This window comes from Heteronotia binoei, chromosome 20 (assembly GCF_032191835.1).
Source record: "Heteronotia binoei isolate CCM8104 ecotype False Entrance Well chromosome 20, APGP_CSIRO_Hbin_v1, whole genome shotgun sequence".
NCBI lineage: Eukaryota > Metazoa > Chordata > Lepidosauria > Squamata > Gekkonidae > Heteronotia > Heteronotia binoei.
In genome coordinates, this window is record NC_083242.1 from 27,728,376 (window position 1) to 27,872,554 (window position 144,179).

General features: G+C 47.1%; 1 non-coding gene across 1 annotated transcript; it reads left to right on the forward strand.

Annotated features, from left to right (window-relative positions):
* Window positions 1-112,391: 112,391 nt before the first annotated feature.
* Window positions 112,392-112,463, forward strand: TRNAV-GAC (transfer RNA valine (anticodon GAC)). Its single transcript has one exon. It is a non-coding gene; the product is annotated as a tRNA-Val (tRNA).
* Window positions 112,464-144,179: the final 31,716 nt, after the last annotated feature.

Here is a 144,179-nt window from a genome sequence, read left to right on the forward strand (position 1 = left end):
GCAAGACTGAGGGCATTTTGCAGAAAGAGTGCAATTTGGGGAGGATATGACATCATTTCCGGGTGACATTCTAGGACTCGCCCCTAATCTCTATGGTGAAGATCACAGCAACACAGGGAAATTCCAAGAGTGCCATTAGGAAGGACATTTTCTAGCCATTTGTTTCTCCCACATCCAGGGCCGGCTTCAGGGTTCCTGGTGCCCGAGGCAAGGCCCTGCTGCACTGCCCCGCCACCCCCTGCCCTGCTGCCCACACCCTTCCTCCCTTGCCCCGATGAGGGCAAGCACCACGCCCCCACCTCAGAGCGTGCTTGCCACCCGGACACCGTCGCTCAGCCCAGCTGCCGTTACTTCTGGAAGTGATGGCAGCCAGGCTGAGCGATGGTGGCTGGGCAGTGCACATGCTCTCAGGCACAGGCGCCCTGCTGCTGTGCTCACCCCTTTTCCTCACCAACAAGATGGCGGGAGAGGACCCAACTCAGTGCCCCCCCCCAGCACCGCACCCTAAGCAGCTGCGCAGGGCTGTCTGATGGACAGGCTGCCCCTGCCCGCATCTCAATTTCTCAAGGGCAGGGATTTAGGGTTGAAACATCATTGAAATATCTGAGAAGACGGAAGGCCACCCGGAAAGGTCAGTGGTGGATGAGTTTATACTGCGGGTAGGGAGGAGAGAATCTTCCGTGTCACAAAACGGGACAGGGCCACACCTTTCCAGGACTTGGGATGCCGGTCCCCTATTGCTCAGACGGAGAACATCGACCGTGGTGTTGGTGGACAAGACGCTAGTACAAGGAAGTGAGGCCAAAGGTCCTTTAAAAGACTGGGATATCCTCAAAAGAAGGGAGTTGGCAGTTGGCGGAGGATCAGGCCTCCCCAACCCCAAAAGCGAATGTGAAGACAGCCGGTGATGAGACAAACATTCAAACAGCCATGAAAGAAGCCAGGGAAAGTGGGAACTTTGCAAAGAAAACTTTCTGGCTTGGCAAGAAACCCCAAAGAACTGGCAATTAAGATATTCATACATATTACCGTATTTTTCGGACCATAGAACGCACCTTCCTCCTGGGGGGCGATCCGCTGCCTCCAATCCCAGCGCTTCACCCGCGCCTGCCTGCCTGGCTCCAGCTTCTTCCAGCAAGCGCTGGGATCGCTCCACGCTGCCCCCACCGCAAACCCAGCACTTCGCGAGCGCCAGCTGAGGAGAGGGCAGCGTGCTTCCTCCGTGCCTGTCTGCCTGGCTCCAGCTCTGACGCTTACAGCAAGCGCCAGGATCACTCCCTCCGCCCTCCGATCCCAGCACTTGCTTTAAGCATCAGAGCTGGAGCCAGGCAGACAGGCATGGAGGAAGCACGCTGCCCTCTCCGCAGCCGGCGCTCGCGAAGCGCTGGGTTTGCAAAGGGGGTGGGTGCTTCCTCCGTGCCTGTCTGCCTGGCTCCAGCTCTGATGCTTAAAGCAAGCGCTGGGATCGGAGGGCAGAGGGAGAGATCCCGGCGCTTGCTGTAAGCGTCAGAGCTGGAGCCAGGCATACAGGCACGGAGGAAGCACGCTGTCCTCTCCACAGCCGGCGCTCGTGAAGCGCTGGGTTTGCGGTGGGGCAGCGTGGAGCGATCCCAGCGCTTGCTGGAAGAAGCTGGAGCCAGGCAGGCAGGCGCGGGGGAAGCGCCGGGATCAGAGGTGGAGGCAACGGATCCCCCCCCCCCCAGGAAGGTACCTTTGCTCCATAAGACGCACACACTTTGCCCCCCACTTTTTTTTGGGGGGGGAGTGCATCTTATGATCCGAAAAATACGGTAGTATGTCTGATCACGCATAGCCAGCTGTGGGTTGAAACATTCCTAGAGATTTGGGGGTGGAGCCTAGAGAAGGCGGGGTTTGGGGAGGGACCTTAGTGGGCCATAATGCCAAAGAGTCCACTTTCCAAAACAGCCATTTTCTCCAGGGGAACCAATCTCTGTAATCGGGAGATCAGGGCGCTTGGTCACCTTGCTGCTGGATGGTGCAGAATTCCTTCATGCGATCCCCTCGCCTGTTTTCTAAACTGGTGCGCTCACAGGAAGAGTGGGTCTCCGGGATTCTCCTGAATTGTGAACCCCCTTTCAAGCTATCGGGGTCGCAATTTTGTTGGCTCAGCGTTGTCGTTCCCACTGCCGCAATTTCGTTTGTTGACCGCTGTCCTTTCCACCTCCACAATCCCACTTAAGCTTCCGGATTCGATCCCTGTTCCGTTCTGCACTCTGCCGAGTTTCATGAAGTCGTATTTATTTTCCACCTGTGGTAGCGCTGCAGGACTCCTCGGCGTTATTGATCGATGCAAGCAGAATGCGGGAGTCATTTGCTGGAACAGCCCCCGTTATGTTCTCTCCTCTTACTTTTTCCAAATATAGGAGCGACATGACACTTATAGTGCAGGCTGGATTTCCTGTTTTCTAAATTACACAGAAGCCCTGACTGGCCTTGCATTGAAAACCTGGTCCTCCCTGTGAAGCTTCTGGAAATTTTAGTATGTGGGAAATCAAGAGGCAAGTGTATGCGCAAGCGTGCACGTGAACGTGTTGGTAAGAACGGAACCAGAGCGCTGATGCTACTTCAGCTCAATTTAATCCGCAAAGATTGCCCTGTGCATTGCTGGTCATCCTCTTAACCGAGAAATCTGCATATATACGACTGAGCCAATTTCAATCCAGAACTAGTATGCATGGAAATGATGTAAAAGCATATTTTTAAGAAGAAGAAGATGATATTGGATTTATATCCCGCCCTTCACTCCGAAGAGTCTCAGACCAGCTCACAATCTCCTTTATCTTCCTCCCCCACAACAGACACCCTGTGAGGTGGGTGGGGTGAGGGAGCTCTCCTAGAAGCTGCCCTTTCAAGGACTGAGTCTCAGAGCGGCTCACAATCTCCTTTACCTTCCTCCCCCCACAACAGACACCCTGTGAGGTGGGTGGGGCTGAGAGGGCTCTCACAGCAGCTGCCCTTTCAAGGACAGAGGCTCAGAGCAGCTTACAATCGCCTTTCCCTTCCTCCCCCACAACAGACACCCTGTGAGGTGGGTGGGGCTGGAGAGGGCTCTCACAGCAGCTGCCCTTTCAAGGACAGAGTCTCAGAGTGGCCTACAATCTCCTTTACCTTCCTCCCCCACAACAGACACCCTGTGAGGTGGGTGGGGCTGGAGAGGGCTCTCACAGCAGCTGCCCTTTCAAGGACAACCTCTGCCAGAGCTATGGCTGACCCAAGGCCATTCCAGCAGGTGCAAGTGGAGGAGTGGAGAATCAAACCTGGTTCTCCCAGATAAGAGTCCACACACTTAACCACTACACCAAACTGGCTCTCCAGTTTTGAGGAACTGGTTTTAAAAATACTAGACTATGTGGGTGTAAATGAATTGTATTTAGTATCATGACTAGGTTCTAAGAGACCCAGGTCTGAATTCCGACTTGTGCCATGGAAGCTCGCTGGATGACCTTGGGCCAGTCACATACTCTCAGTCAAGCCTACCCCACAGGGTTGTTGTGAGGATAAAATGGAGAAGGGGGAATTTTGCAAGCTGACGTGGGTCCTTGTTTGGGAGACAAATGGGGTACAAAGAAAGTAAATAAAAATAACCAGGCAGCTGTGCTGATTCTTCACAGCCTCCATCTGTGAGGCTGACAAGCAAAAGTGATGTCATTAAACACATCCAATCATATCGGGCTGCTCAATGACATCATGGGGGTGGGCAAATGAAGGTAATTCAGAGTGAGGACAGTGCCTGTTCCAATAACACTGCCCTGGTTCTGAGTTGTCTTCATCAACCTTCAGGAACAACAGCACATAGCCAAAAAGCCTGCCGTGGTGCAGTGGTTAAAGTGTCAGATTAGGATCTGGGAGACCCAAGTTCGAATCCCCAGTCTGCCATGGAGTGACGGTGTGTTGGGCTGTCTGCAAGTTCTTTCCCTGATGTTGTGCAACAGCTAACCTGTTTGCTACCTGTTAGTCGTGCCCTTATTTCCTGCACTTGAGAAGGAAGTCTTAGTCATATGAAGTGACCTTTAGCCTGGTCACTGGCTGATTCACTGCCACAGGAGGTGGTGGCGGCTACAAGTATAGAGAGCTTCAAGAGGGGGTTAGATAACAATATGGAGCTGAGGTCCATCAGTGGCTATTAGCCACAGTGTGTGTATATATATATGTGTGTGTGTATATATATATATAATTTTTTTGGCCACTGTGTGACACAGAGTGTTGGACTGGATGGGCCATTGGCCTGATCCAACATGGCTTCTCTTATGTTCTTATGTGACACAGAGTGTTGGACTGGATGGGCCATTGGCCAGATCCAACATGGCTTCTCTTCTGTTCTTATGTGACACAGAGTGTTGGACTGGATGGGCCATTGGCCTGATCCAACATGGCTTCTCTTATGTTCTTATGTGACACAGAGTGTTGGACTGGATGGGCCATTGGCCAGATCCAACATGGCTTCTCTTCTGTTCTTATGTGACACAGAGTGTTGGACTGGATGGGCCATTGGCCTGATCCAACATGGCTTCTCTTATGTTCTTCTGTGACACAGAGTGGTGGACTGGATGGGCCATTGGCCAGATCCAACATGGCTTCTCTTCTGTTCTTATGTGACACAGAGTGTTGGACTGGATGGGCCATTGGCCTGATCCAACATGGCTTCTCTTCTGTTCTTATGTGACACAGAGTGTTGGACTGGATGGGCCATTGGTCTGATCCAACACGGCTCCTCTTATGTTCTTATGTGACACAGAGTGTTGGACTGGATGGGCCATTGGCCTAATCCAACATGGCTTCTCTTATGTTCTTATGTGACTCAGAGTGTTGGACTGGAGGGGCCACTGGCCTGATCCAACATGGCTTCTCTTATGTTCTTATGATCAATACTTGGGTGATGCTACCTGAGATTTTGCACATACTCATTTGGGTGTTTCTTCGTCTTCCCTGTGTTTTAAGATCAGAACACAAAATCCATCATGCAGTAACCAGTAACTAGAAAGATGTTGCTTGTTAGGTAGACTGTATACATGGAAGCACTGACAGGCTTCACATTTCTGGGATCCAAGATCACTGCAGATGGTGACTGTAGCCACGAAATTAAAGGACGTTTGCTCCTTGGGAGGACAGCTTTGGCTAACCTAGGCAGTATAATAAAAAGTAGAGGCATCACCCTGCCAACAAACGTCCGTATAGTCACAGCGATGGTATTCCCGGTAGTAATGTATGGCTGTGAGAGCTGGACCATAAGGAAGGCCGAGCGCAGAAGAATAGATGCTTTTGAGCTGTGGTGCTGGAGAAGACTCTTGAGAGTCCCTTGGACTGCAAGGCAATCAAATCAGCCAGTCCTAAGGGAAATCAACCCAGACTGTTCCCTGGAAGGTCAGATGCTGAAGCTGAAGCTCAGATCCTTTGGACCCAAATGAGAAGGGAGCACTCCCTGGAGAAGACCCTGATGCTGGGAAAGACAGAAGGCAAAAGAAGAAGGGGACGGCAAAAGATGAGATGGCTGGACAGCATTACCGATGTAACCAACACGAATTTGAGCAGACTTCGGAGGATGATGGAAGACAGGAGGGCCTGGTGTGACTTGGTCCATTGGGGTCACAAAGAGTCGGACTTGACTGTGTGACTGAACAACAACAAAATACTAGCTATTTTCTTCTCATGTAACTTTTCCTAATTTTCTTAGTAAACATTCTTTTAGCTAATTCACCATTGAGTGCTGCGTGGTTCCCTTTTACTCTGCTAAATTATACAAAAGTGGGCCAGTCACACACTTTCAGCCTTACCTACTCCTCAGGGTTGTTGGGAGGACAGAACAGAAGAGAGGAGAACGATATAAGCTGCTGGAGATAAAGGTAGGATATAAATTAATTCTGCCTGACCGTGTGTCGATATCACTGGGTGAAAAACGGTTGTTGTTTTTTCTTTTTCTAGCGAAGATTGGTAGGCGCCTTTTTATGCTGATCACTGCTTGGGAAAAAAAAATAGCAGTGTTACTTTAAAAAGGTAAGCTTTCAGAGATGTTTTGGCAAACATTTCCAAAAAGTGTCCTCCATAAAACCTTTGGCTCAGCCCTAACCAGAGGAGAACGTAACAAAAAATAACAATACAGCAAACCATCAGGAAGCATTTCATGAGCTTGGAGTAGATGGTATTGTAATTAAACTTGCCCATTTCAACAAAAGCATGATCCCGAAATGTGGGATCTGGGAGAATTTTCTGTCTCACACACACACACCCTCGCTCACAAATAAGACATACAGAAACAGAGTTAATAATCTCGTTGCAAGAGGAGTCTGAGGACACTTAATTAAACATATAAATTTGAGCGATGAGACGGTGGTGGGCAAGCCGGTGAATTCTGTCATGCAGAGAGACGCACGGCGCACCAATTAAAACCATAGCGTTAACAGCAGCAATTACAGTCGGTTCCAGCAAGTCTAGTCATAAGGATTCACATCGCTGTGACAGTCAGCAGAGTGGTTGCTCAGTCAGTCTCTGAGTCACAGCGTTAAGAGATAACTTCAAGGGAAGGCCTCAGCCGTCTCTTCCCTGGTAACTGGTTGGCCACTGTGGGAGACAGGATGCTGGACTAGATGGACCCTCATTGGTCTGATTCAGCAAGGCTCTTCTGATGTTCTTATGAAGGCCTTGGTCTCTGTGTCCTGATGTTGGTCCTCCAGAGGAACTGATCGGCCACTGCGTGAGACAGAATGCTAGACTAGATGGATCACCAGTCTAATTAACGTTGTCAGACCTCCAGCTGTAGCGTGAGACCTCCTGTCAGCATGATGTGCGCCATGATGTCGCTTCTGAGGAACACCCGGAAGTGACATCCAGCAGCTCTAGGAATCGCCAGTAACTCTATGGTTTTACACAGAGTTTCTGGTGATTCCAAGAGCTGCCTCATGTCACTTTGGGGACCAAGATGCCACACTCCAATTAGGTGAAAAGGCAGGATGTGTAGACAATGTTGATTTTTATTTCTGAAGAACGCCCCGACTATTCACTAAAACACCTTCAGAAAGCAAAGTCACTTTAGCAGAGAAACGCCATCTCCATTTGTTCCAGAATGCCACATGGTTCGGTCGGTAGCATATCAACAATCAAACATAAATCTCACATCCCTGTCACACGTGTGCCATATACTCCCCCCATGAGCCTGTACTCCCTAGGGTTGCCAAGTCCAATTCAAGAAATATCTGGGGACTTTGGAGGTGGAGCCAGGAGACATTGGGGGTGGAGCCAGGAGACATTGGGGGTGGAACCAGGAGACATTGGGGGCGGAGCCAGAAGCAAGGTTTTGACAAGCATAAGTGAAACCCAAAGGGAGTTCTGGCCATCACATTTAAAGGGAATGTACACTTTTTAAATGCCTTCTCTCCATAGGAAATAATGGATAGGGGCACCTTCTTTTGGGGGCTCAAAGAATTTAACCCTTTGGTCCAATCTTTTTGAAACTGGAGGGTCTTTTGAAGAGACCGGATGCTATGCTGAAAATCTGGTGCCTTTACTTCAAAAAATAGCCCCTCTGGAGCCCCAGATACCCACAGATCAATTCTCCATTATACCCTATAGGAATCGGTCTCCATGGGGAATCATGGAGTGCCCAGCAGACATTTCCCTCCCCTCCCCCCGCTTTCTGATGACCCTGAAGTGGGGGGAGGACCTCCAAATTGGGGATCCCCTGCCGCCACCTGGGGAATTGTGGCAACCGAGTGAAATGCACAGGGAGGGGAAAAAACAAAAAAAAAGGCGAGCCGCTGTGCAGAAACGTCTCACAAGCTAAACACACGCTGAAGACTAGAATAGCTTATCTGATATAGTAAACCACTACAAAAATATTTTCCTTTTACACAACAAAACGTCTTGTGGAAACAGAACAGGCAAACACAGGCAGGATGAACTCTCCGATACAAATCAACGCTCTCTTAAAGGACCAGTCCTTTTCTTGGAATTCTTATCTCAGTGTCTGTTTCTGCTTAGTGGTAAACAAGATGAAGACAGGCCTCCTCCAATAGCTTCAAACACGTTGGAGCTAGTCCAAAGATTCTTTGATGTGCAAAAATCTGGTAAGGTATACTTTACAAGAACATGTATAACGTGTGCCCAACTGGGCTGCCACTTATACCTTATTTATGATTTTTTCCATATCGGTCTGGTTTTAACAGTATTTTTTATATTGTTGATTTTTTTTTAATATGTTGTTATCTGCCCTGAGCCCGTTTTGGGGAAAGGGTGGACTATAAATCACCTTAAGAGAGCCAGTTTGGTGTAGTGGTTAAGTGTGTGGACTCTTATCTGGGAGAACCGGGTTTGATTCCCCACTCCTCCACTTACACCTGCTGGAATGGCCTTGGGTCAGCCATAGCTCTGGCAGGAGTTGTCCTTGAAAGGGCAGCTGCTGTGAGAGCCCTCTCCAGCCCCACCCACCTCACAGGGTGTCTGTTGTGGGGGAGGAAGGGAAAGGAGATTGTAGGCCGCTCTGAGACTCTTCGGAGTGGAGGGCGGGATATAAATCCAATATCTTCATCTTCTTCTTCATCTTCTTAATAAATAAATAAATAAAACAGCAGTAGTGGGCTTGATCTGAATTCTAATTAGTCTAGATATTCTTTTTATGCAATTGAGTTTATCCTAATTCGGAGGGGAAGTGGATTGGAATTGGGGATGGGGGGAATGGAGGAGGATTGGATTGGGGAGGAATATAGCTGTTGTATACCTCAGGCTACAGTCAAGGCAATGGTTTCCTTTCACAGCACAAAGGGGAGGGGTGGTAGCTCAGTGGCAGAGCATCTGCTTAGTAAGCAGAAGGTCCCAGGTTCAATCTCTGGCATCTCCCCCAAAAAAGGGTCCAGTCAAATAGGTGTGAAAAACCTCAGCTTGAGACCCTGGAGAGCCGCTGCCAGTCTGAGTAGACAATACTGACGTTGATGGACCAAGGGTCTGATTCAGTATAAGGCAGCTTCATATGTTCAATTAGTTCTTATCAAATTTCAAAAGTGCAAACGGGCATCTCCAGAGCCTTGTTTTCAGCCTTTGTAGGCTTTTTCAAAGCTTTGCCATATACTTTAAATTTCTCTTCTAGTCTGTAACTGATCTCTTCTCATTGTTCCCCAGAGGGCTACCAGTCACAGCCCAGCCACCTAAAGCCTGATCCAGTAGGGATCTCCTTGTGATCTCATGTAGGGTTGCCAGGTCTCTCCTGGCCACTGATGGCGGATCACGTTGCCAGATCCAGTTTGGGAAACTTCTCCATGTTTGGGGATGAAACCTGGGGAGGACAGAGACCTCAGTGGGATACAGTGCCACAGAGTCCATCTCCGAAGCCTCCATTTTCTCCAGGGGAGCTGATCTCTGTGGTCTGGAGAGGAGGTGTAGTACTGCAAGATTCTCAGGTCCCATCTGGAGGCTGGCAGAAGACCACAGACTGCAGATTTCTACCCTGCTCTTCTCTCTGAATCAGAGTCTCAGAGCGGCTTAGAATCTCCTTTATCTCCTTCCCCCACAACAGACACCCTGTGAGGTGGGAGAGGCTGATAGAGCTCTCACAGAAGCTACCCTTTCAAGGACAGCTCCTACAGAGCTATGGCCAAAGCCATTCCAGCAGGTGCAAGTGGAGGAGTGAGGAATCGAACCTGCTTCTCCTAGATAAGAGTCTGCACACTTCTCCACTACACCAAACTGGCGTTGCTGATTTCATAGTTCTTGATTTTGTGGAGATCCTCCAAGATGCCCAGTGCTGGTAAGAGAGCCAGATGACACCAACAACACCTGAATGTCAAGTTCTGGCTCTCGCCATGTTAACATGTATCTGCATTCTGAAGTATTTTATATTCTCACGCTTGTGCTTTGATTCTGTATGCAGGCTCACAGTTTGGTAACTTTGGTATAAGCAATCTCTCCGCCCTAGCCAGCAGCCCATATTCCTTTCACTGACGGTGAAGGTCACCTGTGATCTGTATGGCTGGAGTTTGTTGCTAACTTTCGCTTTCAAAGAAAGGGGGGGGGAGGGAGAGTGTCTATCTTTGAATTATTGTGATTGGCTGCCAGAATTTGTATGCCTAAATGTGCACATAACTAATGGTCACCCTAAGGCAGGGATGGCCAAACTTGCTTAACGTAAGAGCCACACAGAATAAATATCAGATGTTTGAGAGCCACAAGACATGAACATCAGATGTTTGAAAGCCTCAAGACATTAAGTCAGATGTTTGAGAGCTGCAAGGCAAGAACGTCAGATGTTTGAGATGTTCCTGAGCATACTCAGAAGTATCCAGGTCTTAAGGGTACCTGGCAACCAGCAAGAAGGGATGTGGGTGGGGCCATGGGGAAGGGAAGGAAGGAAGGAAAGAAGGAAAATAGTTGGAGGAAAGAGAGGTGGGAAGAAAGCAACTTTAACTTGCAATTCAAAGCAATATGGAGACAAATGCCTTCTCCAAGTCAGCTGATGGGGTGCTGGGGACTTTGAGAGCCACACAATATGTGTGAAAGAACCACATGTGGCTCCTGAGCCAGTTTGGCCACCTGCCCTAAGGTATAAATGTATAGCCTGACCGGTGGAGGTCAGTTTTAGCAAGACCAGTCTTTGCTGTGAACATGCTAATCATTTAAAAAAAAAACCCTAATTTGATTTACATCAAAGAGGTGTAATTAATGAATGCTACACAGAACTTGACACTGGACCCACAACACAATCACATGAGCTGTTTGACAGCTCCAAAAAATAAGATGAAGGCTTTGGAACTCCATCTTTATTACAGGCTGCTGCTTGACCTTTAGGTCCCTTGAATTTTGTGAGGGGATGGTTGTCAGTTTGCTCCCAAGAGAACAAGTATCTTTCCCTCTCACGCTTGTTAGCAGCTCTTACCTAGCAGCTCTTATGCCAGGTGTGAGATGGCCTGACTCATTTTAACATTTGGGATAACTTGAGTAATGATTTTTTTGACTTGTAGCCAGCAATTAGGGCATACGCACCTTGTTTCGAGATCTGGCTAAGTTCCACTGTGTGTGCGTGCCTTCCAGACCTAGCGGAAGGAAGCTTAGCTTGTGAATTCTGTAAGCTCGATCATTGCTTTATCAAAATCTCCTTGTAAGCAAACCCGGAACTTGAATATCATTTCCTTGGGATTTCTGCGAATCTGCAGCTCCCAGCCAGAGCCCCAAACATCAACCCATGACACCAGCCCTGATGATGGTGGTGTCGGCTGTAACATTTTATAGAATCAGAGAATTGGAAGGGACCTGCAGGGTCATTTAGTCCAACCCCCTGCACAATGCAGGAAACCCACAAATACCTACTCCAAATTCACAGGATCGTCATTGCTGTCAGATGGCCATCTAGGCTCTGTTTAAAAACCTCCAAGGAAGGAGAGCTCACCACCTCCCGAGGAAGCCTGTTCCACTGAGGAACTGCTCTAACGGTCAGGAAGTTCTTCCTAAGGTTGAGGCGAAAACTCTTTTGATTTAATTTCAACCCACTGGTTCTGGTCCTACCTTCCGGGGCCACAGAAAACAAACAATTCCATACCCTCCTCTATATGACAGCCCTTCAAGTACTTGAAGATGGTGATCATCTTCTCTATATGACAGCCCTTCAAGTACTTGAAGATGGTGATCATCTTCTCTATATGACAGCCCTTCAAGTACTTGAAGATGGTGATCATCAGCCGCCCTGAGCCTGCTTCGGCGGGGAGGGCGGGATACAAATAAAATTTTGTTGTTGTTGTTGTTGATCCTATCACCTCTCAGCCATCTCCTCTCCAAGCTAAATTTCCTTTGGCATCGGTGAAGGTAAACAGCAGTGAAGGTACAAATTGGTGAAGCAGTGATGATGCTAGACTCCTCCTCATCTAAGCTACCTGCCCTTCTTTCTGGAGCAAAACCAACACATTGGGAGGGGGAGGTTCTTCTGTTGTTGAACATATGAAGCTGCCTTCTACTGAATCAGACCCTGGGTCCATCAAAGTCAGTATTGTCTACTCAGACTGGCAGCGGCTCTCCAGGGTCTCAAGTTGAGTTTTTTTCACACCTATTTGCCTGGACCCTTTTAAGTTGGGAGATGTCGGGGATTGAACCTGAGACCTTCTGCTTACCAAGCAGATGCTCTACCACTGAGCCACCCCATTTTAGAATTTTATGCCAAGTACTTCCCCAGTATGAAATGTCATACATCTCTGCTCTTTACATTCACACGCATCATTTCTTTCCACCGTGTTACCGACATACAGAAGCGGGGCTTTTTTTGTAGCAGGAACTCCTTTGCATTGTGGCCACACACCCCTGATGTAGCCAGTCCTCCAAAAGCCTATAGGGCTCTTCTTACAGGGCCTACTGTAAACTCCAGAAGGATTGGCTACATCAGAGGTTTGTGTAGGGTTGCCGAGTCCAATTCAAGAAATATCTGGGTACTTTGGGGGTGGAGCCAGGAGAAAGGTTGTGACAAGCATAAGTGAACTCCAAAGGGAGTTCTGGCCATCACATTTAAAGGGACTGCGCACTTTTCAAATGCCTTCCCTCCATTGGAAATAATGAAGGATAGGGGCACCATCTTTGGGGGCTCATAGAATTGGACCCCTTCGTTCAATTGTTTTGAAATGTGGAAGGTCTTTTGAGAAGAGACATTGGATGCTATGCTGAAAATATGGTGCCTCTACCTCAAGCCCCACCCCCCAGATACCCGTGAATCAATTCTCCATTATTCCCTATGGGAATTGGTCTCCATAGGGAATAATGAGTGCCCAGCAGACATTTCCTTCCCTCGCCCCGCTTTCTGATGACCCTGAAGTGGGGGGAGGGCTTCCAAACCGGGGGATCTCCGGCCCCCACATGGGGATTGGCAACCCTAGGTGTGTGGCCTAATATGCAAAGAAGAAGAAGAAGATATTGGATTTATATCCCACCCTATACTCTGAATCTCAAAGTCTCAGAGCTGTCACAATCTCCTTTACCTTCCTTCTCCCACAACAGACACCCCCTGTGAGGTGGGTGGGGCTGAGAGAGCTCTCCCAGAAGCCGCCCTTTCAAGGACAACTCCTGTGAAAGCTATGGCTGACCCAAGGCCATTCCAGCAGGTGCAAGTGGAGGAGTGGGGAATCGAACCCGGTTCTTCCAGATAAGAGTCCACGCACTTAACCACTACACCAAACTTGCTTTCCAAACAAAGGAGTTCCTGCTACAAAAAAAAAAGCCCTGTACAGAAGTGATTTTAATGTGACGATCCATGTGGTTGTGTTATGATTCTTGTTGCGTGATTTTTTTTACCGATATTCAGGCATTGATGTGCATATTGATAAAACAATGTGCAAAAAGAACCTTCAAAAGATCACACATGAACTCACACTAAGATAATTCCCCCTTTTTCAGTGTTTCATGTCCATTGTTAAAGTTGAGGAAGAGAACCTAGTGCACAAACTGACTGAAAGCTACAATGAGCTACCCACGGCTCAAGCAATTGGGTCATGTTTCTGCTTAGAACCAAAAAATAAAGAGAAGTGGAGGTCAGTAGAAATGAAAATCTTTGGACACACACACACACACACACAAAATGGAGAACACACGCAAGCTGCTCGTCTTTAAGACTAGCAGCATCTGCGTCCTTTACCCATGACTCATTTTGGAGAGGTTAACATTCCAACTTCTCATTATTTCACAGGAAGCACACGAGAAATGCATTAGCCACGGGTGCCTGTCAGAGAGTATTCTACAAATATCATTGCCGCTTCATTAGAATAAAATGTCAATACCTCGGAGAGTCGCTAATGTAAAGAAAGCCAAAAACCTTTAGCAAGAAAGATTGGGGAAGGGGACGAAAGGTCTGCTTCTTTTAAACCCCTGCCCCCTTTGATTTCATCAGGGTCCAAGTGCCCTTTGTGAAATGAATGCTAATTGTTTGGCCATAGCGTTCTAGTTGAAATGGAAGCCTGGTCTATCATTTTTTAAAGGTAAAAGTAGTCTCCTGTGCAAGCACCAGTCGTTTCCGACCCTGGGGTGATGTCGCGTCATGACATTTTCATTGCGGATTTTTTTAAGGGGTGGTTTGCCATTGCCTTCCCCAGTCACCTACGTGTTTTCCTCAGCAAACTGGGTACTCATTTTACCAACCTTGGAAGGATGGAAGGCTGAGTCAATCTTGAGCTGTGGCTTCCTGAACCCAGTTTCTACCGGGATTGCCGACATATCACAGTGGTTGTTTAACTTTCATTGCTTGTCTCATGAACTGTGATTCCTGTATTGGGGATTTGGCACAGAGTAGAAGTATAATATTAGAATTAATTTAAAAAATATATGTATATAATGTATTTATAACACAAGTATATATTTTTAAAAACATACAACGTGCTTAAAACGTTAGCGCTCATTGGGTTTGAAGATGTTTTCTTTGTATTTCTCCCATGAGAACCTGGAAACTGGACAAAGGAAGCTCTGGCTCTTTCCTTCCTTCCCCAGAGGACTGGGGGTGCGGAGCCTCAGCTGATAGAAGGAAGAGAGGCTTGGCTCAGTAGCTCTGCCATGCAATTGAGAGAGCCTGGAAAAACAAGCTATTCCCCCCCCCCCAGGCCTCAGATTCAGTGGGAGCCCACAGGAGCACAGCTCCTGCACCTTTCTGAGAGTTCCTCCTCCTCCTTCTGAGAGTTCCTGCTCCTCCTTCTGAGAGTTCCACCTCCTTGTCCATTGAATAGTAGGTGCAGCTGCATAACAATCCCTGGATGAGCTTCACCACCTGTTTTTCTACAAAACGACCCCTTTTCCTCCCCCCTTCCTTCCAAGAGAGGAGCCTCAGCCAATGGAGAAAATAAAGATTTTGCTCTGTAGTTCCTGCACAATTGAGCAAGCCTCGCAAAGCAAGCTGTTACACAGAAGGAAGCAAGATACAGGGGGAAGGAAGCAGATGGCAGCCAGTTGCTCGGGGGACTGATAGGAGCCCTCCAGAGGCCTGAATCGGCCCCTGAACTGCATGTTTGACACCCCTGCACTAGATGGCTTGGATGGCCCCTTCCAATTCCATCTTTCTGTGATTTTGGAAAACACATTCTGGGTTCAGTGTGAGCACCATGTTCAAAACCAGAATATGTTGTCCCTACCTTCAAGAAGGGGAAAAAAGTCGATCCGGGTAACTACCGACCTGTCAGCTTGACGTCTATACCAGGAAAAGTTTTAGATTAAATCATCAAACAGTCGGTCCTGGAACATTTAGAAAGAATGGATGTGATTACTAAGAGCCAGCAAGAACAAGTTTCTCAAGAACAAGCCATATCAGACTAACCTGATCTCTTTTTTTTGAGAAAGTGACTACCTTGCTGGATCAGGGGGAATGCTCTAGACATCGTTTATCTTGATTTCAGTAAGGGTTTTGATAAGGTTCCACATACTATCCTTCTTGACAAGTTGGTAAAATGTGGTTTGGATCCTGTTACCATTAGGTGGATCTGTAGCTGGTTGACAGATCGCACCCAAAGAGTGTTTGTGAATGGTTCCTCATCCTCTTGGAGAAGAGTGACAAGTGGAGTGCCTCAAGGATCTGTCCTGTGACCTGTTTTGTTCAACATCCTTATAAATGATTTGGATGAAGGAATAGAGGGAATGCTTATTAAATTTGCAGATGATATTAAATTGGGAGGGGTTGCAAACACAGAAGACGACAGAAACAGGATACAGGATGACCTTAACAGGCTGGAAAACTGGGCTAAAATCAATAAAATGAATTTTAACATGGATAAATGTAAAGTTCTGCATTTAGGTAGGAAAAATCCCATGCATGGTTATAGGATGGGGGAGGCTTGTCTTAGTAGCAGTATGTGCAAAAAGGATCTAGGGGTCTTAGTGGATCATACGCTAAACATGAGTCAACAGTGTGATGCGGTGGCTAAAAAGGCAAATGCAGTCTTGGGCTGTATCAACAGAAGTATAGTGTCCAGATCACATGATGTGATGGTAGCGCTTTACTCTGCTCTGATAAGACCTCACCTGCAGTATTGTGTTCAGTTTGGGGCACCACATTTTAAGAAGGATATAGACAAGCCGGAACGGGTCCAGAAGAAGGTGATGAAGATGGTGATGGGTCTGGAGACCAAGTCCTATGAGGAAAGGTTGAAAGAGCTGGGGATGTTTAGCTTGGAGAGGAGGCGGATGAGAGGTGATATGGTCACCATCTTCAAGTACTTGAAGGGCTGTCATATAGAAGATGGTGTGGAATTGTTTTCTGTGGTTTCAGAAGGTAGGACCAGAACCAATTGGCTGAAATTAAATCAAAAGAACATCCAGCTCAACATTAGGAAGAACTTCCTGACAGTTAGAGTGATTCTTCAGTGGAACAGGCTTCCTCGGGAGGTGGTGGGCTCTCCTTCCTTGGAGGGTTTTAAACAGAGGCTAGATGGCCATCTGACAGCAATGAAGATCCTGTGAATTTTGGGGGAGGTGTTTGTGAGTTTTCCGCATTGTGCAAGGGATTGGACTAGATGACCCTAGAGGACCCTTCCAACTCTATGATTCTATGATTCTACGAGTAGCTGACCTGGATACTGCTTTTTTTGGGGGGAGGGGTTGTTCTAGTTTTGGCAGTCATTCTGCTTCTAATCCTATTTTTAACATTGGTTTATCTTCAACAGAGGCCTGGATTTGGTACAAATTTCAGGTGCATTGCAATCCCCGTATGGAGAGCTCCCTGCGATTTGCATTAGACAAAAAAGGTGAGGAGGCGGGGAAGTTCAAGTTAAAGAAAGGGGTAGTAGGAGAGAGGCAGAAAGGCAAACAAAAAAAATGAATTCTAACTGTCAATAGCGTATTGCAGCTGTATGTAACTTTTCTGAGCAGGTAAATGGCATCGGGAGCGTAATAAATCAAATTCAGGGGGGGGGGGAATTCATCTTCAGGGTGGAGGACTGAAGAGACAGACATTTTCTCCTGCAGAGCAGCCGTTATTTATGTATTTGCTTATTTACTTATTTATCGGCGACCTCTCCATAAAAAAATGCCCGAGGCAAATCACTGCATCAACAAAACCATGAAAACCGCACGAGAATTAAAAACGGCCATTAAAAAGGGTAAAAATCCCTAAAGTGCCAGGGTTTTTTTTTTTTTAAAAAAAGGTTTGAGAAAGTTAAGAAAACAAACTGTGGCACACAATTGTTAAAGAAATACCTATGCAAATGAACAGGCAACTTTTATTACCTTTTATTGCTATTACCTTTTATTGCTATTATTGCTATTTATTAAGAACATAAGAACATAAGAGAAGCCATGTTAGATCAGGCCAATGGCCCATCCAGTCCAACATTCTGTGTCACACAGCGGCCAAATATATATATATATATATATATATATATATATATATATATATATATATATATATATATATATATATACACACACACACATTATTACCAAATGGTCTTCTAATTTATTACATTATTTCACCATTTGATCCTAACTTGGTGTCAGTTTACACTCTGAAACCATCAACTAGATGTATTTCAGCCCATTGCACCTTATCCCCTCGTCCGAAGAAGTATGCCTGCATACGAAAACTTACACTCTGAATAAAACTTTGTTGGTCTTAAAGGTGCAACTTGACTCCTGCATTGTTCTACCGCTTCAGACCAACACGGCTGCCCACTTGGATCTATATGCAAATAAATGCACATTTTCAACGAGGATCCAAGCTTATAGAATCCAAACAAACCATTCTGGGTACAGCCGATGGTGTATGAGAATAGGCCCTGATTCCCAGACACTTTGGTGTAGTCGTTCGAATATGGGACATCTTGATCTAGGCTATGAGAGATAGTGATTGGCCTAAGGTCACCCAGTGAGCTTTGTGGTAGAATGGAGATATGAACTTGACTCAGCCTTCCATCCTTCCGAGGTCAGTAAAATGACTACCCAGCTTGTTGGGGGGAAAGTGTAGGTGACTGGGGAAGGAAATGGCAAACTACCCCGTAAAAAAGTCTGCCGTGAAAACGTTATGAAAGCAATGTCACCCCAGAGCCGGAAATGACCTGATGTTTGCTCACCAGTCATTTCCAACTCTGGGGTAACGTGGCCTCACAATGTTTTCACGGCAGACTTTTTTTTATGAGGTGGTTTTGTCAAGTCTGTATATAACTCTGGTCAAGTCTGTACCTAACATTGGCTCAGGAGAGAAGCATCCTGGGTAAAAGCCAAACTGTATTCCATTGCTGCTAGCTCAAACTCTCCTTACCCCCCTCCTTTTCATTGTTATGTAGTATCGCTTTGAAATGGGAATATGTGAACTTTTTATCTGAGCCTTCTGAGGCCTGGCACCGGAGGAGGTTGGAGCCAGAGATGCTCAAGGCCAAAGCGGGCCTGAGAACGAAGTGGTAACGTCAATGTGTGAATGTGCCCTGCATAGTGCCCCTCCCTAAAGAATCCCTTTGAAGTGTACCTTATATGATTGCATTCTACTGTACGATCTTTAGTCTTTCAATACCAACGTAGTCGAGAACCACAGTATCAATAAACTAGTTATTTTGTTTCAACAACGACTCGTTATTGAATCTGCTGACTTGACAGGTTTGCCATTGCCTTCCCCAGTCATCTACACTTTCCCCTCAGCGAGCTGGGTCCTCGTTTCACCGACCTCGAAGGATGGAAGGCTGAGTCAATCTTGAGCCGGCTACCTGAACCCAGCTTTCACCAGGATCAAACTCAGGTTGTGAGCAGAGCTGACACCACCAGCTCCTGCTCAAAAAAATCAGCCAGTAACATAATGCCCCTGTATAAATCGATGGTGAGGTCTCATTTGGAGTACTGTGTGCAATTCTGGTCACCGCACTTCAAAAAGGATATTATAGAATTGGGAGAAGTACAGAAAATGAATGATTAAAGGTTTGGAACACTTTCCCTATGAAGAAAAGTTAAAACGCTTGGGGCTCTTTAGCTTGGAGAAACGTCGCCTGCAGGGTGACATGATAGAGGTTTACAAGATTATGCATGGGGTGGAGAAAGTAGAGAACGAAGTCCTTTTCTCCCTTTCTCACAATACAAGAACTCATGGGCATTCAATTAAATTGCTGAGCAGTCAGGTTAAAATGGATAAAAGGAAGTACTTCTTCACCCAAAGAGTGATTAACATGTGGAATTCACTGCCACAGGAGGTGGTGGCAGCTACAAGCATAGACAGCTTCAAGAGGGGACTGGATAAAAATATGGAGCAGAGGTCCATCAGTGGCTATTATCCACTCTGTGTGTGTGTGTGTATTGGCCACTGTGTGACACAGAGTGTTGGACAGGATGGGCCATTGGCCTGATCCAACATGGCTTCTCTTCTGTTCTTATGTGACACAGAGTGTTGGATTGGATGGGCCGTTGGCCTGATCCAACATGGCTTCTCTTCTGTTCTTATGTGACACAGAGTGTTGGATTGGATGGGCCATTGGTCTGATCCAACACGGCTTCTCTTATGTTCTTATGTGACACAGAGTGTTGGACTGGATGGGCCACTGGCCTGATCCAACATGGCTTCTCTTATGTTCTTATGTGACACAGAGTGTTGGACTGGATGGGCCACTGGCCTGATCCAACATGGCTTCTCTTATGTTCTTATGTTCTTGGACTGCAGTACTACAGCTTTACCATTCTGCGCTGCGAGGCTGCTGCACAGGGGACTACCTTTACCTTTTTATGAACTGATGACCTACAAAATGTCCTATCATTAACAACCTTGCTCAGGTCTTGCAAACTGAGGACCGTGGCATTCTTGATTGACTCAGTCCATCTCCGGTTGGGTCTTCCTCTTTTCCTGCTACCTTAAGCTTTCCCTAGCATTACTGTCTTTTCCATTGACTTTTGTCTTCTCATAATGTGATCAAAGTATGATAGTTTGGTTATTTTAGCTTCTCGGGAGAGTTCAGGCTTGATTTCCTCTAGAACTCACATCTTTGTCTTTTTGGAGGCCCACGGTAAAACTCTGCTCCAGCACCACATTTCAATCAACTTTCCACCTCTCCGTTTTCTTCATTGTCCAACTTTCACATCCACCTATAGTAATAAAAAATACTGTGGTATGAATTACCTTGGCTGAGAGCCTATAAAGCTACCACAGTCTGTGTTCACCTGTCTTCTACACAACCTCAAAGTACTAGCAGAAAATTCATTGTTTGGATTCTGGGAACCAGTAGCTCAACTCTAATTGGTTGGGTAGCTCTAAAGAAGCACAGTCCTAACGCAACCTTCATGGTTGTTGTTCATTCGCACAGCTGAGTCCGACTCTTTGCGACCCCATGGGCCAAGTCGCGCCAGGCCCTCCTGCCTTCCACCATCCTCCGAAGTCTGCTCAAATTCGTGTTTGTCACATCAGTAATGCTGTCCAGCCATCTCATCTTTTGCCGTCCCCTTCTTCTTTTACCTTCTGCCTTTCCCAGCATCAGGGTCTTCTCCAGGGAGTGCTCCCTTCTCATTGGGTGGCCAAAGGATTTGAGCTTCAGCTTCAGCATCTGACCTTCCACGGAACAGTCTGGGTTGATTTCCCTTAGGAGTGACTGATTGGATCTTCTTGCAGTCCAAGGGACTCCCAAGAGTCTTCTCCAGCACCACGGCTCAAAAGCATATATTCTTCTGCGCTCGGCCTTCCTTATGGTCCAACTCTCACAGCCATACATTACTACTGGGAATATCAGTGCTTTGACATCCTCCAAAGTCTACTCAAATTCATGTTGGTTACATCAGTAACGCTGTCCAGCCGTCTCATCTTTTGCCGTCCCCTTCTTCTTTCGCCTTCTGTCTTTCCCAGCATCAGGGTCTTCTCCAGGGAGTGCTCCCTTCTCATTGGGTGGTCAAAGTATTGGAGCTTCAGTTTCATCATCTGACCTTCCAGGGAACAGTCTGGGTTGTTACTTCTGGTACAAAATTGAACTGGCTTTCACTCTGTTTTCCAGCGCAAAGGAAAATATTGCAATGGTTCGAGATCCGTTTTGGTGTAGTGGTTAAGAGGGGAGGATTCTAATCTGGAAAAACCAGGTCTGATGTTCCCCATTCCTCCTCCACATGCAGGCATGAAGAAAGGTGCCAGAGGGGAACCATGGCTTCCAGAGGCATCATGCTAGGGACCGCTGCTCAAAAGGTATTTCTGGACTTTTGTTATGCAGAACGTGGGGGAATGTGCCTTGTGAGTGACCTGCGAGTTCTCCTGGGCGCACGCAACTTCTGCCAGCAATCTGCAGCTAGTATCCAGAAGGGAAATGTATTGGCCCTTCGAAGCTCCTGAACAATAGGTAACGGCAGGGCTTTTTTTAATAGAAAAAGCCAGGGCTTTTTTTTGTAGAAAACGCCCAGCAGGAACTCATTTGCATATTAGGCCACACCCCCTGGTGTCATCATTGATTCACACAGGACTTTTTGTAAGGAAAGCCCAAAATGAGCTCATTTCCATATTAGGAGAGCCAGTTTGGTGTAGTGGTTGTGCAGACTCTTATCTGGGAGAACCGGGTTTGATTCCCCACTCCTCCACTTGCACCTGCTAGCATGGCCTTGGGTCAGCCATAGCTCTGGCAGAAGTTGTCCTGGAAAGGGCAGCTGCTGGGAGAGCCCTCTCAGCCCCACCCACCTCACAGGGTGTCTGTTGTGGGGAGGAAGGGAAAGGAGATTGTAGGCCGCTCTGACACTCTCTCCTTGAAAGGGCAGCTGCTGTGAGAGCCCTCTCCAGCCCCACCCACCTCACAGGGTGTCTGTTGTGGGGGAGGAAGGGAAAGGAGATTGTAGGACGCTCTGAGACTCTCTCCTTGAAAGGGCAGCTGCTGTGAGAGCCCTCTCAGCCCCACCCACCTCACAGGGTGTCTGTTGTGGGGAGGAAGGTAAAGGAGATTGTAGGCCGCTCTGAGACTCTCTCCTTGAAAGGGCAGCTGCTGTGAGAGCCCTCTCCAGCCCCACCCACCTCACAGGGTGTCTGTTGTGGGGGAGGAAGGTAAAGGAGATTGTGGGCCACTCTGAGCCTCTGTCCTTGAAAGGGCAGCTGCTGTGAGAGCCCTCTCCAGCCCCACCCACCTCACAGGGTGTCTGTTGTGGGGGAGGAAGGGAAAGGAGATTGTAGGCCGCTCTGAGACTCTGTCCTTGAAAGGGCAGCTGCTGTGAGAGCCCTCTCCAGCCCCACCCACCTCACAGGGTGTCTGTTGTGGGGAGGAAGGTAAAGGAGATTGTAGGCCGCTCTGAGACTCTCTCCTTGAAAGGGTAGCTTCTGGGATAGCCCTGTCCAGCCCCACCCACCTCACAGGGTGTCTGTTGTGGGGGAGGAAGGGAAAGGAGATTGTGAGCCGCTCTGAGACTCTTCGGAGTGGAGGGCGGGATATAAATCCAATTTCTTCTTCAACTTCTGCACCTGGCACCAAGCCAGTCAGAACTGCATTCCTGTGCGTTCCTGCTCAAAAAAAAAAAAAAGCCCTCTGTAATGGACTATGAATGGTGTTTTTTTAAAAAAAAAAATCAAAGATCACAGAACATAACAAAACCATGGAGGACTAGAAGCTTGAAACCAGCAACCGGATTTGGTGAAAACAGGAGACAGACGTCTTCCTTACCCTCCGCACAAGGCTTGAGCAGAAAGACTGCAAGCTCGGACGCTGACCCCACCCGCAGCCCTTCACAATTGATCCCTTCTTCTCATGTGACATTTCAGAAGTTCAGTGAGTTTATCCTGCCGAGAAAATATAGGTCAGGTGCCAAGAAGTTTATAGCGGCCCGTAACTCAACAGACACACATTTCTACGGCTCATCATCATCGCATTATTTCTAGATCGTGTCGACACACTGCCCATATAAATAACGGCTAAGTGACATGAAGAAGTTCGAAGGACTGGAGATCTAATATTTGCACATACTTTGTTCTCTGGCAGCCGTTTGCTCTCTTCCTCACCTCCCCCCCTCAAATGAGGCTCAGGTGGAATTCTTCCAACAGTTACCCTGTCCCACCTAGGTTGGATCCTAGGCTAATAACCACTTAACCACTACACCAAACTGGCTCTCCGTTTGTACAACACAGACCATAGAAAACTCCCCAAATACTGCTGAGCTGGGGCTTTGTAAATAAAAGTTCCTGTACCGCCAGGTTGATAGTGATAGTAATAAAACAGAATTCTTATTGACAATGCTGAGATGGTTACTCTGGTTCCAGATGGCTGTGCGTCTTTATGGGTTGCTGTAGGGGAGAGTCTTTGATTGTATATAGATAGATAATCTATCCTCATTATTCAGCTAATGCACATTTGCTTCTGCTTCCCCGAAACAATCCCCTTTGAGAATCTGGCTGCGACACACAGTTCGGACGAGGGGGAAATTCAAGGTTAAGATAACGGGTATTTTGCTGATGCCTCCGCTTTCATTGTTGCTCTGTTCCCCATAGGCTGGAACTTGTCAACTCTCCAAAAGTTGTATGTGTGTGGTTTTTTTTTTTTTTTTTTGATTTTGTGTTTTTCCAGTGGCAGGATTCTCATCCCACAAATTGACTTTGGTTCTGCAGGGAAAGGAGAAGGAGATGGAAAGGCTGAAATAAATCCCGCAGGCTTTAGCAATAAAGCCATGAGCCCGGTCGCAAAAAAAGTATGCAAGTGTGAGAGGAACGGAGCAAATAATAATGCAGGACAGAGGCATGGCAATTGAGCACTTTCGTTTCCAAAAGAAGAGTCCAAGTTAGGAACCGCAGAGCATCACACCAGAAGATCTCAATGCAATCATATGTGCTGTGGCATAGAAGAAGAAGAAGAAATTGGATTTATATCCTGCCCTATACTGTGAATCTTAGAGTCAAGAGCGGTCACAATCTCCTTTACCTTTCCTCCTCCCCCCCACAACAGACACCTTGTGAGGTAGGTGGGGCTGAGAGAGCTCTTACAGCAGCTGCCTTTTCAAGGACAACTCCTACAAAAGCTATGGCTGACCCAAGGCCATTCCAGCAACTGCAAGTGGAGGAGTGGGGAATCCAATCCGCTTCTCTCAGATAAGAGTCTGCACACTCAACCACTACACCAAACTGGCTCTCAAACTTGCAGCTTTTCCATTGCTCTTCTTTGGTAACGCAGAAGGAGGAAGGGAGGAGATACAAATGAATGGGAGGGGGTTGCGGCTCAGTGGCACAGCACGTATTTTGAATGCAGAAGGTCCCCGGTTCAATCCCTGGCATCTCCAGTTAAAAAGGATCAGAGAGTAGATGGTTGGAAAGGCTATTAGTTGACAGCTTGGAGAGCCTCGGCCAATCAGAGTTGACAAGACCAGCTGTAGAATCTTAGGACAGTCAGGTCTTGTGAATTCCTGTCTGTTGGGGCAGCCAGAACAACCCTTCCAGGAAGGAATGCATGCACACATGAATCCCCATGAATCTGCCTTCGACTGACTCAGACCTTTGGTCCATCAAGGTCAGTCTTGTCTGAGACAGGTGAAGAAAAGTGGTTGTCATATAATCAATTATTAAAAATACGAAGTGGCAAAACAGAACTGAAAACTGCTGAAGAGCTGAATCATAGATATGATTGGTTCCAAATGCAACAAATAAAGAGCTTGGTGGAGAATGATATTAAAACTGAAGGAATAAGGAAAAAGCAAACAGAAATGGGAAAAGTTCTGCAAACAGAAATGGGAAAAGTTCTGCTTGGAGACAATGAGAAATTAATTTCAAAAGTATATAAATTACTTCTACAGTGGTCTACAGAAGATGAAGCAGTGAAATCTCAAATGATCAAATGGGCAATTAATGTAAATAAAGAAATACAGATGGAAACTTGGGGATATTTGTGGAAGAACTCTATGAAACTTTCAACATGTCAAAGTATTAAAGAAAATTGTTTTAAGATGATGTATAGATGGTATGTGACTCCTAAAAAATTAGCAAAGATGAATAACAAGATGCCAGACAGATGTTGGAAATGTAAAAAGCATGAAGGTTCTTTCTATCAAATGTGGTGGACTTGTGAAAGAGCAAAACAGTATTGGCAAATGATTCAACAAGAAATTTCTAGGATATTGGGATATGAAGTAATGAAAGTTGCAGAGACTTTCTTATTGGGATTACAAATGGAAAAATTTCCAAAAGAAGATAGAACTTTAATCTGGTACTTGCTTTCAGCTGCTAGGACATTGTATGCGCAGTTGTGGAAGCAAGAAAAAAATACCAGAGAAATGGGATTGGATTATAAAAGTTATGACATGGAGTGAAATGGACAAATTAACAAGAATATTAAGAGACTATGACTTAGAAGTTTTTAAGACGGAGTGGAAAAAGTTTAGAAGATATATAGAAAAAGAGTGGAAAATAAAAGGACATTGAACAATTTTTGATAATTAAGTTTTAAAAAGAAGAAGAATATAAATTCTTGTTTTAATAGTTAAGGGTACCTTTAATATATATATTTTTAAGTAAATAACACTGGCGGGAGTCAAGTAATGGGGGGAGGGGTGGGTGGAAAGTAATATATGGGGTAGATAAAAGAAATTTTTAAAGATGTAAGATATAGATTTATTACCGTATGTTACTAATAAAATTGTTTTACCATCAAAAAAAAAAAAGGTCAGTCTTGTCTACTCAGGCTGGCATCGGCTGTCCAGCGTTGTAGACTGAGGTCTTTCCCATCACTGTACATTTAGTCTTTTAAAAGACCATAGTACCAATTCTGAACACATGAAGCTGCCTTATACTGAATTAGTCTCTCTTTGTTGTCTCTGTTAGTTTTAAGATAATACCGAAAAATATCACAAAGCTCAGTTTGACTGAGCTGGTTAGTGAATTTGGTCCTGTGAATTTGGGGTAGGTATTTGTGGGTTTCCTGCATTGTGCAGGGGGTTGGGCTGGATGACCCTGGAGGTCCCTTCCAACTCTATGATCTTATGATCTATGATTCTATGACTAACAGAGATGTAATCAAGTGATCTTATTTGACATCAAAAGGAAAAGTATAGCAGATTGGCTCTATGTGGAAGCATTTCTATGTAAAACATGATCCAAAAGTCGACTGGCACATAAAGGAGAATTACCCTTGGAGCATGGACTTTTAAGAAAATTGGATACTACAGAGAATTGAACAAGAGGTGAAAGATCTATGCGATCTGAAGAGAAACCAGAGTATCCCCGTTGTTGGCTGGGAAATCTAAAGAAGAAGCAAGAAAATATTGGTTGAAAATATATATTTGGCTAGATAAGACTCTTAAGATTCTTTGGTGTGAACTTATATTTCCTTTCTCCTGTATTTTTTTTATTATAAGACTGCCTTTGCTGGAAATGTTAACTTGAATAGGTACTTTAACAAGAAGACTTACATCATGAATGTTATAAATGTTGATTATCTGAAGTTAAGAGATAATAGGTGACCATCTATGTATTCCATGAAAGTATATTAGATGCAGACCTGTATTCTGAGAAAGTATATTACATGCAGACGAAGATATCTGCAACTATAACTTTCTGCTCCCTCTTACCCTTTATCACCAATCTTTAGAAAACCAATACAACTTTTAAAATTCGAGAACTGGATTGAAAGACTAAGCAGCTTCTGGATATTTTAATTTTGAGCCTTGTGGGTCCTTTTCCTTTGTGATATTTTTGTATTCTGTGCATTTGATATTATCTTAAAACTAACAGAGACAACAAAGAGAGACTTTATATTATTTATATTTCTTTATTGTGCAGTTTGTGCACAGTTGCTGGTTGTTTTTCTACTGTTATATACCGGGTTGCCACTTGGTTTGGTGTTGTACTGAATTAGACCATCAGTCCATCAAAAAAATATATTTAAAAAAAAACCAAAACACCAACCTGAGTATTGTCTGTATTCAAACCGACAGCAGCTTTCCAGGGTCTCAAACAGAAGCTTTTCATCTACAGATGGATCTTTTAAACTGGAGGTCCTAGGAACTGAACCTGGGACTCTCTGCCAAGGCTGGCCCTTCCGCTAGGCAAATTAGGCTGGGGGCGCACCAAATTAGGCACCTCTGCTCACAACCTGAGTTCGATCCCAGAGGAAGCTGGTTCAGGTAGCCAGCTCCAGGTTGGCTCAGCCTTCCATCCTTCCGAGGTCAGTAAAATGAGTCCCCAGCTTGCTGGGGGGGAAGTGTAGATGACTGGGAAAGGCAATGGCAAACCACGCCGTAAAAAGTCTGCCATGAAAACGTTGTGATGTGACGTCACCCCAGAGTCGGAAACAACTGATGCTTGCACAGGGGACTATATCTTTTTTTTTTAAGTTACTTTCTATTTTATTTATTTATTAGCTGCTTCCAGCCAGGCCGCCCGGCTGCCTCTCCCACTCTGTCAGGCAAAACCCCGCTTCACTTCTGTTGCCTCTGCCTCTTCCTGGTGTTGGTGTGAGAGCCAGTATGGTGTAGTGGTTAAGCATGTGGACTCTTCTGGGAGAACCGGGTTTGATTCCCCACTCCTCCACTTGCAGCTGCTGGAATGGCCTTGGGTCAGCTACAGCTCTCGTAGGAGTTGTCCTTGAAAGGGCAGCTGCTGTGAGAGCCCTCTCCAGCCCCACCCACCTCAGAGGGCGTTTGTTGTGGGGGAGACGATATAGGAGACTGTAAGCCGCTCTGAGTCTCTGATTCAGAGAGAAGGGCGGGGTATAAATCTACAGTCTTCTTCCTCCTGCTTGGCCCTCCCACAGCCAGTGAGCAAGCCCCTCCCCACAAACGCTCTCTCCCCATCCGCCACAAGGGCAGGCAGGTGGGCACACTTCCTCTCTCCGGCTGGGAACTCCACCAAGGGAGTGGAGAGATGCAGGAAGAAAGGAGGCACCCCAGCCCTGAACACTGGCCCGGGAAGGGGGGGAGACCAAGACAGGTGAAGACACATCCCCCCTGAGTAGTGGGGGGAGGAGGCTGCAGGTGAGTCCAAAGGCCTGGTTCCAAGACCAAAGGTGCTGTCCTGGGAGGCAGGGAGGGGGGGGGGTGCTTGTGTGTGAAGAGCCGCTGGCAGTAGCACAGCCCGGTGCTCTTTGCCAGGCTGGCACCGTCCCAGGAGGCAGGGATGTGGGTGTGTCTATGAGGGGGACAGCTGCTTGTTGCTGGGGGGCAATGCCAGCCCCATCCCCACCTTTGCCTGACTCAGAGTGGCAGCCACAGGTCACAAGCACCTCCTTTGTTTTGGACTCAGGGGCTGCTGCTGCAGACAGGAAAAGGGTAACCTGTTTAAGGTAAGTTGCCAGCCACATCCTCTCCTGGTCCCCTGACGACCCCCCCCCCGTTTATGCTTCGTTAATTAAATTAGCACACACACACACAAAAAAAATGGGCAATTCGTTAATCCATGAGGCTGTAAATTTTGGTTCAGGACTCCTGAGTTAGAAAGCCACATCACCGGACTGTGAGCTTCAACATCTTCAGTTACCCGAAAGCCCTACAGAGGAAAGGACTTTTGAAATACTCACAGCTAATTCTTTTTTCCAGCTGATCTCACTTCTTGCTGGCAGAAGAGTCACTTGCAGGAGGGGAAATCGCAGCATGTCTGGACGCCGCTCAACAGGAGGCTTTGTCTTCCTAGAATTGAAAGGGACAAAATGAACACTCTGAGCCCTTTTTCATCATATTTTGCATCTGCCTTGTGGAAAACTACAAGGATTCGAACCAGACAAAGGCGGGCTGCTTGCTGCCTATAGCTGCAAAGCACACCCATGTCTTTAACGACTACAAGGGACATCGAAGAAGAAGAAGAAGAGGAGGAGGAGGAAGAAGAAGATATTGGATTTATATCCCACCCTCCACTCCGAAGAGTCTCAGAGCGGCCTACAATCTCCTTTATCTCCCTCCCCAACAGGCACCCTGTGAGGTGGGTGGGGCTGGAGAGGGCTCTCAAGGACAGAGTCTCAGAGAGGCCTACAATCTCCTTTCCCTTCCTCCCCCACAACAGACACCCTGCGAGGTGAGTGGGGCTGGAGAGGGTTCTCACAGCAGCTGCCCTTTCAAGGACAGAGTCTCAGAGTGGCCTACAATCTCCTTTACCTTCCTTCCTCACAACAGACACCCTGTGAGGTGGGTGGGGCTGAGAGGGCTCTCACAGCAGCTGCCCTTTCAAGGACAGAGTCTCAGAGCGGCTCACAATCTCCTTTACCTTCCTTCCTCACAACAGACACCCTGTGAGGTGGGTGGGGCTGAGAGGGCTCTCACAGCAGCTGCCCTTTCAAGGACAGAGTCTCAGAGCGGCCTACAATCTCCTTTACCTTCCTCCCCCACAACAGACACCCTGTGAGGTGGGTGGGGCTGGAGAGGGCTCTCACAGCAGCTGCCCTTTTAAGGACAACCTCTGCCAGAGCTATGGCTGACCCAAGGCCATGCTAGCATTTGCAAGTGGAGGAGTGGGGAATCAAACCCGGTTCTCCCAGATAAAAGTCCGCACACTTAACCACTACACCAAACTAGCGATTTTGAGGTTTGGCTTTCTTTGCACATGGAGGGGGGGGCTCTTCTTTTGCTTCCCTGCACCCCTCCCAAGCCACCGTATCTCCTAGCCTGGATGCCCCACTCTGCCAGAGGAAATAAACATTTGGAAGTTCAGTCTGTCTGCGGGCGCGGTACCCCAAACGATCATGGCGTGGGTCACAAACACGCACAAACAAACAGCAATTGCACAGGACAGCAGAGCAGCCAGCATGAAGCTCCCATCTCCATGGAAACTTCTTGTACTGCCCGGAGGGTTGTGATTTCTTTAAGACGGTCGCTCGGGAACAAGCTACGCTTTGAAAGCGAGACTGTTCCTCTGGCTTTCAGAAATCTAACTAAGGTGTGCCTGCTTTCATGGCTTTTCCCCAAATAATATAGAGATTGAGGCAGCCAAAGCGATGCTGGCGATTTCACACGGTGCTCCCCAAATGTGTTATTTATCTGCAGGGAAAGTCCAACCAGAATTGGGGCTGCTATACTGGGGAAAAGAGGGGAGGTGACTTGTGCCATTACCTCAAATAGAGGGAGGGAAAAGGAGGAAAGACTGGATGGGAGCTGTGCAATATCTGTATTTCCCCCCCCTGACGTAATAGGCATCTCTTTTTCTCTGTATGATATGGGTACCCAGGGCCGTAGCCAGGATTTCAAATTTGGTAGGGCCACAGGCAGGATTTTTTTGTTTAGGGGGGGCAGTGTCAGTTTTCAAAATACCCTGTGAATGTCCCTGAAAAAAACAAGCCGTGTTATCCCTTTTATTATCACAAAATTATGCACAAGCTTTCATCTTCCTGTGCACTTTTTATCAGGCTGTATGTTGGATTTGTATTTCTGTTATTTGTTTTCCCGATGTTCTCTACGTTCCTTGCATTCCCTTCTGTTGGTTTGGATTTAATATACTAATAATAATTACACACATACATATATATAAAAGAGGAGGGGGGGGAGAAAGAAAGTGGTCAGCGGAGGGACGGTGGCTCAGTGGTAGAGCATCTGCTTGGTAAGCAGAAGGTCCCGGGTTCAATCCCTGGCATCTCCAAAAAAGGGACCAGGCAATTAGGTGTGAAAAACCTCAGCTTGAGACCCTGGAGAGCCGCTGCCAGTCTGAGTAGGCAAGACTGACTTTGATGGACCCAGGGTCTGATTCAGTATAAGGCAGCTTCATATATTCATGAGGAGGAATGGTAGCTCAGTGGTAGAGCATCTGCTTGGTAAGCAGAAGCTCCCAGGTTCAATCCCCAGCATCTCCAACTAAAATGGGTCCAGGCAAAGAGGCATGAAAAACCTCAGTTTGAGACCTGGGAGAGCCGTTGCCAGTCTGAGTAGACAAGACTGACTTTGATGGACCCAGGGTCTGATTCAGTAGAAGGCAGCTTCATGTGTTCATATGTCAAGGCCTCCTGAACAGAGCGGTGGTGTGCAGCAGGGGACTGATTGGTGGAGCCAGAAAGGTTACACAGGGGTTTGATTGGTGGGTCTTGATCCCACCCCCACAGGACCCCACTGTAGCTCTGGGTCTGTGGGTACTTGTCTTCCCCTGCACAATATGGATACCAAGGGTTGCCAAGTCCAATTCAATAAATATCTGGGGGGCTTTGGGGGTGGAGCCAGGAGCAAGGTTGTGAGAAGCACATTTGAACTCCAAAGGGAAGGGAACCTCAGTAGGGTTGCCAGGTCCAATTCAGTTCAATTCAAAGACCTTTATTGGCAGATCTGCAGTCAAAAGCAAATAAAGGGGAGGGACGATGGCTCAGTGGTAGAGCATCTGCTTGGTAAGCAGAAGGTCCCAGGTTCAATCCCCGGCATCTCCAACTAAAAAGGGTCCAGGCAAGTAGGCATGAAAAACCTCAGCTTGAGAACCTGGAGAGCCGCTGCCAGTCTGAGTGGACAAGACTGACTTTGATGGACCGAGAGTCTGATTCAGTATAAGGCAGCTTCATATGTTCAACTATTTTAACATAGCAATGGGTTGCCAAGTCCAATTCAAGAAATATCTGGGGACTTTGGGGGTGGAGCCAGGAGACTTTGGGGGTGGGGCCATGAGATTTTGGGAGTGGAGCCAGAAGCAAGGCTGTGACAAGCATAATTGAACTCCAAAGAGAGTTCTGGCCATCACATTTAAAGGGACCGCACACCTTTTGCCTTCCCTCCATTGGAAATAAAGGACAGGGGCACCTACTTTGGGGGTTCATAGAATTGGACCTCCAGTCCAATCTTTTTGAAACTTGGAAGGTCTTTTGGGGAGAGGCTTTGGATGCTATTCTGTAAATTTGGTGCCTCTGCTCCAAACAACAGCCCCTCCAGAGCCCCAGATACCCGTGGTTCAATTCTCCATTATACCCTATGGGAATTTCCCTCTCCCCCCTCCCACTTTCTGATGACACTGAAGTGGGAGGAGGGCCTCAAAACCAGGGGATCCCCTGCCTCCACCTGGGGATTGGCAACCCTAGGGGTACCTGCCTTTTTCCTCTGCAGAATACGGGCACCTGTCTTTTTTCTCCTAGAGTGCAAAGGAATGGGACCCACACCAAGACATTTCTAGCAGAGAGGTGGGGTGTAAATAATCTAAACAGATAAATTAATTTCTCATCAGCCAAAGAGCAAAGGATATCTTGGAAGGATAAGAACATTTTCGTTCCTCAGCAATTTTTCATGGGGCATGCCCACTCATTGCCATGTCTAACAGTAAACTCGATGGTCAAGTGCTGCTTCTTTTTAAAAAATTGTATAACCGAGCCACTCACAGCGAACATAAGAACATAAGAGAAGCCATGTTGGATCAGGCCAATGGCCCATCCAGTCCAACACTCTGTGTCACATAAGAACATAAGAGAGGCCATGTTGGATCAGGCCAATGGCCCACCCAGTCCAACACTCTGTGTCACATAAGAACAAAAGAGAAGCCATGTTGGATCAGGCCAATGGCCCATCCAGTCCAGCAGTCTGTGTCACATAAGAACATAAGAGAAGCCATGTTGGATCAGGCCAATGGCCCATCCAGTCCAACACTCTGTGTCACATAAGAACATAAGAGAAGCCATGTTGGATCAGGCCAATGACCCATCCAGTCCAACGCTCTGTGTCACACAGTGGCCAAAAAAATTGTGTGTATATATATATATATATATATATATATATATATATATATATATATATATATATAATACACACACACACACATATTACACACTTTGGCTAATAGCCGGGGGGGTGGTGGGGGGTGGGCTCCCTCTGGGAATCCTACCCCCCCCAGGGAAAGTGCATGCGCAATACATAGCCTCTCCTCTCCCGGTGTAGTGAACGCCGCGTGGTCACTGTCTGGCTATGCCTGGCAGATGGTCACTGCAATGGCCTCTCCTGCATTACTGCATCCGTAGCAACACCTTCTCGCTGGTCCCCCCCGTTTTCACAGAGTTTGCTACGTCATGGTGCGACCGAATTGTCCGGCGGTATAACCGGATGGGCAGGCTGGGCCCACCAACCTCGTCAGCCTAAGAGAAGGAAAACTCTAACATCAAACCCGGGCAGATAGAGCTCGTTAATGTAACACCTACCACCTGGAGGACTCACTGCCGGCGTCCCGGCTTACTGGGCCATGGCAGATGACCCCCAGGTGAAAGGGTGGAGCCAGTACCGCGCACACTGCGCTTCACCTAAAAAATTCCTCTGCGCAGGCCTGAAGGGCATATCCACACACACAACTCATTCTGGAAGCATGGGGGCACAGTACTACATAGCTCACTTCACAAAGTACTTGTCACCTGCTGGGAACAAGGCAAATTACCACAGGACTTTCGCGATGCAATCATCATCACCCTATACAAGAACAAAGGGGAAAAGTCAGACTGCTCCAACTACCGGGGGATAACCCTGCTCTCCATCGCAGGCAAAATCCTTGCCAGAATACTCCTGAACAGACTGGTGCCCACCATTGCAGAAGAACTCCTCCCAGAGAGCCAGTGCGGCTTCAGAGCTAACAGGAGCACCACCGACATGGTATTTGTTCTCAGGCAGCTCCAAGAGAAATGCAGGGAACAGAACAAGGGTCTGTATGTGACTTTTGTCGACCTTACCAAAGCTTTCGATACCGTTAGCAGGAAAGGCCTGTGGCAAATCTTGGAACGTTTAGGATGTCCCCCAAGGTTCCTCAGCATGATCATCCAGCTACACGAAGACCAGCGAGGCCAAGTCAGACACTGCAACGACCTCTCGGAGCCCTTCCCAATAGGCACAGGTGTAAAGCAAGGCTGCGTTCTCGCGCCAACTCTCTTTACGATCTTCTTTAGCATGATGCTTCAAAGAGCCGCAGTAGATCTAGATGAGGACGATGGTGTCTACATCCGCTATCGCACCGATGGCAGCCTGTTCAACCTGAGGCGACTAAAGGCACACTCCAAGACAATGGAAAAACTCATCCGAGAGCTACTGTTTGCTGATGATGCTGCACTCGTCTCCCACTCGGTATCAGCTCTGCAGCATATGACGTCCTGCTTTGCAGAGGCTGCCAAGCTATTCGGCCTAGAAGTTAGTCTGAAGAAGACAGAAGTTCTCCACCAGCCTGCACCCCAGGAAGATTATCACCCTCCCTGCATCACTGTGGGTGAATCAGTTCTGAAGACAGTCCAGCAGTTCAGCTACCTGGGGTGCATCATCTCCTCAGATGCCAAGATCGACAAGGAGATTGACAACAGGCTGGCAAAGGCAAACCGTGCATTTGGCCGACTGCACAAAAGAGTGTGGAGCAACAAGCATCTGAAAAAAGGCACAAAGATCAATGTTTACAAAGCGGTTGTGATGACAACCCTCATCTATGGCTCCGAATCGTGGGTTTTATACCGTCATCACCTGCGACTCCTTGAGCGCTTTCATCAGCGCTGCCTTCGCACCATCCTCAACATCCACTGGAGTGACTTTGTGACCAACACTGAAGTCCTCAAGCGGGCAGAGGTTACCAGCATCGAGGCACTGCTGTTGAAGACGCAGCTGCGCTGGGCAGGGCATATTTCTAGGATGGAAAACCACCGCCTTCCCAAGATTGCCCTGTATGGCGAACTCTCCACCGGCCATCGAAATAGAGGGGCACCAAAGAAGAGGTACAAGGACTCCTTGAAGAAATCCCTTAGCACCTGTCACATCAACCATCACCAGTGGTCTGACCTAGCCTCAGATCGCAAAGCATGGAGGCACACCATCCACCAGGCTGTCTCTTCCTTTGAGAACACACGCATAGCTGGTCTTGAGGACAAAAGGAGATTGAGGAAGAATCGCACTGCTACAGGACCAACCCTAAATCAGACTTTTCCCTGCAGCCGCTGTGGCCGGACCTGCCTGTCCCACATTGGTCTTGTCAGCCACCAGCGAGCCTGCAGCAAACGTGGACTATTGCACCCTTCTTAAATCTTCGTTCGCGAAGCCAAGCCGAGAGGGCTAATAGCCACTGATGGACATCTGCTCCATATTTTCATCTAACCCCCTCTTGAAGGTGGCTATGCTTGTGGCCGCCACCACCTCCTGCGACAGTGAATTCCACATGTTAATCACCCTTTGGGTGAAGAAGGACTTCCTTTTATCCATTTTAATCTGTCTGCTCAGCAATTTCATCGAATGCCCACAAGTTATTGTATTGTGAGAAAGGGAGAAAAGTACCTCTTTCTCTACTTTCTCCATCCCATGCATTATCTTGTAAACCTCTATCATGTCACCCCTTAGTCGACGTTTCTCCAAGCTAAAGAGCCCCAAGCGTTTCAACCTTTCTTCATAGGGAAAGTGTTCCAGCCCTTTAATCATTCTAGTTGCCCTTTTCTGGACTTTCTCCAATGCTATAATATCCTTTTTGAGGTGCAGCGACCAGAACTGCACACAGTACTCCAAATGAGACGTCACCATCGATTTATACAGGGGCATTATGATACTGGCTGATTTGTTTTCAATTCCCTTCCTAATAATTCCCAGCATGGGGTTGGCCTTTTTTATTGCAAACGCACACTGTCTTGACATTTTCAGGGAGTTATCTACCATGACCCCAAGATCTTTCTCTTCGTCAGTCTCTGCCAGTTCACACCCCATCGACTTGTATTTGTAGCTGGGATTCTTGGCCCCAATGTGCATTACTTTGCACTTGGCCATATTGAACCGCATCTGCCACGTTGACGCCCACTCATCCAGCCTCAACAGATCCCTTTGGAGTTCCTCACAATCCTCTCTGGTTATCACCACCACTCTGAACACCACCCTGAACAATTTAGTGTCATCCGCAAACTAATACACAAGGGACTTCCTAGGTGTGCAGAAAAATAATACTATATAAACATATTGGAAGGGGAGGTGGAATGACATGAATGTGTATCAGGAGCATGGAATGCAGAGTGCAGCTGAGTCGAGGTGGAAAGCAAGGAAGATTTTAAACGACAGGGAAAGGAACGTGGTCTATTCAGTCTATTGGTCTGATGTAGCCAATCCTCCACGGACTTACAGGGCTCTTAGTACAGGGCCTACTGTAACCTCCAGGAGGATCGGCTATATCTAGGGTTGACAAGTCCCCAGTGTTCTCTGGTGAGGGACTTCCGTGCATGCGCGAATGACATCTCCCGGAAGTGATGTCATCGCAGTGGATGCTCTCGGCATTTCTGGGAAAACTCTAGCCATTTGGGAGGGAAAAACTCTATGGTATCTATGGTTTTTCCCGGATATGCCTTTAGTGGCTGCCGTGCGACATTGCCGGAGCGATGATGTCACTTCCGGGTGATGTCATCGTGCTAATGACGTTGGGGGACATTCCCCCCACCGGCCCAATGTGGGCCAGCGGGTTAGGAACCTCCCAGGTGGGGGAACTCCCGCCTGGAGCGGGGGCTTGGCAGCCCTAGCTACATCAGGGGGTGTGGCCTAATATGCAAAAGAGTTCCTACTACAAAAAAAGCCAAGTCATCTTCCAGCATTCTCCTCTCTCCTGACTTCTCCTGTCCCCCCAGCTTGCGTTAGTGCTTGTATGCCGTTACTCTGAACAGCCCCTACATACCCTTTATGTTGATGGAAACAGGGACTCCCTTGAAAAAGTGAGCCAATGGAGAAGGTTATGAGCTGAAGTTGATGCAGTGGTTCCATTTCACTGCTTTTAATGAATGCTGGGAAGGATTTCCACCACCACCCCTCCAGTAGAATGTTGCTAAACAACATGGTCATATAACACCACTGCACATGATTGGGGAGCGGTTCACATAGTTGATTTGTGTTCTGATGTTCTTTATTCCTCTTCCATAGAAAGAGCAAGCATTTGTTAAAATGAGAGGTAGCTTATCATCCCAGACCAGAAACCTGAGCAGAACTATCATAATCCTCGAGAACTTTTTCCCTGCCTCACGGTTGAGTTGACAACATATGGCCTCTTTATAGTTGACAACCAGCATCTGGATTGTGCGAGTCTGACACCTCGCAAGTGTTATGTTTTGGTATAACATGAAAATATTGCATGTGACATTTGATCTCTTTGGGCCAAATGGGGTGTGAGGGAGGGCAGCCATCTTTGCTGTTCACAGGCTTGCCTGATCTGTGTAGAGTGCTGGTAAAGGGAACTAGAACGCTCCCTCAGCTCGTCTCTCATCATAGCCGGTGACTGTGAAATGAAGAGAAAAGTGCCTGAAAGCAACAGAAGGCAGTTAAGCATCCCAGATGGACAGATGTGTTACTCAAACTGCTTGTCTCTGCTTTGACGGAGGAATTAGTGGGGAGACAAAAATGCCAAGTGTCACGACTCAGGGGGTCTTACCAATTGCTGCCACCACTCTGAGTTAAGGATTCCCCTTGAGAAGGCCCAGAGTACCCTCCCATACCCTTCCAGGCTTCCCTTAACTTAGGCCAAATAATAGGCATGAGGACCAGGCAGAGTGAACAACAAAAAGGTTTATTTCAGTGCAATAAAAATTAACAAGGCACATTAAGCAGTAAAAGGGTGAAGGGGAAATAAACAAACGCCCTAACACCTTTATCTATACAGTCCCTACCTAATACCCACACTTACCCCCTTGGGTAAGGGTCTCTCCCCTGCTTCAACCTCTCCAGGCTACAGCCAGTTTCCAGCTCAGCCTTCCGGGGAAAGAACACCCACTTCCTGGTTTTGAAGGGAAACTGGGCAAGAGAGGGGTGGGGCCTGGAAAGAGAATATATAAAGGCCTTTATATATTCTCTTCCCAGGCCTTACCCCTCTCTGGGCCAGTTTCCCTCCAAAACTCTCACTACCCAATCAGAAGAACAGAGGGGATCTTGGGAGATGTAGACTTTTCCCAGCAACTCCTAAGCAGGCTTCCCTGGGTAGGCTTCCCAACCCTCCCGCCCTGGCGGGGGACCCCAGGGTTTCCAGCCTCTTCCCCCGCTCCCCCAAAAAATTGAAGCGGGGGGAGGGGGGAAACAGCGCCAAGGAGCATGGCGAGCCGCCCCATCCCGGAGCAGGCGACGACGACGCGCCGCTGCCGCCCCCTCCCCACCCACCGCAGCTGCTTCTCCGAGATGGGCCCAGGCTGAGCCCATCTCGGAGGAGCAGCCACGGCGAGCGGAGAAGAGGCGGCAGCTGCGCAGAGGCATCGCCCGCCCCGCCTCCGAGGCAAAACCAGAGAAGGGGAGGGCGGAGGCAGGCCAGGAGCATGGCGAGCAGCGAATCCGGGCCCTTCTAGGACCCGGACTCGCGGCTCGCCACGCCCCCAGCCCGCCTCTACCCCCCCCTCCGATTCCACCGCAGCTGCTCCTCCAAGATGGGCCCAGCCTGAGCCCATCTCGGAGGAGCAGCCACGGCGAGCGGAGAAGAGGCGACAGCTGCGCAGCGGCGTCGCCCACTCCGAGACGGGGCGGCTCACCATGCTCCCCGGCGCCGTTTCCCCCCCTCCCCCCTAGCTCTACCTCAGTGTCTCCTGGCTCCACCCCCAAAGTCCCCAGATATTTCTGGAGTTGGACTTGGCAACCCTATCCCTGGGGCCTGCAGGCCTTGCTAGGCCCAGGATATGATAGTAAGAGGCAGGCTTTTTGGGGGGAGTAGGAACTCCTTTGCATATTAGGCCATACCACCCTGATGTAGCCAATCCTCCTGGACTAAGAGCCCTGTAAGTCCTTGGAGGATTGGCTACATCAGGGGGTGTGGGCTAACATGCAAAGGAGTTCCTGCTACAAAAATAGCCCTGGATGGTACCCCCATGATTATATCCTAAAACATGCATGCTAGGCTGATGACTGATGTCAAAAGTTAATGTTTTCTTGGTCACCATGAGAACAGTCTAGGAGGATGGCTGTAAGTGACAGACATATCTGTCTTTCAGAGAGAAATGTCTCACATTTTACATTTTATTTATTTATTTGGTAGGCTTATATCCCGCCCTTTCCCATAAACAGGCTAGGGTGGATCACAACATAGACTAATAACAATAAAAACCTACAATTCAGAATTAAAACAATACATTAAAATTGAACAAGGCAAGAACAATAAAACAATAATTAAATGCATTGCAGATGGGAAGGGCACATTGTACAGGATAAACAATTATTGGCCCAAAATAAAATGATGGTAATAATAAATAAAATAGCAGTTGGCCTAATATTCAAAGGAGTTCCTGCTACCAAAAAAAAAAACCCTGTGTGTCTTGTAGCTATTGGAGCCCAATTAGACCTGTGATTTATATGTGAATCGGACAGATGTCTGAGTAGATGTATACTAGTGAGAGCAAAACCTCAAGCAATGTGTCAGTTGTGTGAGGCTTGGGCAGTGACGAGGGCTTTTTTTGTAGAAAAAGCCCAGCAGGAACTCATTTGCATATTAGACCACACACCCCTGGTGCCAAACCAGCCAGAACTGCGTTCCTGTGCATTCCTGGGATCCTGGGAGATGTAGGATCAAAAAGCCCTGGCAATATCCATTGGCATGAAAATGAAAGTGTCCAAATTATGGCTTTTTTCTCCACCTGGTAAGCCTTGGAGATGTTTCCAATTTTAAAAAAATGGCCTCCTGGCCACACTGCTTCCAGGCTGCCTTTGCAGGCACGGATTGTTGTCTGTCATTTCAGAAGCTGAAGTACTATTCTTATAACATAAAAACTGATCAGATCCCAGCTGATAGTATGAATGTAAATATCCAGTCACAGGCAAAATACAGAAGTCTTATACAAGGCCATTGTTGTGTACTGGTTGCTTTGTTAATGTCTGTGAGTTGACCTTGAAGCATACGCCATTGTCCTCCAGAACCTTGATGCCCACATTCTGATTGGCTGTTCTTTTAGAACCAGCCCATCGGGAAACGAGGGATTTCTCTCAGGAAATGCAAATGAAGGTTCCTGGAGAGACCAATAGGGCGGATTGTTGCCCACACAAGGGGGCGTGTTTAACTCAGGCCAAATCGATATAAGGAGTGGTGTGGCCTGTTTGTGTTCAGTTCTGCTCTTGTTCAATAAGCGTTCTCGCTTACCTCACACTGGCTGAACTCACTATATAATAGCCCTGGATGCGTGCTAGCTCGAATCAGCTTTCTGCAACATCCTAAATATCTCTCTGTAACTGGAGCGTTCAGCAGAGGTGGCTCACATCTCTCCAGGAGAGGGTGGGATTATATTTCTTACATCTGAAAGGTGATTTCATGCTTCAAGAAGTAAAGTAAGTTTGGGCTTTGACAATATAAATGCAGATGGCTCCGCTTAATGATTGACAACCGGGGTTGTGGGGGAAGGAGGTTTCGTTCTGGCGCTGAGTTGATCAGGCAGCCGTAGGAATTAACGAGCTCCTCGGGAATTAGGAAGTCAACATTTTGACAAGTCTTGTCTTCCTTCCTGTCTTGTCTTGCTTCAGAGGCTGACTTTGGGATTGTGGGGGGGGACCAACGCAGGGTTAAATCGCTTCCTCCCAATTAGCTCTTCTAAGAGAGAACATGAAAGCGGAACAAGAACGCCGAGCATGCCCTCTCATCAGGCAGAGATAGCTGTTAACTTTCCATGAGAGAGAGAGAGAGAAAAATGACTAAATATGTACAGCAGGAAGAAGCAACCGACATGACGGTTGTCAGTGAGGCTCATGTAAACCAAGTATCTCAGTCCTGATTACAAGTACCCATCCTAAAATAACAGAGACCTTTAAATCAGATTATCAACTGGGCCACTAAAGGTGAGCAATATCTAGGGCCACGACTCAGAATCCCAACCCATCTTCCTTTCCCCACAATCAATCTGCAGCTAACAGGGAATATAGTTCCTTCAGTCAGGATTGGGATCATAGTGCAAAAGGGAAGAGGGAATTCTGCCTTTTCCCCAAGCTGAAATGGCCTTTTGTTGTTGTTCAGTTGCACGGTCAAGTCCGACTCTTTGCGACCCCACGGACAAAGTCACACCAGGCCCTCCTGTCTTCCACCATCCTCCGCTCTTGTTCAATAAGCGTTCTTGCTTACCTCACTCTGGCTGAACTCACTATATAATAGCCCTGGATGCATGTTTGCTCGAATCAGCTTTCTGCAACATCCTAAATATCCTAAACATCCTAAAGTCTGCTCAAATTCGTGTTTGTTACATCAGTAACGCTGTCCAGCCATCTCATCTTTTGCCGTCCCCTTCTTCTTTTGCCTTCTGTCTTTCCCAGCATCAGGATCTTCTTCAGTGAGTGCTCCCTTCTCATTTGGTGGCCAAAGTATTTGAGCTTCAGCATCTGACCTTCCAGGGAACAGTCTGGGTTGATTTCTCTTAGAACTGACTGATTTGATCTTGCAGTCCAAGGGACTTCTCCAGCACCACAGCTCAAAAGCATCTATTCTTCTGTGCTCAGCCTTCGCTTATGGTCCAGCTCTCACAGCCATACATTACTACTGGGAATACCATCGCTTTGACTATAAGGACTTTTGAAATGCCCTGCATCAGTGCAAATAATGTCCTGGGGCTGTTTCAGCTTGGGAAAGCACAAGGGAAGGCACAAGCTCTTCCTTCCTGCTCTTCCAGCAGCTGCAATCCAAATTGGGCCCTGTAGCATTTGGGGAAGTTGTCCACAGCTGCTGTCTGGATGCAGAGATAGGCGTTTGGGTTTGGGAAACCCCAACATTATTTGTGTCCAAACATTTTGTATAGTTCAGTCCTCAGTCTTCTGATAGCAATGTGCTCCTAGAAGAAATTAGTCGGGTCAACGTATTGTCATATAATACAAAGAGTTAACATTTCATCCCACAAAGGACAAGTTTAGATGTAAGAGAAGCCATGCTGGATCAAGCCAATGGCCTATCCAGACCAACACTGTATAACACAATGGCCAAAACTCAGGTGCCATCAGGAGGAGAAGAAGAAGAAGATATTGGATTTATATCCCGCCCTCCACTCCGAAGAGTCTCAGAGCGGCTCACAATCTCCTTTACCTTCCTCCCCCACAACAGACACCCTGTGAGGTGGGTGGGGCTGGAGAGGGCTCTCACAGCAGCTGCCCTTTCAAGGACAACCTCTGCCAGAGCTATGGCTGACCCAAGGCCATTCCAGCAGGTGCAAGTGGAGGAGTGGGGAATCAAACCCGGTTCTCCCAGATAAGAGTCCGCACACTTAACCACTACTACCAAACTGGCTCTCCACCAGAGGGGCTAGAACTACAGAAGCTCTCCTATTGTTAACGCCCCCCTCCCCCCCTCCCCCCCGCTCCATGAATACAGAGCATCACTGCCCCGGACAGAATGTTCCATCTATCCCTTGTGGCGAATAGCCACTGAAGGACCCCTGCTCCATATGTTTATCCAATTCCCTCTTGAAGTTGTCTATACTTGTAGTTGCCACCACTTCCTGCAGCAGTGAATTCCACATGTTACTGACTCTTTAGGCAAAGAAGGAATTCCTTTGATCTGTTCTACTGCTCATTAATTCCACTGAGTGCCCACGAGTGTCTTGTATTGCAAGCAAATGAGAAAAGGACTTCTTTTTCTACCTTCTCCGTCCCACGCATAACGTTGTACACCTCTATCACGTCACCCCTCGATGCAAGCCCCATTCACGTGTTGTATTGACCGCATACACATCTGATTGTAAGGAAATGCCCTTATGCATTCACTTTACAATGGAGACTGGGGACCAGCTCCTGGATAAATGTATGGTTTGAGTCACCTCTCCATGCACTAAATGTGACATGAGAAGAGCCCCGGTGCTAGAGGTTCTGCACCCCCCCCCCCTTCCCGCAAGCTTCCTTTATGGAGCTCATGCGGCATGATGACATCACCAGAAGTGGCATCATCTAGCAGGGCAGCGAGTTGGGGGATGAGAGAGCGATGGGCGGCGCACAAGAGAGCTGCTGTACCGCCGCTTTCCCTCTGCACTATGGTCTTCGGAGGCTTCCAAGGAAGAGCATATTGTTTTAGCAGTGCTTAGCTGGTTTGGGGTTGAAAGCAGCCCAGCGGCGCCTTCATGGCAAGGCACTGCTCAGCCACTTTCGACCTGGAAGCGGCTGGGTGTTGCTAAAACAGTGCGCTCTTCGAAGGCTTCCTTGGAAGCCTCCAAAGAGCTATTGTAATGTACTGGGGTGGGTGCAGTAAGAGACCAGAGTCGGAGAGTGATTTCAGCAAGCTTTACTTCAGGAACACACACACAACACACACTGAGCTCTGTTCAAACTTCCCGCTCCTTTATACAATTCTTGCCCCCTTCTGATTGGTCCTTAACTATCTACATGGATTGGCTATTTACAGGGCCCTAAGGGCCTATCAGGGTACAGTATGAGCCTGGATGTTGATTGGCTACTTATGTTTCAATCCTTCCCCTGATTGGGCACGCTTAGGCCTTCTCTGGAACCCTGGTGTGGAGTTCAAGCTCTGGCTTGTTCGGCTTCCCTCCAAAAGTAACAGTTCTCCCATATGAGCCTAGGACACAACAAGCATAGTGCACTGTGCAGCGCTCCTCCGCTCCTGCCTTCAGGCAGTGTAGGGCCCCAGGCAGCCACCTACTCCAATGTGCCGGCCCTGCATGAGAATTACTCAAAATCCTTATAAAGAAAAACCAAGTGTATTCTTACACGGATCGTGTACGGCAGGGGTGGCCAAGGGTAGCTCTCCAGATGTTTTTTGCCTACAACTCCCATCAGCCCCAGCCAGCATGGCTGGGGCTGATGGGAGTTGTAGGCAAAAAACATCTGGAGAGCTACCCTTGGCCACCCCTGGTGTATGTGTTCACTGTAACGTGAACAGGCAATAGTCATCAAGGGATGATTTCTGTTTTCATGTGACAAATTTATTTAAGAGTAACCAGGCCTCAGATTCAACTGGAGCTCAGAGGAGCGCAGCTCCTGAACCTTCCTGAGGGTTCCCCCTCCTCCTCCCCACCTTCCTTGTCCATTGAATAGGAGGTGCAGCTGCATAACAATCCCTGGATTAGGAGAGCGGGCGGGCAGCCAGCCAGCCACCGGGGGCTTTGCCATGCCCCCACAGGCTCTCAGTAACCCATGGAGAAGCCCACACCACCCTTTCTCCACTTCCTATGTGATTTTGGGCAGCGGGTGGACTTGCTGACCTTTTGGCTGGGGGGGGGGCAGCCCAGGCGAGCGAGGCCTGCTTGGGTTGGTTGGAGCTCTAGACAGCCTGAGCAGCCCTCACTTGCTCGGGGCTCTCCTTTCTTGCATCAGGTTGTTTTTGGCTGGGGGGGGCAGCATATGCTAATGAGTTATGCTAATGAGCTCCACTACCTATTTTTCTGCAAAATGACCCCTGAGAGTAACCATGGGCATGTAGTGTCCTGTATTAGTAGATTGCCATCTTAGGCATTTACCATTACAAAAAACGCCATGATGATTTCACAGGATGTTTTTGGCCTGTGGCATTCCGGATGCCTGCGTTATATTCTTGGGGAATGAATCTTTCAGTTGCTGTTCTGAAAGAATGGAGACTATCTAGCCATCTGTGCATCTATGGTTCTCCATCAAGACTGGCTTCTACAGCTTCTTTTGGGGGGAAACATATCACAATGGATCACTGTCTCGGATGTCCTCAGGATCTGATATGCCAAGATATAGCGACTTGGCTCATGGATGTGCCATTGAAACATCATGGCTCTAGCAATCAATATACTTTTCTTCCCTGAATTGCCTAATCTTTCTTCTAAAGACCCTTTAAGCTCAGAGTTATCGTAACATGTCAATCAATCTCAGGTCTTGGAGAGGCTTAAGTTAATTGCCAATCAAGCTCAGAGGACTTGCAACTGGCCAGCCTTCAAAACCAAAGAAGGAGATTGAGCGTTTTTTTGTTTTTGTTTTTTAAAAGTGGGGGGGGGGGGAGAAATATGTATTTAAAAATCAAATTGCTTCCTGTCACAGTTCGAACGGTTGCAGTTCAGTGGTGCATCTTTGAGGCCATTCCCCGCTCTGCATAAAAACGTCTTAGCACATCTCCATACCCTTTGGGCATTCGATTTTGCAGATGATAATTTGGGCTGCCAAATTCTGCTTGGGGCAGGTTTTCCCCGAGTTTGGGGGCCCCCAACCCACCGGCACAGAGCAGCCACCGGGGGGGGGGGATCCCCACCCCCAAAGAGCTCTGTTGTTGTGTGATGCGTCCGGTGTAATGACACCACACAGAAGTGGCAGAATCACACCAGGGACACTCTAGCATTTGGGTGAAAACTCTATGGTGCCATAGAGGGGTTTTTTTTTTACCCAAATCCTAGAGCGTCCCCAGTGCAACACGCCCAGCACAATGGCATCACTTCCAGGTAATGTCATTGCACCGTGGACGCTTTGCATGTGTGAGAATCATACCCCACCAGAGCCTTGGTAGGACTTCACAACCCTATGATAATTTGAATAGCGTCTCCTATGTTACTATTTGTGGTGTTTTGTTCTCCACCCCTCCTCATTACATACTGCTGAAGACTCTACCCTGTTCTGTATGCATTTATTTCACCTATTCAAGATGTCGTCTTTGTCCTTTAAAGTCCTACATAGTTCGGGACCAGGGTATCTGAAGGACCACTTTCTCCCATGATGGTTAAGATCACAGAGAGGGGCTCTACTGACTGTCTCATTGACCAAGCAAACTCATTTTGGAAGGTACAGAAAAGAGGGCCTTTTTGGTGGCAGCACCACAACTTTAGAACAACCTCTTCATGGAGGTGTGCCTTGTCCTCTCCCTCTTGATCTTTACAGGAAGCTGCAGACAGTTTTAATTAGGACTACATTTGACTTATTTGGGATCTTTTAAAATTTATTGGCCGGTCCTAACTGTGACTTTACATTGTGGTCTTTAACAGGGCTTTTTTTTTGGCAGCAGGGACTCCTTTGCATTTTAGGCTACACCCCCCTGCTGTAGCCAATCCTCCAAGAGCTTACAGTAGACCTTGTACAGTAGCCCTGTAAGCTCTTGGAGGATTGGCCACATAAGGGGGGGGGGGCAGGGTTTATAGCCTAATATGCAAATGAGCTCCTGCTACAAAAAAAAAAAAGCCCTGGTCTTTAATATATATGTTTAAAAATAATTGTTTTATCTGAATTGTAATCTACCTTGAGTTATGGCCGAGGACCTACCTACCTGAGGGACCGTCTCTCCCCATATGAGCCCCAGAGAGCGCTGAGGTCAGCTGGAAAAAACCAGCTGAATGTCCCTGGGCCAAGGGAGGCCAGATTGAAGGCCACCCGAGATCGGGCCTTCTCTGTTGCAGCTCCACTGCTGTGGAATCAACTCCCTGAGGAGGTGCGGGCCCTACGATGCTTAGATCAATTCCGTAGGGCCTGTAAGACCCACCTTTTCAAGATAGCCTTCAACTAATGACAAGCTAGGAAATGCTGCTGGAAATGCTTTTAGTTACTGAATTCCACTGAAGATCTAATGTTTATAACGCCATATTGTTAATGTTAATTTTAATAATCTGTAATTTGTTTTAACCATGATTTTATAAGTATAATTTGATGTACAGTGTATTTTGTGTTGTGAGCCGCCCTGAGCCTGCCTTGGCGAGGAGGGTGGGATAGAAATTTTTTTTTTTTTTTTTAAAGGTAGAAAGGCGGCTGATACATGTTTTAAATAAGTTAATAATTTTCTGCAAATTGTTTAAAAATTAAGGTGATATGTCCAATGCACCCCTACCATTTGCAGGTGTGCTTCCAGGATCACAGAGAACTACAAAATCTGTGCCAACAGGGTGGCAGGATATTGTAAGTATCAGGAGGATTACAGCACATGGGACATGAAATATACAAGAGTTGCTGTAATAGCACTACAAAAAAAAAAACAGTTCTCGAAATAATATTTGGTATGGTGCCTTGCTTAAAAATAAAATAATATATTAAAAATAATAGGAAAAATTGAGATGAACTTAACGTTTGTGGGCATTCCATTGAAGATGCCTATATCCCTGAGGGTCCGCTGAGGAAGAAGTTATCAGAACAGGTTAATAGCTAGAAATCCCGTGGGGGCTTTGGATTTTGTACTTAATTTTATTGTGGACTTTGGACTCTGTATTTGACTTTAAGGTGAATACTATTGTGATATGTAAAACTGTGATGTTTGTACGCCTTGAAAAATGGTACGATTGTATTGATAAGACACAATTGTGAAACAGAAAATTATACTCACATCAAAAGGTAAAGGTAGTCCCCTGTGCAAGCACCAGTCCTTTCCGACTCTGGGGTGACGTTGCTTTCACAATGTTTTCATGGCAGACTTTTTATGGGGTGGTTTGCCATTGCCTTCCCTCCCCCCAGCAAGCTGGGTCCTCGTTTGACCGACCTCAGAAGGATGGAAGGCTAAGCACCAGTCGTTTCCGACTCAGGGGTGACGTCTCATCACGACATTTTCAAGGCAGACTTTTTTACGGGGTGGTTTGCCATTGCCTTCCCCAGTCACCTACACTTTCCCCCCAGCAAGCTGGGTCCTCATTTGACCGACCTCGGTAGGATGGAGGGCGGAGTCAACCTGAGCCAGCTACCTGAACCCAGCTTCCACCGGGATCGAACTTAGGTCGTGAGGAGAGAGTTCAGACTGAAATACTGCAGTTTTACCACTCTGCGCCACGGGGCTCACATACACATACATAATTGTGGGAACTTTTTTTTTAATGTAGTGCTATTACAGCAAATCTCGTTTATTTCATGTACAGGGTGGCAGGACCTACCGCTTCCCAAAAGCAGAGCTAGTTCCCCCTAGTTCCCGCAAATATTTATAATTTGGTGATTACGTTGATAGCTCCCAAGGCAGAGGGTAAAACAGGTTGGAGACCAAGCAATGAGATGGCCATCTGACAGCAATGCGAATCCTGTGAATTTAGGAGGAGGTATTTGTGAATTTCCTGCATTGCGCGGGGGGTTGGACTAGATGACCCTGGAGGTCCCTTCCAACTCTATGATTCTATGATCTAATCACTGACTGCCGATAAATGGAATTTCAAGTCACAAATCTGTGAACGGCAAGCATCTTCTGTATTCTTTTGAATTCTAGCAAATCAGATATTGGGGGGGGGGGCATTGTACTTTATCCACATCTGACAACGTGTCACCATAATGAGCCCCCAAAGAAGGTGCCCCTATCCTTCATTATTTCCAATGGAGGGAAGGCATTTAAAAGGTGTACAGTCCCTTTAAATGTGATGGCCAGAACTTCCTTTGGAGTTCAATGATGCTTGTCACGCTCTTGCTCCTGGCTCCACCCCCAGTGTCTCCTGGCTCCACCCCCAAAGTCTCTGGATATTTCTTGAATTGGACTTGGCAACCCTAGGTACTGCTACAGAGACCGAAGAAGAATGATAAACATTGCAACCTGTGCCAACAGCATTTGGGGAGAACGGCACCCCAAAAGGCAAAAAAGGGGGGCAATGATTCATCCCTGGTAAATAGGGGCATTTTCAGAGTACACATCTCTGCCAAGTGATTCTTTCATCACATACACCCCCTTCATGGTGCAGCACCTACGGTCCTGAGGTGTAATTTGGTTAGAGACATAATAGATAAATGGTGGTGTTAGCAAACATTTTCTTAAAAAAATAAAAGCCGCTGGAGGAATCATCTGGCAGAAATTCAGCAAAGGACTCTGTGCTGCTCTATAAACAAACAGAGGGAAGGGATCCTCAGGGGATCGCTGCAAAAATCTGATGTTTGCACTTAGCCTGTCTCAGTTTTGCAAGACGGTTTCTTCTGGGCTAAAACACAGAGTAGGCAAAGAGAGATGCTGCGTCGGCCACGTCTCTGGCAAAGGAACTTCGTCCCCAGTAACTGAAATCCAAGATGGCAAGTGTGGAAAATTCGGGAGTTGTCTGAATTCAGCAGAAGTAATACAGGGTTCAGGCACAACGCAAGATATATTTCTATAATGCAACAACTGATGCAAAAGAAATCACTGTGAAATGTGTACAGGACACTATTTAGGGAGAACAGGTACGTTTGGGCCCAGTAGCACCTTAGAGAGCAACAAGATTTCCAGAGTCTAAGCCAGGGGTCCTCAAACTACGGCCTGCGGGCCAGATGCGGCCCGCTGAGGACGTTTATGCAGCCCACCAGTTTATGGCAAAATCAGACCGGAAGTGACATTCGACCTAAACTCGCGTTAGCAACGCACACTTCCGGCACTGGGCTGAGGCGGCAGAGACAGAGTGTGAGGTGATACCGAGGTGAGGTGAGTTCCCAGGCCGGGGTGTGTGGTGTGGGGAAGGGAGAGAGATGCAGAAGACGGAGAACTGACGGCCCGCGGCCTTGTACAGTAACGGCAGTCCGGCCCTCCAGCAATCTGAGGGACAGGGAACTGGCCCCCTATTTAAAAAGTTTGAGGATCCCTGCTCTAAGCTTTCCAAGGTCAAAGTGCCATTTGTCATCTACCAAAGGAGCTTTAACTCGAAAGCTTATACTCCAAAAATCATGCTGGTCTCTGAAGTGACAGAACTATAAAATCATAGAGTTAGAAGGGACCTTCCGTGTCATCTACTCCATCCCCCTGCAGGAACTTTACAAATACCTCCCCCACACACTTACACCCCAGTGACCCCTGCTCCATGCCCAGAAGATGGCAAAAATCTCCAGGATTCTCCTGCCTCCAGTCTGGACCCCCCCAGTCTGGAGGCCCCAACCCACCAGTAGGGAGCAGGCTGCCAGAGAACCCCACCCCCGAAGAGCCCTGTCACCATACACCATCCCCAGCATGATATCATCCAGAAGAGACACCATCACAACGGGGATGTTGTGCAGGGGACGCTCTAGGACTCATGGTAAAAACTCTATAAAATTTTACCATGACTCCTAGAGTGTTTCTAGCGCAATGACATCACTTCCAGGTGATGTCACTGCACTGCACAAGAGAAACAACAGAGGGATTTGGCAACCCTGCAGCCTCCTGTTCTCCGGGCTGAACATTCCCAGGTCCCTCAACCTCTGCCTCATAGGGCTTGTTGGTACTTAAGGGGCTACTGGACTCAAATCTACCTCTTCTACTGCAGCCCTATATGACTACCCACTTGAAGCTATACATAAGAGAGGCAGGGAAAACATCACCTCAGCCATCTTCCCTTAAAGCTTTCTAAGGGCCAAAATACACCTCATGGGTGACTCAAGTTGGGTCACACTTGTGACTCACAGTCACACGTTCACAGGGGAACAACCAGGGACTTCAGGCTTTCTTCCCACAGCTATTAGAGTTGCCAGCTTCCATGCGGCACCTGGAGATCTTCCAAAGTTATCACCAAACAGCAGAAATCAGTTCTTCTGGAAATAATGCTTTGGAAGATGGGATCGATAGCATTATACCCTGCTGAGGTATCTCGCCTCCTCAGACCTTGCTCTTTCTGGGATTCACCCCCAAAATCTTCTGGAATTTTCCAATTAGAGATGCTAACTCTGGCACCTGCGCATGTTTGGCCCTAAGTCAAGCTGGTCTTGGTCAAGTCTTTGAAGGTTGACCTTTCAGTCCTCCCTGTCAGAATGTCCCTGCTCTTTCTAACCTTCAGCATTAGAATGACTGAATAATTCAAGGATTCTAAACTCACAGCAGATCATCTCTGAAGATTACAGCTCACGAGAACATCATAACATCAAGTCACATGTCCCCATAAGTATCTCCCTTGGACAGAGTAACCCTCTATTTTCTTATCTAAACCTGCAATTTCTTAGTCCCACATTATACCTGGTTTTAATTTTTGAAAAAAAGATCTAATTGGGAGCTATCTAAGGAGCATTAAAGCTGACCAAGAATGTAAAAATAGCTTGAAATGGCAACTTCTGTTGAACTTCATAAGCGGTTGAGATTCACCTTCATCCCAAAAACAAAGCCTCACCTCCTTTCTTGTCACACAAGTGTCAATTAAAAAGTTTTGCTTCCCCCTGATAGCTATTGGCTTGGAATTATCGTAAAGAGAGCAGAGAGTAATGTGCAATTTTGCCAGGGCTGCTCTGTAATCTTCCTTGATTGAAAGGCCGGATGAATGCAGGGTTAGAAGAGGGCTTCCCCGAAAGGAGAGCTTGGAGGATTACATGTGTATATAGTATTAACTCTAATAAACATTGACATACAATATGAATTAAGGTTGCACCCTGGCCCACCCATTCCCTTGCCAAACTCCAAAGGGGTGGAACAAAAATATACAGCAGGAGTTGACCATAAGAACATAAGAGAAGCCATGTTGGATCAGGCCAATGCCCCATCCAGTCCAACACTCTGTGTCACATAAGAGAAGCCATGTTGGATCAGGCCAATGGCCCATCCGGTCCAACACTCTGTGTCACATAAGAACAGAAGAGAAGCCATGTTGGATCAGGCCACTGGCCCATCCGGTCCAACACTCTGTGTCACATAAGAACATAAGAGAAGCCATGTTGGATCAGGCCAATGGCCCATCCAGTCCAACACTCTGTGTCACAAAAGAACAGAAGAGAAGCCATGTTGGATCAGGCCAATGGCCCATCCAGTCCAACACTCTGAGTCACATAAGAACATAAAAGAAGCCATGTTGGATCAGGCCAATGACTCATCCAGTCCAACACTCTGTGTCACATAAGAACATAAGAGAAGTCATGTTGGATCAGGCCAATGGTCCATCCAGTCCAACACTCTGTGTCACATAAGAGAAGCCATGTTGGATCAGGCCAATGGCCCATCCGGTCCAACACTCTGTGTCACATAAGAGAAGCCATGTTGGATCAGGCCAATGGCCCATCCAGTCCAACACTCTGTGTCACATAAGAACATAAGAGAAGCCATGTTGGATCAGGCCAATGGCCCATCTAGTCCAACACTCTGTGTCACATAAGAACATAAGAGAAGCCATGTTGGATCAGGCCAATGGCCCATCCAGTCAAACACTCTGAGTCACATAGGAACATAAAAGAAGCCATGTTGGATCAGGCCAGTGACTCATCCAGTCCAACACTCTGTATCACATAAGAACATAAGAGAAGCCTTGTTGGATCAGGCCAATGGCCCATCCAGTCCAACACTCTGTGTCACATAAGAACATAAAAGAAGCCATGTTGGATCAGGCCAATGACTCATCCAGTCCAAAACTCTGTGTCACATAGGAACATAAGAGAAGCCATGATGGATCAGGCCAATGGCCCATCCAGTCCAACACTCTGTGTCACACAGTGGCCAAAATACACACACACACATTGTGGCTAATAGCCACTGATGGACCTCTGCTCCATATTTTTATCCAATCCCCTCTTGAAGCTGTCTATGCTTGTAGCCGCCACCACCTCCTTCAGAGCCTTCATCGCCCTAGCAGGCACAGATGGTATTTGATTTTATATTATTTAAGCTGGGTTCAGGTAGCCGGCTCGAGGTTGACTCAGCCTTCCATCCTTCCGAGGTCGGTCAAATGTGTCCCCAGCTTGCTGGGGGGAAAGCGTTGATGACTGGGGAAGACAGCATGTGCAGGCTGGGAGGGCTGCAAGCAGGGGCGAAACTGGGGCAGAAAAGCCAGCCAGAAGCCCCTAAAGGCATGGGGCCCCATAGGCCAGTGCCTGCTAAGCCTAATTGTTAATTCTGCCCTGGGCAAGTAGGGGTTTTTGTGACTCTCTGAGGAAGTGAACAGTGACTCATGAAAGCTCCTGCCCTGCCGCAAATTTTGTCAGTTTTTAAGGTGCTCCTCTACTCCTGCACTTTTCTAAAACCCCACAAACACACACATATTATTTAAACCATTAAAATCAGCTAAAATACATACATTGTTACCCTATATATTGTCACCCTGCTTATTTAATTTCTATGCAGAGCACATCATGAAGAATGCTGGCCTGGATGAAGCACAAGCCGGAATTAAGATTGCCGTGAAAAACATCAACAACCTTAGATATGCAGATGACACCACTCTAATGGCAGAAAGTGAAGAGGACCTTAAGAACCTCTTGTTGGGGGTGAAAGAGGAGAGCACAAAAGCAGGCTTGAAACTCAACATCAAAAAAACTAAGATCATGGCATCCGGCCCCATCACACCTTGGCAAATAGAAGGGGAAGATATGGAAGTAGTGACAGTCTTCACACTTTTGGGATCCAAGATCACTGCAGATGGTGACTGTAGCCATGAAATTAAAAGGCATTTGCTCCTTGGGAGGACAGCTATAGTGAACCTGGGCAGTATAATAAAAAGTAGAGGCATCACCCTGCCAACAAAAGTCCGTATAGTCAAAGCGATGGTATTCCCGGTAGTAATGTATGACTGTGAGAGCTGGACCATAAGGAAGGCCGAGCGCAGAAGAATAGATGCTTTTGAGATGTGGTGCTGGAGAAGACTCTTGAGAGTCCCTTGAAGATCAAATCAGTAAGTCCTAAGGGAAATCAACCCTGACTGTTCCATGGAAGGTCAGATACTGAAGCTGAAGCTCAAATAGCTCAAACAGAAGAGAATGTTAATGATGTAACAAACATGAATTTTAGCAGACTTCGGAGGATGGTGGAAGACAGGAGGGCCTAACGTGACTTGGTCCATGGGGTCGCAAAGAGTCGGACTCGACTGTGCGACTGAACAACAACAACAAAATGCATACAGAGTCACAACAACAGCAATTAAAACTTTGATTGGGAAGAGTAGGGGGCCTCCATGTGGGATCTCAAAGTCTCCTGGAATTCCAACTGTTCTCCAGAAAGCATAGATCAGTCCCCCGTCTGTTTCGGAAGCTGGACTCTATTGCTTTATGCAGGATTTTGTGTGTGTGTGGAAAAAGCCCACCAGGAACTCATTTGCATATTAGGCCACACCCCTGACACCAGGTCAGCTGGAACTCCGCTCCTGTGCGTTCCTGTTCAGAAAAAGCCCTGGCTTTTTATCTCACTGAGTTCACCCTCCTCCCCAAACCCGCCCTCAGAATCTCCAGGAATTTTCCAACCCAGAGCTGGCAACCCTAGGAAGCAGGGATCACCGAGGGCATGCCAAACAAAACAAAACCAAAAAATTGCACCCACTGGCAGAAGGCAGCAGCAGAAGAGAGACAAAGCTCCCTGGGGAGAGAGTTCCAGAGTTTTGGTGCCACAATGAGGAGGCCCTCTCCAAACAATTCAATCCGTTGAAGTATCTGTGGTTTTAGAAGATGAGGTGAAAGGCACAAATCTCAAGGAGGCAGAACTAGAGTTGTGATGCGAGAGGGTCGCCAGTCATTATTAGCCTCATCTATAGTCCATTTTTCTCACTGGGACTCCAGGCAAATTACAAAGACGACAAGAGCTCTTGTGCTGAAGCCGCCTCTCTCTCCGCCCAGCCTCGTTTACTTCAGGTAGGATAATGATGTGCGTGTTCAACGCCACCGTCGAGTCACTTCCGACTTATCAAACCTGTGAATTAATGACCTCCAAAATGAATTAACATCCTCCAAGATGTCCTATCGTTCTTTGCTTTAATTTGTCATTCTCATTTTAGAGGCTTCGAGGCAAGAGATGATTGGAAGCGGTTTTACCATGGCCGCCTTCTGCGCAGTGATAACCAGGGTTGGCTGAAAGTGGCCCTTGTCTTGGAGAGATCCTTGAACAGCGTCACATCCACTGCTTCAGCTAGGGTTGCCAAATCTCTCAGAAAATACTTGAGGACTTTGGGGGTGGGGCCGGGAGACTTTGGGGGTGGAGCCAGGAGACCTTCCCATCCCCTAAAATAAATAAATAAAAATACAGCCGTGTTGTTCCCCTGAATAGTCTTCGTTTCCCCATCCCCCAGCCGCTCTGAGCCCGCTTCGGTGGAGTAGGGCGGGATATAAATCAAATAAAATGAAATGAATGAAATGAAAACTTCCGTTTTCACTTCCACTCTCTCTCTCACACACATACACAGACTCACACAGCCAAAATAAACCCAGTTTGGAAGCACACACTTGGTGGTCTCACTGGGACAACTTACTCACCATGGGAATTGTTGACTGCTCTATACTCAACCCAGTTCGTCAGACTAACACAGGGAAACCAGAGGTTACTATTTTAGTGTGCGAATGGCTTGTTAAGGGACTATAAATCAAACTGAGGTTCTGCGCTCCTTCCCTTCCCTTTCGACAGGCATGTTGTTCTGCAGGCTCACCCCCACCCCCATTCAGCCTGGCTCTAAGATTTAAAGGCACACACACCTTCCTAGAAGCAAGCTGTTCCCAGTGTCATCGTAATCCTTCCAAGGTTTGAAGGCACATGGAGGCTGTTGGGACAGGGCCACCTGCTGGCCAGTGGACTGGGGAAGGAAAGAGTCTGCCAAACCAGGAGATCCCCCACTGGGACCTGGGGATTGGCAAGCCTAGCTTCAGCTACCCAGCAGCTACCCTTTAAGGATCCCTGTGCCCCATCACCGTCTGAACTGTCCCTTCTCTTGCATTGATGCAGCCACTGATCCCTGAAGGGGCATGGAGTTGCCACGTCTGACTCAGGAAATATCTGGGGGTGCAGCCAGAAGACTTTGGAGATGGAGCCAGGAGCAAGGTTGTGAGAAGCATGACTGAACTCCAAAGGGAGTCTTGGACATCACATTTAAAGGGACCGCACACCTTTTAAATGTCTTCCCTCCGTTTGGAGATAATGAAGGATAGGGGCACTTTCTTTTGGACCCCCTGGTCCAATCCTTTCAAAACTTGGAGGGTGTTTTGAGGAGAGGCACTTAATGCTATGCTGAAAATGTGGCGCCTCTAACTCGGAACCCAGCCCCCCAGAACTCCAGATACCCACGGATAGATTCTCTATTATACTCTATGGGACTGGTCTACATAGGTTATAACGGAGTGTCCAGCAGACATTTCCCCCCCACCCCCACTTTCTGCTAATCCTGAAGCAGGGGGAGGGCCTCCAAACCAGGGGATCCCCTACCCCTAACTAGGGATTGACAACCCAAAAGGGGTGGCTGCAGCTTACTCTGGTGTCGCAGCTGTGACCATTCCGCCTTGAGCAACTCGACTAGAAGTCATCTTGAAAGAGAGCCAGCATGGTGCAGTGGGTAACAGCAGTGGGCTCTATTCTGGAGAACCGGGTTGGATTCCTCACTCCTCTACATGACGCCTGCCAGGTGACTCTGGGCTAGGGCGGGGGTTCTCCTGCCCTGAAAGTTCCCAACCCACTGGCCCACATTGGGCTGGCAGGGGGAACCTCGCCTGACATCACTGGCATGATGACATCACCCAGAAGTGACATCATCGTGCTAGCAATGCCGCACGTCGGCCACTCTAGGCGCTTCTGGGAAAACTCTATGGTTTTCCCAAACACTCTAGAGATTTGGAAGGGGAAAACTCTATGGTACAATGGGTACCAGAGAGTTTTCCCCTCCCAAATTGCTAGAGAGTCCAGGGAAACCATAGAGTTTTCTCGGCGTTTCCTAGAGGGGGTGGCGTGTGGCATCACCGGCACAATGATGTCATTTCTGGGCGACATCATTGCGATACATGTGCATTGCACACACCAAAAAAGTCCCTCGCCGGAGGCCGATGGGGACTTGGCAACCCTGCCCTGGGCCAGTCATGGCTCTCTTGGAACTCTCTCAGTCCCACCTACCTCACAAGATGCCTGTTGTGGGGAGAAGAATAGGAAACTGCAGGCTGTTTGGAGGCTCCTTAAGGTAGAGAAAAATGGAGTATATAAAAACTAGCTCTTCTACTTCTCAACTCCTAATGCTATTGCTCTCAGCTTCACCGACACACAAAGACTTGCTCAGCATTTTAAGTTGCTCATCCAAGACGGGGAGAATACCAATAGCGTTTGTCCATTGAAGGCAGAGTCATGGCCCAATCCAAGCAGGTGAGAGCATAACAGAACTTGCAATATGGAAGTCAGGTAGAAACCCCATTGCCCCCTCATGTCACATGACAACTCCTGCGGCAGAAACCTTCAGGAGACCGGAACAGCTCCCACTTTTGACAGCTGCTATGGGGAGCCACAGAGCCTTTTTGCAGTCCTGCTGTTCGCTCGCTTGGCTCCAGACCCCTTCTTCTTATAAGTCTGGCTCGCAGCACTAGAGACTTGAAGTAATTTTTTTCATCAGAGTCTTCCTCACTTTCAAAGCACTATGGTGTGTGGTTCCCGGGATCTTCCTGCAGGCTAAGCAGGTGGGTGACTGCAGAACTGAAAGACCAGCTGGAAGAATCTCTCCACAGGTCTCTGTAGCAACTACTTCAGGTGACTACAGATTGGCCAGAAAAATCTATAGTCCCCTGAAGGAGGTTTCTAGAAGTGGAGGCCAGTCTGAGGCCTCTTCTACAAACCGGCCCAGTGTCTTCACTCCCGTCTCCACCTTTGTTGATGAAATTAAATCCAGTTTTCCTAAAACGGGCTGAGTTGTTTTGTGTGTCCGTCTTGCAAGGCAATGAAGCAATCATTCTTTAGGGGAAAAAAAGAAAAAAACCTGCAGCAAGGCAAGTCAATCAGATTTCACAGTGTGTGAACAACAAAGCCAGAAGCGATAAACTGGGTCAGAAAGCATCCTTTATAATTTAGTGTTCCGTGCTTAGAAAATTTACTTCTGGTTGAGAAAACAAATTAACATGGCTCGCGAGGTCTTCGGATTTCCACACTGGTACGCTCTTGCCCTAAAAGCAGACCTCAAGAGGATCAGAATCCAAATTAGTCACTGGACCTCTGGTGCTGCTTGCATTCTCTCGGCCGTCATTGAGGTTAAGGGTCCCCAACTTTTTCTGAGCACCTCTGGAATTTTGACACAGGGTGGGATGAGCAACTACAAAATGGCTGCCAGATGAGGTGGAGGAAAACACAAACTGCCAGAAAACACAATTGGCTGCCAGATAGGGTTGCCAAGTCCAATTTAAGAAATATCTGGGGACTTTGGGGGTGGAGCCAGGAGACGTTGGGGGTGGAGCCAAGTTTAAGGTTGTGACAAGCATAATTGAACTCCAAAGGGAGTTCTGGCCATCACATTTACAGGGACGGCACACCTTTTCAATGCCTTCCTTCCATAGGAAATCATGAAGGATAGGGGCACCTTCTTTGGGTGCTCATAGAATTGGGGCCCCTGGTCCAATTGTTTTGAAACTTGGGAGATATTTTGGGCAGAGGCACAGAGGCACTGAAAATTTGGTGCCTCTACCTCAGAAAACAGTGCCCCCAGAGCCCCAGATACCTGCGGATCAATTTTCCATTATTTTCTACGGGAATAAATCTCCATAGGGAATAACAGAGTTCCCAGCAGACATTTCCCTCCCCTCCCCCTGTTTTCTGATGACCCTGAAGCGGGGGGAGGGTCTCCAAACCGGGAGATCCCCTGCCCCCACCTGGGGATTGGCAGCCCTACTGCCAGAACTGAAGGAGCCAACCACAAAATGGCTGCCAGAACTGGAGGAGCCAACCACAAAATGGCTGCCATTAGGAGATGGAGTTGACCACAAAATATCAGGGAGTGAGTAGAAAAGGGCACAGCCAATCAGATCTCTAATGTCCAACCACTGCTATTTTCTGTAGTGGTGGACTAGGCCTGGGAAGCCCCACAGGTTTGTGATGAGGAAAGAAGAACCACATATAAGTTCCTTGGAGATAAGGTGGGATAAAACAATGCAGTGTATGAACATGGCCTCTGTTCCTAAATTGGGGTTCCCAGTGGGGTGCTGATGGATGATATAATGCCTGCCAAAATTTTTCTTGGTGCCAGTGAGGTGTTTTTTTAAAATAAAGTTAGTGGGGTCAAATGGGGCTTTTCCCTCAGAGTGTTTCTGCTTGTCCATCAGAGATTTGATTGGCTGTGCAGATTCCCCCCACCCCACCCCAAAAAAGTTGTTTCACACATGAACCCATGAAGCTGCTGTATACTGAATCAGACCTTTGGTCCATCAAAATCAATATGGTCTACTCAGACTTGCAGCAGTATTAGGTGGAGAGGCCTGTCCCATCAAGGACTCCGACCTCAGCATCTACAGTTGGCCAGACAGTAGATGATAGGACAGACCTCTATACCTCTGAGACACATTAGGCTGAGAAACAGTAAAACCAGAGTTGAAAGGGGGCATAAGGGCCATCTAGTCCACACACACACACACACACACACACACCCCGCTCAATGCAAGAACAGTCTAGAGCAGGTGTGGCCAAACTGTGGCTCAAGAGCCACATGTGTCTCTTTCACACATATTGTATGGCTTTTGAAGCCCCCACTGCCCCATCAGCTGGCTTGGAGAAGGCATTTAAAGTTGCTTTCTTTCCATGTCTCTCTTTCCCCCCTCCCCCATCTATTTTCCTTCCTTCTGGCTATCAAACATCTAACGGTCATGTCTTGTGGGTTTCTAACATCTGACAGTTATAGGTGACTTTTACGTTAAGCAAGTTTGGCCACCCCTGGCCTAGAGTATCCCTGACAAGTGTTTGTCTTGCTACTGCTTAAAGGCTGGCAGTGAAGGAGCTCACCACCTTCCTCGGGAGCTGATTCCACAGCTGAACAACTCTTTCTGTAATTTTTTACCCTTCCCACCCTTCATTTAAACCCATTCTTGTGAGCTCCCTGCCCTCCTCTAAGTGACAGCCCTTCAAAGACTTTAGGAGAGCAATTGTGTCCCCCTCAGCCTCCTCTTCTCCAGACTGAACACTCCCAAGTCCCTCAGCCTTTCCTCAGAGGGCTTCTTGGACTCCAGGCCCCTGGTCATCCTCATCACTCTCCGCTGCACCCGCTCCATGTTTAACTTAGGAGAATTGTAACCTGATGGGCAGGCCTTGGATTCAGTGGGAGCTCACAGGAGCACAGCTCCTGAACCTTTCTGAGAGTTCATAAGAACATAAGAGAAGCCATGTTGGATCAGGCCAATGCCCCATCCAGTCCAACACTCTGTGTCACATAAGAACATAAGAGAAGCCATGTTGGATCAGGCCAATGGCCCATCCAGCCCAACACTCTGTGTCACATAAGAACATAAGAGAAGCCATGTTGGATCAGGCCAATGGCCCATCCAGCCCAACACTCTGTGTCACATAAGAACATAAGAGAAGCCATGTTGGATCAGGCCAATGACCCATCCAGTTCAACACTCTGTGTCACATAAGAGAAGCCATGTTGGATCAGGCCAATGGCCCATCCAGTCCAACACTCTGTGTCACATAAGAACATAAGAGAAGCCATGTTGGATCAGGCCAATGGCCCATCCAGTCCAACACTCTGTGTCACATAAGAACATAAGAGAAGCCATGTTGGATCAGGCCAATGACTCATCCAGTTCAACACTCTGTGTCACATAAGAACATAAGAGAAGCCATGTTGGATCAGGCCAGTGGCCCATCCATTCCAACACTCTGAGTCACATAAGAACATAAGAGAAGCCATGTTGGATCAGACCAATGGCCCCTCCAGTCCAACACTCTGTGTCACACAGTGGCCAAAAAAAACCCCCAAGTGCCATCAGAAGGTTCACAAGTGGGTCTAGAAACCCTTCCACTTTACCCCCCCCCACACCCAAGCACCAAGAATACAGAGCATCACTGCCCCAGACAGTTCCAATAATATACTGTGACTAATAACCACTGATGGACCTCTGCTCCATATTTTTATCCAATCCCCTCTTGAAGCTGGCTATGCTTGTACCCGCCACCACCTCCTGTGGCAGTGAATTCCACATGTTAATCACCCTTTGGGTGTAGAAGGACTTCCTTTTATCCGTTCTAACCCAACTGCTCAGCAATTTCATTGAATGCCCATGAGTTCTTGTATTGTGAGAAAGGGAGAAAAAGTACTTCTTTCTCTGCTTTCTTCATCCCATGCATAATCTTGTAAACCTCTATCATGTCACCCCGCAGTCGACGTTTCTCCAAGCTAAAGAGCCCCAAGCGTTTTAACCTTTCTTCATAGGGAAAGTGTTCCAAACCTTTAATCATTCTAGTTGCCCTTTTCTGGACTTTTCCCAGTGCTATAATATCCTTTTTGAGGTGTGGTGACCAAAATTGTACACAGTACTCCAAATGAGACCGCACCATCGATTTATACAGGGGCATTACGATACTGGCTGATTTGTTTTCTATTCCCTTCCTAATAATTCCCAGCATGGCGTTAGCCTTTTTTATTGCAACCGCACACTGTCTTGACATTTTCAGTGAGGTATCTACCACGACCCCAAGATCTCTCTCTTGGTCAGTCTCTGCCAGTTCCACCTCCTCCTTCTGAGAGTTCCACCTCCTTGTCCATCGAATAGTAGGTGCAGCTGCATAACAATCCCTGGATGAGCTCCACCACCTATTTTTCTACAAAATGACCCCTGCTGATGGGGTTTCAAAAGTGGGACTCCTTTAGGATAGAGAAAAGTAGAGTATAAAACCCAGCTCTTCTTCTACTGACCCTGCTTAGCTTCCAACAACTGCGGCGAGGGGCTTCCAAAGCAAATGAGAAGGGAAGATGGTTAGCCATTGCCTTCCTCTGCAGAATCTCTCATGGGGGTCTCCCTTCCAAGTACTGACCCTGTTTAGCGTCCAAGTTATGGTGACCCCAGCAAGGGGCTTTCAAAGTAAGTGAGAAGCAGAGGTGTTTTGCCCTTGTCTTCCTCTGCAGAGCCTTCCTTGGTGGTTCTTTTCCAAGATTTATGGTGGCGCAGCAAGGGCTTTCAAAGTAAGTGAGAAGCAGAGGTGTTTTGCCCTTGTCTTCCTCTGCAGAGCCTTCCTTGGTGGTTCTTTTCCAAGATTTATGGTGGCGCAGCAAGGGCTTTCAAAGTAAGTGAGAAGCAGAGGTGTTTTGCCCTTGTCTTCCTCTGCAGAGCCTTCCTTGGTGGTTCTTTCCCAAGATTTATGGTGGCCCAGGAAGGGGCTTTCAAAGTAGGTGAGAAGCAGAGATGTTTTGCCCTTGTCTTCCTCTGCAGAGCCTTCCTTGGTGGTTCTTTCCCAAGATTTATGGTGGCCCAGGAAGGGGCTTTCAAAGTAGGTGAGAAGCAGAGATGTTTTGCCCTTGTCTTCCTCTGCAGAGCCTTCCTTCGTGGTTCTTTTCCAAGATTTATGGTGGCCCAGCAAGGGGCTTTCAACGTAAGTGAGAAGCAGAGGTGTTTTGCCCTTGCCTTCCTCTGCAGAGCCTTCCTTGGTGGTTCTTTTCCAAGATTTATGGTGGCCCAGGAAGGGGCTTTCAACGTAAGTGAGAAGCAGAGGTGTTTTGCCCTTGTCTTCCTCTGCAGAGCCTTCCTTGGTGGTTCTTTTCCAAGATTTATGGTGGCCCAGCAAGGGGCTTTCAACGTAAGTGAGAAGCAGAGGTGTTTTGCCCTTGTCTTCCTCTGCAGAGCCTTCCTTGGTGGTTCTTTTCCAAGATTTATGGTGGCCCAGGAAGGGGCTTTCAAAGTAGGTGAGAAGCAGAGATGTTTTGCCCTTGTCTTCCTCTGCAGAGCCTTCCTTGGTGGTTCTTTCCCAAGATTTATGGTGGCCCAGGAAGGGGCTTTCAAAGTAGGTGAGAAGCAGAGATGTTTTGCCCTTGTCTTCCTCTGCAGAGCCTTCCTTGGTGGTCTCCCATCCAAGTACCAACCCTGCTTAGCTTTGGAGATAAGGTCAGGTTATACCATCCCATTCCACATCTCAGCAAACAATAGCATCATTCAAATTTCCCATAAGCACATACCATGCATGCACAATTAAAAAAAAAAGCACAAGGAGAAAACCAAGAGCCAGACTCAAACCTTTGTCAAGCCAAATATTTAAAAAACCACAAATATAACAGGAAAAACTCACTCATGCTTAACATGGACTAGTACTCTTTGCAAGTTTGACTGTTCGGCTGGTACCAAGGGGCATGGGAGGGGGGGGGGCAGGAGGGGAGAAAAAAGTTTTGTCAGTCACATCCCAGAAGCAACAACTTTATTCTAAATGGGAAAGCTGATGCTTCTGCAATTAAAACGTAGCTGAAGGAAACAGAAGCCTAATTTCCTAGAAGGCATTTCCAAATGTTACGCCCTTGAAAATGAGAATCTTTAAACGCACAAGGCAGATCAGACCTCGGGCTGGGGGGATGACTCCTCATTGTCTCTCAGACTTTAGAGTTTTTGCATTGAAGAACCCCTCCGTTCATTTTGAACTGATCAATGGAAAAAGACAGCCTCACTCTGTGTCCTAAAGCGGATTTCGTGCCGTCCCCAGACACGACAGCACTCAAATTCCGCAGCCTCCTGCCTTGATATATGCAGAAAAACGCCAAGTCAAGTGATATACAGAAGACCAGCCTTGCGGCTCAAGGGTTGAATTTCTAACTTCTGGATCTTGGAAACTCTCAGATAATATTGATTTTTTCCCAGGGTTTGTATTTACCTTCCCCCCCCCCCCCAAAAAAAAGCAACAGAAAAAAAGCAGGTAAATTGTAAGGTTTTTTTTTCTTAAGAAGAAAACAAATATTTTTAGAAAGAGAGAAGCAATGATACCCAAGATGTTGCAGGGGTTAGAGCCTCCAACTGGTATGTAGGGTTGCCACCCTCTAGGTGGTAAAGCAGATAAAATACCACTGAAGAACAATGAATATACCTCAATCCTGATATATAATTTATCCTATATACAACTTTAAACCAGTGTATACAAATCTCAACATCGATTTCCAATTCCTTCCCTCCAGAAAATTTACGAATTATTACAAACAACAATTAGTCCCAATACTTTCCAATAGAGGGATTGATAATCTTCAGAGATCCTTCCTCCAATAAACAAAGTTCATAACGCCATCCACAACTTCTTGTCAAATTCTTTCCGACGGAAGGTCCAGAAAATCTTTGCAGCCTTCATAAGACGTCTCCTCTAGATTTCAAGACGTTTCAATACTGGTCTCCTTCAGTTAATCAGGCTGTTGAAACGAAACCCGGTGTCCATGATTCTGTTTTAGCTTTTTTTTGTAGAAAAAAGCAGAGAGTGTGGCCTGATATGCAAATGAGTTCTTACTGGCCTATTCCTACAAAAATAGCCCTGGGGGGGAACAGTAGGAACTAATTTGCATATTAGGCCACACACCCCAACATCACCATTGATGGGCTTTTCTGTAGAAAAAGCTCAGCAAGGCCTATTTGCATGCTAGGCCACACGCCCTGGTGCCAAGCCAGCCAGAACTGTGTTCCTGTGCAAATCCTGGTCAAAATAAGGCCTGAAAAGAGGAGAAAATGGCACACAAAAAATCAGTTAGGTTGGGACATAGAAATATTAAAACAGGAATTTGAGGGGATAGGGAGATAGAATAATAGAATCATAGAGTTGGAAGGGACCTCTAGGGTAATCTAGTCCAACCTCCTGCACAATGCAGGAAACTCACAAATCCCTCCCCCCCAAATTCACAGGATCTTCATTGCTGTCAGTTGGCCATCTAGCCTCTGTTTAAAAACCTCCAAGGAAGGAGAACCCACCACCTCCTGAGGGAGTCTGTTCCACTGAGGAACCGCTCTAACAGTCAGGACGTTCTTCCTAATGTTGAGCCGGAAAATCTTTTGATTTAATTTCAACCCATTGGTTCTGGTCCTACCTTCGGGGGCCACAGAAAACAATTCCACACCATCCTCTATATGACAGCCCTTCAAGTCCTTGAAGATGGTGATCATATCATCTCTCAGCCGCCTCCTCTCCAGGCTAAAGATGCCCAGCTCCTTCAACCTTTCTTCATGGAACTTGGTCTCCAGACCCCTCATCATCTTCATCACCCTCCTCTGGACCCATTCCCGCTTGTCTATATCCTTTAAAATGTGCTGCCCAAACTGAACACAATACTCCAGGTGAGGTCTTACCAGAGCAGAGTAAAGCGATACCATCACATCACATGATCTGGACACTATACTTTTGTTGATACAGCCCAAAATGGCATTTGCCTTTCTAGCCACCGCATCACACTGTTGACTCATGTTCATCGTATGATCCACTAAGACCCCTAGATCCTTTTCGCAGGTACTACTGCTAAGACAAGATGGAAGAGAAGGGATGAGAAATACAAAACCATCCAAATCTCAGCTGCAATCCAATCCGGAACGGTTAGTCCCTCCTAAGTGCGACGCCTTCATGGAGTTTAAAGGAGTTTTACTCCAAGTCTCCCAAATGCAGGGTATGAACATGCGAAGGAAGAATTCAAACCACAGGAAGAATCTGAAAGTACGTGGACTTGGCGGGCACCATCTTTGCCTGTGAACTCAGTGGCGGCGGCAGCAGCATTCTCCTTGCCCTCTCCCTCCCTCTCCCCATCCCCAAGTGATCTTGAGACGAAATGAGATTGATGCCACATACATTATGCAGGGATGAATTTGTAGGTCACACTCTTCCAAAGCCCCTCTTACGTGGCTTCCTGTAAATAATTAAGCAGAGCATGGTTCTGTCTCAGCAAAGCTAATGAGCAGAATCCCACCCCATCTGACATATTTCCTGCCGGCCCTAATTGCATAAGATGGAGCCAAACAATTGCTTTCTCTTGAGAGCGAAATATTTCTCCTTCACATTCTCTCCAGTGAATTTCATGCTAGTTGTTGTTGGTTTTTTTAAAAAAAAAATGTGAACTCAGGAAGATAAGAGCTTGCAACAGCCAATTTCCACAGCAGCACAGCTAGAAAAACACAGAGGAAGACTGTATATCTCCGTTTTTTGTCCTGGGCTTCCTCTTAGAAATTTGGACCACCACAGCTCGTTCTTCTGCTAGGGTTGCCAGCCTCCAGGTGGTAGCTGGAGACCACCTCCTATTACCACCGACCTCTAAGCGAAAGAGATCAGTTCATCTGGAGAAAATGTATGGCTCCCAAGTTCCCGCCAGGGGCAGGGGATATCCCCCAGTTTGGCAGGTCCCAACTCACTGGCAGGGAGGAGGCCGCCTGGGGGATCCCTGCACCCCAAGGAGCCCATTGCCATGCGGTGTGATGACATCACCCAGAAGTGAAGTATCGCGCCAGGCACGTTGCGCAGGCTGCTCTAGGATTTTGCTCGGAACTCTATGGTTTTACTAGAGACGCTCTAGCAATTTGAGGGGGAAACTCTATGGTACCACAGGCTTAGTCCTTGTTTTGTACCTGAAGAGGTTGGATACCTATGAGAAGACCTCATCGCCCCTTCCTCCTCCGCCCCCCTGGACTTCTCTAGAAGTCCTTATAGCCATCCATCCCCCTCCCTCCTCTCCACCACCTTATCCTCCTTCTCATCTCTTCCCCTGAGCAGTCTCTTTTTTCCCCTCCATCTCTTTGATACACCCTTCCTTCCTCTACTTCATTCTTCTTTTTTTGCCTTACTTGCAGCGGCGTCACTAGGGCAGGGCCAAGGGGGCCATCGGCCCTCCCCCAGAGCATTCTCATTGGCCCCAGGCACTGACCCATGACCCCCCCCAACAGGAAGGGGCTGGCCCTGGGACTAGAACGCTGCTGCTGTGTGTGGGCTGGCCGGGATTCTGAAACCGGGGCTGCGCTGCCGCCGGCTCAGCTAAAAGCGTGTGGGTGAGTGGGGGAAACTTAAATGCTGCAAAACTGGTATCTTGGATTATGGGGGCTGGTCATGTGACCAGAGGGTGGATGAGGGAGGGGCCATGTGAAGTGGGCGGGGTTGTGTGCGGAGGGGGTGACACAGCCCTCCAAAAGGGGTGATGCCCAATGGGGGGGGTGACTTGAATCAGTTACACCCCAGGGTGCAACCCACCCTAGTGACGCCTCTGCTTACTTGTTCCTCCCTCTACAGTTTCACTCTTCCAATCCCATCTCAACTTATACTTTTCAGTTTATTTCCCCCATCCAGGGCCAGCGCATCCATTAGGCAGCCTGAGGCGGCTGCCTGGAGCATGGCCCGGAGGGAGCACGCCGGTTTCAGCTCCCCCCCACACCATTTACGAGCTTGGCAGTGGCGTCGCAGTTCGCACAGTGCACCCCACTGCCAGTTTCAGTTCTCCCCTCCTCACCCTCACCCGTCGAGGGAAATTTCCCAGCTTGGCAGTGGCGGCACAGTTTACACGGCACACTCCACTACTGACTGCCATAGCTCCACCTCCCGCACTGTGTCTGTGTTCCCAGAAGCACAGAGGCAGTGAAGGAAGTGGTTCTATGGCAGTCAGCAGCATGGCGCACTGTGCAAACTGCGCCACTGCCAGCCGAGCTTGCCTTTTCTGGGAGCAAGAATGGGGACAAAGAGGATGAAGAAGACGATATTAGATTTAAATCCTGCTCTATACTCTGAATCTCAGAGCCGTCACAATCTCCTCTACCTTCCCCACCCCACCTCCACAACAGACACCCTGTGTGGGTGGAGAGAGCTCTTACAGCAGCTGCCCTTTCAAGGACAACTCTATGGCTGACCCAAGGCCATTCCAGTAGCTGGAAGTGGAGGAGTGGGGAATCAAACCTGGTTCTCTCAGATAAGAGTCCGCACACTTAACCACTACACCAAACTGAACCCGGCAGGGGAGGAGGGGCACTGGGGCGCTGGCAGGTACCAACTGAGAATTTTCAGCATAGTTGGAAAGTAAGATCTGTGCTGTTTAAAATTTGAACAAACACGTCTTTACTTGTTTACGTGCTTCAACAAAATATTATTATCTCCTTGTCTATTTTCACTGACGGGCAATAATCAAACTGAGTAGGATGGGTTTATCAGCTTAGGGAAGAAACAAAGTATAGATGGGATCAGGGCTTTTTTTGTAGCAGGAACTTCTTTGCATATTAGGCCACAACCTCCTGATGTAGCCAATCCTCCTGGAGCTTACAGTAGGCCCTGTACGAAGAGCCCTGTAAGGAATTCTAGCAGGACCTCCTTTGCCTATTAGGCCACACCCCCCTGATGTAGCCAATCCTCCAAGAGCTTACAGTAGGCCCTGTACGAAGAGCCCTGTAAGGAATTCTAGCAGAACCTCCTTTGCCTATTAGGCCACACCTCCCTGATGTAGCCAATCCTCCTGGAGCTTCCAGAAGGCCCTGTACGAAGAGCCCTGTAAGGAATTCTAGCAGGACCTCCTTTGCCTATTAGGCCACACCTCCCTGATGTAGCCAATCCTCCAAGAGCTTACAGTAGGCCCTGTACGAAGAGCCCTGTAAGGAATTCTAGCAGAACCTCCTTTGCCTATTAGGCCACACCTCCCTGATGTAGCCAATCCTCCTGGAGCTTACAGTAGGCCCTGTACTTAGAGCGCTGTAAACTCTTGGAGGATTGGCTACATCAGAGAGAAGGGTGTGGCGTAATACACAAAGGCATTCCTGCTACAAAAAAAAAAAGCCCTGGATGGGATCTTTTTTTAGTCTGTTCTTGATTTTATACTAAATTTAGATATTTACAGTTTTAAATGGCATTTTCTTTTACGATATGATTGCACTGCCTCCTCCTTTCTGTTACTTGTGAACAAATGCCTAATAAAGGTATCAGTATCACTTCAGTCTTCGGGGGCATCACGGAAAGCTGTACCGTTTTACTAAAGAGACCTTGGAGTGAGGTTCATGAAGCTGTCCTGGGTATGATAAGAGGATGATCAGAAGCACATCTTTGCTTTCATCTGCGAAACGTCAGAAGGTATAAAGCTCGGGATTTGCTACTGGAGGCAACATCAAAGGCATCTCAGCTTGAGTTTGTTTTGTTTTTGCTTTAAAATCGCATTTTATAGCCCTTATGGTAGAAAGGGCTACGCAAAGCTCGGTGTAATCTCCAAGGTGAATGGGAAACGGAAAGTTCTGAGCTCCATATGGCTCCGTCACAAGAGCAAAACGAACCCTTTTGTGAGAGTTATCTGTCAGGATAGCAAAAGGAACCTTACCTGCAAGGCTATTAATTTGCATGATGCATACAGATTACAAAATCTGGATTCTTTTTTCTTAAGGGAAACGAATTCGGACAGGCCACACACACACACACACACACACCACAACTGCAAATGGCCTATCTACATAAATTGCCCTTCAACCAGAGAATATCTTTAGCCCCATCCATTTGGGGGGCTGGTTTTTTTTCTCCCTCTCCAAGAGCGAGAGTTCGACAACTTGGTAATAATAGCTTCCCTCATTAAAGAGAACAACTGTTCTCTCCTCTCCCTGAGCATAAACTAAGTCTAAACAAAGACAGATGGCTCGACTTGCAAGAAGTTAGGGCTGGGGATCGGCAGCTTCCAACATCTTGATCTCTCAAGAACCTCAGACGAAAGGCTGCAGAGAAAAATGAACTGCGATGATGATAGATAGATAGATAGATAGATAGATAGATAGATAGATAGATAGATAGATAGATAGATAGATAGATAGATAGATAGATAGATAGATAGATAAGAGGGACGGACGGACAGACAGACAGATGGATAGATAATAGATTAGATGGATGGATAGATAGATATAGATAGATAGATGATGGACAGACGGACAGACAGACAGGCAGACAAGAACATAAGAGAAGCCATGTTGGATCAGGCCAATGGCCCATCCAGTCCAACACTCTGTGTCACACAGTGACCAATATACGTGTGTGTGTGTATATACACACACATACACACACACACACACACACACATTAGGCTTGACGTAGAATCCGGATATAACGAAGAAAAACGGTTATTGCATCATTAGAAACCACCGCAAGGTGATGATAGGTGCAGTGAACTGATAGTGAGTCCTATGCACCGAAAAATAATCCACAGTCTCTTTCCCTTTATAAAGTGCCTTCCAGAACTTTCCTGTTGCAGTAGAGCCCTAGGCTTGAAACTCAACGTTAACAAAAACTAAGATCGTGGCATCTGGCCCCATCACACCTTAGCAAATAGAAGGGAAAGACATGGAAGTCGCGACAGACTTCACATTTCTGGGGTCCAAGATCACTTCAGATGGCGACTGTAGCCATGCAATTAAAAGACATTTGTTCCTCGGGAGGACAGCTATGGCGAACCTGGGCAGTATAATAAAAAGTAGAGACATCACCCTGCTAACAAAAGTCCATATGGTCAAGTAGTAATGTATGGCTGTGAGAGTTGGACCATAAGGAAGGCCAGGCGCAGAATAATAGATGACTTTGAGCCGTGGTGCTGGAAAAGACTCTTGGGAGTCCCTTGGACTGCAAGAAGATCAAATCAGTCAGTCCTAAGGGAAATCAACCCAGACTGTTCCCTGGAAGGTCATCTGCTGAAGCGGGAGCTCAAATTCTTTGGCCACCAAATGAGAAAGGAGCACTCCCTGGAGAAGATCCTGATGCTGGGGAAGACAGAAAGCAAAAGAAGAACGGGACAGCAAAACATGAGATTGCTGGACAGCATTACTGATGTAACTAACACGAACTTGAGTGGACTTCGGAGGATGGTGGAAGACAGGAGGGCCTGGCATGACTTGGTCCATGGGGTCGCAAAGAGTCAGACTCGACTGTGCGACTGAACAATAAGATAGCCCTATTGCCTTCCTAGAGAAGCCCTCCTGAATGGCTGTGTTTTACATCGTTTGCAGAATGACAGAAGTGTGGGAGACTTTGTGTTCTGAACAGATGTGCCAAGGTGTCGTGGCAGAACATAAGAGGAGAAGCACTCCTGTAGCTGCAAGGATCCAAGGCCAGATAGAGCAGGGGTGTCAAACTCATTTGTTTTGAGGGCCGGATCTGACATAAATTAGACCTTGTCAGGCCAGGCCAGGCCAGGTTGGGCTGAGCAATGTTGGGCTGGGCCATGTGCATACCTATTTAAGATCAGGTGGCAGAGATATAAATTTTATAAAGAACACAGACAAACACGAATATATATTTTTAAAAACTTAAAACATGCTTAAAACATTAGCACTCAGACTCATTGGTCTTAAAGATGCTTTTTTTTGTATTTTTCCCATGGGATCCAGGGAACTGGGCAATGGAAGTTCAGGCTCCTTCCTTCCCCAGGGGGATGAGGAAGGGAGGAGCCTCAGCCAATAGAAGGAAGAGAGGCCTGGCTCAGTAGCTCCGCTCTGCGACTGAGAGAGACTGGTAAAGCAAACTATATCCCCCCCCTTCCACCACAAGGGAGGAGCCTCAGCCAAATGAGAGAAGAGAGGCTTTGCTCTGTCGCTCCTGTGTGATTGAGCAAGCCTTGCAAAGCAAGCTGTTATGTAGAAGACAGCAAGATATAGGGAGAAGGAAGCAGATGACAGCCAGTTGCTCGGGGGCCTCATTCGGCCCCCAAACTGCATGTTTGACACCCCTGATATAGAGCTTTGTACATGATTTGAATTACACCAAATAGCTCATGGGCAGCCAATACAATGGGTGTAACACAAAGGTTCTCCCCATAGGGTTGCCAGGTCTCCTCAGGCTGCTGGTGGAGGGTGGGGGGCAAGGTTGCCAGCCTCAGGTTGGGGAGCTCCTGGAGGTTTGGGGATGGAAACTGCGGAGGACACGAGGCTCAGTCCACCCTTCCAAGCAGCCATTTTCTCCAGGGGAGCTGATCTCTGCCAGCTGGAGATCAGTTGTAAAAGCAGGAGACTTCCAGGCCCCACCTGGAGGCTGGCAACCCTAAGCCCCACCCTGGCCCTAAAATTTGCCCCCCCCAGCCAAAAGTTCACAACAATACTAATATTATTTGAAAAGCACGGAGCAAAACTTGAAAGAGATGAGACCTTTGCGCTCGGCCCACCTTGATAACGATGTTTTGGTATCATCGGCAACGTTTCCTTAAAAGCAGCTGTGACCCTTTTCTCTCTCCCTTCTTTTCTCTTTCTCGAGCAGAGATTACATTAATCATGAAGATATTTTCTCCTCCGCTAACCTCGCGGGGCTCAGGTGCTTCTCCGGGAAGCAGCAGCCTTCAGAATTGCTTTTGCTGCTGCGGACCAGCGATCCATCTAGCCCAGCATCCCGTTGCCTACCTCGCTGGCCAAGGCCTATTTCTCCCACACTTCCCCTGTGGCCTTCAGAGCGATGCAGGCGGTTCCTCTCTGCCTCGTTTTATCCTCCCAAAAACCCTGCGATAGGCGTTGCCTCGCTGAGACTGACCAGCCCCAAGGAGGGCCAGAGAGCTTCAGGTCAGGAGGAGGAGACTGGATATATACCCCGCCCCGTCGACTGCGGGGTGACATGATAGAGGTTCACAAGATGATGCATGGGATGGAGAAAGTAGAGGAAGAAGTCCTTTTCTCCCTTTCTCACAACAGAAGAACTCGTGGGCATTCAATGAAATTGCTGAGCAGTCAGGTTAAAACGGATAAAAGGAAGTCCTTCTTCACCCAAAGGGTGATTAACATGTGGAATTCACTGCCACAGGAGGTGGCGGCGGCTACAAGCATAGCCAGCTTCAAGAGGGGATTGGATAAAAATATGAAGTAGAGGTCCATCAGTGGCTATTAGCCACAGTATATATATATGTGTGTGTGTGTGAGCATGTGTGTATATATGTGTGTATATGTATATGTGTGTGTGTGTTATCAAAGATTTCAGGTTTTCACGGCTGGTAACGTCATTAGGGTTTGTACAGCAGCCAAGAAGGTCTGAGCGCCTGCTCTGGCTGCAACGCCACTGAGGATGTTCTCCACAGCTGAGAACGAAACGTCTGGAAGGAAAACTTTCTCCAGTAGAACACAGCACTTGATCCCGAAAGATTCTACAAACCCTAATGTGTGAGTGTGTGTTTATATATATATATATATATATATATATATATATTGGCCACTGTGTGATACAGAGTGTTGGACTGGATGGGCCATTGGCCTGATCCAACATGGCTTCTCTTATGTTCACCAACTAAAGGAGTCTCAGAGCGGCTTACAAATCTCCTTTCCCTTCCCCTCCTCCACATGCACCTACTGATGTGGCTTTGGGTCATCCAAAAGTTCTCTCAAGGTTGTTCTGCTGAAGAGCAGTTCTGAGAGAGCTCTCTCAGCTCCACGTATCTCACAGGGTGTGTGTGTCTGTGGCACTGGCTGCCAATAATATACTGAGTTGGGTACAAGGTGCTGGTTATGACCTTTAAAGCCCTATATGGCCTAGGACCTGCCTACCTTAGGGACCGTCTCTCCCCATATGTTACCCAGAGAGTGCTGAGATCAAGTTCTCAAAACCTGCTTGCAATCCCCAGGCCAAAGGAGGCCCCACTTAAGTCGACCAGAGACAGGGCCTTTTCAATCACAGCCCCTTGCTGGTGGAACCAGCTACCGGAAGAGGTGAGGGCCCTGCGGGACCTTGGGCAGTTCTGTAGGGCCTGTAAGACAGTCCTCTTCCGGTTGGCATACAACTGATCGGTACTTGAAAATTTCGAATAGAAGGATGTAGTATGGTACTTTGGTAAATGGCTTTGTTTTACTGTTTTTACTGGTTTATTATTTAAATGTTGTAAATTGATGTATTTTAAAACTTAATCCTATGTTAGAACTTTTGTGTTGTAGGCCGCCCTGAGTCGCTTTGGTGGGAAGGGCGGGATATAAACTAAATAAAATGAAAAATGAAAATGAAAATGTCTATCTGTCTGTCTGTCTATCTATCTAGGGCTTTTTTGAGCAGGAACACACAGGAACGTAGTTCCGGCTGGCTTGGTGTCAGGGGGTGTGGCCTAATATGCAAATAAGTAACTGCTGGATTTTTTCCTACCAAAAAAGCCCTGTGTGAAATATTGGTGATGCCAGAGGGTGTGGCCTAATATGTAAATGAGTTCCTGCTGGGCTTTTTCTACCGTCCATCCATTCATCCATCTATCTATCTATCTATCTATCTATCTATCTATCTATCTATCTATCTATCTATCTATCTATCTATCTATCTATCTATCTATCTATCTATCTATCTATCTAATTTAACCCAATTTCCCCCCCTCAAGACTTGTACGACAGGCAGCTCAAGACATGGGACAAACTGCAGGGAGGGTTGGGTTGCTGGAACATACCCAGCTAGCTGTGCTGGGTCAAAAGCAGCCAATGTCCATTTATGTGGTCAGAATCCAGCTCTGGGCAGCAAGCTATGGCGGCAAAGACCTTTTGCAGTGAAAAAAGGGGGAAGGAAAATAGATTATCTTGTGCGGCTACCTGCTGCGGCTGGCGGAAGGCAAGTGGTAGGCATTCTAGGAAGAGCTACGGTGCCATCCTAAGCAGGCATGTGTCGTTATCAGTCCACTGAAGTCAGTAGGCTTGGAAAGGAGCTGAACTCTGCTTAGGATAGCACAGCTAGACAGCTATGTCATCTGAGTTTATGGAGAATTTTTTCTAAAGCCCAAGTGGCACGGAATTTGTCTTACTTCCCCCCTCCCTGTTCTCAAAACGGTAGGACTTAACGGGGATAGTTTAAGACAACTGATCCTTTCTCACACAAAGGCAGCTGTGAAAAGCAGTCTACATCCCTATGACAACATGCTTCAGGGTTTTTTTTTAAGAACAAGAAATCCCACTGCAAAATGATCTTGCATAAGCCCCACTAAAAAGAACTCTCTCGGACTGACCATTAACCCTTTCACTTCCCTGGGGTTTGTGTGCCCCAAACGTTTAGTTATTAGTTGTATAAAATCAAAGTCCCTTATCTTAAAAGCAGAGGGAGATGAAAACGAATTTTGAAAAATGAAAGTAGCCGCTTAAAATCCAGTTAATTATTTTACTTACTGCATCACTCGTCATTTTCATGGAGTCTCGAGGCACACTGTGTGTGTGTGTGTGTAAAGCAGGGTTTGTTTTGTAGAAAAATAGGTGGTGGAGCTCTTTAGCATAACTCATTAGCATATGCTGCCCCACCCCCAGGCGAAAGCAACCCGGTGCAAGAAACGAGAGCCCCAGGCTTCGCTCACCTGGGGCTCTCCTAGGCTACCCCCACCCCAGTCAAAAAGCCAGCAAGCCACCTGCCACCGAAAATCACATAAGAAGTGGAGAGAGGGTGGTGTGGGCTTCTCCAGGGGTTAATGAGGGCTGCTGGGGGTGTGGCAAAGCTCCTGGGGGCTGGCTGACTGCCCACTCTCCTAATCCAGGGATTGTTATGCAGGTGCACCTACTATTCAATGGACAAGGTAGGTGGGGAGGATCCAGTTGCCAAGGCCAAATCAAGAAATATCTGTGGACTTTGGGGGTGGAGCCAGGAGACATTAGGGGCAGAGCCAGGAGCATAGGTGTGACAAGCATAATTGAACTTCAAGGGAGTTCTGGCCATCACATTTAAAGGGACCGCACATCTTTTAAATCCCTTCCTTCCATAGGAAATAATGAAGGATAGGGGCACCTTCTTTTGGGGCTCATAGAATTGGACCTGTGCAAACCTTTAGAGTGGATTATAAACTCCTTATGGTGGATATTATGGATATAACCCTTTAATTTTGGTCTTATTTTTCATATGGTTTGAATATTTCCGGCTTTTTATTTTTATATATTCATTTTTCCCATTTTTTCCTTTTTTCCATATTACATTTGGAGGTTTCTTTACTTTTGTTATTTTTATTTTGAGAATATCTGGATTAATTTGTTCTGGTTTATTCTACTTTCCCCCCTCTTTTTTCTTGCATTGTTTGTTTAAATTTAAATTTTTGATTTCACCTGTGGATTACAAATGGGGCATCCAGCCCTGGATTACAATTCATAACCTGGAGCAGTTGGATGACTTTGTTAAGGCTTGGATCTTACTGAACTATCACCATTAAAAGAGATGTCATGCTGAACTGTTTCTGTTTCAGTGAGTTGAACTGTTTTGGGTAGGTGGCACTAAGGACGTTGTACTAAAAAGATTTTGTTTACTATAAGTTTTATCATTTGGACTCAATTCTCCTGTTAAAAGGAGGAAGACCTTTAGATACCTGACAAAATTGGAAATTGACATAATTTGTTTACATGAAACCAATATTTTAGCTACAGATCAACAGCTTTTGAAAAATAAGAAACTTGGCAGTTGGTTTACAGCAACAGACATGAACAAAAAGAAAAGGGGAGTGGCAATTTATGTCAAAGATAAATTTAACCCACAATTACAGTACGCTTCTGAAGATGGAAGAATTCTTCTAGTGGAAGTCACGGTGGACAATAAAAAAATCCTACTGGCAAATATTTATGCCCCAAATGATCACCAAGAGAAATTTTTCCAAAATTTACATTTGAAGTTGTCAAATCTGGAATATGCAGAATACTGCATAGTAGGAGATTTTAATGCAGTCTCTGACCAACAATTGGACAAAAAAATACATAAACATACTAAAATCAAAAGTCTTCAACTACCAACAAGTTTTTGGAAGCTAGTAAAAGAACTGGACCTGGTTGATGTATGGAGAACAAGATATCCAAATTCGGACTTCCGGGGTTGGAAAATGCCGAGCTGAACTGCTTCTCAGAAGGGGAGCAGGCTGGAACTTCTGTTCGGGGTAGTGGACGGCAATCTAATGCTTACTCCCTACTTTTCTCAGTCAGAGATTAGTCCAAGATATGCACAGGAAACTTTGAGAAGATTTATCTTGACTAAAAGGGAGTCCCGGGGGGGGGGCCTCCTTTGAGGGATCTCCGGAGACGAGTTGCATTTTCATCATCTGCAGAAGTTTCCAGAATCATTTATTTGACATAAGCTCGACAGGATCCTAATCTCCTTTGATACTTCTAAACATCTAAAGCTATACAAGACCGGTGTTGATCTGGATAACTACAGAAAAGGTACAGATAGCTATTTTTCATTCCAGGACTAATTAAAGTTAAACAAAATAAAATCAGAAGGTGGGAAATTGAAATCTAGAAAGCTTGGAAGAAGAAGGGAAGAAGGGGCAAAATTTGGACTTTGTAAATTTAAAGGACAGTGCTAAAAAGTGGAAAGGAATTTATTGTTTTGTCTACTTGCGGTTTTGGAGAAAAAGCCCCATCATCATAGACTTGCAGCTCCCACAGCCAACACAGGAAATACGTCAAACATCGTGAGATCTCTCTACCAGCGAAAACGGGATTTGGTGGCAAGCAAAGCAGGAAGTATCAGATGGAAAAGGGAAATCATTGAAGCAGCCAGCCTACTCTAGGACTATAATATCATAGAAAAACATCAGCGGTCATTGCTAGGAGGCTAAAAATTAAATAAAATTTTTAAAGTGTTTGGGACATTAAAAATTGGTGGAGCCGACAGAGGTGATGATTATAAGGTAAATACTATTGGACATTACTGTTAATAACTATTTTAGAAGTGTCTAGAGGAAAAAGGGAAAAAAATTAAAGTGAGGCAGAAAGTCGCGACTGCCATTTTGGAAAAAATAAAAACTTTAAAAATTAATATCTGAGCCCAGGAGGCTCTGATGACAGCGAAATTAGGCTTATTGAAAAGAGCAAGCCTCACTCTTTTAAATCAGATCGTTGAAATTTAATTTGGTGAGGTCAAAATTTTCGGTGTTTTTACATGTCAGACCATAAGCAAACCCGTGCAAGGACTGCTTCACTGGAGAAAATGCAGGACCAATTAGATGCAATGGAAGCCAGGATAATGAAAGGGAAGAGGGAGATGATAACTGCTTCCAAAGAAAGAAAATTTAAAAAATTAGAAAGAATTTTAGAAAAGATATTGAAGAGCTAAAAAAAGATACAGAGGATCTCAGAAATGAGACTGCGGTGACATCAAAAAAAGTGCAAGAGGTGGAAGGGAGAGTGAAAGTACATGATTCCACCTTGTTAAAAATACAAGAAAAAGTGGCAATTAATGACTGCAAATTGATGGAGATCCAGATACATCTGAGAGGGGTACCTGAGGATGAAGAAACTGATTTGAAAGAATATATAATAAAAATAATTGCAGAATTTTTGGAGGAAGATCCTGAAGGGACTAGAAACATGTATGACTATATGTATAGAGTGAACTCACTATATGCAAAAAAAAAAAATAATCTACCAAGAGATGTGGTTATAAGATATATGACAAAAGAAATGGTGGGAAAAATCATGAATAAAAACTTTGAAAAGACATTGATAGTGGGAGGCAGCAGAGTAAGAATTATGAAGGAGTTGCCAAGACAAGTGATAAATGACAGAAGAGCATATAAGAAATTGACAGAAAAATTATGGGACAATGAAATGAGGTATAGATGGATAATACCTGAAGGTTTGAGCTTTGAGCTACAAGGAAAAAGGATTACAATTACAAGCATGCAGGAACTGCGTGGATTTTATTAAGAACATAAAGAATTTGCACCATGATGGATTACAAATTATTATCTTGGAATGTAAATGGACTAAATTCACCACAAAAAAGAAAGGCAACATTTCATTGGATTAAAAAGCAAAATTGTAATATAGTTTGTTTACAAGAAGTACATATCAAACAAAAGGATTACAAATTTTTATGGAATAAACAATTGGGACTAGAATTTCATTCATTGGCTGAACAGAAGAAAAGGGGAGTGATATTTTATATTAAACAAGAATTGGACCCAAAACTAGTGTTTAAAGATAAAGATGGAAGATTTGAAGCAGTAGAAATAATATTAAATGCAAAAAACCCGTTGTTATTGGGACTGTATGCACCAAATAGGGCAAAGGATGCTTTTTAAAAAGACATTATACAACAATTTGATGAAGTGACATATGATCAAGTTTTGATAATGGGGGACTTTAATGGAACAATTAAGAACACACTGGATAGGTCTGGGAGGGAAAAAAATAATAAGGAAGGAAAATTGCCAAAGTCTTTTTTTGAATTGGTCAAACAAGAAAACTTGGAGGATATATGGAGGAAATTTAATCCTGAAGTGCGGGACTATACCTTTTTTTCAGCAAGACATAAAACTTTTTCCAGAATTGATATGTTGTGGGGTACTAAAGATTTAGGCCTTATAACAAAGAAAATAGAGATTTTACCTAAAACAGAGGATGATCATAACCCAATAATGTGGATTACAAAATTGTCTAAAAAGTCGAGAAGATGGAGATTGAATGAAGATTTACTACAGAATAAAGAAATAGTGACATCTCTAGAAAATGAAACTAAAGCTTTCTTTCAAATAAACGATAAAGAAGATATAGAATTTCAGACGGTGTGGGATGCTTATAAAGCAGTAATGAGAGGAATATTGATTACATTGAATAATAAAGACAAGAGGGCAAAAGAAAAGCAGATGCTGGACATTCAAAATGAAATAAAGAAAAAAGAAGGGGAATTGAGAAAAAAAGGCCAGGGAAAAAGAAAATTATGAGGGAGATTACAATATTACAAACACAAATGAGACATTTGTTAAATAAAGAACTGGAATGGAACCTGAAAAGGTTGCAGCAGAAATCTTTCGAGGGAGCAAATAAACCTGGAAAATATTTGGCCTGGCAATTGAAGAAAAAGAGAGAAAGTAAAATTATTAATAGAATTATTAATAAATTGTGGTGGATGGAAGAGAGTTGGTAGATCAAGAAGGAATAAAAAGAGAATTCTTTAAGCATTATGTCAAATTATTTAAAGGTGTTAAAATAAAGGAAAAAAAGATGGAAGAGTATTTACAAAAGATTAAAATAGCACCCTTAACAGAAAATATGGGAAAAGTCTTGAATGATCCAATTGAAAAAATAGAAATTGAAGCAGCAATTAATGCAATGGAAAATAGAAAAGCACCTGGGCCAGATGGATATACAGCTAATTTTTTTAAAACCTTCAAAGAGGAGTTAATTCCGAAACTTCAGAAATTGATGAACATGATAAAAATAAAAGGGAAAATACCAAATACATGGAAGGAAGCTATTTCGTTGATCCCAAAGGAAGATAGAGATGTCATGAATGTAAAAAATTATAGACCAATCTCACTATTAAATAATGATTATAAAATATATACAAGAATCTTGGGAGAACGGCTTAAACAATATTTGATAAATTTTATAAAGGAAGATCAAGCGGGGTTTCTCCCCAAAAGGCAAACAAGAGACAATATTAGAACTGTTGTAAATATTGTAGAATATTATGAAAGACATCCAGAAAAGGAAGTAGCATTATTCTTTGCGGATGCAGAGAAAGCATTTGATAGTTTAAATTGGGACTTTATGTTTGTAGTAATGGAGAAAATGGAGTTGGGAGAAAACTTTATAAGGATGATAAAAGCAATATATACTGAACAACATGCAAGGTTATGTATAAATGCAGATCTTACAGCAGACATGATAATTAGCAAAGGTACAAGCCAAGGCTGTCCGCTTTCCCCACTGTTGTTTATAATGACTCTTGAAATCTTACTGATGCAAATCCAAGAAGATAAAGAAATAGAAGGATTAAAAGTAAAAGAATTTACTTACAGAGCATTTGCAGATGATATAATGTTTATAAATGAAAATCCCATACAAGTCACACCTTTGTTGTTAGCTAAAATACAAGAATATGGGGAATTGGCGGGACTGTGTATTAATAAAGAAAAATCAAAACTTCTATGTAAAAATATGCAAGTAAGCAAACAAAAGGAACTTCAGAAGATAACGGGATGTGAAGTTACCTGTAAGGTAAAATATTTGGGTGCAGAGATAACAATGAAGAATATTGACTTGTTTAAAAACAAATATGAGAAGCTATGGCGTAAAATGGACGAAGATATGATAAAATGGAATAAACTTAATTTGTCATTGCTTGGCAGAATAGCTAAAATTAAGATGAATATTCTGCCAAGAATAATGTATTTGTTTCAAACTATTCCGATTGTGAAAGACAGTAAACAATTTAATAAATGGCAAAAGAAAATTTCAGAGTTTGTGTGGGCTGGGAAGAAACCAAGGATCAAAATGAAAATTTTAACAGATGCAAAAGAGAGAGGATTCCAATTACCAGATTTAAAACTATATCATGAAGCAGTTTGTCTAGTGTGGATAAAAGAATGGGTGCTGCTGTTAAACAAGTTCTGAGGCCTTGCCCCTGTGTCTGGTGTAGTGGTTACATGTGCAGGCTCTTATCTGGGAGAACTGGGTTTGATTCCCCACTCCTCCACTTGCAGCTGCTGGAATGGCCTTGGGTCAGCCATAGCTCTGGCAGAGGTTGTCCTTGAAAGGGCAGCTGCTGTGAGAGCCCTCTCAGCCCCACCCACCTCACAGGGAGTCTGTTGTGGGGGAGGAAAGTAAAGGAGATTGTGAGCTGCTCTGAGACTCTGTCCTTGAAAGGGCAGCTGCTGTGGGAGCCCTCTCAGCCCCACCCACCTCACAGGGTGTCTGTTGTGGGGGAGGAAGGGAAAGGAGATTGTGAGCCGCTCTGAGACTCTATCCTTGAAAGGGCAGCTGCTGGGAGAGCCCTCTCCAGCCCCACCCACCTCACAGGGTGTCTGTTGTGGGGGAGGAAGGTAAAGGAGATTGTAGGCCACTCTGAGGCTCTTTGGAGTAGAGGGTGGGATATAAATCCAATATCTTCTTCTTCTTGAAAGCCCCCTGCTGGGGTCACCAGAAGTCTATTGCAACTTAATGACATGCTCCTTAGGTATGTATGTATGTAGGAAGCAGCGGGGTCAAAGGTGAGTAATGCCCCCAAAAATCCCGAACTTCCACCACCTTTTATCAAATGACAAATTCATGTAGGGGGTATAGTCTGATCCAGTAATTTTTAATTATCTATTCTGTAGTCTCTATATGATGACAATGGACAATGCCTGGTTCCATATTTAATGGCAGTCACACCTTTAAGGTCTGTCCTTCTAAACATCAATTATATATATATATAAAAAGGCAAATATTGCAGCACAGGAAATGTCTACTGTTAACAGTAATAATGATAGAAAACAAAAGACATTGCGGCCGAAAGAGTTCACAGAATGGAGGGTCAGCCCTTTCCCAAATAAATACAGAGAAACCCCTTCTCAATAGCCTTCATAGTGTAACAGCGTAATCTGATGCCTCCTGTTTTTTTGTGCTTTTTTTTTTAAAGGCAATTTGGCTCATTGGATTCAGTGTGACAATCCCAATTTATCATCCTGCTAATAAGAGCCTTCAGCAACGTGCTGCTCGTGAATTACTACAGCGAGGTACAGCTTGATTTAGGGCCCGGCGAAATCCTGAGGACGGAACAAAGGAAACTGCCTTACACCACATCAGACCAGTTCACGATTGTCTACTCGGACTGGAAGCCATTCTTCAGGGGTCTTGGGCACACGAGAATCTTTCCTAGGTCCCATAGCTGCATCCTTTGTGCACAGATTCCAAAGATTAACCCTGGGATCCTCCTCAAGCAAAGCATTGGGTCCAGCTAGGGCTGAGAAGCCTCTGGAGAGGTCATGGCATCACTCATGCTAAGCATGTTTCCCAAGCAGCAGGGAGGGGACTTCCCCAGGCTGTTGGCCCTGGGAAGGGGTCATTTTGTAGAAGAAGAGGAGCCGGAGCTCATTAGCACAACTCATTTGCATACGCCACACGCCTCTGACATCACCAGACGGAGCACTGAATTATATCCGCTCAGCATCTTCCTTCAAATGCTTCTTGAATTAATTTAATTTAATTTTTATTTATTTATTTATACCCCAGCCTATCCCACAAGCAGGCTCGGGGTGGCTTACAACAATTAAAAATTTTACCGCAACATTAAATAAACCACCTCCAAACAAAACAATATCACAATTACAGGATTATTCGATTAGATCGAAACCAGGTTCCATGTTGTTGGCTACCAGTCATAAAACTACATATAGGCTGGTAGTTTTCAGCATAATTTACGCACCTAGAGAGAAAGGTGCTGGGGGAAGCGATGACTTCAGGGGACTCCCGCTGGATCAATTAAAGGCCTGGAGGAATTATAATTATAATAAGAAAACCTGACTCCCATCAACAACAACAACAACACATTTTATTTATATCCCGCCCTCCCCGCCGGAGCAGGCTCAGGGCGGCTCACAACAAAATTCATTTAGTTATACATTGAGTTAAAATACATTAAGTTATAACTAACGATATAAACCGAGAGGTAATTAAAAACTATTAAAATTCTAAAAACAATAAGTTAATGTTAGTATGTTGATATGTTGGTGCTATTCGGATGGTGAAATTACTTAGCAATTTACTCAGTGAAAGCCGTTCGAAAGAGAACGGTCTTGCAGGCCCTGCGGAACTGTTCAAAGTCCCGCAGGGCCCGCATTTCTTCTGGAAGCTGATTCCACAGCTGTGGAGCCATAACAGAGAAAGTCCGAGTACGGGTACTCTGGAGTTTTACATCTTTTGGCCCGGGAATAGTCAGCAGGTTTTTCCCTGCTGACCTCAGTGCTCTCTGGGGTTCATACATCATAATTTTTAAATCACTTTCTCCTATGTGGCCACAGTGACGCAATGAAGATTTCCATCTGTCTGCTTTCTATGTTTTGGTTATTTTCCCTTTTTTTTTTGCGTGGGGAAAAAATATTAGAAAGTTTGTCAAATCTTGGAGTTCAGCAAAATTCTCACAGGAGGTTTGAACAATGGAGCCCAGAAGCAAGTATGGGGGGGTGGAGGGAGGGAAAGAAAGAAAGAAAGAAAGAAAGAAAGAAAGAAAGAAAGAAAGAAAGAAAGAAAGAAAGAAAGAAAGAAAGAAAGAAAGAAAGAGCAGAATAAAATTTAGAGTTTCTGGAGCTCTGCTCCTGTGAAATGTGCCCAAAATGAGGCCTTGTCCTGGGGGATTTTAATGTCCATGTTGATGATGCAACATCTTCTCAGGTTCAGGACCTAGTGTTGTCCATGAGGGCACTGGGACTTTCCCAGTTTATATTGTCCCCGACCGATCAGGTGGGCCATATGCTGGATCTGATCTTTGGGATGGGGATACATGTGGATCTAGTGGCTGCAAATGCAGTCCCAGGGTCAGACCTCTTCACCCTGATGGTCCGAGTGGACATGCAAAACCCTCCCTGTTTAGGCGGTGAGTGTATTGATGCTCATTCATGGAGCCAAATGGACCCTGGGTGGCTTCAGGTAGAAGAAGATTTAGAAGATATTGGATTTATATCCCGCCCTCCACTCCGAAGAGTCTCAGAGCGGCTCACAATCTCCTTAACTTCCTCCCCCACAACACACACGCTGTGAGGTGGGTGGGGCTGGAGAGGGCTCTCACAGCAGCTGCCCTTTCAAGGACAACCTCTGCCAGAGCTCTGGCTGACCCAAGGCCATTCCAGTAGCTGCCAGTGGAGGAGTGGGGAATCAAACCCGGTTCTCCCAGATAAGAGTCCGCACACTTAACCACTACACCAAACTGGCTCTCCTGCAGGATCCGATGCCCCCGGCAGGTCGTCGGATGTGTTGGTGGAGGATTGGCATTTATGACTCTCCACAGCCATCGCTGACATCGCCCGTCCCCAGCATCCTGTTCACTGTCACACTGAAGATACAACCCGCCTGTGAAACCCCCGGTATCTGTGGATTGAGGCACTAACTTGGGAAAGGGGTGTGGATGAGTGGTAGAGCAACTGCTTGGCACGCAGAAGGTCCCAGGTTCAATCCCTGACATTTCCAGTTAGTGCATGGCAGCGAGACTGTAACTTACAAATTACAGAGGAGCAGTGGGAGCTAATATGGAACACTCCAGCTTTAAAAAGTAGGGCAATAAACTTACGAACTCAACAATTCAAAATTGTAACACGATGGTATTTGACTCCGGTAAAGTTGTTCAAAAGTAAGCTAAAGAACAATGATATGTGTTGGAAAGGTTGTGGGATGGAGGGTAATTTTTTGCATTGCCGGTGGACATTGTGCCTAAAATTTCAGAAATGATAGGTACATTGGTGCCTCTAAAACCGGAAGTAATTTTACTAAATTTGTGGCCAGAAAATTGGTCGACTCCTTTATGCTTGGAACTTATCTCGATGTTACTGTTAGCTGGCAAAAGTTTGGTAGCTCAAGTTTGGAAGAGTACTAAAGTCCCTTCGGTAGAGGAATGTTATATGAAGGTAAGGGACATAATTGTACAAGATAAGATCTCAACACAACTACTACTAATGGAAACTCCAACATACAAAAATACCATAATAGAAAAATGGCTCCCTTATCTAGATTACATGAATTCTACTGCTGTACGGAAAGTGAAAAGTTGCCTCCTGAAATGTTGGATTTCATTATTATTTAAATAAATTATCCCGTATGTATGTAATGTTTGAATCAAATCTGTAGTGTAAGGATTTGTTATGTATTTTTTATAACTATGATTTGTACTAAATTGCTTATTTTGGGTTATAATAAAATTTAAAACTAATTTTAAAAAAGGACCAGGTGAAAGGCCCCCTCTTGAGACCCTAGAGAACCACGGGAAGTCAGAGTAGACTGTACCAACTTATACATGTCAGACAATGTAATTTTTCCTGAAATAAAATGCTTAGCTAAACCGTAGCCATCTTGAACCAATGTTACCAACCATGAGAAAAGCCTTGCATATCAAAGTAGGGAGTTGCAGATTGTTGCTAGTGCTTGATGTGAACATTCCTTTCCCCCCTTTATACTAACAAAGGCATGAATTTCCCTTTGAATATAAAGCGCCTCCAGAGACAGCCACTTGGCCATCTCAGGAAGACAAACTCTAATAATAAAAGATAAGGGAGAGGGACCGTGTGAATCTTCGCACCTTGGGTTAGCAATGTTTAGAATTGTGGCTTTGTGTAGTACCCTTTGATGTAACTCCTTAAAGTATGCTTTGCACTGCTACAGAGTATCAGTCTCAATTTCTTCGTTCTGATGCCTATGGATTATCAAATAAAGCCTAACTTTGCATCAATTCAAGGCGTGGTGTTTCAAGAGCCAGTTTGGTGTAGTGGTTAAGTACGTGGACTCTTATCTGGGAGAACGGGGTTTGATTCCCCACTCCTCCACTTGCACCTGCTGGAATGGCCTTGAGTTAGCCATAGCTCTGGCAGAGGTTGTCCTTGAAAGGGCAGCTGCTGTGAGAGCCCTCTTAGCTCCACCCACCTCACAGGGTGTCTGTTGTGGGGGGAGAAGATATAGGAGATTGTAAGCCGCTCTGAGTCTCTGATTCAGAGAGAAGGGCGGGGTATAAATCTGCAGTCTTCTTCTTCTTCTTCTGGTTGATTTGAGATCCCATTGTCTGACAATACAGTGTAAAGAAGAAGACTGCAGATTTATACCCCGCCCTTCTCTCTGAATGAGAGTCTCATAGCGGCTTGCAATCTCCTATATCTTCTCCCCCCACAACAGACACCCTGTGAGGTGGGTGGGGCTGAGAGGGCTCTCACAGCAGCTGCACTTTCAAGGACAACTCCTATGAGAGATATGGCTGACCCAAGGCTATTCCAGCAGGTGCAAGTGGAGGAGTGGGGAACCAATCCCGGTTTTCCCAGATAAGAGTTCACACACTTAACCACTACACCAAAGTGGCTCTCAGGCAAAGCAGAATAAGGCAGTCCATGTATTCCCTCCTTCTTGGATTCATGACTATGGAATCTGTCTGGAAGAGCAGGAGACAGGACAAAAGGTGGGGGAGGGGTGATAACAGGCAAAAAGAAGACGCGTAGCATTTTTCAGTGTCTTAAATGTTAATCACCAGGAAACAAATAATAAATGAGCTATGGGGATTGTATAATTGCAAAAAAAATCTGAGAAATGAGTTGTGTCCTGAGAAATCCAATTAAGCTCCATAATCTTGTGCAGCGAAGAGATTCCACACTTTGTTGGAAACGCAAGTTTTGAAGTGTGATAGGGGTGGGAATAGAAACCTTTAAATTAATCAGGCACGTTAATGATACTTTCAACTACTTTTTTTTTTTTAACAGATTGCCGTAATTATCTGGAACAGAAGTGGAGGTTTACTCTTGGCATAAAGCTATTTGATGGGAAAGTTTTCACATTTCCCTCAAACTCTTGCTTTTCCTACCCTCTTTGGCCAGGGAAGCCACCAAATCAAGGAAATATCTTTTTTTACTTAGCTGTCCCACTTCAGGGAGGGGAACTGGCCACACCTCTGACATCACCATTGTTTCACAAAGGGCTTTTTAAAAGCCCAGCAGGAATTCATTTGAATATTAGGCCACACCCCCTGGTACCAAGCCAGCCAGAACTGTGTTCCTGTGTGTTCCTCCTCAGAAAAGGCCCTGAGTGCCACACTCAAATCCAAATACATCCTTTACGACAGCAATCTGTACCGTCGTCACGTAAAACTTGTAAGATGAGTAACATCTTGGTGCTTGTGGGGGGGGGGGCAAAGTGGAAGGGCTTCTAGACCCACTTCTAGACTTATGAACCTCCTGATGGCACTTGGGTTTTGCTTTTTTTTGGCCAGTGTGTGACACAGAGTGTTGGACTGGATGGGCCATTGGCCTGATCCAACATGGCTTCTCTTATGTTCTTATGTGACACAGAGTGTTGGACTGGATGGGCCATTGGCCTGATCCAACAAAGCTTCTCTTATGTTCTTATGTGACACAGAGTGTTGGACTGGATGGGCCATTGGCCTAATCCAACATGGCTTCTCTTACGTTCTTATGTGACACAGAGTGTTGGACTGGATGGGCCATTGGCCTGATCCAACATAGCTTCTCTTATGTTCTTATGTGACACAGAGTGTTGGACTGGATGGGCCATTGGCCTGATCCAACATAGCTTCTCTTATGTTCTTAGTGCCAAACTAATTTGTTGGTTTTTAAATCTGATGGTTTTAATTAGATGGTTTTAATGTAATAATACATATAATTGAATTGTAATATATAATTGTTATGTAACCAGTGTATTTTTATTATTGTTTTATAATATTATTGTAATGTTTGCATTTTATATTATGCTATGTAAGCCGCCCTGAGCCTGCTTCGGCGGGGAGGGCGGGATATAAATTAAATATTATTATTATTATTAATCTCCAACATGGCACTCACAGACATGTTTCCGGCCATGCCAGAAGGGGTGGCGGAACTCAGCATAGGTGAAACCACCAAGACTCTGAAGGAACAGAACTGAGGAAAATCAGCTCTTCACTCATTACAAAGTTGATTCTCACCGAAGCGAGTTTGCAGCAGACAGGGCTCTGAGCCGGGCCTCATTTGATTCAACAACACCTCTCTCCTATTTTCAATTAAGCCTCAAAATGCCACTGGGCTTTTCTTATCCCCCAAATGCAGGTGAAGCACCTAGAGATGGGGACAATAATCCTTTGTGAACACATTACGCCACAACAGATTGGCTCTCTGCTTTCCACTCCATCCTTTCTTCCCTTGCCTTCCAGCTCACTCTCACTTCAGAAAGTAATTTCACAAATATACTTCCAGCAGACCAATGTCAGGGCTCCTTCCAGAGAGAAACTTTAGGAAAGGAGAACGGTGATTGAAACTGGCCTCCTCGTATTGGCGTATTTGGTGAACGTGGCAGAGTTTTTCCAGTCATAAAAGTGGAGTGCAGAAAATAAATCTCCCAAGAAGTCTACCGCGAAAAAGGAAAACTTACGTTTATTCAAGTACATCCAGTTCACATTCAGATTGTAGCCAAAAGAAGAGAAAGAAGTTTAAGCTAGAGTATTTCCCCTGTCATAAATGGCCAGCTTGTCTGGCATCGTGGGTGTGGGAAGAAGAAGAAGAAGAAGAAGAAGAAGAAGAAGAAGAAGAAGAAGAAGAAGAAGAAGAAGAAGAAGAAGAAGAAGAAGAAGAAGAAGAAGAAGAAGAAGAAGAAGAAGAAGAAGATGATGATGATATTGGATTTATATCCCGCCCTACACTCCGAAGAGTCTCAGAGTGGCTCACAATCTCCTATATCTTCCTCCCCCACAACAGACACCCTGTGAGGTGGGTGGGTCTGGAGAGGGCTCTCACAGCAGCTGCCCTTTCAAGGACAACCTCTGCCAGAGCTATGGCTGACCCAAGGCCATTCCAGCAGGTGCAAGTGGAGGAGTGGGGAATCAAACCCGGTTCTCCCAGATAAGAGTCCGCACACTTCACCACTACACCAAACTGGCTCTAACTAAACTAAAATGATTAAAGGGATAGAACGCCTTCCCAATGAGGAAAGGTTAAAGACATTAGGGCTGTTTAGCTTGGAGAAATGTTGACCGAGGGGTGACATGATAGAGATTTACAAAACTATGCAAGGGATAGAGAAGGTAGAGAAAGAAGTTCCTTTCTCCTTTTCTCAATACAATAACTTGGGGGCAACTCAAGGAAACGACTGAGCAGTAGGTTTAGAACAGATCAAAGGAAGTACTTCTTCACCCAAAGAGTCATTAACTCATGGAATTAACTGCTGCAAGAAGTGGTAGTGGCTGCTAGCGTAAATAGCTTAAATTGGATAAATATATGTAGCAGATTGGAGAAATATATGCAGCAGAGGTCCATCGATGGCTATCAGCCACAGGGGATAGATGGAACACTGTCTGGGGCATTGATGCTCTGTATTCTTGGTGATTGGAAAGTAATAGTGGGAGGGCATCTGGAGTTCTGGCCTTGCTGGTGGACCTCCTAATGACACGTGGGTATTGGCCACTATGTCACACAGAGTGTTGGACTGGATGGGCCATGGGCTTGATACAACATGGCTTCTCTTATGTCCTTACCGCTCAGTTATAGGTTGCTATGTTAGTAACCTATAACGGAGCGATATTACTGTGTTACCTGAAAGACACTCTGGTTGATGCAGATTAGAAACAATAAGAGCCCCGTGGCACAGAGTGGTAAAGCTGCAGTACTACAGTTGGAGCCCTCTGCTCACGACCTGAGTTCAATCCCAGCGGAAGCTGGTTCAGGTAGCCGGCTCCAAGTTGACTCAGCTTTCCAAGGTCGGTCGCTTGCTGGGGGGGGAAATGTAGATGACTGGGGAAGGCAATGTCAGGCGATGGAGACTCAAGGCCGTGTTCATTGATAAAAATGGACACTTTATTGGAAACTCATTGCGAGATACAGAAGTTGAGACTAGTGCCAGAGACTAGGGGTCCCTGGGTCTTATGGAATTCTACGTCAAAGTATTATCTAAACAAAGTGATTCTCGTAACAAAAGAGACTGAAGGTGCAAACTTTCACATGAGAGCTCCCCCTTATCTCTTTGCCTAAGGGAGGATGCTGGCCGGACATGGTATCTATTAACGGCCACATTCTTTTACTCCTTTCACACTCTGCACAAGGTTAACATTTCAAACAGCCTCTCTTTGATATGCATACTAGCTACAACACAACAAAGGCTTTTAGGGTTAGTATGAAGAGTCCATTTGGTTAGTATTATATGGCTTTTATTATAGGAAAGTTACAGAGCCTGACAGGCAATGGCAAACCACCCCGTAAAAAGTCTGCCGTGAAAACGTTGTGAAAGCAACGTCACCCCAGAGTTGAAAACGACTGGTGCTTGCACAGGGGAACTTTCCTTTACCTTTTATTTATTAACAAGAAGCAAAAAATGGGCTAGCAATAAATTGGAAAAATAAAAAGCTGCGTATTTTAGAATGGTTTAGTAAGCGTTGGAAATACATTTAATGACTAAAATAGCATATTGTGCACAGTACATCTGGTTTTGTGCTAGATAAATATTTCGATAATTGGTTTTGGCAAAATATTGGAATCTGAAATGAGGTTCATCCATATGTCATTTTTGAAAGTGACAATTGTTTCAAATTCAGATCTATTTAATATTGTTTAAAATGAAATGGTAGTTTGGGGGGCTTTACTATCTTTCAAATGACTTGTTCTCCCGTGCACTCTCTCTCTTTTTTGTTTTTGACCCGTTTTGTTGATAGCTTGTTCAAAACTTTCTTGTTCGGTCCTAATTAAAAATGGCTGTTTTTCTTTTGAAACACTTACTATTTTTAAAAATTATATTTGTCTTATGGACCCATAGGTTTACCCACAAGCATAGTCTGCAAAAGAGAACCATCTATTTCCTCATACTGCATGGTTCAGCTTGCAACAGGAATACATACCAGCCACCCTTCCTTGACATTCCCGAAGTATTTCAAATGGAAAGAAATTCTCTCCTCTGCTGCTAGATCCAAGTAGTCAGCCGTGTTGGTCTGAAGTAGTAGAACAAAATAGGAGTCAGGTGCACCTTTAAGAACAACTTACCGTATTTTTCGGACCATAAGATGCACTTCCCCCCCAAAAAAAAAGTGGGGGTGGGGGGGAAAGTGTGTGCGTCTTATGGAGCGAAGGGACGATAGGACGTACCTTCCTCCGGGGGTGGGGGTGATCCACTGCCTTTGCCTCCGATCCCGGCGCTTCCCCCGCGCCTGCCTGCCTGGCTTCAGCTCTGCTTCCAGCAAGCGCTGGGATCGCTCCACGCTGCCCCCACCGCAAACCCAGCGCTTCGCGAGCGCCGGCTGCGGAGGGGGCAGCGTGCTTCCTCCGTGCCTGCCTGCCTGGCTCCAGCTCTGACGCTTACAGCAAGCGCCAGAGTCGCTCCCTCCGCCCTCCGATCCCAGCGCTTGCTTTAAGCATCAGAGCTGGAGCCAGGCAGACAGGCACGGAGGAAGCACGCTGCCCCCTCCGCAGCCGGCGCTCGTGCAGCACTGGGTTTGCGGAGGGGGCAGGTGCTTCCTCCGTGCCTGTCTGCCTGGCTCCAGCTCTGATGCTTAAAGCAAGCGCCGGGATCGGAGGGTGGAGGGAGCGATCCTGGCGCTTGCTGTAAGCGTCAGAGCTGGAGCCAGGCAGACAGGCACGGAGGAAGCACGCTGCCCCCTCCGCAGCCGGCGCTCGTGCAGCACTGGGTTTGCGGAGGGGGCAGGTGCTTCCTCCGTGCCTGTCTGCCTGGCTCCAGCTCTGATGCTTAAAGCAAGCGCCGGGATCGGAGGGTGGAGGGAGCGATCCTGGCGCTTGCTGTAAGCGTCAGAGCTGGAGCCAGGCAGACAGGCACAGAGGAAGCACACTGCCCCCTCCGCAGCCGGCGCTCGCAAAGCGCTGGGTTTGTGGTGGGGGCAGCATGGAGCGACCCCAGCGCTTGCTGGAAGCAGAGCTGGAGCCAGGCAGGCAGGCGCGGGGAAAGCGCCGGGATCGGAGGAAGAGGCAGCGTATCGTCCCCCAGGAGGAAGGTGCGTCCTGTGGTCCAGAGCGTCTTATGGACCGAAAAAATACGGTAGTTATATTCAGAACGTAAGTTTTCATCCACTCTCTAAGCATACTTCATCAGACGAGGAATCCGGATTTTGTTCTCTCCTATTGTTCTCCTATTTTGTTCTCCTATTTTGTTCTCTCCTCTGCTGTTGGTCTTCCCTGCTTTTAAACGGTTAACAATAACAGGGTCAAGAATAGCTGCACCTTCTTTAGTTCTCTTTATTCTTCCTCACTTAAATTGTAATGCAGTAAAAGGTGCGGGGGGGAAGGGAGCAGAACCAGCTCCCCAGCCCAACAGAGGATTACTGTCAAATGGTGAACTGTGACAAAGTCGCCAGATACGAATTCTCCTTGGGATGCTATCAATGAGGCAAAGGAATCTCTGAAGAATTCTTCATATTTCATGGCCCAGATAGAAGAGAATTTTTAAATGGCTACAGTAAGACAGGAAGGGACAAGTGTAGGGAAATAGTTTGGCCTGTCTAATGAGGGGTGTCCATCCCAACCATTGAAGGTCCCAGAAATCAACTGTTCGGAGGAAGCAGAAATTTCAGCCTTTTTATTTGTTTTGATCCAAGCCTTGGGGTTCTATGGTTTATATATGGCCAGCCAATCAAGAAGCTTATCAGCAATGGGACACCTGCGTTGCCGATAAGGATAGAACTTACTATGGCGTTCCCGCTATTATGCGTGCTAATTGGAGAAAGCTAGGAATTCTTTTGGCACTACTGAACCTGGAAAACTGTACAATACTCATAAGAATGGTCCCTGGAAGGAGGATTTGCAATCCAAAACAGCTTGCAAAGCGGACCAGTTCTCCGTTGGACCACCTACTTTCAATACTGGACTGAATGTAATTTAGTGGCTTTCAGCCACATAAGGGCAGTAGGAGTATTGAGTAGAGGGACGGTGGCTCAGTGGTAGAGCATCTGCTTGGGAAGCAGAAGGTCCCAGGTTCAATCCCCGGCATCTCCAACTAAAAAGGGTCCAGGCAAATAGGCATGAAAAACCTCAGCTTGAGACTGCTGCCAGTCAGGGGAGGGACAGTGGCTCAGTGGTAGAGCATCTGCTTGGGAAGCAGAAGGTCCCAGGTTCAATCCCTGGCATCTCCAAAAAAGGGTCCAGGCAAAAAGGTGTGAAAAACCTCAGCTTGAGACCCTGGAGAGCCGCTGCCAGTCTGAAGACGATACTGACTTTGATGGACCAAAGGTCTGATTCAGTATAAGGCAGCTTCATATGTTCATATGTTCCAGGGGATTCCCATGTGGTGACTGGCATTTCTACTTGATACTGGGTTCTAAATTTAAAAAGGGGGGGGGGACGGTGGCTCAGTGATAAAGCATCTGCTTGGGAAGCAGAAGGTCCCAGGTTCAATCCCTGGCATCTCCAAAAAAAAGGGTCCAGGCAAGTAGGCGTGAAAATCCTCAACTTGAGACCCTGGAGAGCCGCTGCCAGTCTGAGAAGACAATACTGACTTTGATGGACCAAAGGTCTGATTCAGTATAAGGCAGTTTCATATGTCCATATATATGTCCACCAGTGACCACTGTGAAAACAAGATCATGATAATACACCAAAGGCCTCTGTGAGACCCCGGAGTGTGATGCTGCCAGTGAATGTGGACATGGACAATGTGGAGACCCTATGAGTTAATAATAATAATAATAATAATATAATAATAATAATAATATAATATTTTATTTTTATATCCCGCCCTCCCTGCCGAGGCGGGCTCAGGGCGGCTGACAGGCATGGGAATCCCATGAATCATAAAACAACATAAACAATTTTAAATATCAGTTACAGTAAAAATTATTTAAAAGTTAAATATATAATAAAATAGGTGCTAAATGCTGTAGTCGTGATCTCCACAGATGACTAGTTGTCCATTCATCGAATTAGTCGGGTTCCATCTCAAAGGCCAGCTGAAAGAGACATGTTTTGCAAGCCCTGCGGAATTGGTTCAAGTCCCGCAGGGCTCGCACCATCTCCGGAAGGTCGTTCCACCAATGAGGGGCTATCACCGAGAAGGCCTGCTCCCTAGTGGCCCTCAGCCTGGCTTCTCTTGGCCCAGGGATTGTCAGTAAGTTCTGTGAGCTGGATCTCAGTGCTCTCTGGGGCACATATGGGGAGAGGCGGTCCTTTAGGTAGGCAGGTCCTCGGCCATATAGGGCCTTCAGAACATCCTCTCATTACCAACCTTGCAAACTGAGGTCTGTGGCTTCCCTTAGGGTAGGGGTGTCAAACTCATTTGTTATGAGGGCCAGATCTGACATAAATTAGACCTTGTTGGGGCAGGTCATGTGTGTACCCATTTAAGATTAGGTAGCAGAGATATAAACTTTATAAAGGACAAAAACACAATTAAATCTGTATTTTTTTTAAAAAAAACCTTAAAACATTAGTATTTATTGGTCATAAAGGTGCTTTCTTTGTATTTCTCCCATGGGATCCAGGGAACTGGGCAAAAGAAGCTGTGGCTCTTTCCTTCCTTCCCCAGGGGCAGGGAAGAGCCTCAGCCAATAGAAGGAGGGAAGGCTTGGCTCAGTAGCTCTGCTGTGCAATTGAGAGAGCCTGGAAAAACAAGCTCCGCCTCCTCTCCTTCCTCCTTAAGGGAGGAGCCTCAGCCAATGAAAACAGAGGTTTTGCTCTGTAGCTCCTGTGCAGTTGAGCAAGCCTTGCAAAGCAAACTGTTATGGAGAAGGAAGCAAGAGAGAGGAAGAGGGAAGCAGATGACAGTTGCTTGGGGGCCTGATAGGAGCCCTCTGGAGGCCTGATTCAGCCCCCGGATGGCACGTTTGACACCCCTGCCTTACAGAGTCAATCTATCTCATGGGTTGTGTGGAGGAACCCCTCCAAGTTTAAAAAGTGCTTTCCCTCCTCTGAAAGGAGCCAGTTCATTGGCCTGCTAGATGACATCTCTACATATGCTGATGGCCCTGGTAGGAAATTTGGGAGGAATGTAGTGCTAGGAAGACTCCAGGCGATGACTGGAGATGTCCCAGAATGCCTTTCAGGAGGGCTCCCAGGATGCACCTGTGACCTGTGCAGACTGGGTCCAGAGGGTGGAGGGAGTGATGGAAAGCGGGTGGAGTCAGGGGGTTAAGAAAGCCTTTGTGCAAGGGGAAGCTGCTCTCTTTTCCCCTCGGGATGCTTGGCTGAGGAGGGCCCTGTGCTCTGGCCTGCAATCTGTATATCCAGTCAGACTTCCAGTGGCCACTAAGAAGCCCTGCTGGGCATGAGCTCCACATGGCCCCTCCCACTTTTGGAAAGCACTTGGTGAGCACAAGGAAAGGAGTCCATGGACACCATTGGACCCACAAGCCCCTGCTCTAGCAGCAACATTCTGCATTCTCTCAAGTCTTCAGCAGTAGCTAGGGCTGCCAAGCCCCCAGTCCGGGCGGGGAATCCCCCACCCAGGAGGTTCCCAACCCGCTGGCCAACATTGGGCTGCTGGGAGGAACCTCCCCCTGCATCGCTGGCACGATGACGTCACCCAGAAGCGATATCATCAAAATGGCAGCACCTACACGGGCCACTCTAGGCGTTTCTGGGAAAACTCTATTTTTTTTCCCCGGATGATCTAGCCATTTGGGAGGTAAAACTCTATGGCACCATAGAGTTTTAACCTCCCAAATGGCTAGAGTGTTCGGGAAAACCATAGTTTTCCCAGAAACACCTAGAGCGGCCTGCATGGGCGCTGCATGGGCGCTGCCATTTTGATGACATCACTTCTGGGTGACATCATCGCGCCAGCGACACAGGGGGAGGTTCCTCCCCGCCGGGATTTGAAGAGCACTTGGCAACCCTAGCAGTAGCCAGACTGCCTGGCAATCTCATCTCAACTGGGTAGACAGGCAGCAGGGAAACCGTAAGCTGCTAAGCCTGCCATAGATGTCATCAGGGAATGATTCCGCGTGCACAAAGCAAATATCTGATTGGTGGGGAGGGGGCCGTTTGTTGCCCCTGTGGTCTTTGAGAGGTGCTCCTTCAGGAAAACGAGCGGTCAGAGGAACGGCTGCGTGTAGCGTTTTAACAGAGCCGGGCCTTGGGCGGGGGACCAGGACAGTGTAAAAAGTGCTGTAATTAGCAGTTCTTAATCTGTAGCTGAAATTCAACAGCCAAGGAAGATTTTATGTGCAGCCCTCATTTTGTGCTGACACAAGTCCCCGAGAGTGGGTCATTTAATTAGAAGACTCGTCGCGATCCTCCGTCATTTTTTTTTTTTATCGCTAGAAGCGTAATTAAGCTGCTAAATTGTGGACAAATTATCTCCATTTATAAAGCCCTTCAAAACAAGATTGCAAAACAGGACATAGTCAGGGGCAAGCGGGGGGGGGGGGGTACGTATTCCACAGTCACACCATGCAAAACCAGCAAGTGGATGTCAAGTACAGGCTCAAGGACCTACCTTTTGCTTGAAATGCTGCTGATAAAGACGTAAGGACACCAGAAGAGCCCTGCTGGATCAGACCAGTGGTCTATCTAGTCTAGTTGTCTCACACAGTGACCAACCAGTTCTTCCAGAGGACCAACAACAGGGCATAGAGGTCAAGGCCTTCCCATGATAAGAACATCAGAAGAGCTCTGCTGGATCAGACCAGTGGTTCCTCTAGCCCACCATCTTGTCTTACCCTCTAGACAGCCAGTTACTTTACAGCAGGAGTGTCAAACCTGCAGCCCCAGGGCTGGATCAATTCCCCAGAGGGCTCCTATCAGGCCCACAAGCAACTGACGTCTGCTTCTTTCTTGCTTCCTTCTTGCTTTGCCAGGCTTGCTCAATCACACAGGAGTTACAGAGCAAAGCCTATGTTTTCACAATTGACCGACCAGCACATGAACCTACTGATGTACAAAAGCTCACAATGCCCAGCCATTTCAGGTTTTCCTAGGGTTGGCAAGTCTCTCCGCTGCTGTGGCAGGAGACTTCTCATGCTCACAAAGCACATACGGCATGATGATGTCACCTGGAAGTGACATCACACCAGTGATGCTCTAGGACTCAAGATAAAACTCTACGAGGAAGGAAGGAAGGAAGGAAGGAAGGAAGGAAGGAAGGAAGGAAGGAAGGAAGGAAGGAAGGAAGGAAGGAAGGAAGGAAGGAAGGAAGGAAGGAAGGAAGGAAGGAAGGAAGGAAGGAAGGAAGGAATCATGAGGGCAAAGTCAATGGGATTTCTTGACTTGGCAGTGGTGGAGTTCTGGAATCCAATTGACCTCCTTAGCCTCCCACTTCACATTGCAGCGGGGTTCTAAGAACCGTCCCCTTCTGTTGGGTTTAGCGAGTTAGGTGCAGAGGAGCCATAATCTAATTGAGATAAGCGAACAAAAAAAAATGAAAACATTGCTGTGTTAACCATGGCTTTAATTGCTTCCTTTGGAGGGAAAGGAAGAAAGAAACAATTCTAAAAGCAGAAGGCAAAACGGTGGGATATGCAATTAGCGCCACGTTGTGCAGAGATCGTGGGAGAGAAGGCCGTGTAATTTATCCGTCACTTGTGTCACTTTTTGACTTCGACAATGTTGTGGTAATTGTGGAGTATAATTCAGCAAAGAGCTAAACAGGGGGCAAACATTATCTTTCTGCAGCTGTTTGTGGGAGCAATTCCATCCCCCCCCCCATTGTTAAATTATATATGCCCCCTTTTGACGCAGGCACACAGCCATCTCTGCAACTCCCTGATAAAAATAAAGATCTTGTGTGGCGAGGATGAGGGTGGGGGTGTCCAAGAGATCTCCTGAAATCACAACTGAGCTCCAGACTACATAGGAGGGCTGCCAACCTCCAGGTGGGTCCTGGAGATCCCCTAAAATTACAACCAGCCCCCAGAAATCAGTTTGCCTGGAGAAAATGACTGCTTTGGAGGATGGACCTTTGGGCATTACAGTCCCACTGAAAACCCTCCCTCTCTGCAAACCATACTCTTCCCAGGCTTCACCCCCCCAAAAAAAAAAAATCTCCAGGAATTACACAACCCTGGAGTTGGCAATCCTAGCTGAGGAGAACCTGGGAAATGTGCTGCCTTTGGAGGTCAGAACAGATGTGTTATCCATCCACATTCTGGGCTTTTTTTTTTGTAGCAGGACCTCCTTTGCATATTAGGCCACACACCCCTGGTGTAGCCAATCCTCCAAGAGCTTACAGGAGGCCCTGTTCTAAGAGCCCTGTAAGGAATTCTAGCAGGACGTCCTTTGCATATTAGGCCACACACCCCTGATGTAGCCAATCCTCCTGGAGCTTACAGCAGGCCCTGTGCGAAGAGCCCTATAAGGAATTCTAGCAGGACCTCCTTTGCATATTAGGCCACACACCCCTGGTGTAGCCAGTCCTCCAAGAGCTTAAAGTAGGCCCTGTTCTAAGAGCCCTATAAGGAATTCTAGCAGGACCTCCTTTGCATATTAGGCCACACCCCCTGATGTAGCCAATCCTCCAAGAGCTTAAAGTAGGCCCTGTTCTAAGAGCCCTATAAGGAATTCTAGCAGGACCTCCTTTGCATATTAGGCCACACACCCCTGGTGTAGCCAGTCCTCCAAGAGCTTAAAGTAGGCCCTGTTCTAAGAGCCCTATAAGGAATTCTAGCAGGACCTCCTTTGCATATTAGGCCACACCCCCTGATGTAGCCAATCCTCCAAGAGCTTACAGTAGGCCCTGTTCTAAGAGCCCTGTAAGGAATTCTAGCAGGACCCCCTTTGCCTATTAGGCCACACCCCCTGATGTAGCCAATCCTCCTGGAGCTTTCAGTAGGCCCTGTTCTAAGAGCCCTGTAAGGAATTCTAGCAGGACCTCCTTTGCATATTAGGCCACACCCCCTGATGTAGCCAATCCTCCAAGAGCTTACAGTAGGCCCTGTTCTAAGAGCCCTGTAAGGAATTCTAGCAGGACCCCCTTTGCCTATTAGGCCACACCCCCTGATGTAGCCAATCCTCCTGGAGCTTTCAGTAGGCCCTGTTCTAAGAGCCCTGTAAGGAATTCTAGCAGGACCTCCTTTGCATATTAGGCCACACCCCCTGATGTAGCCAATCCTCCAAGAGCTTACAATAGGCCCTGTTCTAAGAGCCCTGTAAGGAATTCTAGCAGGACCTCCTTTGCATATTAGGCCACACCCCCTGATGTAGCCAATCCTCCAAGAGCTTACAGTAGGCCCTGTTCTAAGAGCCCTGTAAGGAATTCTAGCAGGACCTCCTTTGCATATTAGGCCACACCCCCTGATGTAGCCAATCCTCCAAGAGCTTACAGTAGGCCCTGTTCTAAGAGCCCTGTAAGGAATTCTAGCAGGACCTCCTTTGCATATTAGGCCACACACCCCTGGTGTAGCCAATCCTCCAAGAGCTTACAGGGCTCTCCTTACAGGGCCTACTGTAAACTCCAGGAGGATTGGCTACATCAGGGGGCGTGGCCTAATATGCAAAGGAGTTCCTGCTACACACAAAAAAAGCCCTGCATGTTCTACTTGGGGTCAGGCAGCAATTTTTCCTCGAGGCCGGCCAGGGATCCTGGAGCTTTTTTGCCATCTTCTGGGCATGGGACACTGGGCTATATGAACCAATGATCAAGAAGCTGTCTGGGGGAATCTCAGTATACCTCAGCCTAACCCGTCTTGCAAGGTGTTTGTGATCAGGGTTCCCCAACGCAGCACCTGTGGGCACCATTGCCCCTTCAGGCACTTCCCTTGGTGCATGCTGCACTTTTCAGAAAGTGGGTGGCGTCGTCGTACAGCAGGGCTCGTTAATAGTTGCCCTCGAGCACAGGAAATCCGGAGGACGTGGCGAATGGGGGGCATCCAAGCTTTCTGTAGCGCAAGAAGGGCTTTTTTTCTAGCAGGAACTCCTTTGCATATTAGGCCACCCCCCCATGTAACCAATCCTCTTGGAGCTTACAGTAGGTTCTGTATTAAAGCCCTGTAAGTGCGTGGCTTAATATGCAAAGGAGTTCCTGCAAAAAAAAAAAGCCCTGGCTAGTCCATTCGGCAGCCATTTTGTGGCGGTGCTCACCACACCCTCTAAAAACTATACCCCTGCAGTGGAGAAATAGAACGCTGTATGTTGCCCTGAGGACTTTGGAGGAAGGGTGGTCTTAATATGTATGAAGTAAATACGTAGCTGAGGAGTCTCTTGAGGGCAGAGCGGCTGCCTAGCAGGGCCGTAGCCAGGATTTTAAAACTCAGGGGGCACCCTTTCCCCAACCACTGTGAGGCTTGCCGCTTCTCAGAAGCTTTCTGGGGTAGGGGCAAAAGCTGGAGGCTCTGAAAGTGGCTAAGTCAAGGCAGCCAACCCTAAAACTTTGGAGTCAAGAAGGGACTGCATCTTGTATGCAAGCAGGGGGGTTCCTTCCACCTCCCTCTCCCCCACTCCAGCACTTTGCAGTCAGCAGGTCCATCCGTCCCCCCCTCCCCCAGCCCATTCCACTGGGCTTCTGTTTCTCATTCCACCTCCCTCCTCTCCGTCTGATGCTTTTGCTACTGCAGTGCACTGTGCCCTGATCAGCTCTCCGAGCTCTGGCTGCCGCTGATGACCCTTTGGCAGCTCAGCCATGACAAAAAAAGAAAAAAAGAAAAAGCAGGCTGCCCCCCCTGGAGGTGTGGGGGCCCTGCCTGGAAGTCAGGGGGCAGTGCCCTCACAGGCTCCCCTGTGGCTACAGGCCTGCTGCCTGGTATGTGGGAGGATTCCTTTTGCTGCCTTCATGTTTGACACAAACTACCTACTCTACTCCACTCTACTCCACTCCACTCCACTTTACTTTACTTCACCTCACTTAACGTCACCTTGCTTCGCTTTGCTTTACTTTACTTTACTTTACATGACTGGGGAAGGCAATGGCAAACCACCCCGTAAAAAGTCTGCCGTGAAAATGTCGTTCTTCTTCACCCAAGTACTTCTTCACCCAAAGGGTGATTAACATGTGGAATTCACTGCCACAGGAGGTGGCGGCGGCTACAAATATAGCCAGCTTCAAGAGGGGATTGGATAAAAATATGGAGCAAAGATCCATCAGTGGCTATTAGCTACAGTGTGTGTGTGTGTGTGTGTGTGTGTATTTTGGCCACTGTGTGACACAGAGTGTTGGACTGGATGGGCCATTGGCCTGATCCAACATGGCTTCTCTTATGTTCTTATGTCGTGATGCGACGTCACCCCAGAGTCGAAAACGACTGGTGCTTGCACAGGGGACTACCTTTACCTTTTTACCTTTACCTTCTTTACTGTTGAACGTAGCATTTCATATTGCAGGTGGGGGAGAGGTGCTTGTGATTTTCCTGCATTGTGCAGGGGCTAGACTAGATGACCCCAGAGATGGATCCCTTCCAACTCTAGGATTCTATGACTACGCCCTACATTGATGTTACCCGCCCTGAGCCTCTTCATGGGAAGGGCAGGATATAAAAAAATAATAAATACATTGCTCCTGATTGATCCCCTGGCATCACCCGACTTCCCAGGCTAGGAGGAGTATGGGAGGGTACTGCAACTCTGAGCTACCAGTGGCCAGGGATTTTTTTTTAAAGCAGGAACGCACAGGAACGCAATTCCAGCTGTCTTGGTGTCAGGGGGTGTGGCCTAAGTTGCAAATGAGTTCCTGCTGGGCTTTTTCGATAGCTTCTTTCTCTGACTAGCATTCCTGGGCATACAGGGGGACACTTAGTGATCTATGTGATCAGGTTAGAGTTGCCAATCCCCAGGTGGGGGCAGGGGATCCCCCGGTTTGGAGGCCCTCCCCCCACTTCAGGGTCATTGGAAAGCGGGAGGGGGGCAGGAAAATGTCTGCTGGGCACTCCATTATTCCCCATGGGGACCAATTCCCATAGAGTATAAAGGAGAATTGATCCCCAGGTATCAGGGGCTCTAGAAGGGCTGTTTTTTGAGATAGAGGCACCTAATTTTGAGTATAGCATCTGGTGCCTCTATCCAAAATGACTATAGTTTCAAAAAGATTGGACTGGGGGTCCAATTCTATGAGCCCCCAAAGAAGGTGCCCCTATCCTTCATTATTGCCAATGGACGGAAGGCATTTAAAAGGTACACGGTTCCTTTAAATGTGATGGCCAGAACTCCCTTTGGAGTTCAATTGTGCTTGTCACAACCCTGCTCCTGGCTCCACCCCAAAGTCTCCTGACTCCACCCCCAAAATCTCCTGGCTCCACCCCAAAGTCTCCTGGCTCCACCCCCCAAAGTCTCCTGGCTCCACCCCCAATGTCTCCTGGCTCCATCCCCAAAGTCCCCAGATATTTCTTGAATTGGTCGTGGCAACCCTAGATCAAGTCTGCCGAATCAGGTCTTGTAACCAGGGCCGGTGCTGGGGCTTTTGCCGCCACGGCAAGGTTCCACCCCTCCAGAGGGGGAGGGCCCCCAGCATTGCGCCCGTCCAAATGTGGGCCTATTTGCACGGAGGGCTCCTCTCGAGGAGTGGGCTCCTCCATGCAAATGCCCACACACCCCACTCGACCTCCCAGCGGTGCAGGGAAGCCGAGTGGGGTTGGATGGCCCCGTTTGCATGCCCACCCCTCTACTTGGTCTTCTCAGGATGCGGGGAAGCCGAGCGGGATCCGATGGTTCCGTTTGCAGAGGTCTCCCTTGAGGAGTCTCTTCCACCAGGCGTTTCTCGATCAAAATCTACGACAACAGATAAGAACCAGATATTAAATCATCTGGGCCACAAAAACAGACGCTATTTGGCCCACCTTGAACACTCTACTGTGACCAGGGCCTTTCTCTTTATAGGACATCTGAATAATAAAGCTTAACATCGACTGAATTGGCAGCTACCTGCCATTACTAATACATAAATATATTCCGCTGTTAGATCAAAATAGCACCTGACATTGATTTATGATACTGTTTTATATGCTTTTATCATAATGTACTTTATATTTTTATGTTACAGTTTACTCATACTGTTTTTTTATGATCTTTGAATGTGAGCCGCCCTGAGCCTGCTTCAGTAGGGAGGTGGGATATGTTGGAGGGAGGGAGGGAGGGAGGGAGGGAGGGAGGGAGGGAGGAAGGAAGGAAGGAAGGAATTAAGGAAGGAAGGAAGGAAGGAAGGAAGGAAAAGGAAGGGAGGGAGGGAGGGAGGAAGGAAGGAAGGAAGGAAGGAAGGAAGGAAGGAAGGAAGGAAGGAAGGAAAAGGAAGGAATGAACAAAGGAAGGAAGAAAGGAAGGAAGGGAGGGAGGGAGGAATGAAGGGAGGAAGGAATGAAGGAAGGAAGGAAAAGGAAGGAATGAATGAAGAAAGGGAGGGAGGGAGGAATGAAGGGAGGGAGGGAGGGAGGAAGGAAGGAAGGGAGGGAGGGAGGGAGGAAAGGAAGGAAGGAAGGAAGGAAGGAAGGAAGGAAGGAAGGAAGGAAGGAAGGAAGGAAGGAAAAGGAAGGAATGAACAAAGGAAGGTAGAAAGGAAGGAAGGGAGGGAGGAAGGAAGGAATGAAGAAATGAATGAAGGAAGGAAAAGGAAGGAATGAAGGAATGAATGAAGAAAGGGAGGGAGGGAGGGAGGAATGAAGGGAGGGAGGAAGGAAGGAAGGAAGGAAGGAAGGAAGGAAGGAAGGAAGGAAGGAAGGAAGGAAGGAAGGAAGGAAGGAAGGAAGGAAGGAAGGAAGGAAATAAGCTATTGCTGCTCCTCAGGCGGGAACACCTGTGCAGCTTCCAGCTGAGATCTGGGTCAACCCTGGTTGACTATCCCCCTGCTTTGGGGGTGGAGCAAGGGAACTGCTGGGGGTGGGTAAAGCAGCTCGGGTGGCACCCTCATTTGGCACATGTGTCAGCGTAGCCTACCCCTGCTTGTTGTGGTTCCCAAAACACTGGCAAATCGGGTGTCCTATATGCAATGTTTTACTAGTAGAAGGAAAGGAAAATGCTCAGAAGTCATGGTAAACTATGCATTTCAGCCTGCAGCAAGCAATGTTTTCTCATCTCCCTTTCTCCATATGTGTCTATAACCTATTTCTTTGCTAAAAAACCAGCTGGGATAATTATAGCATACCTCAAACCATTCTAACAAATGTTCTTTACTCCTCTCCCCCCCGCCCCTCTCCAAATTCCATCAGCTCTTCATTTGTATTAAATCATAGGGTGGGTATGCGTCTCCGAGTGTGTGTTTTCGGTTTCCCCCCTCCAGTGCTTCCAGAGAAAAATCCAATTAAATTGCCTCATAGGCGCTGACACTTTCCCTTATTGATCTTCTAACCTTCTCAAACAACTTTTAAAAAGAGGCTCAAAACGGGTCTCTTATAGCTACATTTGTATACCAATGGCGAGGCAAGGCAGTTATCTTCAAAGATCTTAACGGACGGACGCAGGGAGGACTTCCTCGGAAAATGTACTGGAAATCGATGGGGAATCATTGCGGCAGCTTCAAAGGGGGCTCAAATTAAAATCCTTCGAGGTTTTCCTCCGGCGCAGAGGTGTCGAACTCATGCGTTACGAGGGCCAGATGTGAAACAAATGTTGCTTTGTCAGACTGGGCCTTGTCTGCCCTAAAATGTACTGTCAGGCACTGGAAATACAAACTTTACAAAAGACACAGGCAAACGCAATTCACAATATTATTTTCCTACTCAAAATGCAAACAAAAGCAATTGATTCTCAGCGCTGAAAGCAACTGATTTACAGGGGAAGCCTCAAAAGCCCCCATAAATGTATTTAATCATATGCAACATGAGTCCCCCCCCCCCCCCGAGGCTACCATAAAACAGGGACTATCTTACACTTCCATACAAATCAGCTACATTTTGTATGTATAACAGTTATAGGAGATCGTCCTTGCAAGTAAATAAGGTAGTTATCAAAGATTTCAGGTTTTCACGGCTGGTAACATCATTAGGGTTTGTAGAATCTTTCGGGATCAAGTGTCGTGTTCTACTGGAGAAAGTCTCAATGCACAGCAGCCAAGAAGGTCTGAGCGCCTGCTCCGGCCGCAACGCCACTGAGGATGTTCTCCGCAGCTGAGAACGAAACGTCTGGAAGGAAAACTTTCTCCAGTAGAACACGGCACTTGATCCCGAAAGGTTCTACAAACCCTAAAAATAAGGTAGTTTTTCAGCAAACTGCAACCCCCCACACACATACACCCAGCCTCAGCAGCTGAGCATGGCTCTAATCCATCTCTCGCTGTTCGTTTCCTCTCTTCCCGGTCTGCCCTCTAAGGATCTCAAGGAAACACACCAGACTCCTCTGTCCACCCAGGGCTGGCCCATCCATTAGGCAGCCTTGGGGATCACTGATTTAGGCCCTCTCCCCTATTGGGCAGGGGAAGTAGGTGAGCGCAGCAGCGTAGCTCCTGCGCCTCAAAATGTGCGCCCTCTCAGCCGCTGTCGCTCAGCCTCTGGAAGCTTCTGGAAGTGCCGGGAGGCCGAGCGATGGCGGCTGGGCGACGCATGCACTCCGAGGCGCTAGGATGGCCAAAGGTCTTTGGGGAGGCACCGTGGTTCAGCAGTAGAGCATTTGCTTTGCTTGCGGGAGGTCCTGAATTCAATGCCCAGCATCTCCAGTTCACAGGGCTGCCAAGTTCCCACAGGGGGTGGGTGATCCCCCGGTTTGGTGGGCCCCAACCCACCAGCAGGGAGGAGGCCTGCCCCACCCAAAGAGTTCCCTTACTGTGCAATGTGTGTGGTACCTGGAAGTGATATATCACCATGGTCTCATTGTGCACAGACACTCTAGGAATTTGCGAAAAACTTTATGGTTTTGTGCAGGGATGCTCTAGCAATTTTTGAACTCTATGGTACCATAGTTATCCCCCAAAATTGCTAGAGCATCCACATGTGAAACCATAGAGTTTCTCACAAATTCCCAGAGCTGTCAGCGAAGGTTCATTGACGTTTCCAAATGAGCCGACTTGTTATTTGAAACAAAGTTGCCTTTATTGTATACTCCAAAGTTACTCCAAGCATGATAGGTATTGGAACTGATGGCAAGCAGTTCGAATCATTGGTATTTAACATTCTACATCAAAGCAATTGCATCTACCCCCCAATTCCCAAAGCAAAGGCTGCTTTTGCATGTGAGACTTTTCACACGGCTCCCCCTTATCTTTTTCAGTTGGTGGTTACATTTCCCAGCGGCAACATCCTTGCTGCCTCTAGGGAGGGAGGTGAGAATCTGCCAGGCATTCTCCACTTCAAAGACTGACTAACAACCTTTGATATTCCTGGGAAGCTACTCTTCGGCTATTCCCTACTTGGCCCCCCTTCTACTATCCTACTGTCATATGTTAGCGAGCATATATGTGCATTCATCAATTTGGTTAGTAATCAGCATTCAGCAACAGTATCAATGAACAGAGTCTGACAAGAGCATCCCCATGCAACATGCCCAGCTCATCATGCTGCATGTGCTGTGTGAGCATGAAAGAGAGTCCCCCCACCAGCAGCTGTGCGGGACTTGGCAACCAATGTTTCCTCTAAGCTGTCGAGTCTTGTGAGCAAAAACTCTACCTTGCGAGCGACTGCCGTTAAAGCTGTCAGCTGCTGCATCAATTAGTTTACTCTAGGGCCGTTTTTCCTGAGCAAAGACAAAAATGTGTGGGCCAGAGGCTAAAAAACTGTGAGCTAGCTCACACTCACTCAGCTAAGAGGGAACACTGTCGGCAACCCCACCAGTTCAACAAGAATCAGGCATTAAGTGATGGGAAAGACCTCTGCCTGAGACCTTGGAGAGACTCTGCCGGTCGGAGTAAGAGATACTGACTGGGATGAATTTTTGCTCACAAGACTCTGCAGCTTATATTGCTTACCATCTCCTTTATCTTCTTCATTCAGAAGAAGGCAGCTTTGTGTGTGAGTGCAGTCAGAGCAGAAGAGCTGAGGGATTCATCTACACATGAGCCCACGAAGCTGCCTTCTACTGAATCAGGACCTTGGTCTATCATGGTCAGTCTTGTCTACTCAGAGTGGCAGTGGATCTCCAGGGTCTCAGGCAGAGGTCTTTCACATCGCCTACACCTTGGTCCCTTGAACTGGAGATGCCAGGGACTGAACCTGAGACCTTCTGAGTGCCAAGCAGATGCTCTACCACCAAGACACGGTCCATCTACCTCCTCCCATCAGCTAGACCGTCCATCATCCTAGTTAAATTGCATCACTGGGCCTTCGTTTCCCTTCCACGGACTACCATTTGCTCTACCACATCACAAGTCCCCCCTCTTCCTTCAAGCAGGCAGCCCCCCGGGGTTTTCAAAAAGGTAAAGGTGGTCCCCTGTGCAAGCACCAGTTGTTTCCAACTCTAGGGTGACATCACATCACAACGTTTCCACGGCATTCTTTTTTTATGGTGGTTTGCCATTGCCTTCCTTTCCCAGTCATCTACACTTTACCCCTAGCAAGCTGGGTACTCATTTTACCAGCCTCAGAAGGATGGAAGGCTGAGTCAACCTTCAGCCGGCTACCTGAACCCGGCTTCCGCCGGGATCAAACTCAGGTCATGAGCAGAGAGCTCGGACTGCAATACTACAGCCTACCCCTCTGCGCCATGGGGCTCCCTAATAAAGGTAAAGGCAGTCCCCTGTGCAAGCAATGTTCCCTCTAAACTGCAGAGTCTTGTGAGCAAAAATTCTACATTGTGAACTGCTGGTATTAAAGTTGTGAGCTACTGGCATTAAAACTGTGAGCTACAGCAGAAATTATTGTGCCCTGGGGCCATTTTTCCTGAGCTAGGGTTGCCAATCCCCAGGTGGGGGCAGGGGATCCCCCGGGTTGGAGGCCCTCCCCCCGCTTCAGGGTCATCAGAAAGCGGGGGGGAGGGGAGGGAAATGTCTTCTGGGAATTCTATTATTCCCTATGGAGATTTATTCCCATAGAAAATCATGGAGAATTGATCTGCGGGTATCTGGTGCTCTGGGGGGGGGCTGTTTTTTGAGGTAGAGGCACCAAATTTTCAGTACAGCATCTAGTGCATCTTCCCAAAGTATTCCCCAAGTTTCAAAACGATTGGCCCAGGGGGTCCAATTCTATGAGCCCCAAAAGAAGGTGCCCCTATCCATTATTTCCTATGGAAGGAAAGCATTGAAAAGGTGTGCCGTCCCTTTAAATGTGATGGCCAGAACTCCCTTTGGAGTTCAATTATGCTGGTCACAGCCTTGATCTTGGCTCCACCCCTAATGTCCCCCGGCTCCACCCCCAAAGTCTCCTGGCTCCACCCCTAAAGTCCCCAGATATTTCTTAAATTGCACTTGGCAACCCTATCCTGAGCTAAGACAAAAATGTGTGAGCTGGAGGCTAAAAATCTGTGAACTAGCTCACGCTAACTCAGCTTAGAGGGAACACTGGCAAGCACCAATCATTTCCGACTCTGGGGTGACGTCGCATCACGACATTTTCATGGCAGATTTTTTTACGGGGTAGCTTGCCATTGCCTTCCCCAGTCCTCTACGCTTTCCCCCCAGCAAGCTGGGTACTCATTTGACCAACCTTGGAAGGATGGAAGGCTGAGTCAACCTTGAGCCGGCTACCTGAACCCAGCTTCTGCCGGGATCAAACTCAGCTCATGAGCAGAGTTTGGACTGCAGTACGGTAGCTTTACCACTCTGCAATGTGCAAACGCATTTTAATAAATAGCTGGCGATTAATCAACTGCTGCTCTTCAACAGGTAATCATCCCCCAATGATGAAAACGCTTCAGAGCACCCTAGCCATTTTGAGATAATAGTGTCAACGACGCGCGCAGGGCCTGCTTGAAAAATATCTGAACTTTTGATCGATAATAAAATACAGTTCCTTTACCCATCATTACTACTACTGTCTAACCTCCCATCTCCGAGCTTTCCGGTTATTACAGAGAAGATGGATCTCTTTATCCTCGTGTGCCATCCTTATCACACCGAGCGCTATCTCTTTCATTCTTAATATTCCTCCCCCCCATCCAGCTGTTGGAACCTTGTCATATATCTTACTGTTCGAATGTCACTGCTAACTCAACACAGATTGGGCTGTGATACATTTTCTGGGACGGGTACAGTCAGAGCTTACGTTTCCAAATTGTCTCTAAATATTGCAAAGAAGGCTACCTTCTTTGGGGGGGATTGAAGAGTGGGGAATACAGCAGCAGCGGCGGACTGGCCAGGGTGCGAGTTTGCCCAATGGCAAGTGAACCCCTGATGAAGTGCCCCCCCGCTTAAACTTTAGACAATATGTTAAAAATGTAAACGAGCTTTTAGTAGCTTGAAAATATAACAGACGTTCCAATATTATTACTGTAATGCAACTAAAATTTATGTTGTATTTAGGTTGCCAGCCTCCAGGTGGGGCCTGGGGATCTCCTGCTTTTACAACTGATCTCCAGTTGGCAGAGATCGACTCCCCTGGAGAAAATGCAATCTGTATTGACATTTAGTATCTACTGTATACTGCCAATAATATGTACAATCTATGAACACTCTAATATACACACACATTTATTTTGCAAACCTTTTTTCCACTTACCTATTTTTGAAAAAAAATATTTATTTCTTATAAAAAGTTAAATGATGGCCTTATAGTTGTGGGTGGGTCCCCTTTGTCTCCTGGCGACCAATATTTTTAGACCCAGTCCGCCACTGTACAGCCGATCTGCATGAATGACATCTGGTGTGTGATTAGAGCTGCCAAAATTCAGGTGGTAGGAGAAACATAAATACACCGTGGAACTAAATTTCAATAAATACAATCTCTAACCACTATTTTCTAAAGTCCTCTTTATCTTGTGCATAAGGACTCAACCATCACTAACACCATTTTTTTGCAACATTTCATGTACCATTACCCAATATCCCTCTGCCCTTTTACATGACCACCACCTATGAAAAAACGTCCCCTCATTATTTTTACATTTCCAGCATTGATTTGACATACCTGAATACATTTTTGTTAACTGCTCTGGTGTTAAATATCATCTATAAAACATTTTATATACATTTTCTTTAAATGCCACTGGTTTTATTACTATAGCATTTACCTTCCAGATTTTGGACCATGTGTCAATATCTATGTTATGGCCCAAATTTTGCACCCATTTAATCATAAATACTATAAACACTATGGTTATACGATACAGGAATTGAAGTGTAGCCCAAAGTCTGTAAGAGTCTACGCCGGTCTCCAGAATAATTCAACAGGTGGACCACAATTCAGCAGACCAAAGTTCCATCCAAACACAATGACATGCTTCCTAGATTAAATTGCATGTTTCAAAAGCATACATCTTCCTCTAGTTGCGATTTGGTCTGGAACCACTGCTCAAAGAAACATTCCCATAAGAAGAAAAAGAAGATATTGGATTTATATCCCGCCCTCCACTCCGAAGAGTCTCAGAGCGGCTCACAATCTCCTTTACCTTCCTCCCCCACAACAGACACCCTGTGAGGTGGGTGGGTCTGGAGAGGGCTCTCACAGCAGCTGCCCTTTCAAGGACAGAGTCTCAGAGCGGCCTACAATCTCCTTTCCCTTCCTCCCCCACAACAGACATCCTGTGAGGTGGGTGGGGCTGGAGAGGGCTCTCACAGCAGCTGCCCTTTCAAGGACAACCCCTGCCAGAGCTATGGCTGACCCAAGGCCATGCCAGCAGCTGCAAGTGGAGGAGTGGGGAATTAAACCCGGTTCTCCCAGATAAGAGACCGCACACTTAACCACTACACCAAACTGGCAACAAGGTTGCTTCCACAATAATTCTGTATCCAAAAAAGAACCACAGTTTGAATAGTACTAGCAACAATGGTAAACAGTGCAGTGCCTCTCTATATATGTGATGGTATCTCTTTATATGTGATGGTATCACTTTACTCTACTCTGGTTAGACCTCACCTAGAGTATTGTGTTCAGTTTTTAACACCACAATTTAAGAAGGACATAGACAAGCTGAAACAGGTCCAGAAGATGTCAATGAAGATGGCATGGGGTCTGGAGACCAAGTCCTATGAGGAAAAGCTGAAGGAACTGGGTATGTTTAGCCTGGAGACGACTGAGAGGTGATATGATCACTATCTTCAAGAGCCAGTTTGGTGTAGTGATTAATTGCAGGGACTCTTATCTGGGAGAACCGGGTTTGATTCCCCACTCCTCCAAATGCAGCTGCTGGAATGGCCTTGGGTCAGCCATAGCTCTCGTAGAAGTTGTCCTTGAAAGAGCAACTGCTGTAAGAGCTCTCTCAGCCCCACCTACCTCACAGGGTGTCTGTTGTGGGGGGGAGGTAAAGGAGATTGCGAGCCACTCTGAGATTCAGAGTATAGGACAGGATATAAATCTGACATCTTCATCTTCTTCTACTTGAATGGCTGTCATATAGCGAATGATGCAGAGTTGTTTTCTGTTGCTCCTAAAAGTTGGATCCGAACCCACAATTTGAAATTCAATCAAAAGAGTTTCCAGCTCAACGTTAGGAAGTATTTCCTGACAGAGCAGTCCCTCAGTGGAAGAGGCTTCCTTGGGAGGTGGTGGGCTCTCCTTCTTTGGAAGTTTTCAAACAGAGGCTAGATGGCCATCTGACAGCAATGCTGATTCTGTAACTTAAGGCAGATCGTGAGAAGGAGAAGCCGCCCTGAGCCCGCTTCGGTGGGGTAGGGCAGGATATAAATCGAATGAAATAAAATAAATAAAAATAGAGGGCAGGAAGGGTTTCTTCAGTGCTTAGTTCTAACATGCCCAGGGAAATGCTGATCACCATTTTGGTGTCAGGAAGCAATTTTTCTCCAGGCTACCTTGACCAGGGATTCTGAAGGGGTTTTTGCCATCTTCTGGGCATGGAGCAGGCATCACTGCAGGTGTGTGAGGGGGTACTTGTGAGTTTCCTGCATTGTGCAAGGGGTTGGACTAAATGACCCTGGATGGACCAGATGACCTTCCAACTCCACGGGTTCAAAGGCTACTAGCTAGTATCTCTTTTATGGCTAAGGAATGTAAGCTAATAAAAACATCTCCCTTTCTCACACTTTCTCTGAGAGCCAATAAGAACTGGCTGTGTGAATCTGGGGGAGAGGCACTCTACACAGTTCTTGCAAGGCTAATAATTCTATTATTCTAGTCGAGACCGTGGAGAGCCGCTGCCAGTCTGGGTAGACCATGCTGATCTTGATGGACCAAGGGTCTGATCCAAGAGAGGCATCTTCATTTAAGGAGGAGTTGTGGTTCATGAGCTTGGCATGCAGAAGGTCTCAGATTCAATCCCTGGCTTCTCCAGCTCAAAGGATCAGTTAGAAGGCAATGGGAAAGACCTCAGCCTATGATCCCAGGGAGCAGCTACCAGTCAGAGTAGACAACACTGCCTTGATAGACCAAGGCTTTGATTCAGTATAAGGCAGCTTCAATTAGGGATAGGAGATGACTCGGTGGAAGAACCTTTGTGAGCCGCCCTGAGCCTGCCCTGGCGGGGAGGGCAGGATATAAATAAAAAGTATTATTATATTATTATTATTATTATTATTTGGCATGCAGAAGGTCCCAGGTTCAATCCCTGACATCTCCAGTTAAAAGAATCAGATAGCAGGTGATGAAAAAGACCTCCACCTGAGACCTTGGAGAGTGTCAAGCATCGATATTTCTGAAAAATCAAGCTTTTGCTCTTTAATCAAAAGTTGCTTTATTGTAAAAACTCCACAGCTTGGTCAAGGGCAGAATCCTTGGAAGTAACGACGTACACAGCATTGAATAGTTACTTATAGGAAAACTTCAAAAGGATAGCATACAGATAACTTCAAAAGGATAACATACAGATGCAATTTGAGTCACGGGTTCAAAGGCTACTAGCTAGTATCTCTTTTATGGCTAAGGAATGTAAGCTAATAAAAACATCTCCCTTTCTCACACTTTCTCTGAGAGCCGATAAGACCTGGCTGTGTGAATCTGGGGGAGAGGCACTCTACACAGTTACTGCAAGGCTAACCTAAACATCCTGGGTCCAGATGGATTTATTATGCACCCTTTTATTGTAGAGGTGGGGGGGGGGGGGAATAGGCCAGGGTGATGTTCTGCTTTATATCTGGTCTGCCTACTAGGTACATAGAAATAGCATGCTTGACAGAGAGTCACTGCCAGTCTGACCAGACAATACCAACCTGGAGGGGGCATGGCTCAGTGGCAGAGCATCTGCTTGACATGCAGAAGGTCCTAGGTTCAATCCCCAGCATCTCCAGTTTAGAGGATGAAGAAGTATGCGATGTGCAGGACCTCTGCCTGAGACTCTGGAGAGCTGCTGCCACTCTGAGTTGACAAGACTGACCTTGACAGGCCAGGGGTCTAATTCAGTAGAAAGCAGTGGACATCTATGAGAGCAACAAGCCCCCTTAATGTTTCTAATTACCAAATAAACCACTGGTCAGCAGAGGGTAGTTAGAATAATGGCACCATCAACTGGCTAACATCCTGTTAAATAAGACAAAAGCCCAGTGGTACCTTAAACTTCAACACCATTTATTTCAATGTTGTCTTCAGGGTGCCACTGGACTTTTGTTTTATTTAGCTATAATGTACAGACACCGGGATGGAAAACCACCGCCTTCCCAAGATTGCCCTGTATGGCGAACTCTCCACCGGCCATCGAAATAGAGGGGCACCAAAGAAGAGGTACAAGGACTCCTTGAAGAAATCCCTTGGCACCTGTCGCATCAACCATCACCAGTGGTCTGACCTAGCCTCAGATCGCAAAGCATGGAGGCACACCATCCACCAGGCTGTCTCTTCCTTTGAGAACGCACGCATAGCTGGTCTTGAGGACAAAAGGAGATTGAGGAAGAATCGCACTGCTACAGCACCAACCCCAAATCAGACTTTTCCCTGCAGCCACTGTGGCCGGACCTGCCTGTCCCGCATTGGTCTTGTCAGCCACCAGCGAGCCTGCAGCAGACGTGGACTATTGCACCCTTCTTAAATCTTCGTTCGCGAAGCCAAGCCGAGAGAGACAGACACCGGGAGCCCTTTGCAATTTGCAACTTCGCCTCAACCTTTGGGGGAAAATAAGATATAGCATTGGGGAAAAAGTTCAGAAAGAGGCAACAAAAATGACTAAGGGAATGGAACACCTTCCCTGTGAAGAAAGATTAAGGGATCATAAGCTTGGGGAAATGACAACTGAAGGGTGACATGGCAGAGGTTTACAAAATTATGCACGAGAAAGAGAACGCAGAAAAAGAAGTTCTTTTCTCTCTTTCTCACAATATAGGAAACTTGGGGGCAAACAATGAAATTAATGAGCAATAGGTTTAGAACAGATGAAAGGAAGCATTTCTTCGCCCAAGGAGTAATTAACATTATAGATGGAACACTCTACCAGGGGTAGCAACGCTCTGTCTTTCCGGTGCCTTGGTTGTGACAGCGGGAGGGCTTCTGGAGTTCTAGGCACTCTGGTGGACCTCCTGATGGCACCTGGGTTTTGGCTGCTGTGTGACACAGAGGCCGTTTTCCCACTTACCTTTCCCCGGAGCGACATCCCTCTTCACCACGCTGCGTCTGCGCGGATTTCGCACAAACTGCTGCGCAGCACCAGGAAGAGCCGCGTAGTCCCGGGGCTTTTGCGTTGCAAATGTAAACTGCCAAAAAGCAGGTTTACATTTGCGACGCAAAAGCCCCGGGACTACGTGGCTCTTCCTGGTGCTGCGCAGCAGTTTGTGCGAAATCCGCGCAGACGCAGCGCGGTGAAGAGGGACGTCGCTCCGGGGAAAGGTAAGTGGGAAAACGGCCAGAGTGTTGGACTGGACAGGCACTGACCTGATCCAACACAATTTATCTTGTGTTCTTAAACAAGACTGGAGGAATAAGGTCGCTACAACTCACTTCGGTCAACGCTCTGACCACAGTATTCTATAGCAACTGTAGCTTCTGGACAGTCTTTAGGGCAGCCCCATGTAGAGTATATTGCAGTAATCTAATGTAGATGTTACCTGGAGAAAACAGAAGCTTCAGAGAGGGGATTCCATGGCATGTGTCACTGCTCCCCCCCCCCTTCCCAGGCTCCACCTCCAAATCTCCAGGTATGTCCCAGGCAACCTTAGCTGACTTTGGAAAGGATGGAATTCTGGGGGAGGGTGTGTGTGGAAAAGACAGACACCGGAAGCAAAAGGCCCACATAGCACATTTCATTAGTGATCAAAACAAAGGTAAGAACATAAGAGAAGCCATGTTGGATCAGGCCAATAGCCCATCCAGTCCAACACTCTGTATCACACAGTGGCCAATATATATATATATATATATATATATATATATACACACACACACACACACACACACACACACATACACACACTGTGGCTAATAGCCACTGAGGGACCTTTGCTCCATATGTTTATCCAATTCCTTCTTAAAGCTGGCTATGCTTGTAGCCGCTACCACCTCCTGTGGCAGTGAATTCCACATGTTAATCACCCTTTGGGTGAAGAAGTACTTCCTTTTATCCGTTTTAACCTGACTGCTCAGCAATTTCATCGAATGCCCACGAGTTCTTGTATTGTGAGAAAGGGAGAACAGGACTTCTTTCTCTACTTTCTCCATCCCATGCATAATCTTGTAAACCTCTATCATGTCACCCCGCAGTCGACATTGCTCCAAGCTAAAGAGCCCAAGCATTTTAACCTTTCTTCATAGGGAAAGTGTTCCAAACCTTTAATCATTCTAGTTGCCCTTTTCCGTACTTTTTCCAATGCTATAATATCCTTTTTGAGGTGCGGTGACTAGAATTGCACACAGTACTCCACAGTATATGCTCATCTCCACCATGTGTTTGAGGTACAGGACAGGAGCTCAGCTAATAGCATTGTAAAAGATCATGGCAAGAAAAGAACATTAGGAATATAGGAAAGGAGGAAAGAATTATGGGAAGGAAGTGAGGGGTTTTTTTTCCCCCTTTCCATGAATAAAGGTGAAGTCCTTCACTTGAAGAATCCATCCAGGCCTCATTTTGTGCAGAAGCTCACAGGAGCAGAACTCTGGAACCTCTAAATGTTATTGTGCTCTTTTCTCCTCCTCTCCCCCAAGACTTGCTTCTGGGCTCCATCGTTCAAAACCCCTGTGAGAAGTTTGCGGAAGATGTGACAAACTTTCTAATATTTCTCCTCACAAAAAAAAAAAAAGAGAGAGAGAGAGAAAATAACCAAAACGTATAAAGCAAACAGATGGAAATCTTCATCAGTTGGAATTCAGTGTCGGCTATCGCCGCTGCTTAAGGGTGGCTCATCCGGCACTGCTCAGAGCCTAGGCGTTTCCCATCACGGCTCCAATTCTGCGGAAGGGCTCCTTGGAGAGGTGAGAGGAGCCCCCTCCTTGGAGACCCTCAGGAGGTGTTGCAAGGGCCGTTTGATCACCAGAACTTTTGAGGGGTTTGAATGTCGAACATCTTTTATGGAGGGGGAGAGATCTGGGGGTAGCTGTTATATTTTAACTTTTAACTGAAAATGTTTTCCACTGATATTGGGAGTTGCCTTGAACCACAAGGAAAGGAAGGAATACAAATGTTTCAATAAATCAAATATTTAGTTGCAGACAAACAATTGCCGGTTATGTCTGATGACTCAGACCCAGGGGTGGCTAGTAGAGTTGCCAGGTCTAACTCAGGAAGTATCTGGGGACTTTGGGGGTGGAGCCAGGAGACGATGGGGATGGGAGCATCCCAGCTCCACCCCCAAAGTTTCCTGGCTCCACCCCCCAAAGTCCCCAGATACTTCCTGAGTCAGATCTGGCAACCCTAGTAGGCACCATTTTTTTCAGCTCAACATCCGGTACCTCTCCCCAAAACATCTCCCAAGTTCCAAAAAGATTGGACCAGGGGGTCCAATTCTATGAGTCCCCAAAGAAGGTACCCCTATCCTTCATTAGAACATAAGAACATAAGAGAAGCCTTGTTAGATCAGGCCAATGGCCCATCCAGTCCAACACTCTGTATCACACAGTGGCAAAAAAAAATTATATATATACACACACACTGTGGCTAATAGCCACTGATGGACCTCTGCTCCATATTTTTATCTAAACCCCTCTTGAAGGTGGCTATGCTTGTGGCCGCCGCCACCTCCTGTGGCAGTGAATTCCACATGTTAATCACCCTTTGGGTGAAGAAGGACTTCCTTTTCAAATGAAGGCATTTAAAAGGCATGCTGTCCCTTTAAATGTGACTGCCCTACTTGGCCCCTCCCACTTTCTAAAAACACCTGGCAAGCACCAGGAAAGGCACCAAAGGGCTCATCGGCACCATGTTGGCGAACTCTGATCTATACAATCCAGCTGCAGTTCTTGAGTGATTAGAAATCACTGCAACCCTTCTGCAGCTTCCCCCCCCCCCAATTTGATTTTTTTTTAATATAGTCAAGATCCTGGACTGGCTGAGGATGTTATTCCAACTCCTACAGCAGGGGTGGCCAATGGTAAGTCTCCAGATGTTTTCTTGCCTACAACTCCCATCAGCCCCAGCCATTGGCCATGCTGGCTGGGGCTGATGGGAGTTGTCGGCAAAAAAAAAAATCTGGAGAGCTACCGTTGGCCACCCCTGTCCTGCAAGCATCCAAAACAGAGCTACAGATTGGCTTGGCTTGGCTTTCCCTATGACAATTACTGTGCAGCACTTCTTTCCAGTTTCGAAGGTGTGACCCAGCTCCAAAATAAAAGGATTTCCCCTCCCTTTCGAACCCTGCAATTGCTGCCACGCAAATGCTAAAAATGAGTCTTGTTTTGATGCTTGAGAAAGAACATGGTGTTGAAAGGTCTTTTTAAGAAGAAGAAGAAAAGAGCTGAAAGGCAGATAACCTCCAGGAGCCAAACAAAAGCATTGCATTTCTTCCATTCCAGTGGGATGATGAGGAAAACAACAGATACATTTGAGATTGTTCTGGCTTTAAAATATTACTAAGGGCTTTTAAGGCGAAAATAGGAGGGTAGGTGGCATAATATATGGTTTCATGAGATTTCAGAAGCTAAGCAGGGTTGATATTTAGAAGAGGGATAGGGTTGCCAAGTCCAATTCAAGAAATATCTGGGGACTTTCGGGGTGGAGCCAGGAGACTTTGGGGGTGGAGTCAGGAGACATTCGGGGGCGGATCCAGGAACAAGGGTGTGTCAAGCATAATTGAACTCCAAGGGAGTTCTGGCCATCACATTTAAAGGGACAGCACACCTTTTTAAATGTCTTCCTTCCATAGAAAATAATGGAGGATAGGGGCACCTTCTTTTTGGGCTCATAGAATTGGACCCCCTGGTCCAATTCTTTTGAAACTTGGGGGGTACTTTGTGGAGAGGCACTAGATACTATACTAAAAATATGGTGCCTCTACCTCAAAAAACAGCTCCCCCAGAGCCCCTGAAACCTCCAGCTGGATTCCCCATTATACCCTATGAGAATCGATCTTCACATAGGGAATAATGAAGTGCTCAGCAGACGTTTCCCTCCCCCCACCCCGTTTCTGGTGATTCTGAAGCGAGGGATTGGCCTCTCTACTCATTAGTTGCTGCCAACGTCTTCAAAGTAACACCCCATCCCATGACTGAAGCCTCCGGAGGTGGAAAGGCACATGGTCCTCTGGGGGCGGGGCTTCCCCCCGCCGGCCGGTTGACTGGGGGCGGGAAGGAGCCTGGGAAAGTGAAAGAACCCCCGCTGGGACCTGGGGATTGGCAAGCCTAAATGGGGATCAGCAAGGAAGACTCTGCAGAGGAAGACCATGATCAACCACTTCTGCTTCTCACTGACCTTGAAAGCCCCTTGCTGGGGTCACCATAAATCCATTGCAACTTGATAGCCATAGGATTAAATGGGATCTAAAAGTCAGCAGGGCTTTTTTGTGTAGCAGGAACTACTTTGTATATTAGGCCACACACCCCTGATGTAGTCAATCCTCCTGATGCTTGCAGTAGGCCCTGTAAGAAGAGCCCTGTGAGCTCTCGGAGGATTGGCTACATTGGGGGGGGGGCGGGGCGTAGCCTAATATGCAAAAGAGATCCTGCTACAAAAAAAAAGCCCTGAAAGTCAGGTATTTCCAGACATTCAACCTGGAAAAGAGATGGTATCACTGCCACTATCATTTTCGAAGCACATGGCTAGCTAGATTCATTGTATTATGAGCTTCCTCCCTGTGAGATTAAACAAGGCAGAATCCATAATGCAACATATGAACACAAAACTGAGCTGTCTTTTATTGAATCAGACCATTGGCCCATCAAAGTCAGTCTTATCTACTCAGACTGGTAGTGGCTCTCTGAGGTCTCGGGTGGAGGTCTTTCAGATCACTGATGACCTTGTCCTTCTGTCCTTCTAACTGGAGATGGCGAGGATTGAACCCTGGGCCTTCTGCATACTGAGCTGATGCTCTACCACTGAGCCACCGCTCCTTCCAAATGGCATCATGTCATGATTTTGCTTTTTAAAAATGCAAGACTGGGAACAGAGAGGAGCGGAAGGAGACAGATGTCTGTAGCTTTGGGTCTTGGCCATCTGTCAATTGCAGTCAAGACTTCTGGCTGGAGAATCTACCCAGCTTCTACCCTAAAGGTACAATCTGATCAATACAACTTAGGGCTGCTGATAGCAGCAATCCTTGTGAATGAACAATCGAATGCACGCTGTTTACACTTCCAGTTTTACTTTCAAGGAGTTTCCTCTATAGTCCCAAACGGCTACCTCAACTGTAGCAATCAATGTCCCCTCAAAGCTGCAGAGTCTTGCGAGCAAAAATTCTACTTTGTGAGCTAGTGACATGAAAGTTGTGAGCTGCTGCATCAATGAGTGTGCTCTGGGGGTCATCTTTCCTGAGCTAAGATAAAAATGTGTGAGCCGGAGGCTAAAAATCTGTGAGCTAGCTCAAGCAAACTCAGCTCAGAGGGAACACCAGTTGAAATGTGAACTTCAGATGGAGAATTAAGAACATAAGGGAAGCCCTGTTGGATCAGGCCAGTGGCCCATCCAGTCCAACACTCTGTGTCGCATAAGAACATAAGAGAAGCCATGTTGGATCAGGCCAATGGCCCATCCAGTCCAACACTCTGTGTCACATAAGAACATAAGAGAAGCCATGTTGGATCAGGCCAATGGCCCATCCAGTCCAACACTCTGTGTCACATAAGAGAAGCCATGTTGGATCAGGCCAATGGCCCATCCAGTCCAACACTCTGTGTCACATAAGAATATAAGAGAAGCCATGTTGGATCAGGCCAATGGCCCATCCAGTCCAACACTCTGTGTCACATAAGAACATAAGAGAAGCCATGTTGGATCAGGGCAATGGCCCATCCAGTCCAACAGTCTGTGTCACATAAGAACATAAGAGAAGCCCTGTTGGATCAGGCCAGTGGCCCATCCAGTCCAACACTCTGTGTCACATAAGAACATAAGAGAAGCCATGTTGGATCAGGCCAATGGCCCATCCAGTCCAACACTCTGTGTCACATAAGAACATAAGAGAAGCCATGTTGGATCAGGCCAATGGCCCATCCAGTCCAACACTCTGTGTCACACAGTGACCAATATATGTGTGTGTGTATATATAACACACACACACACATATATATATACACTGTGGCTAATAGCCACTGATGGACCTCTGCTCCATATTTTTATCCAATCCTCTCTTAAAGCTGGTTAATTTACCTGGTTTTTGCCCTAAAGGCACAATGTGGTCACTGTGAACGTGACTTGACATATTTACCATCCTCACAGGTAACAAATTGGTCATGTGCTCTCTCCAATGGCTGATATGTTCACCCTTTCAAAAAAAGCAGTGTTGACTGTGTGGTTTCCGTGCCTGCCCATGCAGTGAGGTTTATCAACAGCCTTCCTTTCACTCCCTAAATGTGTTCCTGCTCCTCAAAGGCAAACCCGCAAACTCTCAGCAGACAGAACGCAAGGCCCACACAGGTCTTCATCGCAGACACCCGCCTCTCTCTCTGTTTGCCTTTCTGGCTACTTTGATCTGCCCTTCTTGACCTCAGCCGCTCGGTTGTTGACTCAGAAATATCCTTCAAAGGAGAGATGGCGAAAGCCTTATTCAAAGGGGCCATTGTCTGAACCAAAGACACATTCAGAATTCATCTTATCTTTTCTGTTCCTTTACAGATGACATTTCTGTCGTGCAAGCACACAAATCGGAATGACCTCCTGTCCCGTCTTATATCTGATAAGGCATAGCCTTCTGATCTTTCCAGTCTATCCTGATATTGCACAAACACATGAAGCTGCATTCCACTGAATGACATTAACTGTTGATCGTCCCACCCGAAGGCACAAACTTAAATGGACCTCGAACACTCAAGAACACACATGAAGCTGCCTAATGCTGAATCAGACCATCAGTCCATCCAAGTCAGCGTTGTTTACTCTCACTGGCAGGGGCTACCTGGGGTAATTCCAGGGGAGGCTGAGGTCTTCCACATCACCAACTATCACCTCCTTTTCACTGGAGATGCCGGGGACTGAACCTGGAACCTTCTGCAGGCTAAGCAGATGCTCTGCCAGCCCCTCCACAAGGAGAACAATTAACTCATGGGTCTTCCTTGGTGGTCTCCCATCCAAGTGCCAACTGTGACCAACCTGCTTAGCTCCCATGCTCTCATGTGGGGGTCATTTTGCAGAAAAACAGGTGGTGGAGCTCATTAGCATAACTCATTAGTATATGACATACCACCTCTCAGCCGCCTCCTCTCCAGGCTAAACATCCTCAGCTCCTTCAACCTTTCTTCATGGAACTTGGTCTCCAGACCCCTCACCATCTTCGTCGCCCTCCTTTGGACCTATTCCCACTTGTCAATATCCTTCTTAAAATGTGGTGCCCAAAACTGAACACAATACTCCAGGTGAGGTCTTTTGCCACAACCAATGGCAAAATTGAGATCTGGAAACATGGAGGGCACAGCACAGCACACATTGCTATGTCACTTTTTGGGAAAACCTGGAAGTGATTGAGCACAGCTCTAGCAATCACTGAAGGGTCTGTGGTAAAACCATAGAGTTTCCAGTGAGTCTTAGAGCTGCCCCCATCACTTGTTGTTTACTTTTCTCCTGCCACTGTTCCAGATGGTGATGGAAATTGTGACCAGGGGGTGGGGGATGCCCCACTACATCTGAGGGAGTGACAAACCAAAGGTCCACTCCAGAAGAGACTCAATGAAGCTGGAACTTCTGGAATCCATTGGAGCCTCATCCCCATTTCAAAATGTAACATCATCACTGGTGACAAGGCTACTTTCAAGTAACACATCTATTTCAAGTCACGCATTTATTTATTTATTTATTCATGATTTGTATCCCGCCCTTCCCAAAAGGGGCTCAGATGCATCTAAACGCATCTGCATTTAGGTAGAAAAAATTCAATGCATGGTTATAAGATGGGGGAGACTTGTCTTAGCAGTAGTATGTGCGAAAAGGATTGAGTCTTAGTGGACCATACACTGAATATGAGACAACAGTGTCATGCGGTGGCTAAAAAGGCAAATGCAATTTTGGGCTGTATCAACAGAAGTATAGTGTCCAGATCACATGAACTGATGGTATCGCTTTACTCTGCTCTGATAAGACCTCACCTGGAGTATTGTTTTCAGTTTTGAGCACCACATTTTAAGAAGGATATAAACAAGTTGGAGTGGATCCAGAGGAGGGTGACGAAGATGGTGAGGGGTCTGGAGACTAAGTCCTATGAAGAAAGGTTGAAGGAGCTGGACATGTTTAGAAGAAGAAAAAGATATTGGCTTTATATCCCACCCTCCACTCCGAAGAGTCTCAGAGTGGCTCACAATCTCCTTTACCTTCCTCCCTCACAACAGACACCCTGTGAGGTGGGTGGGGCAGAGAGGGATCTCACAGCAGCTGCCCTTTCAAGGACAACCTCTGCCAGAGCTATGGCTGACCCAAGGTCATGCTAGAATGTGCAAGTGGAGGAGTGGGGAATCAAACCCGGTTCTCCCAGATAAGAGTCTGCACACTTAACCACTACACCAAACTGGCTCTCCAGTTTAGCCTGGAGAGGAGGTGGCTGAGAGGTGATATGATCACCATCTTCAAATACTTGAAGAGCTGTCGTATACAGCATGGTGTGGAATTGTTTTCTGTGGCCCCGGAAGGTAGGACCAGAACCAATGGGGTGAAATTAAATCAAAAGAGTTTCTGGCTCAACATTAGGAAGACCTTCCTGACCGTTAGAGCGGTTCCTCAGTGGAACAGGCTTCCTCGGGAGGTGGTGGGCTCTCCTTCCTTGGAGGTTTTTTAACAGAGGCTAGATGGCCATCTGACAGCAATGAAGATCCTGTGAATTTAGGGGGAGGGGTTTGTGAGTTTAGAGCGGTTCCTCAGTGGAACAGGCTTCCTCGGGAGGTGGTGGGCTCTCCTTCCTTGGAGGTTTTTGAACAGAGGCTAGATGGCCATCTGACAGCAATGAAGATCCTGTGAATTTAGGGGGAGGGGTTTGTGAATTTCCTGCATTGTACAGATGGTTGGACTAGATGACCCTGGAGGTCCCTTCCAACTCTATGATTCTGTGATTCCGGCACTTCTGAGCCATACTGGAGGCTGTGCTCAAAGCACCACCCAGGCACATGTGGTCAAACCTAATTCTTACTGTTTTCTCAAGGGGGGGGGGGTGAAAAGAAGTCAGAGACGTGTGCCTGGCTTCCCAGTCCTACGAGACCAGAAAGGCCTGGCCATTTTCAGACATGTGGTGGGACGACTCTCAGCAGTGGAGTGTTTACAGACTGTGCAGCCAAGTTCACGGGGTTCATCGGTCCCCCCACGTCTCTAAAATTACCTTGTTTTCTACAAGATGCCAGATGTGGAAATAAAACAGAATATTCTCTGGCATGTTTACTTCCGTCCCAGCGTCTCCGTGGGTATCTGCAAAAACATGGCAGTCTTTAGCGGCCGGCCTCCGTTAAATGTCTTCTGCCAACATAAGGAGGGTGTAATCTGTTTAGGGTCTTCGCTGGTTTCTGCAGACACAGTTGGAGTTTTATCTCCTGTCTCCTTCTTCTCTTAGAAGTAGCTTTTCCTCTATGTTGCCTGCAGCTGAGACTGGAAGTACTTGGAGTGCTGGGAGTCTCCTGTGTAAAGCCCCACCACCATTTAAACCAGGAGGGGTTTTTTTTTTTTTTGAGCAGAAATGCACAGGAACACAGTTCTGGCTGGCTTGGCATCAAGGGTGTGGCCTGATATGCAAATGAGATTCTGCTAGGCTTTTTCTGTAAAAAAAAGCCCTATGCTAAACAATGGCTATGTCAGGGGGTGTGGCCTAATATGAAAATGAGTTCCTGTTAGGCTTTTTCTACAAAAAAAGGCCCTGGTTTAAGCAAATATATCACAACACCAAGGAACATAAGAGAAGACATGTTAGATCAGGCCAATGGCCCATCCAGTCCAACATTCTGTGTCACACAGTGGCCAAATATATACCCTTTGGGTGAAGAAGTACTTCCTTTTATCCGTTTTAACCTGTCTGCTCAGCAATTTCATCGAATGCCCACGAGTTCTTGTATTGTGAGAAAGGGAGAAAAGTACTTCTTTCTCTGCTTTCTCCATCTTGTAAACCTCTATCATGTCACCCCGCAGTCGACGTTTCTCCAAGCTAAAGAGCCCCAAGCATTTTAACCTTTCTTCATAGGGAAAGTGTTCCAGCCCTTTAATCATTCTAGTTGCCCTTTTCTGGACTTTCTCCAATGCTATAATATCTTTTTTGAGGTGCAGCGACCAGAACTGCACACAGTACTCCAAATGAGACCGCACCATCGATTTATACAGGGGCATTATGATACTGGCTGATTTGTTTTCAATTCCCTTCCTAATAATTCCCAGCATGGCGTTGGCCTTTTTTATTGTAAACGCACACTGTCTTGATATTTTCAGTGAGTTATCTACCACGACCCCAAGATCTCTCTCTTGGTCAGTCTCTGCCAGTTCACACCCCATCAACTTGTATTTGTAGCTGGGATTCTTGGTCCCAATGTGCATTACTTTGCACTTGGCCACACAATTCTTATTGACATAAGGGCAGGAGGGTGTCCAGAATCCCCTCCATGCCAGTTTCTCAACTGGAAATGTCCCAAGGGTTCCTGGGGCTGAAAACCTGCAAGTGGGGCTTGGAGATCTTATCAGCACAGGAAGCTGCCTTATTCTGAATCAGATCTTTAGTCTATTATGAACAGTACTGTCTACTCAGATTGGCAGCAGCTCTCCAGGGTCTCAGGTAGAAGTCTTCCACAGCACCTCTTACCTGATCCTTGTAACTGGAGATGCCAGGGATTGAACCTGGGACCTTCTGCAGTGGTTCTCCAGGGTCTCGGGTGAAGGTCTTTCGCATCACTTACCACCTGCTCTTTTAACCTGGAGATGAAGACTGCAGAGTTATACCCCGCCCTTCTCTCTGAATCAGAGACTCAGAGCAGCTCACAATCTCCTATAACTTCTCCCCCCACAACAGACACCCTGTGAGGTGGGTGGGGCTGAGAGAGCTCTCACAGCAGCTGCCCTTTCAAGGACAACCTCTGCCAGAGCTATGGCTGACCCGAGGCCATTCCAGTAGGTGCAAGTGGAGGAGTGGGGAATCAAACCCAGTTCTCCCAGATAAGAGTCCGCACACTTCAGCACTACACCAAACTGGATTGAGCCTGTCATCACTCGGGGGTGCTCAAAAGCATGGGGGAGGGGTAAATCTGCTTTTCAAATGCCATCTTTGCAATGAAAAAGAATAATCAATGTATCTTTCCACTCGACTGGCTGAGAAACAGAAATCAAACATATACTTGAAAAATGTGGGCCAAATTCCCCGCACAGGTGAGTTAAATGTATAAAATACAAGCAGAAACTAATTCAGACTTTATCCCCAAGTCTGCTGCTCTGAACATAAGAGCTTTAAACCATTTATCTCTCCCAGGGACAATGGCAGCATTAATGGAAGCCTATCTCCCTTTTCTATTTTCCACCAAGGGGCTTTTTCTCCACCCACCCCAATGGCGATATCCAAAAACCAACAGCGCAGACCCCTTTCTCTCACAATGTGAGCCATTTAGAGGCCAATTTTCAAGTCAGCTTTACAAAGAATGAACGCCTGCCTAGATTTCCAGCACAAAAGGAATCGCTTCTCCCCGGCCCCGAAAGCTCAGAAGCACCCACGGTGTAAGAAGCTGGAGTTTAAAATCATCGTGGGGAGGGAGAGGAGAAGGGGATGCAGGCTTATCTTGATGGCCAGGTTTTAAAAGAAGGAGAATCCAAGCTCAACAATGAAGCCCTCATTCACAGCAAAGCGACATCAGTGCCGGAAGAGTAGGGCTTTCACCCTCAGCAGCAGCTGATGGATGGAATAGTGGAGTTGCCAGTATCCTGAGGGTAACCTAACAGAGATAAGTTTGTTTGGAACAATTTGTCTCCTGTAACCGCAGCCTATTTTCTTTGTATCACCACAAGGCATGTGTTTGCTGTTACCCACAATTGATCAGCAGTGAACCGAAGGGAGGCACTGTTCACCTCTAAGCAAGGAGAGATGTACAGGCTGTGGACTGATCCTTTGAACAGATCTTGACACCTTTGATAAAGCGCGTCCCCCGTTCCACGGCCTGCCCCTGACTCCCTGCAACATCCCCCTTGGACATAGGTTGTTCCGTTTTCAACAGCATAAAGTCCGGCTTTTCTGTCTCTTGCTACACGCAGAACAGGGCTCCCCAACATGGCCCTCATGGACAACTGCCAATACTTCCTTCAGAGCCCAACAAGCTTTTCAGGAGGTGGGTGGGGCCATTGTAAGACAGGGCCTGTCATTGGTTGCCTTCCTTCAGTTAAATGGTCTTCCTCTGGATAATGTGGAGGAACAGTCAGCATCTAGGCCTTTCTCAGTCGGTGTAAAGTTCAATCCATGGCTTTTTGGGTAGGGAAAAAACCCAGCAGGAACTCATTTGCATATTAGACCTAGGGTTGCCAAGTCCAATTCAAGAAATATCTGGGGACTTTGGGGGTGGAGCCAGGAGACTTTGGGGGTGGAGCCAGGAGACATTAGGGGTGGAGCCAAGATCAAGTCTGTGACAAGCATAATTGAACTCCAAAGGGAGTTCTGGCCATCACATTGAAAGGGACGGCACACCTTTTCAATGCTTTCCTTCCATAGGAAATCATGAAGGATAGGGGCTCTTTTGGGGCTCATAGAATTGGACCCCCTAGTCGAATCGTTTTGAAACTTGGGGGATATTTTGGGGAGAGGCATTAGATGCTGTACTGAAAATTTGGTGCCTCTACCTCAAGAAACAGCCCCCCCAGAGCCCCAGATACCCGCGGATCAATTCTCCATTATTTTCTATGGGAATAAATCTCCATAGGGAATAACAGAGTTCCCAGCAGACATTTCCCTCCCCTCCCCCCGCTTTCTGATGACCCTGAGGCGGGGGGAGGGCCTCCAAACCGGGGGATCCCCAGCCCCCACCTGGGGATTGGCAACCCTAATTAGACCACACCCCTGACATCACCATTGTTTCACACGGGGCTTTTTTTTTTTTTTAAGAAAAGGCCCAGCAGGAACTCATTTGTATATTAGACCACATCCCCAGACATCACCATTGTTTCACACAGGCTTTTTTCTACAAAAAAAGCCCAGCAGAAAGTCATTTGCATATTAGACCACACCCCCTGATGCCAAGCCAGCCAGAACTGTGTTCCTGTGCTTTCCTGCTCAAAAAAGCCTCGCTTCTCTCACCCCTTCAGGATCTCTTTTCTCACAGAGGAGGGGGATATTCCATTTGACTCTGTCTCCTGTAGATTTGTCTCCACTTCCTGTGGCAGCCATTTTGAGGTGGCACTCACGACATCCTCTTAAAATTCCAAAGGTGCCCACAGGCTCAAAAAGGTTGGGAACCCTTACCATAGACCCCTTTAGGAGTACCAGCCCCCAGGTGGGACTTGGAGGTCCTCTGGAATGACAGCTCATCTCCAAATTACAGAGATCACTTCCCCTGGAGAAAAAGGATGCTTGGGAGGGTGGACTTTGTGGTATTGTGTCGCACTGAAGTCCCTTGTCCTCTCCAGACTTCATCCCCAAATCTCCAGGATCTGCCCCCCCCCGCCCCCCATCCGGGAGTAGCCGGGAGGGGCGGGGACCTAGCAACCCTAACCCTTCTTGATCTCCCCACTGGATACTTGACATGGTTTGTGTGATTTTTCAAATATTTCTATCCCACGTAGGGTTGCCAAGTCCAATTCAATAAATATCTGAGGACTTTGGGGGTGGAGCCAGGAGACATTGGGGGTGAAGCCAGGAGCGAGAGTGTGACAAGCATCACTGAACTTCATAGGGAGTTCTGTCCATCACATTTAAAGGGACCGCATGCCTTCCTTCCATAGAAAATAATGAAGGATAGGGGCACCTTCTTTGGGTGCTCATAGAATTGGACCCCCTGGTCCAATCTTTCTGAAACTTGGGGGGTATTTTGAGGAAAGGCGCTGGATACTATACTGAAAATTTGGTGCCTCTACCTCAAAACACAGCCCCCCCCAGAGCCCCCAGATACCCGCGGATCAATTATCCATTATTTTCTATGGGAATAAGTCTCCATAGGGAATAATAGAGTTCCCAGCAGACATTTCCCTCCCCTCCCTCCGCTTTCTGATGACCCTGTAGCAGGGGGAGGGCCTCCAAACCGGGAGATCCCCTGCTCCCATCTGGGGATTGGCAACCCTAATCCCACGAGGTCGCAGAATTTGGCTTCCTGGACATCCAAAAATAGCAGTCAAACACTGAACCCAGAAATAAAACCATGGTCACTGAATCCAAAGAAGCTCTTTAAAATTCATCCTTGGCAATCACAGAAAAGCAAAAAACAAAGAGCAATAAAATGGTAATAAACATGTAATGGATGGTCATTTTGTGGAAGGATCTACATTATTTTCCAGAGGCAGACTATATATATATATACATTGATGCTGAGTCATTTAGCTTCCCAGGGTGACGAACAATATACACAAAATTTCTCAAAATGCTTGTGTATTAAAAATAGGTTCATGGACTCTGATGGGGGGGGGGGAAATAGAACAAGCGGCCCACTTTAAATATCTGGAAGGAACATTTAGTTAAAGCTCTGCTTGAAAACACAAAATCCAACAATAGGGTAAAACCAGATCGATAAATACCAAGAAGAATCCACTTAGAAGTACATCAGAACCAATCAACAAACTGGTAGAGCAAAGATTAAACTATCAGCAGGGAGAAAGGCAGAGAGAGAAACTAAGTTCAGAAACAAAATCAATCAAACCAAGCCAATAACTGGATCAAATACTCATGGGGAGGGACGGTGGCTCAGTGGTAGAGCATCTGCTTGGGAAGCAGAAGGTCCCAGGTTCAATCCCTGGCATCTCCAAAAAAGGGTCCAGGCAAGTAGGTGTGAAAAACCTCAGCCTGAGACCCTGGAGAGCCACTGCCAGTCTGAGAAGACAATATTGACTTTGATGGACCAAGGGTCTGATTCAGTAGAAGGCAGCTTCATATGTTCATATGATCATCACCTGGGATTGACACTGAAAAAATCAGGTACCAGATCAATGCCTGAGGTGAGGGCATACCGCAGGTGAGAAGCCATCATGGAAAAAGGTGGCTCTCCGATGGACTCCCACCGAACCCCAGAAAGAGGGATCACACAATGAAAAGCCTCCACAAACGCCTTGCTGATCTGTAATGACCCTATTGTCACATACTGAGCAGGTAGGTTTGTATGGTTGAAGGCTGCCCTTAAGGGATGCTCACCTCAGGCTTTGCAGAGCTTTAAAAGTCAATACCAGCACCTTGAACTGAGCCCCTGAAGGAAATTAGTAGCCAGTGTAGGTGAAACAAGTTAACATAAGAGAAGCCATGTTGGATCAGGCCAATGGCCCATCCAGTCCAACACTCTGTGTCACATAAGAACATAAGAGAAGCCATGTTGGATCAGGCCAATGGCCCATCCAGTCCAACACTCTGTGTCACATAAGAACATAAGAGAAGCCATGTTGGAGCAGGCCAATGGCCCATCCAGTCCAACACTCTGTGTCACATAAGAACATAAGAGAAGCCATGTTGGAGCAGGCCAATGGCCCATCCAGTCCAACACTCTGTGTCACAAAGTGGCCAAAAAACCCCCAGGTGCCATCAGGAGGTCCATCGGTGGGGCCAGGACACTAGAAGCTCTCCCACTGTGCACCCCCACCCCCCAAGCACCAAGAATACAGAGCTGAGAGATGATACGATCACCATCTTCAAGTACTTGAAGGGCTGTCATATAGAAGATGGTGTGGAATTGTTTTCTGTGGCCCCAGGAGGTAGGACCAGAACCAATGGGTTCAAATTAAATCAAAAGAGTTTCCAGCTCAACATTAGGAAGAACTTCCTGACCGTTAGAGCGATTCCTCAGTGGAACAGGCTTCCTCAGGAGGTGGTGGGCTCTCCTTCCTTGGAGGTTTTTAAACAGAGGCTAGATGGCCATCTGACAGCGATGAAGATCCTGTGAATTTGGGGAAGGTATTCGTGGGTTTCCTGCATTGTGCAGGGGGTCGGACTAGATGACCCTGGAGGTCCCTTCCAACTCTATGATTCTATGATTCTATGCATCACTGCCCCAGACATAAGTACATCAGAGAAGCCATGCTGGATCAAGCCAATGGCCCATCCAGTCCAACACTTTGTATCACACAGTGGCCAAAAAACCTTCAGGAGGTCCATCAGTGGGGCTAGGACACTAGACGCCCTCCCACTGTGCCCCCCCCCCCCAAGCATCAAGAATACAGAGCATCACTTGCCCTAGACAGAGAGTTCCAAAAATACGCTGTGGCTAATAGCCATTGATGGACCTCTGCTCCATATGCTTATCCAATCCACTCTTGAAGCTGTCTATGTTTGTAGCCGCCGCCACCTCCTGTGGCAATGAATTTCATGTGTTAAACACCCTCATCAAAGGCTTTTAAGTAAACTCAGTAGTCATGGAATAATAAGTCCTTTGTATATTAAAAACTGGTTAATTAAGAGGAAACAGAGAGTGAGTCTAAAAGGGCAGTTTTGACAGTGGAGGGTAGTAAGTAGTTGGGTACCGCAGGGCTTAGTACTGGGTCCAGTGCTTTTTAACTTGTTTGTTAATGAAATGGAGTTGGGAGTAAGCAGTGAAGTGGCAACATTTGCAGATGACACTAAGGCCGTTTTCCCACTGACCTTACTCCAGAGCGACGTCCCTCTTCACCGCGCAGCGTCTGCGCGGATTTCCCACCAACTGCTGCGCACAACCAGGAAGAGCCGCAGCTTTTGCATCACAGATGTAAACTGGTTTTTAGCGGTTTACATCTGCGACGCAAAAGCCGCGGCACTTCCTGGTTGTGCGCAGCAGTTGGTGGGAAATCCGCGCAGATGCTGCGCGGTGAAGAGGGACGTCGCTCCAGAGTAAGGTCAGTGGGAAAACGGCCTAAATTGTTTAGGGTGGTGAGAACCAGGGAGGATTGTGGGGCATTCCAGGTGGATCTGGAACACTCTATCAGGGGCAGTGATGCTCTATATTTGTGATGCTTGGAGAGGCCACAGTGGGAGGGCTTCTGGAGTTCTGGCCCCGTTAGTGGGCCTCCTGATGGCACCTGGGTTTTGGCTGCCGTGTGACACAGAGCGTTGGACTAGACGGGACATTGGCCTGATCCAACACAGTTTCTGGAACTTGGATCTGGATGGATCTGGAACTTGAGGTCGGGCGAGTGGACGTCAACATGCTAAAGGCGCTTCAGCGTGGGCAAGTGCAAAGGAACACATATTGGAGCCAAAAATCTCAACTATAAATACACGTTGACGGTGTCCGAACTGGCAGAAACTGACTAGGAGAGAGATTTTAGAGTCATGGTAGATAACTCACTGAAAATGTCGACCCAGTGTACAACAGCAATAAAAAAAGGCAAATGCTACGCTGAGGGTTGTTAAGAAGGGAACTGAAAACAAATCAGCCAGTATCGTAATGTTCCTGTATAAATTGATGGTGCAGGCTCGTTTGGAACACTGTGTACAGTTCTGGTTAACTGCACCTCAAAAAAGATATTCTGGAATTGGGGAAAACGCAGAAAAGGGCAACTGAAATGATTAAGGGGATGGAACACTTTCCCTATGAACGGTTAAAGAGGTTAGGGCTCTTAAGCTTGGAGAAATGACAGGGGAGGGGTGACATGACAGAGGTTTGCAAAATTATGCATGGGACAGAGAAGGCAGAAAAAGAAGTCCTTTTCTCCCTTTCTCGCAGTACAAGAATCTATGGGCAAACAATGAAATTAACGAGCGGTAGGTTTAGAACAGATAAAAGGAAGTCTTCCTTCACCCAAAGAGTAATTAACACTATAGATGAAACACTCTATCAGGAGCAGTGATACTTTGTATTTGTGGTGCTTAGAGGGGGGGCGCAGTGTGAGGGCTTCTGGAGTTCTGGCCCTGCTTGTGGGCCTCCTGATGGCACCTGGGTTTTGGCTGCTGTGTGACACAGAGTGTTGGACTGGATGGGACATTGGCCTGATCCAACACAGTTTCTCTTGTGTTCTTATGTTCTTAAACAAGACTGGAGGAATAAGGTCCCTACAACTCACTTTTGGTTAGGGTTGCCAATCCCCAGGTGGGGGCAGGGGACCCCCCAGTTTGGAGGCCCTCCCCCTGCTTCAGGGTCATCAGAAAGCGGGGGGGGGGAGGAAAATGTCTGCTGGGCACTCCATTATTCCCTATTCCCATAGGGTATAATGGAGAATTGATCCGCAGGTATCTGGGGCTCTTAGGGGGGGCTGTTTCTTGAGGTAGAGGCACCAAATGTTCAGTATAGCATTTAGTGCCTCTCCCCAAAATACCCCCAAGTTTCAAAAAGATTGGGCCATAGGGTCCAATTCTATGAGCCCCAAAAGAAGGTGCCTCTATCCTTCATTATTTCCAGTGGAGAGAAGGCATTGAAAAGGTGTGCGGTCCCTTTAAACGTGATGGCCAGAACTCCCTTTGGCATTCAATGATGCTTGTCACAACCTGTCTCCTGGCTCCACCCCCAAAGTCCCCAGATATTTCTTGAATTGAACCTGGCAACTCTACTTTTGGCCAACACTCTGACTAGGGTTGGCCCTGCTACTGGGCAAGCTAGGTAATTGCCTAGGGCGATGGCCTTCTTGGGGCGCCAAATTGAGCACCCCCACATGATTCGGTGACGTCATGCTGCCAAAGGGATCACAAATGGCGTGTGTGATGGTGAGGTCTCCTGCCCTTGGCTAGGATGCCAGAAAGTCTAAGGCCGGCCCTGGCTCTAACCAAAGTATTCTGTACCAACTGTAACTTCTGGGCAGTCTTTAGGGCAGCCTCATGTAGAGTTAATTGCAGTAATCTAACCTAGATGCTACCTGGAGAAAACAGGAGCTTCAGATAATGGTTTTCATGGCACTGTATCACTGCTCCCTTCCCTCCCAAAACTCTCCAGGCTCCACCCCCAAATCACCAGGTATTTCCCAGACTGAAGCCGGCAACCTTAGCTGACCCTGAAAAGTACCGAATTCCGGGGAAGGGTGTGCGTGGAAAAGACAGAAACCAGAAGCAAAAGCCCCACATAGCACAGAGCCAGTTTGGTGTAGTGTAAGTGTGCAGACTCTTATGTGGGAGAACCGGGTTTGAGTCCCCTCTCCTCCACTTGCACCTGCTGGAATGGCCTTGGGTTAGCCGTAGCAGGAGTTGTCCTTGAAAGGGCAGCTGCTGTGAGAGCCCTCTCAGTTCCACCCACCTCACAGGGTGTCTGTTGTGGGGGGAGAAGATATAGGAGATTGTAAGCCGCTCTGAGTCTCTGATTCAGAGAGAAGGGCGGGGTATAAATCTGCAGTCTTCTTCCTCTTCTTCTCAGCCCCACCCACCTCACAGGGTGTCTGTTGTGGGGGGATAAGATAAAGGAGATTGTAAGCTGCTCTGAGTCTCTGATTCAGAGAGAAGGGCGGGGTATAAATCTGCAGTCTTCTTCTTCATTAGCGATCCAAACAAAAGTATATGCTCAGAATCTCTACCGTTTGTTTGAGGTACAGGACAGACGCTCAACTAATAGTATTATAAAAGATCATGGCAAGAAAAGAACATTAGGAATATAGGAAGGGGGGAAAGAATTATGGATAGGAAGGGAGGGGTTTTTTTTTCCTTTTCAAGAATAACATAATGAAAAGGGTTCCGACAAAGCCACTGAGGCACTATTCAAAGCATATATATTATAAATCAGCCGGGCCCTTAGGCGTCATGTTTATATAGACACTTAAATTTAAAATAAGAACACTCAGTCTTCATTGCAATGAACAGAGATTCAATTACTTTGAGTTTTACAGTCTGAATAATATACAGCGCAACGCTCAGGTTTTTTTTGTCCCCCAAAGGTATCTCTTACTTGCAGGTCATTTAAATCACCTAGCTAACAAAACAAATTAAACACCAAAAAGGGGGGGGGGGGAGAGAGGAGGGAGGAAATTAGTCCTTTATCTTTGATGTGACTTGCAGAACCCCCCCCCCCCCAAAAAAATGCAACGTTCCATAAATACCAACTGTCTGCTCTGTGTCTCACCCTCCCTTTCCCTCTTTCTCTCTCTCTAGACAAAAGAAGGAAACTTTTTTATTGCTAAAGCTGTTTGACAAGTCGATTTTAATACTATTATTGTTGCCAAGGTGGAAACTGCAGTGAGGGCGGGGGCGAAATGCTCCTAATGAAATTTCAAGCAAAATGCAGCATATGTTATGACTATTGTTTGGAAGGTTGTTACAACCCCACTCCAGTTTTGTTTCCCCCCATGTCTGAATGCTGCCTTGGGGATCCATGATCAGATGCAATGTTCCCTTTAAGCTGCAGAGCAAAAATTCTACTTTGTGAGCTACTGGCATCAAAGTTGTGAGCTACCGCATAAATTAGTGTGCTCTGGGGTCATCCATCCTGAGCTAAGGCAAAAATCTGTGAGCTGGAGGCTAAAAAACTGTGAGCTAGCTCACGCTAACTCAGCTTAGAGGGAACACTGGAACAGAGTACAGCTCAGGATTAGGAATACGAAGATCCTTTCCAGGGAATAAGGAAATCAAAACATAAGAAGAGCTCAGTTGGATCGGACCAGTGGTTCATCTAGTCCAGCATCCTGTTTGGTATAGTGGTTAAGTGCATGGTGAAGAGCCAGTCTGGTGTAGTGGTTAAGAAGAGCTGTGGACTATAATCTGGGGAACTGGGTTTGATTCCCCACTGCTCCTCATGCAGCTGATGGTTGACTTTGGATCAGTAATAGCTTCTCTCAGAGCTCTCTCAGACCCACCTACCTCACAAGGTTTGGAGAGCCAGTTTGGTGTAATGGTTAAGTGTGCAGACTCGTATCTGGGAGAACCGGGCTTGATTCCCCACTCCTCCACTTGCACCTGCTGGAATGGCCTTGGGTCAGCCATAGCTCTCGGTGAGTTGTCCTTGAAAGGGCAGCTGCTGTGAGAGCCCTCTCCAGCCCCACCCACCTCACAGGGTGTCTGTTGTGGGGGAGAAAGGTAAAAGAGATTGTGAGCCGCTCTGAGATTCTGTCCTTGAAAGGGCAGCTGCTGTGGGAGCCTCTCCAGCCCCACCCACCTCACAGGGTGTCTGTTGTGGGAGAGGAAGGGAAAGGAGATTGTGGGCCACTCTGAGACTCTGTCCTTGAAAGGGCAGCTGCTGTGAGAGCCCTCTCAGCCCCACCCACCTCACAGGGTGTCTGTTGTGGGGGAGGAAGGTAAAGGAGATTGTTGGCCACTCTGAGACTCTGTCCTTGAAAGGGCAGCTGCTGTGAGAGCCCTCTCCAGCCCCACCCACCTCACAGGGTGTCTGTTGTGGGGGAGGAAGGTAAAGGAGATTGTGAGCCGCTCTGAGACTCTTCGGAGTGGAGGGCGGGATATAAATCCAATATCTTCTTCTTCTTCTTCACTGCTCCTCATGCAGCTGCTGGTTGACCTTGGATCAGTAATAGCTTCTCTCAGAGCTCTCTCAGACCCACCTACCTCACAAGGTGTTTGTTGTGGGGAGAGGGAGGGAAAGGAGATCCCTGCCACTAGACCAAATAGGCAGTTGCCTAGGGCGCTGGCCTTTTGGGGGCACCAATTTGGGTGCCCCCCCATGCGACTCAGTGATGTTAGCAGTGCAGTGGGGGGCACCAGAGCTTGCCTAGGGTGCCAGACGGTCTAGGGCCGGCCCTGAGATCACATCACAAGCTGCTCTGAAACTCTGAGTGAAGGGTGGGATACAAATCCAATCTCCTTGTTGTGTCTGGCGTTCATCCCGGAAAGTACAGCACAGCGCACCTGTGGGCGGTGCCTGGAAGGGACGAACGCAGCCCGCCTATGATGATCAGCGGCAGGAAGTTTAGCTGGCCTTGATTGGACCTGACCAGGAAGAAGGTTCTTCCGGGAAATGTATATAACAGGGGACCCGGCTCCGCCATGCTGTCTTTGTGATGTACTCACTAACAAAGCATGTTGCCATCTGAACGTCTCCGACATCCATACGTTACACTGGTGACAAGGATGGGATTCCGGTGAGCAGAGAACAGCCTCCAGCCACCCGCAAGCCCTGTAATCCATGCAATGTTCCCTTTAAGATGCCATGTTCCCTTTAAGCTGCAGAGTAAAAATTTTACTTTGTGAGCTACTGGCATTTAAGTAGCTCTAGTGTTCCCGCAGCCGAGGTCGTGGCTACTGCTCCCGGACAAACCCTACCGGCATTCAACGTCACTTGGCCCGACTTATGGGAATCATGGGTGGACCAGATCAACTACTACATAGAGCTGCACAAAATGGAGGCAGCGGCAGAGAAGAAGGTGCTTCTCCTGAGTTCGTGCGGGGTGGAGACCATCCAACTGATGAAGCGACTCATCGCACCGACCACCCTCGCAATGGCAACCTACGACCAGCTGATCAAGGCGATGACGAATCACATGGTGCCACAGCTGTCCCGTCTCACACGCAGGCACGCGTTCTACACAAGGCAGCAGAGACAACCTGAGTCTGCCGCCGAGTATCTTGCAGAGCTCCGTGGATTAGCCCTGAGATGGGATTTCACGGGGAACCTGGAAGAGATCCTGCTGGACCATTTCGTGGTTGGCGTCCAGGAGGAGAAAATGCACCAAACATTGCTAGCATACGAGGACAAAAACATCGACCTCGCGAAAGCGTTCCAATAGGCAACTGCCTTCGAACAGACGCACACCAGCCCTTCCGCGAACCAGGCCGCCGCTGCCTCGATCTCGGACAGCTCCGACAAGGAAGGGGCAATCTTTGCCGCCAGCCACACAGTGGGCAGCGGAGAAGCCGAGCACCAAGTGTACCAGCTGTGAGGACCCACACGAGCACCCAGACTGCCCCTATCGTAACGCAGACTGCAGAAGCTGCGGAAAAGTGGGCCACATCGCCCAAGCTTGCAGGGCCAGACCCAACAGTAGGCCCCAGTCCGCACACCATGACTCGACAGATGCACACACGACGGCCGCAAACAGCATCCAGGTAATGGACTTGCCCCAGGACACCCCCGACAAGGTCAACGTGCAGGTCTTGATCGAGGGGGTGTCCCTGCCTGATGGAATTGGACACGGGATCCTCCATCTCCATTATTTTGAAGGAGACCCTCAGTAAACTCTGCCCCCACAACCGGCCGGCCCTGCAGCCCGCGGAGTTCATATTGCAGGACTTTCAAAAGAATCCAGTGCAGATCATGGGGTGGGCCACAGTTAGGGTGGAGTTCAAAAATTTTAAAGGGGCCCTGGACATTCTTGTGGTGAAGCGCCAGCTCACCACCCTATTGGGATTGGATTGGTTTAAGCCCCTGGGCATCAAAATTGTAGGTGTGGACCACATACAGGCCCACAATTTTGACCAAGTGTGCCGGGAGTTCCCGGAAGTATTCAATAGGGCTCTAGGGACGTACAAGGGGACGTATTGCATTGCAGCTGGACCCCACGGTTAGGCCCTTAAGGCTGAAGGCTCGGCGGGTTCCGTTTGCTTTTAAGCCAAAAATTGAAGCCGAACTGGTAAGCTTCATGGCCCAGGGGGTGCTAAAGTCCATCCCCCACACCACTTGGGAAACCCCCATAGTCACCCCAGTCAAGCCAAAGGGGGACATGCACATCTGTGCAGACTACAAATGCACAATTAATAAAGCACTACAGGACCACCCATACCCCGTCCCGGTGGTCAGCCATGTCTTTGCCTCCCTGGCCAGTTCCAAGATTTTCAGGAAGTTGGATTTGGCCCAAGCATACCAACAATTTCCGGTGGACAAGCAAACGGCTGAGGCTCAGACCATCGTTATGCACCGGGGGGGCTTTCAAAGTGTGGAGGCTACAATTTGGGGTCAGCGTGGCTCCAGGAATTTTCCAAAGCTTAATGCACTCTCTCCTTAAAGGGATTCCCAGAGTACAACCCTTTTTCAATGACATTTTGATAGCGGCACCCAACGCCAACGAGTTCTGCCGCTGCCTTTGAGAGGTGCCCTGCCGTTTCCAGAATGCGTGTCTCAAGGTGAAGCGGGAGAAATGCTCGCTTGGGGTGCCAAGGGTGGTGTTTCTGGGGTTTGTGGTGGATGCTGCGGGAATTCACCCTACGGCTGACAAGACCAGGGTGATAGTACAGGCCCCGGTCCCCACTTGCAGGGCAGAGCAACAAAGTTTTTTGGGACTCCTGAACTTTTACTACTCATTCTTGCCCCACAAAGCAGCCCTGGCCAAACCCCTACACAGACTCCTAGATAAGGGTGCCCCATGGGTCTGGGGAAAAAAGCAGGCCGCAGCCTTCCAGGCAGTCAAGGACATCTTGGTTTCAAATGAGGTACTCCACCATTTTGACGAGTCCCTCCCCCACTCCGGAAGCAAGTGCTTGAAGCCTTGCACAAAATGCACCCGGGGATAGTGCGTATGAAAGCTCTGGCACAGAGCTATGTATGGTGGCCGGGATTGGATGAAGAGATTGAGGGGTGTGTTAGGAGGTGCCCACCTTGCCAAGAGTCCCGGCCAAATCCGCCCAGTGCCCCCGTTCACCTCTGGGAATCCAACAGGGTGCCGTGGTCCCAGCTACACTTAGACTTTGTGGGGCCATACCAGGGTCAAATATTCTTTATCTTGGTGGATGCTTACACAAAGTGACTAGAGGTCATCCCAGTCACTTCCACCTCCACTGCGGCCGCAGTCAGAGCCTTACGGAGAGTTTTTTGCTCCCATGGAATCCCTGACACCGTAGTGACGGACAACGGTACCGTGTTTACCTCCCGGGAGTTCCAGGAATTCCTGAATAGGTACCTCATCCGCCACATACGGTCCACTCCCTTTCACCCGGCCACTAACAGCCAAGCGCAGCGCATGGTTCACATAACCAAGGAGTCCCTGGGTCGCATAGTCCAAGGGGATTGGGACCACCAACTGTCCGCCTTCCTATTTGGGAACAGGATCAAGCTCAACCCAGCTGCGGACATAAGCCCTGCTGAGTTACTCATGGGCAGGCGGTTAGATAGGCTAGATAGGTTAAACCATGACCTGGCTAGATAGGTTAAACCCCGACCGGGCCCCGGACCTCCACAGCTCCCCCAAGACCAGGGAGGCCACTAGGGGGTTCTTTCTGGGGGATCCAGTCTATGCCAAGAACTTTGCGAGCGGGCCGGAGTGGATACCAGCTCGGGTGCTGCGGCTCACTGGGTCCTGCTGTTACGAGGTCTTGTCAGAAGGGGGGCAGCTCCTCCACAGATACATAGACCAACTCCGCTGCCACATCCTGCCGGAGGAACCGGGAGGGCCAGGGGTAGTGGGCAACGGGGAGAGCACGGGGCTGCCGCAAGAAGCAACCCTGCCAGGATCGCTGGCAGAGGAGCCTTACAAGGCGGGGGAGATACCTCTGCAGGATCAGGACAACACTCTGCCGATCACGGCCCAAAGCGAGGAACCAGCAGTTACAGAACCCCAAGCAGCAGCCCCAGCTCCCCAGATCGAACCTCGGCGGTTGCTCAGAGAGCAGTGGCCGCTCGCTCATTCGAAAGACTATGTATCTTGAACTGGGGGGCGGGAGGAGTGTTGTGTCTAGCATTTGTCCCGGAAAGTACAGCACAGTGCACCTGTGGGCGGTGCCTGGAAGGGACAAACTCAGCCCGCCTATGACGATCAGTGGTGGGAAGTTTAACTGGTCAGGATTGGACCTGACCCGGAAGAAGGTTGTTCCGGGAAATACATATAACAGGGAACCCGGCCCCGCCATGCTGTCTTTGTGATGTACTCGCTAATAAAGCATGTTGCCATCTGAACGTCTCCGACATCCGTACATTACACTCCTCCTCCTCCTCTTCTTCTGTTTTGCATAGGGGCCTGGAGGGCCAATGATCAGGGCAGGGAAGCCAAGGCCTTCCCTTGATGTTACCTCCTAGAAGGGCTTTTTTTGTACCAGGAACTCCTTTACATATTAGGCCACACACCCCTGATGTAGCCAATCTTCTAAGTACAGGGCCTGCTGTAAGCTCTTGGCGGATTGGCTACATCAGGGGGTGTGGTCTAATATGCAAAGGAGCTCCTTGCACAAAAAAGGCCCTGCTTCCTAGCCCTGGTATTCCGTGCCTCCAAATACTAGTTATTTCTTTAATTCATTTATACCCATACCTTTCTCCCCAAATGGGGAGCCAAAGCAGCTTACAGCCTTCTCCTCTCCTCCATTTTATCCCCACAACAACCCTGTGAGGTGGATTTGGCTGAGAGTGTGTGATTGGCCCAAGGTCACTCAGAGACCTTCAATGACACATGCAAGGATTCAAACCTGGGACTCCCAGCTACTAGTCTGACACTCTTTTTTTTTAAGGTTTAAAGTATTTATTAAAATATTTACGAGGATACCTTTTAGCATAGCACCAGACTGAGCAAGGGATACAAAAGAGATGGATAAAATTCACACCCTCTAGTCTGACACTCTTAACCACTACACCAGGGGTTTTCAAACTTGTTTAATGTAAGAGCCACACAGAATAAACACCAGATGTTTGAGGGAGGGAGGGAAGGGAAGGGAAATGGGGGGGGGGAGAGAGGTAGAAAGCAATTTTAACTTTAAATGCATTCTCCTAGCCACCAACTGGCTTGATCTGGTGAAATGATTTAAAGAGAAAATGACTTACCCAAGGTGGCTGACGGGAGGTTTTGAGAGCCACACAATATACGTGAAAGAGCCACACGTGACTCCCAAACCATAGTTTGGCCACCTCTGCACTACACTATGCCATGGCTAGCAGACCCTCACCTCCATGAATCTTTCTAACCCACTGTTAGCATCATCCATCCAAAACCATGATGTAAGTCTTACTGAAACTATTTTGTTTTCCTCTTGGGTTTTCTTTTGGGGAAGAATGAATGCTTTTGACATTCTCCTTACCTAAAGTTCTCCGTGGCTTTTAGAATTCTAATTATCTAACCTTGAAATCATTGTTCCATTTCTGAATTTTGTACAAAACACTGAATGTTCACGGTTTCCCTATTTGCAATGTTTCATCAATGTGTCAGGTAGGGGAGAATGGCATGAATCAACAGAAAGCTAGAGCCATCTTGTTATCAAAAGCACGATTGGATTATTTTTTCATTTTGGTATTTTTGTAGGGGTTTGTGTGTGTGTGTGTGTGTGTGTGTGTGAGAGAGAGAGAGAGAGAGAGAGAGCACACCTGGAAGTCATGGAGACCCCTGGGGACTGACCCCTACTGGGGGGCCTGGAAACTATTCAGGGAGGTGGCTGAATAAAGCCTGCCTCTACCTCCTGCTCTGGTATTCCTTGCAGGTCTCCCATCCAAGTACTTACCAGAGACAACCCTGCTTAGCTTCCAAGATCTGACAAGATCAGGCTTGCCTGGACTATCCAAGTCAGGGTTGTTGCATTATTTTCTTGTTTTTACCAGACACATGAGAAGATGTGATGTCACATCCTGGTTTGGAACTGCTTCCACTTTCATGCATCAGAGATATACAAGCGTATGAATCTAATGCCTCTGCCTTATGCAAGCTGATCTTTGGACATACCAAGGAGAACTCAACAAGCAGCAATGACAGATGGTTGGCCCATCCACTTCTTGGCACAGTAAATAATAACCAAACATATCCTTAAGTAATTCAAAACATACAACATCGCCTTTTACCAAATCAGATCATTGCTCCTTTTAGGCTCAGTACCGTCTATTCTGGCAAAGGCTCTTCAAGATTGCAGACGACCCACAGAGAGGGACATGGCTCAGTGGTAGAGCACCTGCTTGGCATGTAGAAGGTCTCAGGTCGAATCCCTGGCATCTCCAGTTAAAACGATCAGGTAGCTGACGATGAGGAAGACCTTTGACTGAGACCCAGGAGAGCTACTGTCAGTCTGAGTAGATGATACTGGTTTGATTGGCCAAGGGTCTGATTCGGTGTGAGGCAGCTCCATGGGTTTGATTGGCCAAGGGTCTGATTCGGTGTAAGGCAGCTCCACGGGTTAAGGTGTCCTGCCCAAGGCTTATCTGAGATTTTCTGAGTTGAGATTCCAAGGTCCTTTCCAAGACAACTTCTTTGAGTTCCTTTCAGTGGGGATAGGAAGGTTGTTCCCAGGTCTTTTTTTGTAGCAGGAGCTCCTTTGCATATTAGGCCGCACACACCCTGATGTAGCCAATCCTCCTGGAGCTTACAGTAGACCCTGTACGAAGAGCCCTGTACGCTCTTGGAGGATTGGCTACATCAGGGGTGTGTGGCCCAGGGGTGGAATTTTAGCAGGAGCTCCTTTGCATATTAGGCCTCACACCCTGATGTAGCCAATCCTCCAAGAGCTTACAAAAAAGGGCCTTGCAAACTCTTGGAGAATTGGCTACATCAGGAGTGTGTGGTCTAATATGCAAAGGAGCTCCTGCTAGGTCTACCACCAAACCACATTTCCCTCTAGGGTTGCCAAGTCCAATTTAAGAAATATCTGGGGACTTTGGGGGTGGAGCCAGGAGACTTTGGGGGTGCAGCCAGGAGACATTAGGGGTGGAGCCAAGATCAAGGCTGTGACAAGCATAATCGAACTCCAAAGGGAGTTCTGGCCATCACATTTAAAGGGACGGCACACCTTTTCAATGCCTTCCTTCCATAGGAAATAATGAAGGATAGGGGCACCTTCTTTTGGGGCTCATAGAATTGGACCCCCTGGTCCAATCTTTTTGAAACTTGGGGAGTATTTTGGGGAGAGGCACTAGAAGCTATACTGAAAATGTGGTGCCTCTATCCCAAAAAACAGGCCCCCCAGAGCCCCAGATACCTGCAGATCAATTCTCTATTATTTTCTATGGGAATAAATCTCTATAGGGAATAAAAGAGTTCCCAGCAGACATTTCCTTCTCCTCCCCCCGCTTTCTGACGACCCTGAAGCGGGGGGAGGGCCTCCAAACCGGGGGATCCCCTGCTCCCACCTGGGGATTGGCAACCCTATTTCCCTCTGAAACCACAGTCGGTTCAAGATGAAACAATTCCCTGTACAGTACACACCTGAAGCTAACCACCCTGCTACAACCACCTCTGGATTTCAATTGGGCAAGATTAGCCCCCGGTCGGTCCAATTTTCTGGCATAAACAGAGAACTGGAGAAATGGAATGTTCCGACCCCACAATGGATACCATCACTGCAGGTTAGTAGATTTTGTGCTCACAATGCTAGACTTCCAGGAGGCTTTATCACAGTGGAGATGCAACAAGATCTCCTCCAGGAATAAAAACAAAAACAAAAAAAACCTACTCACAGATGAACGTCAAAGCAGAATCTCAATTTCGGCCCTGCACGCTTTCATTCCCCTTCTGGAAACCAACTTCATTTTACCAGGTTGTAGCAAGTGCCAACGTTTTAATGAATGATCTTATTCTTCCCTGCTGGTCACAACAAGTTCTTTCTGCAGATGTGAAATGTTCTCTCTCCCTGGCCAGCTATTTCTTTTCTCTTTCCCACAAATGCTTCCCTCTGTTCCTCCACCTCCATCGTATCACAGCAAACTCCTGTGTCACAACTTGCACATTTTTTTAAAAAAAAAAAATCCTCGTTCTTGAAAAAAACAGATGCATTTTGCAGTTATAAAAGAAGTCTCTCTCTCATTTCGAAAGGACAGGACGTTACTCAAACGTGTGTCTGCAAGGTCAGCGTTTGCACCCAATGATGAGCTCAGGAGAAAACACTATTTACTGTGGGCTTCTCTCATTCAGGAATTGGCTTATGGAGCTGGCACTGAAATTAGAACAGACCCCAGATCTGTGAATTCTCCATGGACAAAATGTTCTAATTTGCTGGATTGGGAGGTCAGCAAGAGGCCAGCAGTGGGTTCATAGAATCATAGAGTTGGAAGGGACCTCCAGGGTCATCTAGTCCAACCCCCTGCACAATGCAGGAAACTCACAAACACCTCCCCCCAAAATTCACAGGATCTTCATTGCTGTCAGTTGGCATTCTAGCCTCTGTTTAAAAACCTCCAAGGAAGGCGAGCCCACCACCTCCTGAGGAAGCCTGTTCCACTGAGGAATCGCTCTAACGGTCAGGAAGTTCTTCCTAATGTTGAGCTGGAAATTCTTCTGATTTAATTTCAACCCACTGGTTCTGGTCCTACCTTCTGGGGCCACAAAAAACAATTCCACACCATCCTCTATATGAAAGCCCTTCAAGTACTTGAAGATGGTGATCCTATTCCTATCACCTCTCAGCCGCCTCCTCTCTAGGCTAAACATGCCCAGTTCCTTCAACCTTTCTTCGTAGGACATGGTCTCCAGACCCCTCACCATCTTCGTCCCTTCCTCTGGACCCATTTCAGCTTGTCTATATCCTTCTTAAAATGTGGTGCCCAAAACTGAACACAATACTCCAGGTGCAGAGCAGAGTAAAGCGATACCATCACATCACGTGATCTGGACACTATACTTCTGTTGATACAGCCCAAAATTGCATTTGCCTTTTTA